Raw genomic sequence first — 144,179 nt, forward strand, 5'->3', positions numbered from 1 at the left:
CCTTGGGAATTTAACCCAAGTATAGTGCTTCAAGGGAATCTAACCCAAGTAAGCACCTCATGGGAATTGAACCCATGGTGAAGCACTTCTTGGGAATCTAATCCAAGTAAGTACTAGTACCTCAAGGGAATCTAACCCAAGTAGGCACCTCATGGGAATCTAACCCATGGTTTAGGACCTCAAGGGAATCTAACCCAAGTAAGTACCTCATGGGTACATCAAGGGATCTAACCCAATAAAGCACCTCATGGGAAGCTAACCCAATAAAGCATCTCGTGGGTACCTCATGGGAATCTAACCCAAGAAAGCACCTCATGGGAATCTAACCCATGTATAGTTTCCAATGGGCTATGAACCTCACTTCGATGCACGTTTGGCTTTCATATGCTTATGCCTCATGCCTTAAAACAATATACATATACTTTCTAATTTCATGAACATGCCTTTAACTCATGCTTTCAATGTAAATCCATAAACAGTTTAATACATCAACTCATCAATCAGCATTTGCATAATTTAAATCCCAACAACAGCAAGTAATCAAACTCTTCAAATCCATTCAAATCACATTTTCCAGTCAAACATCATTTCTCATAAACATCATTGATATTCTTCAACATAATTGAAATTACTCAACACATCCAAACATATTATCAATATATTGTCGGTTTGGTAATAAAATCATATATCATTTGCAAATCTATTAAATACATAAAAGTACATTTTCTCAGTGAGTAGAATACTCACATTGGCTACGCGGATATTAAGCATTAGGTCTCCTAGACACCACCTTGCAATGTATCACTGTGAAATAACACATTGCACTACTTAGCACTTTAAATAATTAACACCCTAATTAGCACTTGAATCGCTCAAGGCTAAACCATTGGAAAACCAATAATATTTTTAAGGGTTCCAAACGTCTACCTGTAATTTATATACATTAACTAAAACTCAAACAATACTAACCTGAAGTATTTACTAAGGTTTAAATATTAAAATCACTATTTAACTATTTAGTAACCCGCAATTAATTTTACTAACTCATAAATTATTTTCACTAACACTTATAATAATTTTAGCCCTAAAATTATATTCACTAATCTCTAGATTATTTCTCACGAACATTTTCTCAATATCATTAACTCTAAAATTATGTTCATTAATCTTTTTACAACAATTACTAACTTATTAACATAATTTAACGATCTAGATTTTAATCACTTAAAAACCCCAAATTAATTTAACCCATCAAATTAGGGTTTCTAAACTTTAAACCATAATTTATAAAACACTACCCCCAAACATAATACTATTAACCCAATAGCATTTACTAAGGGTTAATCACATAAAAACTCAATTAAAATTAAATACCCAAAACTTAGGGTTTGAGGAAACTCACCAAAAATTCACCAAACCAAAACTCATGGTTTGAGTAGTCTCAAGCAAGTTCTAAGTAACCCATTACCTAAAGAAAACAGTAGATTAAACTCACATTTCAATATTTTAACCCAAAATTACAAAATCATAAGTTTAGTGTTTTATCTCAAAACAATCGGTGAAAACGTAGATCCGACTGCAAGGATCACGTTTTCGAAGACGGATTGAAAATCGGACAGTTATATCTTCGTAGATCGTGATTTTTCGAAGAGAGTAAATGAAAAACCCTCTCTCTCTTTTTTTTTTTTTTTTTTTTTTGTTTCTCTCTTAAATAAAAAGGCTCTCGGGAGCCTTTTTGTACATAAAGACGTTGGGCGCCTCTTGTCTTCTTTTATCTTTTATTTTTTATTTTTTATTTTTTTTCTTTGGGAATGGCCATCTGGCTCTTCCTTTCTTTTCCTCGTGAAGGGCCGCCTAGCCTTTCACTTTAAGCATGTGGAGCGCAGGTCGCCCCACATGTATCATATATATATATATATATATATATATATATATATATATATATATATATATATATATATATATATATACACTTCTTTCTTCCTTTGACTTTTCTTTTCTTTTCTTTTTTTTCTATTTCTTTTTCTTTTTCTATTTTCCATTTTCTTTCCTTTCTACTTTTTTTTATTACTTTCCATTTCTTTTCTTTTGTTGTTTTTCACGTTTATCATTTTCCTTTTTAATTTAATTTAATTTCTATTTTTTTTATTCCTTTCATTTCTACCTTTTCTATTTTCAAATCTCTTTTCTATTATTATTATTTAACATTTTTCTTATCTTTTTCTATTTCTATTTTATTTTTCTAGACTTTAAAATATTCTCTTACATTTTAAATTCATGTAATTAACTTTAAATAATCATTTACTCAAATTTTATAGTTTAATTATTAAATGATATCTCGGACATTACAAAAGTACTGATATCCACACTTTTAGCGTGCTGCTGATTGAGCAGCATCTCATGGTTCAACAGTTCATCTTGAAAGTCTTCAAAACTGAGTTGTTTATCTCGGGTCATAATGGAGATGGTGGTAATAAAGTTGTTGAAGAGAGGATTCAGGCCATTGATTAGGTAAGTGACCAAGTCTTCATCAAGAATGGGCTTGCCAACGGTAACTAGTTGATCTAAACATTCCATGGCTGACTAGAAATAGTTAGAGCAGCTCTTAGAGCCCTGATTGACGCTCTAAAGTTGCTTATTGAGATTAGCAATCCGAGATTTGGATTGATTGGTGAATTGACTGGCCAAAGCTGACCAGACCTCTCTTGAGGTCTCAAGTCCATAGATAGTGGACAACACCTTTTTGGAAAAAGGTGATATTGATCCAGTTGAGGATAGTTTGATAATTTCTCTGCCAGATTGCAAATTCTGGATTAAGAACTTGCTGGCCACTGTCATCAGCTAAAAATTGTGGAGGGCATGGATCGGTTCCATCAACAATGCCCATAGATTCTTAGCTGCATAGGATGGGAAAGAATTGGGTGAGCCAAACTAAGATTGTTGGGTCCTTCTAATTTCTCATGGAGGAAAAGTAGAAGCTGCAACAGAAATTGGCATGACAACATGGGTAGTGTTTGAGGATGATGATGCAACCATTGAAAGGAAAAAAAAAAATGCTAGGATCGTTTCAGGCGTGTGCCTATCAAAGCTCTGATACCATAAATGACTTGAGATGCAAAGGAAACTGTTTGCTTGATTTATTTCAATAGTGACTACAGGAATATATACTGATTTACATGAGTAAGTAATGGTACGTTTGGGTGTCTGATTTTTGAAATCTGAATTCAATTATTATTTTGTGCGCAAATTTCGAGGGAAAAAAAAGATGTTTTGATGATTAGTAGAATTTAAATTGTATTTGAAATCATGTTTGGGCAAGAGTTGTATGAGATTATTTTTTTCATGGAAAACCATGGTAGGAAATGATTGGAGGTATGAAAAGTTGTGTAGAATGATTGGAGTTATGAAAATTAGTGTGGAATAATGATTGAAACAATTATTTTTTAATGTAAATAAATATGAATGTATTATAAATAAATAATTATTAATATAAATAAATATGTTTTTTAATCTAAGAAAATACGGATTTTTTTAAATCCAAGAAAAATCGAACACCAACACCAACTTCCAGCATGTTCTCCAAACTTCACCACCAACACCAATGATGAGTGTCAAAAATTGCATATGTGGACCCCTTAATTTGCATTTGCTAAATCTTTAGTTTTGTTATTTTCTGATATTTTTGGTTAGTTTTGGTGTCTTGGTATTTTACAGGTGATCAAGAGAAAATGATGGTTTTTTTGTCAAATTACAAAAAAGTGAGAAAATAAGTAAAATTGAGATTTCATTAAGGCATAATTTTGGAGAAAATTCATATGATTTCTTTCAAAGGCAGTGTAACACCCCGCCTTTACAAAAAGGCGTAAGTGAAAATTTCAAATTTTCACGTGACATTACGACATCATCAGAGTTAAGATTTGGCAGCGGAATATAAATATATCCAACAGACTTGGAATTAAATAACACATCGGAGCTTCTAACTGAAATACCTCAAAATGGATTGAAGAGTATAATTAAATAATTACATAGAAAATAGTACTTGTGCCACATACAGCGCAGATAATTTACAACTAACATATTTCTAGTACCATTATTACAACCCAATAGAAATATAAATATTATTTCCGAATATTAACATAAAGAACCCTAACATAGTAGTCCACAAATTGGGAGGCAACCTAACCTTAAATATCGTCATCAGGATCCACCTAAGAGTCTAGTTAATCCTGATACTCCTCCTTCTTATACCTGTATTAATAAATAATACAGAGAAAAACAGTAACACAAAAATACCTAAGTGAGTCTGCTGTTTTCAATAATATAATGAATGCTAATTTATTTATGAAATGCATCACAATGAATATGACTTTATAATCACATATATATGCAATATATAATCTATGTCATGAATCATAGATATAAATTGAATATATACATAATTATAAAGCAGTAATATGACAGTTTTATATGCAAAGTCTTAATTTAATTTAATTTACTCTCCACTCATAAAGGAACCAACAGTTCGGATTAACGTGTTGCTACCACCCATCTCTCCCCCTGCTGCTCACCGATTTCTCACGTAATAGTTATTTGTTTGTTGCTAGAAGCCAAAGGTGCCAGCAGACTAATAGCCAAAGGTCTTACTCTGTTTATTTATTAAGTGTCACGGAAGCCAAAGATTCCACTGGCAGCCATCACCCCTCTCCCCCACCCCGCGCTGCATACCAGCTTTGTTATTGACCAGATTAGTTAAAATGGGAAAATATGCAAACTCACATGTGCAAACAATAAATAAATAAGTATCCACAATATTATGAAAAATTCATCGGCATCACCCTTAGTAAGTATAAAGATACTAACAGTTTACGCTTCAAAGATTATCCACAGAAACTGCATAATTATATTCATGCATTAATAGACTAATAAATAATACTAGGTGAATCTACTTATTTCTTTATTTCATAAAGAAACCATTATTTATCCGGACATCACAACGGCTATACATAAAATATAATAGTTATATAAATATAACCTTATCGTTATATTTTATACCAACAAATAAAATAATCATTTTTTATTAATAAAAATGGATGGCACAACGGTATAGAATTTTGATATTTTTTTTTTTTGTCTCTTTTGATCTCTAAATAATATAATGTCATTTGGACATTATAACGGTATATAAATTAATTAATTATAATGCCACATATTTCATACGGGCATTATAATAACATTTATAAATAATAACAAAAATATCCCTTTTTAATAAAAATTGCCCTTTTCACTTTTAAGTCATATTAGCATAATATTTCTTTTTAGACATAACAATTAATATAACTAACTGTCATAGTTATAAAATAATCCTAATTTTATCCTTTTATAAAATTTGGCAGAATAATGACATTAATATATTGAATGCATAAAAATACTTAAAAGTATTTGGGTAGCGTAACGGCGCTTTTGTAAAATAGTGACTTTATTCGGGCATTATAACGACGTATTTTTATATTTTAGTCACTCCACTTTGAAAATCTTGTTTAAAAACCAACATTAAAACGTTAGATAAAAACTCATAAAATCAACAACACTTTTAAAAACTAATATCCTTTTCTTTCTTTTCTTTTTCTTTTCTTTCTTTTCTTCTTTTTCCTTCTTCTTCTTTCTTTTTCCTTCTTCTTCTTTCTTTCCTTTCTCTGCAGGTGAACTAAGAGAGAGAATACAGTGGAGAGAGGAGGAGAGAAAGAAAGAAAGAAAGCGGACTGGAAAGAGAGGGATTACCTTCTGATCTTCTTCTACTTTTATTCTTGCTGCAGGACCCAAACCAAGAGAGAGAGAGAGAGAACTGAATTTGAGAGAAATGAGATGTATGACCAAAGGAGGGGTTGGGTTCCTTATATAGTGAAATGGACAGCCCAGATCACTCTAAAATGATCGTATCCAATGGCTGGGACGAAGATTCGGTTAGATTTGGTATTAAAAATCGGATTCAGGTGATTCGGTGCATGAATCTGTTTTCTGTAGAAAGTCGATCGATCAATTTTTAAGTCGATTGATCTACTTGAATAGTATGTCGATCGATCGATTTTTATGTCGATCGATCTACTTGAGCAGTAGGTCGATCGATCTATTTTTTACACTATAAAATAATCGATCGATCTATTATACTTAGCCAAATTCTCACTCGTTTCAGCACCTATATAACTAAATCGCTTGATCGATTTCGGCTTCTAATAAGTGTTCGATTCCTTAATCATACAATCAATTCTATAATCAATCAATCGATTTATACTTATTCTAATTTCTAATCATTTTTAACTCCTATACACTTATAGATATATTTCTAATAAATATTTAATCTCTTAAATATATATACATATCTAGATGAATATTTATTCCACAAATATTCATATGTATGTTATTCTTATTATATGGTCTTAAATCTTATTTTAAGATATTTTATTTAATATCTTAAAATACAGGAAGCCCGCACATGTTTTTACAGCACCAAACAAGAGCCGTGCATGTGGCAGATATTCACGTGTCCTTCCACAACAGTGACCAAGATATGCACATTATTTTCCTCACTTGGCAGCAAGACACGAGTTCTTTCATATTTTTAACCAAGACACGTCATTGACCTGGGAAGACCGAAAATTATGCAAGCTTTCTTAAAGAAGGAGAACCGAACTCATGAACCAAGATACTGGTAGCAACCAAGAGATACGTGGGTTATGTTTTGCACACTTTCCCTTCCACACGTCTCTTCTTTAGGAAGGAGCAGCTAGCATCAAGACACGACCGTGCGACTTCTTTCCATACCTGGGCACCCACCGAACTACATCAATTCTTTCCTTAAGAAGGAGCAGCCCACACACACGTAATCTCTCCTAACTGACCTGCAGCCCCGAACACAAGCAAGGCAGCTGTCGTGATTTTAGAATTTCTATCCTATTCCAAACCTGCAGCACCGAACACAAAAGGCAGCAAATAATTACTTCCCAAAGCAGCACACGTACGTTTTCCTCCATGCACAGAGAGACCCAGCGACGATTTCCATATATACATGATTTAATTCCAAAAGGCAGCACCGACTTGTGGACGTGTAGGAAATGTTGGAGCAATTCTTCTTAGCCAACCTGCAGCACCGACGTGTAGTAATTTCTTTCCAAGCACACGGGTCTCCAAAGAATCAAGGCAAGCACCGAGATGATTAATTTCCATTACAGGTAGCACATCACGTTTTTTTTCTCCAAGGAAAGTCAGCACTGACCTGCTGTATATATTCTCTTGAAAACGTGGAGTGCTGCGGCGCCTTTGATTGACTATATTTCTTTTGGGGTAATTACCGTTTCTCCCATGAACTATCAACTTGACTAAAATAGAGCATCTAACTATCATGTTTATAGGTTTTCCCCCATTCCGTCAGTCAAAGGGGTTAAATCCGACGATCAACCTATCACGTGACCATCACATGCGTTTTTATGTTTTTTTCTTCCTCTTTTACCCTCGTCATTGCCAACTATCTCTATCCCTCTCTTTCATTTATCTTCTTCATCTCTGCAACTAATCCATACGTCTTCTTCCTAAAGCAATGATTAGAAACAAGAAGAATAATAAGTAGACAAAAGTCCATGGGTTCTTTGCAACAGGGGATATGCTGCGAGCAACTCCCTGATAGAGGCCATATGGGTCGGAGGCGAGGAATTAGACCCATTAACCCATGACTTGTAGGGTTAATAAAAAAAAAAAAAAAAAACCTGCATGTCCAAAATGACATTTGTTCAAAATATAGATTGCCTTTTATTTGGAATCAAATTTGTTGTTGTTTTAGTTTTCATTCGAATTCATATGTTAATTTAGGATTTAGTTATGTAAAAAATGTTGAAAATTCCTAAAGGTACTTTTATTTATTTATCAACATTTTAGTGTAAAAGCAGATTCTGTTTTTTATTTTTTATGATATTGTTTTTTCCTTGAAAACTTATTTTCTTGAAATAAGTGGGGGATTGTTGAAAATTATTTCATGAAAATCTAAGTTTATCTGTTATTTGAATATATATGAAAATTTAAGTTTATCTTAAATTTGAATATTTAAATTTCCCTCTATTTCTTTTTATTATTCTTTGTCCCACATTGAAAAGCTATGAGTATTTTTTGTGCTTTATAAGCATTTATCAAGCTCTTATATTAAATAAGATTTTGAGTATACATGTGCTAGTTATGCTAATTGCGTCACCCAGTACGAAGCACTGGTCGTTGCACGCACGCATGTCGCTTTGACGCTTTAGACGCATTTAGCACTTTTCTAACACGAGATTATTAATTAATTACGTGCGTATTTTTCCTGATGTGTACAACTGTTTTTCTAACAGTAATATTTTCAAATACGTAACTGTCAAAAACTATATTTTCTAACTGTTTTTTCAATAGTCAAACTGTGTTTTCAACAGTTAGAACTGCATCAAAACTGCTGTAAACTGATCATGAGTTTTTTAGATAAAAAACTATATTTTCCAGTAGATTAGAGTGTTCTTCTTCTTCTCTTCTTTTTGTTTTTCTCTGCTGTTACAGAATTTCGATATTCAGAGTAGTGTTCAGAATTTGCAATCTGCACACTACATTCGGGCAGTACTGTATCCTAAGGACAAAATTGTTGTATTCCCTTTTGCAAAACTTATTGTTTAAGTGGGAGACAATATTTGTCTAAGAGATAGATTTACATTCGCCTTATTGTCCAGTGTTCTTTCTATACAGTTTTTTATTTTTCATCTTTCTTCAATTTTTTGTAGTTCCACATCTTTAGTTTTTCAAACAAAAAACACTCCAAATTTCATGGAATGCGGTAATTACTGTGTGCCTGTAGGGTTTTCGATGAAATGTTTGTTAGGACTGTTGTTTCTTGGAATGCGGTAATTATTGCTTGTGTTGAGAATTCATTTTGTGAAGATGAGGGATTGTGGGTTTGAGCCCGATGAGACCACCATGGTGGTTATGCTTTCTGCTTGTACTGAGCTTGGAAACTTGAGCTTAGGGAGATGAGTTCATTCCCTAATGATCGTGAAAGGGATAGTTTTGAATTATCAGCTGAGTACTTCCCTTGTTGACATGTATGTGAGGTCTGGAAATGTAGATTATGCGAAGTTTGTGTTTGTTGCAGAGTGTGAAACGGAATCACACCACCTATGATTTTCCATGAAATTGGCTTCGGTTAGTTAATTTTGTGCCCTAAATTTTTTTTCTTTAATTGTTCCTAGACAGCTTGGTTTATTTTCAATAACCCATATCATACAAACAGAGGCAAACAGATGACTCTGTTTGTGGTGCTCAAAACAGAGGCAAACAGAGTTTTGTTTTCTGTAAAAAAACAGTTTTTTTTACTATTTATTGCAAAATCCCTCTCGGTATACCAAACAATTTCGCATAAGGGCACAAACTTATTCATTTCTCGTTTTTGTTTTGAAATTCTGTTTGGTCAGAGAGAAAATGAGAGAGTAAAGAGCCTGTGCACCTGAGCGAGAAAAATATATGAAAGAGAAAAAAAATTAAAAATAAAAAAGAAAGATAAGAGAGAGTGAGAGACTGAGGAAGATTAGGGTAAAAGAGGAAGAAAAAAATATAAAAACGCATGTGACGGTCACGTGATAGGTTGACCGTCGGATTTAACCCCTCTGACTGACGGAAGGGGGGAAAACCTGTAACTTTGGTAGTTGGATGCTCTATTTTGGTCGAGTTGGCAATTCATAGAGGATTTGTGCAAAAGTTGGTAGTTTATGGGGGAAAAGGTAATTGCCCATTTCTTTTGACAAAACTGAACACACACTATAGGCGCGAAATCTATTTCCATACCCAGCATCACCTTCCATAACTGGCAAACCAAAGAAGACAAGAAGAAGAGGGTTTAGTCCAAAACACCCCACCCCTCTCTCTCTTTCTCTGGTTCTTCCAATAGCGTAATGGGTCGCCGGGGGAGGGGGGCTCCAAGCCTCCCTCCTCCCGGTTTTGCTTCCTCTTTTAGCTCTTTATGGGCTAGAGAGGTTTTTGTTTCCTCTCTGGGTTCTTCCCAACAGAGGCTAGAGCCTCCCAGCTACTAGGGCTGTGGAGTTTTTGAGTCCCCCGGGCTTGTTCCGGTGGCGGTTTTAGTCCTCCTAGTCCTTGTGACTAGGGAGTGTGGTTTGGTTGTAGTTTTGGTAGGTTTTTCTTTGTTCTTGGCAGGTTAGCACCCTAGAGAGGCTCCGGAGGAGGAGAGACTGCCGTCTGTGTCACCGGCGGAATGATCTTGGAGTGTTCCAGTTTTTCTCAATCTTTTAGTCCAGATCTACTCTGTTCTGCCGCCCCTTGGTCGACACGCCCCCCCCCCCCAGTCGTGCTCGCCATTGTCCTCCGGTTCTGTCGCTGCATGTTACGGTCAGAACGCTCTTCGGTGACCGGCGCGTGGTCATCACACGCCAGAGGGTTTCCACTGCGTGGGCCGCGCGTGTTGGCTACGTTCCAACTCTTTTGCCGCGTTTGGTGGAGATCGGGAATTAATGGTGTCCGGATGCTGCAAGGGATCTTCTGGCGCCGGCGCGTGTTCTACACGCGCCGTCTCTGGCGGTGCTCCTTCCGATGTCAGCTTCTGGTTTTGGGTGTTTTTACCTGTTCTTGATCTCAGTTTGTATTTGGCTATTGCTCTGTGCTTAATTTAATCTAGTCATAACTTTTCTGCATAGATTGTTTGTGACCGATTCCATAGTGCAAGTAATGTTGTGGTCCTCCGTCAACGCATAGGCACCTTTCTGTTGGCTAGTTTTATCTGTAGCAATTAGTCATAGTTTTATGGGGTATTTGGTTTGGGATCTCTGTATTGTTCTGAGTCTCGTATTGTTCTGAGTATACCTCAGTGTGATTGTAATTTCGTTTACCCCCTGAATGGATTAATGACATTCTCTTCAAAAAAAAAAAAAAAAAAAAGACAAGAAGGATGAACATGCGGCGCCAATTTTGATTGAAAAACTCGTGAGTACGTGGACGTAAGAAGGTGCTGTGGGTAACCTATGTTATTCCTTATCCTGGCTTGGAGAGTTTGTGTGCCCCGCAAGATGTACGTAGAGAAATCACGTGTGGGGTAGATGCGTCATTTTTAGAGAAATTAATTTTAACCTAGAGCCATGCATCAGTTATATATATATATATATATATATATATATATATATATATATATATATATACACACGTTATTCTCCAAACAAGCAGGGGTGCGGGTGGGGGAGAGGCGTGAGTTTCTTTTGTACAAAGGCGACAGACGACAACTTCCATTTTCTTGCAACATTTTCTTTTGTAAGTCTCTTTTTTTTTCTTTTTTTTTTTTTATGTTTTCAATAAAAATTAACATTTTGTTTTTAATTATGAAAGACTAAATCTTCAACTAAGGTTGAAGGATGAAGCCTCGCCATTGATTAGATTTCGTATTTTCATGCTCTATTCATATTATCCGAATGTATGTTTATTTCAATTCAATTAAAGGATTAAAATTCTTTTGATTGATTGTTTCAATTAATATATGTGTAATCGTTGGATATTCAATGTGTTTCATCCAACGAACACATTGAATCTTTTGATTGAATTTGGATATCCACTGTGATTTGTTAATCAAACGGATACATTTGATGGTTTTGAATTAAATTGGATATTCATTGTGATTTGTAAAAATGATGGATTCATTAAATCTTTTAACAGGTAATTTTATAAAAATTAGAACATGCATAGGATGTATGAACAAACATGAGAATATGTGCTTTGATTTGGCAAGGTGGATTCTAAAACCTTAGTGCTTTTTATTTATTTATTTAATTTTTTTCAGTTTTATTTTAGTTTATTATCCTGCATAAAAAAATCCCAAAAATCGGAACTTGGTTAAAATAGAATTAGTTTAAATAGAAATTAATTTTCGCAACGCAATTTCGATGGATACGATCTCGCACTTGCACACACTATATTGCAAACGATTTGTGCTCTTGTGAGTATTAAAATATGCGCATCAACCAATACCGATGAGCGAACACAGCGAGCCATGGAAGTGTTTGTGTTTGTCGATCTTTGGGACTCGTACCCCCCTACATTATGCTCTCGTGCTCGTAATTGCCCAACCTAGATCCTAACACGTCAGTTCTGGAGCTTTAGCACTGAGCCATACCCGTTTTGCGGATTTTACCGGACGGGCAAATGTTGCCGGTGAGAAGGACATTCAGTGCCAGGTGAATTCATGGAGCTTTGGGTCTGGGAATGGCTCTGACTCGAATATATGAGTGGGGGTGGATCCGGAGTCGAATTTGTAATGACCTGGTTTGAAATTAAGGCCGGTTGCTTCAGATTGGGCATTGTCACTAGTCGTGGGACTGCTCTCATTCGACCCGGAGAGATCGTCAGAATGGTTATTGGGGCCGGAGTCTGGTCTTTTCACGACTGCGTTGTGGTCGTTTCGGCCAGAGACCAATCCAAACGAGCTGGAGCTACTACTGGTGGTGGTGGTGGTGGTGGTGAGCCCACTGCTAGCGGGTCTGCTATGCCGGATCTGTACAGGTTTATAGAGGAAGAATGAAAGAGAGAGAAAACTATTTTACAAAGGAAGAAGGAAGGAGAGAAAGAAAGGGGTTCCACGCCATTCTTTTTTTCTTCTTTTTTTCTTTTGAAAGATGCGTCTAACGCCTTGGTTGATTAAAAAGCTAAAAATGACGTGCGTTGGAAGAGCAAAAGTGCATTGGAATTCGGAATGAAGCTTGAAAGTTGAAACGAATTCGGGTTGAATGTAGGTAGTATTAAATATCCAGATTTCACACCCAAACCCAAACACTGTAGCAAATTGAAAATAATTTCTGCTTGCATCCAAACATACCATAAGGAAAGACAGTTTTCAAATTACAATCAAATATTTCTATATGAAAGTCGGCTCCTCTAGTCTTCCCTTATGTGTTCTGTGATCCCTTGATACACGGGCTACGGCTGATTATCATCTGTGTGCTTGATGACCATGACAAGTATTGACTTGCTGATTTAGGTAATGCTTGCCTTGCATAAGTAATTGAATTGCCTTTGATATTATGTAGCCTTGATGAATAATATGCGTGAGATGGGGCTACATTGATCATGATTGAATGATCAATGCAAGGCAAATATTGGCTTCTTCGTTTAGACAATATTTGCCTTGCATGGAATATTTGTCTAGGTAAGTTTCCTTTGATAGCTTGCAGCCTTGCTAGTTGATATGCTGCATTAACTCTGATTGAGTGATTTGCCATATCCTCAATATTTTGCCTTGTAGGTGTGCAATCCTTGACAACAGCTGGCATAGCAGCTGTGTCACACATAGCAGCAGTCGTGGCATGTTGTGCAAATATCCACCTAAATAAATAAATAAATATTTGTATGTTTTACTCGCAAGTGCATAAGATCAAAACAATAGTATAACAGACAAATACAAGATCATTTCCACGAGGATTGATATAAATTGTATTTACAGAGAGATTCCTAGAAGAGATATGTTGAATGAAGTGAGATGAAATATTGAATTAAAATAATAAAAAGAAAAGGTAGGGCTTCAATATCTACCGCTAATCATACTCAAATAAGCATAATATGATGCTTAATGTTTACCAATCACAAGGAAATTGTATCTTCTCCTAAAGCTATTGATTTCCCTAAGCAACGAGTTAAGCATGGTATCTACTCTAACTCTCTTTTTCATTGAATGATTTAGCATGGTATCTACTAAGTTGTTCTTCAAGAAAGCATAAAATTATGGAAATCTGTAAACACACTCAGATTGGAATATGGTATCTATTTCAGTTGTCTTTACAGTGATTAATCCAAGAACCTGTGATGGGGTTCTTTCGTTACTTTATTATGCCCAGGACTCGGTCGCCCAAATTAACATAAATAACAAATCCATACCACAAGCCTATGCTAGCCAAACACAAACATGTGATTGAGGAATTCAAGAAACTAGAATTAATCAAGTTAAGCATCAATATATGAATTATACCAAGACAAATTGAAAAACGTAGAGAGACATGATTAAGGCTTCAATCGAGCCCTAACTAAAGTATTAGTTACATATAATTTGGATCGAAATCATCTTCATAAGAAAATAATAAATGAAAATAAAAATAAGAGAAAACCTCATTCTTGATTAGCCTTTGATTCTTCCCTAAAGCTTGTCCATTTTCTCTTCAAATGTTAGAGGCCTATTTATAGGGATTAAAGAAGCTCTAGAAGCCTTAGGAATCCTAGAAAAATCGTAAATAGGTCCCCTATTTCGAGTAGAATAAGTAAAATCCCTTTCCTTTTCTAAAATTCCACTCCATAATGGAAAAATGATTCTTGTCAGTTACTGTAAGCTGAGTGTGCCCATAGAGACGTGCCCTTGAACTTAGGTGCTAATGCGGTCGAGCTCAATCCCAAATGTTGAGGCGAGTGTAGGTGCGCTCGAGACCATCTTTTGGTTCGCTCGATCCCAGAGTTTCAACATAATTCAAAAATGTCTTTTAAGTCCAAATTCCACTCGAATTCTTCCATTTATATTATATAGCCCTGGCACATGAAAACAAAACAAAATTAAACAAATAACAACACTAAGAAATTTAAGATATGTTAGTTAAGGGGCTAAAATGTGCAATATTCGACGCTTATGTGTGAGAAAGAGAGATAGTCTGACTCAAAGAAGTCTTATAAAACATAGACAAATTGATGAAGATCGAATACCCACCACATAGCATTAACAAAGTATAAATAAAGATTCCGTGGTTCCCAATTAATGACTAATTTTTCTCATAACTGTCTTGGCTTGATAGACATGAGAAATGATTGTTGTAAAACTTTAACAACTTTTTTTTTCAAACTAATAATTGAATCTGCTTTTTTACATATAAGTCTTAAAATATTTAATAGTTGATCTTAAAAAAAGTTATTAGAATTGTACAAAAGTTATACGAAAATTGTAAACATATCATAGCTATTGTATTGTTGAGGAGCTCTCGTAATTTCAGGAAAGCCAACTGTAGCCCATGCCCATGGTATATTTATGAATTGTTTTTGTTTTTTTGAGTAATGTTTCTTACACAACTCTTATAAAACTCTAAAGCCTCGTTTGGTTTGCGGAATGACTATTCCATTAAGAAAATGAATAGCTATTCCTAGGAATAGAAGGTGGCGGAATGGAATGAATATTCCTAATATTTAGTTTGGTAAGAACTCATATATTTTAATTGGAATTCAATCGAAATTACTAAAAAACCCCACATTTTTTTTTTTAAAAAAAAATTAAAAAGAAAATCAAATTATTAAAAAAATAAAAAGAAAAAAGAAAAAAAAAGAAGAAAACCCATTGGTGGCCAACCACCCATTGGGGTGGTTAGCCGCCCACCAAGAGCCGGGGGTGGCCGCAACCACCCCCGAAGCAAACCGTGGATGGCCTGACCACCCCCAAAATACTCGTTGGGGGTGGCCGGCCACCCCCGAGGGACTATGGAGGTGGCTGCGGCCACCCCCGAAGCCAGTTCGTCCGGGGTGGCACAAGCCACCCCCAAAATCCCCGCCCAAAATCCCCGGGGGTGGTGCGACCACCCCCAGCTTCATATATGGGCTGGCCGACCACCTAGTGAAGGGTTTGATTTTTTGTTTTTTTTTTTGTTTTTATTATTATTTTTATAAATAAAATATAAAATAAATAATTTTTTCTAAAAAATATTGTCTTTGCCCTAAGGAATAACTATTCCTCTCATTTCATCTTCGTAAAGGAATAGGTATTCCAATGGGAATAACTATTCCAATGGGAATAACTATTCCAATGGGAATAACTATTCCAAGGAATAGACTCCTACCAAACAAAAGAAACTATTCTATAGGAATAACCATTCCATTTCAGGGGTCTATTTCGCGAATCAAACGGGGCTTAATAACTTTTTTTTTTTTTTTTAAGATCAATTATTGAATATTTAGGGTCCACATATTAAAAAAAAATCCAATAATTGATAGTAAAAGAAAAGTAATTAAAGTTGTACAAAAATTATGTAGAAGTTGTTTGGCAAGCAATCCTAAAATTTTCAACACATTTTTCACTTCTCCCAAAAAGTTCAAATAAAAAACATTATAACTTTTTACATTTTTTAACATCAATAATTTTTTGTTACTATTCAAATAAAAAAACTCACTGCAAAACAAACTTTTTCATTTTTTTATAAAATATTATCAAATTTTATATCACATCAATCACTTCTTACTACTATTCAAATAAATCTTCCGGTAGACGATTAGTTACCATAAATCTCCGTAAGTCTCTTATATTTTCAATAATAATTTTTCTGCACCACCTCAGCCGAGTCTATTCTGAACCGTCCCAATCCTGAAAACCGGAGAGGAGAATCACGATCCACCCAAACACTTGAAGCTCAGGCGCAGGCAATGCTGTCAAAAACAAAATAAACAAAGCAAGAAAGAAAGTCAACGCTGATTGTCTTTATGTGTAAAAAAGCATCTTGTTCTTTTGCAATTCTGAGGCATTGATTCCAAAAAAAAGAAAAGAAAAAAGAGCATCTTCTTGTGAAATTAGGCCAAATCTCTCTCTCACTCAGTTGTTGTTGAGAGAGGAATTGAATGGCGGGCGTGAGAGAAGTGTTGTTTCCGTACAGAATGTTGGAAGAGGAAACTTCTTCTAATTCGAACCCAACGGACGCTGTGTTGTTCTTTGGGCTTAGTTTGGTGCTGGGAATAGCTTGCAGGCACCTCCTCCGTGGTACCAGAGTCCCTTACACCGTCGCCTTGCTCGTACTCGGCATTGCACTCGGATCCATTGGTATTTCCTGTTTTTTCATTTCGTATATGTAAACGATGAATTGTTGTATTAATTTGCTTGATAATCGTTTTTGGCTCTGCATAACTCATGGATTAATTTACCTGGTTTCGCAATTGATTCTCTGAGTTCTTAGCCAACCAAGAATTCACACACGTGTGTTATTTCTTTTTGAACAGGAAAGTATAAGACTTTTGGATTTACCTGTTTGAACAAACAAACACAGAGAGCATAAAAGAAACTTAGGATTAGTAACAAAGCAATATCAATTTTTATTCTATTGTATGTATTCATGAAATTTTGTTTTAACTTTAAAAACCTAAATAATTGAGCTTATATATCAATCACAACTAAGATGGGGAGGATTCCTTGTTGGGTTCTTGGAAAATGAGAAATAATTTTGTATTTACCATAAAAGTGAAAAACAAATGCAAGGGAGATTCAATAATTGTAATTAATTGCGGCACAGAAGAGATTGGGTTTTAAGAAAGAGAAAGTATGCGTGGAACATTAAACTAAAGACAAGCTAGGAAAACTACAAAAGGGCAGCATGTCGTTTTTCTTGACCTATTTATATCAAGAGATTTATTCTAGGCAGCATCCATGCTTCATGTGATGAAATGATTGGGTCAATTTGTAGTCTATTTTGGCCACTGTGACGATGAATGTGATCTAGCAATTCTTCTATGAATTGTTTGCAATCAGGGGTCTGTTGATGAGATATGACTCAAGTTGTTTGTGGCATTTAGTTACGAGTAATTTTTATTTTCAATTGTAACTGTTGATACGGAATGTGCTAAGTATCACTTAAGAGTCCAGAATTGCTTGATGCTTCTTACTGTGGAAAGTTTTATTTTTGTTTTCACTTTATCCTATTTTATTTTGAAATTTATATTTGAGGGTTCCCTTCTGACTTTGCTAAAATATAAGTAGGTCTCTTGCAGATGGTTAACAAAATGACAAAAGAATAGTTTGAAGTAAACTTATGATTGAATTAAAGTAAAAAATCACATTTTATTACTCTTTTTATTTTTCTTTTTATTTTATTTTTATAACTAATAATAAGTTTTATTCGAATGAGGAGAAACCTAATGCACTCTGGAGGTGAACAAAAGACTCACCTAAAACATACTAATGAAATTCAGTTGGGATATAATGTCTAAAAAAGAAGAAAAAAAGATGCAGCCAACAGCTAGCATCCACTCATACAATGATCTTAGAAATCAACTGCTATTAGCCTAACTATTAAACCTCTCCAGATGTAATCTCAACAGGCTAGCTTTCTTATGCTTGGGATGGATGTCTTTGATGGCTTACAATCCTATTTCCGTTTTACTTTTGTGATATGGTTATAGATAGTTTGATGTTCTGTAATTCAATATTCTTGATGGGTTGAGAGTGAAATACCATTTTAGCACCATAGCCTTTCAAAAATCTGGAAAAGGGCCATATTTATGTTCATTTTGATTTTATTTTTGCCCCTAAGATTTTCATCTGTAAAAACAGAGCATAATGTCATTGATTCCTTAAATGTGTTTGTTGTTATTGTTTGTTTGTAATCAATGCTAACTTAAGTTGATTGATGATGGACTAATATGCAGAATATGCTACCCACCATCGATTGGGAAAGATTGGGGATGGCATTCGACTTTGTAAGTCGGTATATATTTGATATAGCACTGCAAATCTGCAACACCTAATATACGCTTCACCTCCTTAAACCAGTTTTTGATTCGAGGAGTTTTTTTCTTTTTGTTCAAATGTTAGCTATTAAAATATTGTTAATATGCAGGGGCAAATATTGATCCTGACCTTCTATTGGCTGTTTTTCTTCCTGCACTTCTTTTTGAAAGTTCATTTTCAATGGAAGTGCACCAAATAAAGGTTTCGTTTCTCTGCATTTTAGTCCTAGTCGTTTTGAGTTTTGGTTATTGGAATTTTTCTTTAGTACTTCCAATTATTTGACTTGCACTCTCTCTCTCTCTCTCTCTCTCTCTCTCTCCATTCAGCCCATCCAACCCTCCTTCCACACATGCACACACATTTCTTCCCTAGATATATTGATCTATCACATGGCTCTAAGAAGTACTTTATCTTTGTGGTCAAGGAAGATATGGGGTCACAGTTGAAATTGTGAATAAATTATCAAGTCCTGAGACTGGAAAATATCGAAACTCATCAAATGAATTTATAAGGTGAATGATAATATCATCTAAGATCAAGGTTAAAAATAAGGTTGTGTCCAATCTAATCCTAGTCAATCTAGGTGAGGGGGACTTTTAGCAATGAGACCAGGGAATGTGATGCCAAGAATCTGGAGCCTTAACACGCCACCCTTGTCGGAGCCTTAACATGCCAGATACTCTTCCACGGAAATGATGGGCCATCTTTCCAATTTAACACTCCATAATAGGACTTAACTTCAAATAAACCCCTTTTAGAATACTTATCAAAAAAAAAAAAAAACCCCTTTTGGAACTTATTTATGAGACAAGTGAGATTATGAACCTTTGGGGAAAAAGGAGGAGAGATATTAAACGAGTTTCATAGGTGTTGTTTTCATTGAGTGAACCATTATATTGGAATTGTATTTGATTGAGATTTAAATCTTAGATGGTTAATTGAGAGTTTTAGATTTGGAGTATGAGTGAAATGTGTAGGAGAAGGTATGAACTTGTGGTGCTTTTGGTTTTGTGAATTCAGGTGTGGTTTAGGTTTGATGAAATTGTTGATTCGTTCAATCTTTGTATTTCTGGGTAGTCTATGGAATGATGGATTTTCTAAACATCACCCCATGCATGATTAAGGAGATAAGGTAGGTAAATGACTTATGGATTGCATGTTGAAAATCTTTTGATTTTTGGCATGTATACCTTTGGCCTAGGCTAAAAATTATAGTTGTAATTGTTGTTTAGTGTTAGTTAAGAGTGACTGTAAGTTTACTTGTGAAATTAGAAATGAATTTTTGAAAGGAAATGAGGCCATTATCCACCTTGAATTTTTATGGAGAGGTTGCTCAATTTGGATCATTGATTTTGGCTTTTATTGAATGGTTCTAATTGCTCTCTACATCTAAGTCATGAGTTGGGGTTTGTGTGTTGACATTAGGTAATTAATGCTCTTGGAAGTAAGTGGGTTGTTTTCTGGACTATAACAGACCATTTTGTCATAAAGGTAATTTCAAGTTGTTTTGGAACGTGTAATGGTTAATAATTTTGAATAGTCTATGGCTTGTTGGATTTTAAGGGATAACCAACGTGCAATGGAAGAATCTTGAGAAGGACAATCAGTTGGTTGATATGCATGTTGAAAAGATGTAGATGCAAGTTGCTATAAAACTAAAATTCGTTGAGTTGATAACAAAGAATCAAGGCAATAGGTTCATGTCTATTTATGTATGATGTTTGATTTTGAGAATGGTTATGAGCATGTATACATTCTTTTATAGTAGTTCTGTTTCATGATATATGTTTCCATAGCACTCTTGATCTTAGGTAGATGATGAACATAAATGGGTGAACGTGCCAAAGGAATACCAGGAAGGTAGTGAAATGGCAAATTCCGAGGACGGAATTTTTTTTAAGGGGGGATAATTGTAATACCCCGAAATCTACCCCCAAGGGTAAAGGTGATTTTAGTGTCGAGGATAAGGAGTATTTGCAATTTTGCTAAGATTTATATTGGATTTATATTAATGGGCTAAAATGGGTAGATGGACTTAACTTAGAAGATTACAAGAATGGTTAGTTAAAGGTATAGCCGGTCAAAGAAAGAGGAGCCGTACGATTTTGGACGCTGAGAATTCAGTAGGTGATAATAAACAAAACTGTTTTAAGGTATAATAGAATGACGAGAAAGGAAGATTTTCAAAGTGGAGGGATATAGTGCTATGGTGCTTTTATGCTTTGTGGTAATGATATATTAAATAAATAAAGTCCGCTGCAAGCCCAATTGCCTACCCCCCGAAGTGGGCGCTAGACCTGGGGCGTTATAGATATCAACCAAATGACGTCGTTGAAACTTGTTCAAACCATCAAACTCATAGCTATTTTTTTGCACCTTAACATAATAGATCTCTTTGAAGAATTCTAAAAGCCGCATTTAGCTCCTTGATATGTATAATTATTTATGTGCATATAGTTACTCTTTTGGATTACTGAGCTTCATGCAGTCATCTAAGGATGGTTTTGAACTTTTCCTGAATTTAAATGAACCAGTTGCTCTTTCCATTTTTTTTGTGCAGAGGTGTGTAGTACAAATGATTGTACTCGCTGGTCCTGGTGTACTGATATCAACCTTCTGTCTTGGATCTGCTTTGAAGGTATCATTCACATTGCTGTTTAGACTAAAATGCTTGTTTCACATAATCACTTCTGTGATATCCTGCAGTTCACCTTCCCATATAACTGGAGTTGGAAGACATCATTGTTGCTTGGGGGACTTCTGAGTGCTACAGATCCTGTGGCTATTGTTGCTCTGTTAAAAGAACTTGGTGCGAGTAAAAAACTAAGTACAATAATTGAAGGAGAATCCTTGATGAATGATGGGTATTTATATTTCATGATCTACCGCTTTTTTCTTGTTTCTAATATCTCCTTATACATTTGTATTTCAGTCTTTCTTCCCTCTTTTTTCCTGTTTTGGTGTCCTTTTTGTATATTTCTTGTATGCTTAGGGGCGCCTTTACGCTTTTTATAAACTTTTTTGCTTACTATATATATATATATATACTTCCTCTATCCCATATTAAGTGTCTTACTTTTCTTTTAGTTGTTTCCCAAAATGAATGTCCCCTCTCAAAAAGTCAAACCATTTTTTATCTGTGTTTTCACAAGATGATAGCACGCCATGACAAAATATTATGTGAATGGCTTGTCTATCTTTTGCCTTGAGTTCTGTCTATTATATATACATTTCATGAATGCTATACATGGAATAATAAACAATTATGGAGAACAATTATGGTCAGCACCCAGCACATGAACATGCTGTCCATTGTCAATAATGAACAATGGACAACACACAGCACATGAAAGCACACAGCACATGCTGTCCATTGTCAATAATGAACAATGGACAACACACAGCACATGAAGGACAGCACACAGCACATGCTGTCCAGCACATGAACAATCAGCACATGAACAATAATGGACAGCTGTGCTGTCCATTGACAGCCCCCCTCAAATTGATGCAGGGTAATCAACAAGCATCAATTTGCCACTTAGAAAGCAATGTCGATGACGTGTGAGCGCCTTGGTGAAAATATCCGCAATTTGGAGATCAGTGGAAATATGTGGAAGAGTGATGATCCTAGTTTCAAAGGCGTCCCGGATAGAGTGACAGTCCACTTCAATATGCTTGGTGCGCTCATGATAGACAGGATTGGCCGTGATCTGAATAGCACTGGTATTATCAGCATATAGAGGTGTAGGGTCGGTCTCAATAAAATCTAATTCAGCAAGCAAACCACGAAGCCAAATAATTTCTGAGCAAGCAAGAGACATAGCGCGGTACTCAGATTCCGTAGATGACTTAGAGACTCTGTCTTGTTTCTTACTTTTCCAGGAGATCAAGGCATCACCTAAGAACACACACCAACCAGTGATAGAGCGACGAGTATCCGCACAACCAGCCCAATCAGCATCACTATAAGCAGCAAGACGAGTAGAATTGCTGGCAGGAAAGAATAAGCCACGGTCAGAAGTACCGCGAACATAGCGTATAATTCTTCGGACAGCAGTCAAATGTAGATGACGAGGAGCCTGAAGAAACTGGCTGACTTGCTGAACAGCAAAGGAAATGTCCGGTCTAGTAATGGTGAGATAAATGTGGCTTCCCACCAACTGCCGGTATAGGCTGGGATCAGCAAGTAAGTCACCCTCCTCTTTGCGAAGCTTGACATTTAATTCCATGGGAGTATCAACAAAAGAAGCCTCTTGAAGACCAGCTGTAGTCACCAAGTCACTAGCATACTTATGTTGATTGAGGGAAATGCCGGAGGAACCACGATGCACCTCAAGACCAAGAAAATATGTGAGAGACCCAAGATCTTTCATATGAAAGGACCCCGAGAGATGAGTTTTGAGCTGGTCAAGTAAAATAGAATCGGAACCAGTGATCACAATATCATCAACATAGACCAAGAGAAGAACAATACCCATGTCCGATTTCCGAAGAAACAAAGAGGTGTCATACTTGCTCTGCTTGAATGAAAATTGCAATAAAGTGGTGCGAAATTTATCAAACCAGGCCCTCGGAGCCTGTTTGAGACCATAAAGGGAGCGACGAAGCTTACACACATGTGAAGTCGGAGATGAAAACAAGCCTGGAGGTGGCTTCATGTAAATACATTCTTTTAGATCCCTATGGAGAAAAGCATTCTTAACATCCATTTGATGTAGGGGCCAATCATTGGAAGCAGCAAGGGCAAGAATCGTACGAACAGTTGTCATTTTAGCCACTGGAGCAAAAGTCTCTTCATAATTGACACCATACTCCTGATTATTTCCAAGAGCAACAAGCCGAGCCTTGTAACGGTCCAAACTTCCATCAGATCGAACTTTGACTGAGTAAACCCATTTGCATCCCAAGGGCACAACAGTAGGAGGACAGGGCTCAATGTCCCAGGTGTGATTGGCCTCTAAAGTAGCAATCTCTTCCTGCATAGCCTTTCGCCAACAATCATGCTTGGCAGCATGTGAGTAACATTTGGGAATATCAAAAGTGGCCAATGTAGCAGTAAGAGCTGAAATAGAACTGTCAGCACTAGAAGAAGAAAAACCATACCTATCCGGAGGTACAGACACTCGAGAAGAGCGACGAACTAATGGCTCAGGAGATGTTGCCACGGACTGAATCTGAAGCGCGGTAGGATCAGATGCTGGGTGAGCGACCGGAAGAGGCTGTGGGCGGGAGCGTCTTGTATACACAATACCTGGTTTAAATCGGGAACTGATAGGAGGAAGATCTGAGAGCCACTCTTCAAAAGAGGGAAGAACCACAGTAGAAGACGATGACAGAGAGGACACAGGAAAGAAATGTTGGTTTTCAAAGAAAATAACATTCCTAGAAATACGAGTACGATGTAAGATAGGATCATAGCAAACAAATCCCTTTTGACGCACATTATATCCCAAGAAAGCACAACGGACAGATTGAGCAGATAATTTATGTCGCTCATGAGGAGGTAAATGAACAAAGCAGACACAACCAAACGTACGAAGGTTATCATAACTAGGTTGCTTAGCAAATAAGCGGAAATAGGGAGACTCCATATGTAGAATTTGAGAAGGTAAACGGTTAATCAAGTGAGTAGCAGTTTTCATACCCTCGACCCAAAACATGGACGGAACAGAAGATTCCAACAAGAGAGTACGTACCACATCAAGAAGATGACGATTCTTACGTTCGGCTACTCCATTTTGTTGAGGAGTAGAGGGACATGAACGTTGATGAAGAATACCCTTAGACGCCAAGAAAGCCTGAAACTTAGTAGACAAATATTCGCCGCCAGAATCGGTGCGTAATATTTTAATAGAAGAAGAAAATTGATTAGCAACATATGCAAAGAATTCAGTAAAAATACGAAAGACCTCAGATTTAGAGCGAAGAAAATAGACCCAAGTAAATCTGCTATGATCATCAATGAACGTCACATAGTATTTAAAATTTTCATGTGAACTCACTGGAGAAGGACCCCAAACATCACTATGGATAAGTTCAAAGCAGTGAGATGCCCGACTAGCATGCAAAGGAAAGGGAAGAATTTTGCTTTTACCAAGTTTGCAAGAAGCACACTCAAGAGAGAAAGAGGAATTGTTTTTATTACCAAGCAAACCGGAATTCAATACATGAGATAAAATCTGAGTATTGGGATGACCCAAACGACGATGCCACACCATACTAAGATTGGAAACATTATTACAAGCAAAAGACTTAATAGAAGAAACTGGAGATGAAACTGAAACAGGTAAAAGTAGTGGAAACAAGCGCCCAAGATTGGAAACATTATTACAAGCAAAAGACTTAATAGAAGAAACTGGAGATGAAACTGAAACAGGTAAAAGTAGTGGAAACAAGCGCCCCACTTTAGGTCCCTTCGCGATCTGCTCCCCCGTTACCTGGTCCTGCACAACACAACCATCACTAGAAAATTTAACATCACAATTGTTTTCAACTAATTGGCCAACCGAAATAAGATTTGTGGAAAGTTGAGGAGCAAGAAACACATCCGTGAGCGTAGAAGAGGCATCTCCGACAGCAGCTATTGACAGAGAACTGCCATTGGCAGTCTGAATAACAGAGTTACCAGCATAGGGCCGAACATGGCGCAAAGCGGTATGAGTAGGAGTCATGTGATTAGAAGCGGCCGAGTCCACATACCAGAGTTTAGGGGAATGTTTACCTTGAAACCCCATTGCAGATAAGGCTGAGATCAGAATCTGTTGTACCATTGCTGGAGTGCAAAAATCTGGTGCAGGAGAGGCAGCAGGAGCAGCAGTAGGCATGGCAAGAACTGAAGTCTGAAATGCTTGGGCTGGACGATTTGAGGGACGAATACGACATTCCTTGATAATGTGACCCTTCTTCTTGCAATAAGAGCAGAATTTCCTAGGACAATTAACAGCAATATGCCCAGACTCCTTGCAGCAAAAACACTGCAACGGTCGAGAATGCCTAGGCGGTCCATGGCTTTGAGCAGAGAAGGCCACAGTGGCAGCCCCAGAACTGCCATGAGATTGCTCCAAAATAACTTGAGTACTAAGACGTTGTTCTTCACGAAGTAACTCACCAAAACAAACATCAAGAGAGGGAACCGGAGAGCGATTCAGTAAGGAGGAGCGAACAGGTTCATATTCTGGGCGAAGTTTCATAAGAAACTGATCACGCTGAGTAATGGCGTGAAGAGTTTGAATAGCAGAAAGAGCTGCAGCAGGAACGTCCGCAGTAACCAAGGCCGCATATTCGTGCCAAAGAGTCAAAAACCCCGAGTAATAATCTTGGATGGAGAGGCTATTATGCTGAAACATGGCAATTTCATGTTCCAACTGAAAACGACGAGCATCATTAGCTTGATGATGAACCTTCTTCAAATAAGCCCACATGGCTTGAGCAGAGCGATGAGGCCGCAAGTGAGTGACAATATGAGGCTCCACTGAACCAAGAAGCCAGGACATGATACGGGCATCAAGCACAGCCCAGGACGGAGAAGACCCGTCAGCCTTAGATTTGTCAGAAGTTGACAATGAGTCAACATCCGTGCCATCAATATGACCCCAAAGTGCCTTGCCCTTGAGAAAGAACTCAAACTGAAATGCCCAGGTTGCATAATTGGTGCCGGTAAACTTAACACACACAGGAGCTGAATCCATAGGGAAGAAAAAGAGATTCTGCCGAGAAAAGAGATTATGCCGAGAGAAGGGCCGAGAAAATTTGAGAGACAAAGAAGAGGATTGCTAAGAGATTCTGCCGAGAAGAGAGATTATGCCGAGAGAAGGGCCGAGAAAATTTGAGAGACAAAGAAGAGGATTGCTAAGAAATTCACGGGTACACTACAGACTTGACCGAAACCCACCAGCGTCACGTCCGAAACCGAGAAGAAGAAAAAATTACAGGGAAAGGAAAACTTAGTAATTAGGCTCTGATACCATGACAAAATATTATGTGAATGGCTTGTCTATCTTTTGCCTTGAGTTCTGTCTATTATATATACATTTCATGAATGCTATACATGGAATAATAAACAATTATGGAGAACAATTATGGTCAGCACCCAGCACATGAACATGCTGTCCATTGTCAATAATGAACAATGGACAACACACAGCACATGAAAGCACACAGCACATGCTGTCCATTGTCAATAATGAACAATGGACAACACACAGCACATGAAGGACAGCACACAGCACATGCTGTCCAGCACATGAACAATCAGCACATGAACAATAATGGACAGCTGTGCTGTCCATTGACACGCCAGAAGTCCAAAGGCAAGAGAGAGCTCCTGAATTTGCAAAGCTCCATCAATTATGGCGACGTTGAAGCTTCTTCTAGGTGTAGGAAAGGCAAGGCTCACATGGTGTAGAGTTGTGAGCCTTGGTGGGTTTTGTGGGTTGTACTGTGGGCCCTTGGTTTTTTTTCTCGCGTTTTTGTTTGGGTTCCTTTGCGGGTTCCTTTTGGGTGTACCTTTCGGGTTCTAGGGTTTAGGTTTTGTGGGTTTTATTGGGTTGTTGTGGCCCTTGTGGGTTAGCTGTGTTTGCTCCTGTGTATACTTCCTGTGTACGTAGAGGTGCCTTACGCTTTTTTTTTTAATAAAATTTTGCTTACTCATAAAAAAAAATAAAAATAAAAACCCAAACACTAATTAAAAGTGGGCCCTACCTTTGGACATTTTGGTTACTTGTGTAGGGTTTGCATTGGAAGAAAATAGAGGAAGAGGAGGCTATGTGTTGAACGTAGCCTCTCTTACCTCATATTGCATATCTCTCTCTCTCTCTCTCTCTCTCTCTCTCTCTCCCTATATATATATATATATATATATATATATATATATATTGGAGCTTTTGGAGCCTTTTTAGCTATAGTGATCCATTCTCCTTGTTTAGGAGGATTCATAGATTCCTGCAAAATATTAATTTCTATTAGCTGCTTGTTTAGCAATTCTTCGTGATGGTTTATGCTAAGATAATCTGCAATAAAGTTGTTAGTACCCTTTATAAATTCAACTTCAAAGGAGTAATTTGCAGTAACATTGTACCATTTTAATCTTCTACCTTCAATAATATTTCTTTTGTTAGTAAAAAAAATCTTTAACATCTCTATTATCTGTTCTGATATTTAAGTTTTCAGGGGCAACATAAATATGAAAACTATTTATTCCTAATTTAATAGCTAAAAGTTCTTTTTCGAATATGATATAATTCTGTTCATTTGGTTTAAATTTTCTAGAAGTTTTTTGACAAGTAATGTAAAATTTTAAAATTATAACCACAAATTAATTCTTGTTTTTGGAGCTTTTTAGGAATACGGTCTTTTTTAGCTCTTATTCCTAAATGATTCTTCTGAGTAGGATGTTCATACTCTAACCAAATTTTTTCTGGTATTGCTTTTAAAACACATCCCCAACAGTTATCAGAAGCATCCGTTTCAGGGATAAGTTTATCTCCCTTTTTAGGAAAAAAAACTTTTGGTAAAACTTCTAAATCTTTTTTGATATGTTTTCTCAATCTTTTTTGTTCTAGACAAACTCTTCATCTTTTTTAAGTTTTTCAAAATGGGGGGTTCTTTTTGACAGATTTTTTATAAAATTTCTTCCATAATTAGAAATTCCTAAAAGACTTTTTAATTGTTTGTTGTCTTCAATTTTTTTAGTAAATTCTCTTACTTTAGAGATTATATGTTTTTGTAGTTTTAAACTTGATTGATTTAAAACTAATCCTAGAAGTTCTATAGATTCACTTTCTACCTCAATTTTTTTGGAGAAAGGATTATTCCATTCCTTTGAATGTTTTCACAGATAATTTGGAAGGTGTTCTTATGTTCTTCCATTGTATTAGAAAACACAAGAATCTCATCTATTTATGGGGAGGGTGATGCTCTCTAGATCATGCAAGAGTCTTTGGGGTGGGATTGTGGAAGAGTACCAGGAAAGGGTGGGGTAAACTTTCTAGCTTTACAAGTTTTGAGGTGGGGGATGGATCGATGATTAGCTTATAGCATGACCAGTGGTGTGAGGAAACGACCCTAAAGGTAGCTTTTCCGGTTTTATATGGTCTTGCTCGTGAGAAGTATGCCTCTATTGTGGATTATTTAGAGTTTTTGGGAGGCTCGAACTAGTGGAATGTGAGCTTCACTAGAGTGGCATAGGATTGGAAGGTTGATGGCTTTGCCTCTTTTTTCCAGGTATTGCATTCCAGTAAAAAGTGAGAAGATGATGTGTAGATAAGTTGTGGTGGAATCCTTCTAAAAGAGGTTTATTTAGGGTTAAATCCTTATATAGCTCTTTGGCTTGTTTGGAAGGTAGCAGCTTCCCCTGGAAGGGTGTTTGGTGGACTCAAGCTCTTTCAAGGACAACCTTTTTTGCTTGTGGGCGGCTCTAAGGAAGATTTTCACTTTGATAATCTTATGAGGCAGCACGTCATTGTGATGGACAGATCTTGGATGTGCAAGAGGAATGAGGAATCTGTGGACCACCTTTTGCTTCATTGTAATGTGGCTTCTGCTATTTGGAGTGTTCTGTTCAATCGCTTTGGGCTATGCCTAGACGTGTCATTGATTTGTATGATTGTTGGTGGTCCTCTGGTAGGCCAAAGAGCGTTGCAGTGTGGAAAATGGTGCCTATGTGCATCTTTTGGTGTTGATGGAAGGAAAGGAATGCTAGAAATTTTGAGGATAGGGAGAGGTCTATGGGGTTATTATTTCTTTGTTCTTTGAAACTTTGTATTTTTGGACGGCGGCGTAAGTGTCTTTTTTGTCAATTAGTTTTAGTGATTTTATTTTTCGCTTTACTCTTTCTAGTTAGGTTGTTCCTTTTGTATACTTCCTGTGATGAGATTGATATTATTACTTTTTAAAAAAAACACTAGGTCGGTAAGCATATTCCCACACTTAACCTTGGTTCGTTGTAAAACATCTTTATTTCTCATAAAACTTATTCTTGAAAAACTAGTATTTCCATTTTCTTTTCAATAGATGAACTTTCCTTGAAAACTTTTCTTTAAATTCTTTTTCTTGTCAATGTAAATCACAGTGTAACATTTATGAGTGTACGTAAAGTATTTGAAATGTAAGGCTCATAATCACTGGAAAACTATGCATGTTTCTTTATTTAATCGCATTTATATATATATTGAAGAACATTTGATGATGAACAATAATTATTATGCTAGTGGGAAGTTCTACTTACCCAAATAGGCTGAACACTTTTTTTTAGTAAGTAATAAATTTTTTATTGAAAAAGCGTAAGGCGCCCTTAAGTATACAGAAAGTATATAAAGGAGTAGCCGAAGCAGCTCGCAAAAAGAAAGAAACCCAGCAAACCCTCAAAAACCAAAAGCCCTCAAACCTAAACCCTCAAGAAGCACACCCTACTACAACACGTGAGCCTTGCCTTTTCTATGCTGAGAGGACGCGCTTGCATCACCATAATTAATGGAGCTTACCAAATTCAAAATCTCCCTCCTACCTTTGGTCTTCGGCCGCACAACCTTAATTTCCCGAAGAAAGTCCTCTTCAAAGGCATCCATAGTCGCCAAGGACGGATCCTCGTCCTCAACACGATCCTTCTCCCAATCCAAAGCCAAGTTGGGAGGAAGAATACCCAAAGGTAAGGGAAATCTCTATCCTCCCCATCCCACACAACCACCTTTCCAGACGGACCAAAACCTATTGGCCACTTTTGAGATTGGGACAAACCATTCACCTTGAAATCATTATCCTTTCTGACAATTGGAGTGGCGCAACCACCCAAGGGGGAGGAATCCCTATCACCCCAACTTCCTTTACTTCTGGAGTCTATGATGACACGACCAACTCTAAAAGCGAGCTAAGAGGAGTTAAAGCTTTCATAGCCGGGCTTGGGTTGAGAAACCCCCGCTGAAGAAAGCCTTTCATTGAAGTAGATGGCTTAACAAAACCCTTCACGGAATCTGCCACTCTCGTAGGGTCCATCACTGGAAGCACTACAACTGCTTCCTTGGCTGAAAAACTGACAGGCAACCTCATTCCTGCCATAGACTCTGCAACTAAATTCTTATCCAAATGCTCTGATTTGCCTTCCGGTAGTACTTTTGGAAAGACTTAGATACCAACGACACCGAAGCAGAAGAACAGAGCCTCTCTCCTAACTCAGCCACCCCTGAAACTTGTGAAGGGGTGAAGATGGGCTGAGAAGACCCCTCAAGTCTAAGCTGAGGGGCCAAGCAAGCACCACCGAAATTGCTTTGATATGAAGGAGAGGTACTGAAAGAACCAAACCCAACAACAATGCTTACCGTTGCCAGAGAAGGCCCCTCAGACCTGTAAGAAGTATCTAGAGACATTGAAGATAGAACCACTGGCGTCGGTAGGGGGGAATTGTGAGACTACTGGATTCTCAAGCTCCCATGAAAACTGAACCGTGACTTCCAACATAGCCAACTTGGCGGAAAGAGAATCGACCACTAGATCGGAAACCCACCCACCGGCGAAAGGTTGTTGATCTGCAAAACTCTCGGAAGACGATAGACCCAGATTCGCCCCAGAAACAGCCACCGAAAACGATTCAGGTTGCACAAGATCCGAATCGGGATTCAAATCGGGTCCAACTCTCAAAGAACCAAGACCCAATCTCATCCTCGTGGGCTTAGGCCTAGCCCAACTCCTGTGATTGGGCTTCATATCCAGCCCAACATGCTTGAACCCGAAAGCTGAAGCCCGCTCCAAAGCGATTCGAAGACACTCTAGAATCTTCTTCCACGAACGGAAAAGCCCTAACTTCTTCCTAGCCTCGCTGTCAACAAGCAAGCAGACCTGCTTTTTCTTCTTCTCCAACGACCCAGACAACCACTCCTCCAAAACAAAGTAGTTCATCACCATTCACCTGTCTACCACATCCCTACACCCCGCCACCGGAAGTAGATCCAAACCAAAAAGCTCTACCTTCGGAACCAGCGACCTTGGAGGCTTGACAACTACTACACGAACCACCTCCGCGAAGGACGGAGAAACCCCACTGAAACAACCAGACGAAGCACCCCTCTTCTCTTCGCCCTTCAGGGAAGGCGCCTTAGAAACCAGCGACCCACCCTTTGCTTCAACAAACTTCAGCAACGGCCGCAACTCACCCACCACCCGAGGCCATCCCCAACCTTTACGGCCTTAGGGATCCAAATAACCCCTTTAGGACCACCCTCCGCATTGTTAGCCACCTGAAGATAACGGCTGGCCTTATTACCACTCCCATGAACCATCAAAGCTTTCGCATCTTCGCGGTAGGATGAGACGAAATCCTTCTTCACTGGAACCTTCAACGCCTCCTCAACTGTAGCCAACAACCACTTAGAGCACTGAAAACCCATTAAAAGATACCCACAGTACCCCTTCCTTCTTTCCTCCAAACGAAGCTCAGACTCATCCGCCTTCGTTGAGAAGGAGAAATTTTTGGCTTCCATAGAGAAACGACACTCCATCTTAGCCTTGTCTATTGAGCCTCAGAGAAGAAGAAACTCCATGGAGGCATAACCGCTGAGGAGCACCTCAGAAGGGACGAAACAACCAGAGAACTCCCCCAAAGCAGCTTCGATGGAAACTCTGAAAATCCTAACAGTATGCGTTAACAAACACTTCTGCTCCACTCCGCTGCAAAATCTCTAGCACCGCTTGACGACGAACTCCGAAAAAGAGAAAGCAAAACAAGTTCCTAACGTGACGCGCCTTCACACGCCACCGCAAGGGTGAAAAGAGAGACAGAGCAGTGAGAGAAGAAAAAATGTGAATTTTTATTTTTTATAGCGCATGAATATATTTTGAACACTTTGAATGTAAAAACATAGTTTGGTACTGTTGGTAAGAAGTCTTACTTACTACTTTGTTCTGTCGTTTGCTTACATGTTCGATCCATACCATGTGTTCGTTTTACATTACGTTCTTTAGTTAGGTTTTATCCCTCTTGGGAATCCTACAACTTCCCTTAGACCCTAAACAACCTTTTCCCTCGACAAGCCCTCACTTTTAAAATTTTCGGCTATCTCGGTTGAAAGTGAGTCATTCTGTAAGACCCCCGGTTGATCGAGCTTTGACCAAGGTTCGACTGAGTGCTCTCGAGTTGCTCCCTAGGGTGCTCTCGATTGATTGAGACTCAATCTTGGTCGACCGAAGTACCTAGACAGTATTTTCTCCTTTCTCGAAAATACCCAAAAACCCTAGTTTCTCAACAACCTTTCATTCCAACTTCATCAACCTAATATGAGCTGTGTGTGTAAGCTGTGTATTGTCCAGAACATTGTACAAGGCTTCTATATATAGAAAGGAATGACTAAGAGAGGGCAAGAGTGATAAAGCCCATTTTTCAAATAATCTACTTAACAACTTATATAGCCCTATAGCTCAGATCCACATGGCAAACACTACTGTGGAACTTAACATGTCCATGCAATGACTTAATTTATGAATCTAATGTGAGACTTACAAATATCCATACAACGACTTCACAAATAAGGGTTGTTTTTGTGCTACAGTACCCTAGCGCCAAATAGGATTACAAGATTGGCTTTAGCATAATTTGTTACTATCTAGAGTAGCATTGCATTTGCGCTATACCTTTTTTTTTGATAAGTAAAGTTTATTTTAAAAAGCGCAGAGGGGCGCAACCCATAGTAAAATTTTGGTGCTATACCTTAAAGGACTAGTCACCATTGGAGCTCCCTAGAATTATTTATATAGTTCAATTTCACCTAATAAACATCCAATTTGGGACTTAGCACACGTCTATTCAGCACCATTATGATTCACTTAGTGTAAAACTTAACACATGTATATAAATCCTTCACAATCCTAGGTATCACGTTGATGATGATGACATTGATGATTATTTATTGTTGTAATGATTATCATTATCAGTAGTATTTGTGGTAATCCATGCCAAGGATTTGGAATGTAAGGCATCGTTGAGCTTGGATGTAAGGGTGGATGTATGTGAGATCTACTTTGGGTGTGTATTAGGTCAATCTGGGTTATATAAACGATTGCGAGCAGCCTTAATAGTGACTAATCATTTTGGGATATTGTGTAAATGTGATTAGCGCATCCCTCGATTATGACACTTATAATTATGATTATCATTGATCTCAATATGATTATTATTCTTGGATTTTGGCTAGTAAGAATCAATTTGATTTATTATGTCTTTTACATATTTGGCCTCCTTTGAGTTTTCTTACTTTCCTATTCCAGGACAGCGATTGTGGTTTACCAGTTATTCTATCAAATGGTTCTTGGAAAGAGCTTTAACTGGGCTGCGATAATCAAATTTCTGGCGCAAGTCTCACTTGGGGCGTATGTGTCAATTTTGTTGCAATGCTGACAAGATTATTCTGGTTATAACCCTTTTCCTGGTTCAGTGTAGGCATTGGTCTTGCTTTTGGAATAATATCTGTTTTGTGGCTTGGGTTTATTTTTAATGACACAGTGATAGAGATCTCACTGACACTTGCTGTGAGCTACGTTGCTTACTTCACTGTATGTTCCTTTCCAAGCCTGGACACCTTTTCCATGTTCAGATACATATGTCATATTCGAATCTCTGATTGATGTATTTTGCATGTTAATTAATATATTTGAGAAATCTGCCAAAATGTGCATTATTCCAATCTGTCTGTTAGTGTGTGCTTGATATAAATGGTGGTCCACTTCTTAATAACTTAAGCTTTGGAGTTCATGGTTTGCAACACATGTTATACAATGATAAATGCTTCAGATGGTTAAACGCCAGTTTTGGCCCGGATGAAAACCTATGCTCATGTGGAGAGTGCAAAAGGGCATTGGGGCATCCTCTTCGTGCTCGGGTGTGGGTGCGAGCTCGAGTGTCCTTTCGGCTCAACTGCTGTCGCGCCGGTAGCTCTGCCTGAATTCTCCTTCAAAAGGGCATTGGAAGGGGAGTCTAAATGTCTTGAGGGGCATTTTAACATAATGTCTTGCTGGCAGTTCTGTGTCAATGCCATCTCTTGATTCCCAGCCGCCGCTACCACTCTTGGCATCCTTCTCCAATTAAAGTCTCCACGCTAGAGACTCGGTTTCTAAGGGGGACTCGTTTATAATCTCGTTTGTCAACAAGATTGAGCCGTTGCAGCCTCTCCCTCAACACTCAGGCTCAGAGGTCACCGGCGATGAGGCTGGCTATTTCCAGTTTTGGGCTACTCGATATTGTTTCCATTGTTGATGTTTCCAGGTTTAGCAGGCTGCCTAGCGTCATCGGGCTTGTGGGTTTTAGCCTTGACACTAAGCTAGCGGGAATCGCGTTTGGGCTTTTGAAGCAAGTGTTATAGGGTAGGATCTGTCTATTGCTCCCAGTCCAGTCACTTAGGCGCCGAGGTAGTTTCAATAACCTCTGATTGGGTTCTCTTTGTAAAAGCGGGGAAACAGGTCCCTTGTTTGGGCTTTGATCCTTCCTTCTTTCCTTATGGGTTGTGTAGAAGAGAATAATCAGTACACGAACAGGGCATTGTCACACTCGGATTTGAAATTTTACTCAAGGGAGGTGCCTGTTTTCTGTGAGCCTTTGAATTCTTGCCTCCCTAGTGCAACCGAAGATACTGGATGCTCAGGAACAGTGACACCAGATTGGGTTTTTGTAGAAAGTGGTTGGGTTTTGTCATCATGTGTGGCTATCCTGTGAGGGGTTTGGAGAGGAGCTCATGGCCTTGTTTACAGGCATCAAAGCAAGCCTTTAACAAAGGCAGTTGGCTTCTAATTCCAAATCAGTCAATAGAGGTAAAAGACAATTAAAAATTTTGGATTATTCTATTAACTATGATTTTAAGTGTTGAAGTTCTAGCCGAGGCAGGGTTAAGGGAAAGGGTGTTTCGGTTTCATGAAGCCTATCTTTTTATCTTGGAATATGAGGGTTGAATGAGGGGGACAAGCACCTTAGCGTTCGCAATTTACTCAGGGAATGGAAGGCAAATGTCATTTTGTCTTTAGGTAACTAAATTGGAGCATTTGTCTTGTAGTCTTGTGTGTAGTCTGTGGGGTTGTCAATATGTAGATTGGTTTTCTTTAGATTATACAGAGGCTTCTATGGGATTCCACTTGTGTGGAATAGGAGGGTAGTTGAGAAAATCGAAGAGTGTGTGGAGGTGTTTATTGAGCTTGTTCGTCTTGAAATCTCGATGATCATTTTAAATAGGCATTTGCGGGTGTTTATGGTCCAAATTCTGATTTGGATAGAAGGCTTTTATGGGATAAATTGGCTTGTTTGCTTAGTTAGTGGGACTTGTCATGGTGCATTGGGGAAGATTTCAACATTACTCATTTTCCTACTGAGTAATCGGGTGGAGCCCGTTTTTATTTAGTTGTAGTGGAATTCTTGGATTTCCTTTTTGACCGGGGTCTCATGGATATTCCACTTGTAGGTGGTAATTTCACATGGTTGAACAATCGAGATCCTCCCTCGGTCTAGAATTGATAGATTTATTCTCTCAGATTGGGAAGCCCAGTTTCCTAAAGTACTCCAGAAGAGGCTTCCTAGATTTTGCTTGGGTTATTTTCCTATTCTCCTTAATTGTGGAGCCTTTCTTGGTCGTAGAAGGTAATTTATGTTTGAGAATATGTGGTTAAAATCAAAGGGTTTTATGAAAATGGTGAAATAGTGGTGGACCTTTTGCTGTTTTCAAGATACTTAAAGTTTTGTTCTGTCTCGCAAATTAAAAGTTTTGAAACTAATTTTAAGAATCTAGAACGAGAAGGTATTTGGGATTGTAGAGAGAGAAAAAGCTTATTTTAGTTGAGTTACGACTTCTCAATGTTATCGAAGAAGAGAGAGCTTTATGTGATGAGGAGAAACTAAGGGAGGCTAAAACTATTAGTGCTTTAGAGAGGATCACTCTTACGAAGGAGGAGGTGAGTTGGATGCACCAATCGAGGCGTTGTTCACTTCTGTATACTTCTTGTGTACTAGGGTTGCGCCCCTTTGTGTTTTTTAATGATATGACATTATTTATCAAAATATAAAAAAGAAAAAATCGAGGCTTTGTGGTTGAGAGAGTGTGATAAGTACACGAAGTTTTTCTATTGAGTGGCCAACTCGAATAGTAGAAATAATTTTATTGAATCCTTGGTTATTAATTATTCAGTTTATTACAATCATTCGGAGATCAGAGGTCACATTTTGCAGTTTTATAATAAATTGATGCTCCACGATGACGGCCACCATGCCAAGTGCTGTTTGTTTGTTTTTTTTTTTTTAAAAAAATTATTTATTTTAATGTGTAATAAGGAACATCCACACGTGAGAAATGAGCATGTGTTTAATTATATTTTGAGAAATGTCTTGTGTTTTATTTATTGAATTGTGACTTTTAAGATGTGTTTTGTTTTTTTAAAGAAGGGTTTTGTTGTTTGTTTTGAAAATGTGTTAATGGCTTGGAAGGGTTCCTTGTACTTGTTTAAAGCCGATAGGATTGCCTTGATTAAGAGTACCTTGTCCAATTTGCCTCATATTTAATGTCTCTTTTCCCCTTTCTTGTTGGGATTGCTAATTGTATAGAGAAGTTATAGTGGGACTTTTTATGGGGCGGTATTGTTGAAGAGTTCAAATTTTGTTTGGTTAGTTGGTCCGAAATTTACTATTGTTCAACCGAACTCCTCCGGGGAAGTAGTTATGGCGTTATGCTTTTAAGAAACAGACTTTTTGGAGATTGGTAATGGTATTCGAAGGATACCTCGTATAAAATATCCATTGATAAGCAAGGGATTGAGTTTTAGAAAGCTGTTACTTGTTGGGGTAGTATGGAATGTCTTCAGGGACTTTGGATGCTCAAGTAGAATTTGGAGCATTCCAAAAACTTGGGGATCCGATGGGAAAATCTTCCCATATTAGCCTTTTTGTAAATATCTTTGCTTTGGTCATTCAACTAAACTCGTCTGGTTGGGCAAGTAATCGAGAACTCAAGAAGATCGGGTTCCTTATTAAGTGAAAGTCTCTGTCTGAGTTCCTACTTTTCGAAAGCAAAGCACCCGTCATGGGATCTGCACCAACATATCATAAGATTCCATTTCTTAAAAACCTTCTTGTTAACGGGATGGGGTTGTTCTTTGGAAAAATATTTATTGTGATAGAGAAGCAAAAAAATATCATTAAAAAAGCGTAAGGCGTTCCTGAGCATACAACAAGTATACACAAAGGCCACCAATACAAAATATGCAAAAAGAACAAAGAAAACACCCACAGAAACCCACAATGGAAGCCCTACACTTGCAGAAACGCCCTAGATTATATCACAAGAGCCCTCTTGCCTTTACCCCAGCTAAAACAATCTCCCCTAGCATAAATTTTTTAGCGTCCTTCTACCTTTCGGTTTAGAAGCAGAAATTGAAACCTCTTGAAGCTGTCCCTCTTCAAGTAAAGTCAAGAACTCCAATAACTTTACCTCATCACCCCCGCATGAGATCCTGATAGTGTGATAATAGTGTGGAAGATGTTTCCGTCTTGCTTAATGCGGTGTATTTGGAGACAACGCAATAAGCAGAGTTTTAAAGATTGTCACAGGATGATTCCGTCCCGTCCTTTACCACTGGACGATTGCCTATAGTATGTTTTCATATTTCTGGTGTTCTTGATTTTCTTGATCTTTTATCTTTTTCTTGATTGGTGTTTTTGTTGTATACTTCCTGTGTATTTAGGTTGCGCCTCGTTGTGTTTTAATAAAATTCGATTACTTATCACAAAAATCATAATAAATTTTGGAAAATCTAACAAAATTTTCAATTTAGATAAATCTCTTAGTCTATTCTGTTTTCATGAGTTCATATCTTGATCTAGAAAATTTTTTAAGATTCTAACTGCAAATTCTTATATTACTAATTTAGAATTATTTCAAGGGATTCACTTCCATCTGTTGTGTGTGAAAAACCTGATAGGCTCAAGAGGGGTTTGATGTTTCTGGTGTTTTGACGGTGATGACTCTAGGAATGTAAGTTGAATTGATTCAGAAAGTTTCACTGCCACTTGCTGGATATATATCTGTTGATATTACAATTCGTTCACAGGTTTTACGCTGCAGTTGCAAGGACTGCTTTCAAGGGTGATGGTCAACAAAGCTTGCACCATTTTTGGTATGTCTTATGGTCGTTATATGTTTTATTAAAGTTATGTCTGATTTATGTCTTCAATGGCCAAAGTGTTGAGTGTTAATATAAATATAGATGTATATATAACTATAGATAATTATTAGAAAAAACAGAAAGAGAAACGAAAGGGAATAATTGAATTGTAGTCAGGGACCAGAAACTATACAATAAACTATGTTCAGTCTTTTAGAATAGTTGGTGAGTTTGGTTTTATTGCGGTACAGATTTCTTGGGGGGCAACAAAATATTGACAAATTATGTTTATATGTCTGAGGTTATAGAAACCTGACATATATGCTGTTTGAGGAGACGTGAAGTGGAGAACGAGAAAATTATGTTTATACTTCTAAACTATAGAAATCTGACATATGCTGTTGATGAGACATGTGAAGTGGAGAAAGAGAACAGGAAATAAAAGGAATTATCTAGAAAGGATTAAGGTATGTGGTAGCTTAAAACTGACTATCATGAAAATTTTATGCTCGAGTAACAAAGTAATACGAAGAAAGCTCTGAAAGAAAAGGTTATACTTGGAAACCTCCTCTGTGATCTAGAAATATTGGTTATTTTTTTCCTTCTCTTTTTTTTGGTTTCAATCAGAAATAAATGGTTCACTATATGAGGATAAAACAAGAAAGGTACACATGGAGGTAGAGAACACTGTTCAGTGGCCATAAGGTTCAGATAACATATGGAGGTAGAGAACACTGTTCAGTGGCCATAAGGTTCAGATAACATATTGTTGTAACTGTAACTGTCCCCTCGTACCTTTATATAGTTTGTACTAACGTATTAAGTACTAATTAGGACAAAGTTTCTCACACATAATCAGATTAAAGTGGTATTGACATCATAACCAAAAGAGAGTCTAATGATAGAACAGGGAGCTTGATAATTATGGTAGAATTCTCTGGTATCTACTTCTTAAAATTGGTCCAGCTGCTCAAGGACAGAGATTTTCTCCACAGTTATCATACTACTAAATCTTGATTAATGTATCGCACCTGTTGAAAAACATCACATCTGTTGCTGTGCTTAGTTTTGTCTAGCCTTGGATATGGACCATCCAACTTGATATCATGGCTAGAGATATTCAACTTCATAAAGCATATTTTGCACCTACCACTCTCCACCAATTTCTCCCATCCCAACACATTTTTTGATGGATATTTTCCTATTGAAGAGTCATTGAGCAACCTTAACCTGCTTTTTGCCGAACAGCCCTCCTGTAAGGGACAACGGCTATCTTTCCACCTTACAAGTGGATACCTATACTTGATCTCCCATTCTGTGTAGAGAAAATCTCTTTGAAGTTTCACTAGCCTTTAAGGAACAGAGGATGATTAGTGAAAAGAGATATTATTGTATAGACTTGCATTGTGCTTCTTAATAATTGCAAGCCGCTCGCCTCTACAAAGATACTGCCAGTGTTAATTCACCAATTTTCTCGAAAGCCTAGGAATAAGTGAATTTAATAATTTATATTCCATCACTTTCTTTCACGTATGGGCTCAAACTCACCCTCAACAAGTGAGGCCTAACACGTCGAATATTTTAATTGAAATGTGAGCTAAATTGTGAAGCGAAGGTTCGGATTCAGAATCTCTGCTCTGATACCAAGTTGAAAAAAATGAATAAAGAAAAAATTGTATTCTTCCTTAATGACAAGCCATACAGCAGCTAAAAAGAGAAGAAAGAAAGGAAGAAAGGAGAAATTGTATTATTCTTCCTTGATGATGAGCCATACAACATCTACATGTTTAAATATGTTAAATTATTACTTATCTCAAAAGCTAGTTTGTATGAAAGGGTAAATTTTATCATTTAATCAATACGTTAACATTCCTCTTTGCGTGTGGGCTCAAATTCCTCATAGAAACTTACGTGTGGGCTCAAACTCTTCATAGAAACTCATGTGTGGGCTCAAACTCTCTTTTAATAGGTGATGCCCAACATGTGGAATATTTAATTGAGATGGGGGGTGAATTGACGGAAACAGGGTTCAAATTCAAAACCTCTGCTCAGTCACCATGTTAAATTACCACTTATCCCAAAAGCTTAAGCTTGTGTAAAAAGGGGAATTTGATCATTTAATCAATAATTAACAAAATAGAACATGAATACAACTTAATATGGAAATAGATTAAATTGTAGATTACAATCATAATGGAAATATAATCAGAGAATAAAATCAAGAATAATTTATTTTATTTATTTATTTTTGAATATGAATAGAGAAGGGAGGATAGGCTCATTATATTGGAAAAAAAAATGGGAATTTCTCATAAAGAATTGAAGTAATTGGGCGCGAGAGCCAAATGAATCGAAAGATTCATGTTTGGTTCGAGACCTTGAAAAATGGACAAATTCCTTTTCTTTTCTTATAGGAACACATACAAGATTTGTCACTACAAAAAGGATAATGGTAATCCCACCATTGACTACTTTATTATGAATTTCATGGATTTCTCAATAATGGCCATGAACAGTTGCTCAATTTTATGATTTGCATGTATAAGAGAGATTGTAGTTTATTTCCTTGGACTTACTGCTCTCACTTTTTTGAACTATATTAAGATTTTACTCCTACAATTATTTATTAAGATTTGAACCCGTGACCTCAAGGTTATGAGCCTTGCGAGCTAACAAGCTACTCTACCCCGCGACGAATGATAGAAGAACTGGGAACTAATGGACAAAGAAGGATTGAGTACACCCCTCTACCATACCGGTACAAATAGAATAGCCTATGTATCCAGAATGGTAAAGGGGCCCCTCTATGATCGTTGATCATAGAAATGAATATAAAAAACGAAGAGATATTTTAATCCTTACCAACTTGATCTTGTTGCCTTGGGCAACAAACATGCACGAACCATTTCACGAAGTATGCGTCCGGATAGCCCAAAGTCTCGATAGTTAGCTCTCGGCCTTTCGATAGTTGGTGACCTGATGACAGGGGAGCCATCGACCGAAGCCCCGGTGAACAGCGGCCAAATAAAAATTGTTTATTCTTGCGTATCTCTACTGTTTTTCCAAATTAATTCAGCGGATACATATAATTCAGAAGAATATGTGAGCGATTCATATACAACATCTTTTTTTTTTTTTTTTGATAAGTAAGAAGATTTTATTAACAAAAGCGTAAAGCGCCCTAAGTACACAAGAAGTATACAGAGGAACAACCCAGGTAGCCCACAAAAACAAAGGAAAGCCAAAAGACAAAGAAAAGCCCCCAAAACCCAAAAAACAAAGGTAAGTCCCCAACAAACACCCAAGAAGCAAAAGAAGCACCCCAAAACCACAAGAAACCCAAAAGAACTCACAAAAAAGGTAAGCCCCCAACAGACACCCAAGAAACAAAGGAAGCTCCCCAAATACAATAACAACCCCTACCAAGCACCCAAACCTGCCCCGAAAGCCCCCAAACTAAAACCCCCTACAACATAAGAGCTTTTCCTTTCCAACGCTTGGAGGAAGTGCTAGCATCGCCATAATTGATGGAGCTCTTCATATTCAATAGCTCCCTCTTGCCTTTTGTCTTCTGGCGAGCAATCATCTTGTCCCGATGGATATCTTCTTCCAAGGCATCCAAGATAGCCAAAGACTCCTCATCTTGAAAACCATCCATCTCCCAGTCCAAGGGCAACCCCTCCCAAAAATCATTGTCCTTCTCCCAAACAACAATCTCCCCATTTTGATCAAACCCAACAGGCCAATCCCGAGATTGGGAAGAGCCATTGCCCTCTACGGATGGAGGACAACTTGGGGGGGAGGGAAGACTTTCCACTCCAACATCCTTAATCTCCCGAGGCGGAGGGTTGAGGAACCCCTTCCGAAGGAAGCTTTTCTTCGTCGAACCCACAGACTTCACTGGAGGCGCTGTACTGAACCCTTACAGACAGGCGTCTTCGAAGCTATCAATGAATCAGCTAACAACACCTCGTTCCATTTCACAGAATGGCCTACCCTGAGTTCTCTAGCCTTTCTGTAGTATCTCTGGAAGGGCTTAGAAGGCTGCAACACAGGAAGAGAACAACGGATCTTCTCTCCCAACACAGTCGCCCCTGATGGAGAAGGAAAAGTGGCTAACCCAGCACCAGCCCCGACTGAAGAGTTTGGTAGAGGGGCGTGAACAGAATCCACTTTAGACCTAACTGGAGCCGGAGCGACGTCCATGGACGCTGGAGGCAGCAAATCCAGAGCCGGCAAAGGGGGGAAAATGAAAGGGGAGGGAGGCATGACAGGTACGACTGCCGGAAATGACCCACCCCCAGAGCTTGACACCTCCTGACCCACCCCATAATCTGCCGCCGACGATATCTCTGGCCGAAGAAGACTCCCACGAACGGCCGTCAGAATCGCCCACAAGAACTTTCGGCTGCTGCAAAACTTTAGGTATAGGTCTATGAAGAAACCGACCCAATCGAATGCCTTTGCGAAAAAGGCCCTTCCTAGACCCAGAAGACCGCCCCAACCTTTTCCCAAAAACCCGGCCCAAAGCCACATAAAGGCTAACGAGCAAATTTCTCCATGTGTGCAAGTTCAAATTCAAAAAAGACCCCCTATCTGGAAATGCCCCACCTCGTGCAGAGAACCTAGGGGAACGAAGCTGCTTACCCATCGGACAAAGAGGTTTGTCCAAATCCAACGGAACAACCAGAGGGATCACCTTCACAGGGATGGGCGTCTCCTTTGCTGTCGGCACTGGAGCCGAAGACACCACTGTCACATATGAAGGCCCCGACCTATCGAAAGATAAACCCAGCGTTTCCCCTTCCTTCTTCCCACCCAGATTGGCTGTCGCAATCGAGGACCAACTCCCATAGCCCACCGCAGCAGAAAGAAAGGCGGAAATCTTACTCAACTCACCAGAAAACTTGCGCCAGCCCCAACCTCCGCGATCCTCCGGGATTAGAACGAACCCTCTCCGACCGCCCAACCCAAACACCGCCGCCTCTAAGAACCGGCCATCTTTGTTGCCACCTCTCCTGGCAATCAACAACTTTGATCCTTTCCTGTAAGACTTGATAAACTCTTTTTCTCCAGGAAAGCCCTAAAGAGTTTCCATCGTCGAAACAAGCCATGCAGAACACTGGGAGCTCAGGACGATCGCTCCATGGAAGCCCTGTCTCTTCTCCTCCACCCGCAACACCGACGCCCCCTCCAAGACCGAAAGGACAAAGGATTTTGACTCCACAAGGAATCTCCTTTCCATTTCGAGGCACACCCAAGCTCAAATAACCAACCCAGAACGGAAACGCATTCTCGCTGGAGAAAACAAAAGCCCACCAGCTAAGCACCCTACCGAACTAAGAGGAGCGACCCATGAAAGCACTAGAAGCACGAAACCAGACCCGAGTGATTGGAACGAGGAACGAAGGAGGGACCTAGCTTTACACGCTCACACGCGCCGACGCTAGGCACAGGAGAGAAGCGGACCCGAAATATCCCTATGCAGAAATGTCGGATTTCTAGGATCTAGAGGAAGTCTTCTCAACACACTGAGTGCAGCATATTGCAAACACGAAACAACATCTCTTTCTTTTATCAATGATTCTACCAGTGCGGAGCGGATAACTGCTGAAAGCATCTAAAATATCTTTTTTTCTTTCTTTTTTCCCAATAACTAAAAAGTGTATCATGCCTGAATCTAACTGGGGTTCGCGGTGGTGGAGGAACTGGATCGGAAAAAAGAGGGATTCTAGTTGTAAGATATGTAATGAAACTGTCGCTGGAATTGAGATCTCATTCAAAGAGGAAGATATCAAATATCTGGAGTTTCTTTTTGTATACTATATTTGATGATTCGATCCGCAAGGAGAATGATAAAGTAATGGGATTTTTTTATTTTTCTATAAAAGGGAAATTAAAATGCTTGGGGGTGGAAATGAGGGAATGTCTACAATACCTGGATTTATTCAAATACAATTTGAATGGTATTTTATTAACCTAACTCTTGTTGGGTATTTTATTTTTATAAAAATCAATTTACTATCAATTAAACTAATGTTGGTTGGGTATTTTATTTTATATTTATTTTTTTAATGATAAATAATGTCGTTTCATTAAAAAACGCAGAGGTGCGCAACCCTAATACACATGAAGTATATAAAAATACCCCTAAAAGTAGGAAACAGAAGAGCATGAAATTAAAAACTCCGCAAAAGTAACACTACTTGGGCTATGATGAGCTTAGACCCATAAAAATAAAGTCTTAAGCTCAGTTCAACGCAACTCCAACACCGGGGTTTGTACATCTTCAAAGTGCCGAGCATTTCTCTCACGCCAAAGACCCCACATCACACATAAATGAATCTGCTTAACTTGACTGCAACCCAACGAATTGCGCCAGCTACTCAACAAATCCAGCACTTGTCTCGACAAAACCCACTCCACCCCAAACAAAATAAGAAAATAGCTCCATATATCCCGTGCCACATCATAGTGAAGTGTGATGTGGCACGGGTTGTTTGGAGTTCTTTTTATAACTTGTTCGGGGTGGAGTGGGTTATGCCTAGTAGTGTCTTGGATTTATTGAGTGGTTGGAGCACTTTGCTGGGTTGTGGTCCTGTTCTCCGTATTTGGAAGCAGGTTCCTTCATGTGTTTTGTGGGGCTTGTGGCGTGAGAGAAATTCAAGGATTTTTGAGGATATGAAGGTATCGGTTGGAGCTCTTTGTAGAAATGTGCTTAAAATGTTATATCTTTGGGTGTCGGCGCATAGCTCGGGTAGTATGCTGTTCGCTGATTTTTTAGTTTCTTGTTCGTTTCTTTCCTCTGCTTAGGGGCTCTTTTGTATATTTCCTGTGTATTAGGGTTGCGCCCCTTTGCGTTTTTTAATGAATTCTTACTTATAAAAAAAAAATCATAGTGAAGTAATAAGTGGTCAATGGATTCCCCCTACTCTTCTTGCACATATAACACCACTCTATCACCACTATATTTTGCCTACGTAGATCATCATGCGTCAAGATCTTTCCTTGAGCTGCTGTCCACACAAAAAAGACACCCGGGATGGAGCCTTAACACGCCAAATACTCTTTTTTTTTGATAAGTAAGAATACTTTATTAAAAAAAGCGTAAGGCGTCCCTAAGTACACAGGAAGTATACGCAGGAACAACCAAAGCTAACCCACTAAAACCCAATAGAACCAACAAAACCCGAACCCCTCGAAAACGAAGAAAAACCCCTAAACAAACTACAGAAGAAACCAACTAAGAACAAAACAACCCACCACCCACCCACCAAAGCACACAAACCTGCATCATGTGTGCCTTGCCTTTCCTGCTCCTAGAAGGAACTTTAGCATCACCATAATTGATGGAGCTATGCAAATTTATAGCTCCCTTTTTCCTTTAGACTTTTGGCGCGCAATCATCTTCTCCCACTGAAAATCTTCTTCCATGGCATCCCTAATTGCCAAGGCCTCCTCCCCAAAAGCCCCTTCCAATGCCCAATCCAAGGGCGATCCATCCCAATAGTCATATTCCTCCTTCTCCCAAACTACAATCTCCCCGTTGTGATCAAAACCGAAGAATCCAGTTCTCTCAACAGAGCAAGGAGAGATGCAGCCACTTGAAGGAGAGGAAGGTCGTACCACCCCGACCTCCTTGACCTCCCGCGGCAAAACGGGAGGGACTGGAACACTCGGGGGAAGATTAAGAAATCCTTTCCTAAACAGTCCCTTTTTTGCTGGAAATTCTGTCTTCTTTTTTGCACGAGCCTCTCCACCCGTAACCTTAAGAAGAACAGGTTCTGCGGACAGTTTTGAGGCTTCCAAAGAGTCAGCAAGAAGCCCATCATTCCAGACCACTGACCGCCCTGCCCTGAGCTCCCTAGCCCTCCTGAAGTATTGCTGAAATGGTCAACTAGGCAGCAAGGGGGAAGGGGAAGAATGAATCTTCTTCCCCAACTCAGAAGCCCCTGAAAGTGAAGGAACAGAAGAGTCGGAGAGTTCTGCACCACATAGAAGCCCAGTCGACGCCGGAGGAGCAACCAAAGTCGCCGGCGACGGCGTCTTCACAGTCGACAGAGGTGGGAAGAAGAACAGAGGAACCGACTTAACCAGAGACGACCCACCCCCAGATCGATCTTCGCACAAGGGAACTCCAACGGGAGACTCCAACGGATTGAGATCGCACGGCCCAGAGGAAGTCACCAGCGTCGTCTCCGGCGAGAAGCTCGGCGTCCGTAAGGAATTAGGTTTACTCAAGAAGCGACCCAAACGCAATCCCTTTCGAATCCGTCCGATTCTTGCAAGCCGACCCAGAATCATCTTTGCAGCCCGGCCCAAATCCAAGTTGAAACCTATGACCCGCTTACTCCACGTGCGCAACTTTGAAATTTCAAATTTCAAACTCGCATGTGGAAACAAGGTCTTACCCATCGAACGGTGAGGCTGGTCCTTACCCAATAGATCAAACGAAGGAGACTCCAACGTAGAACAGTCCAACGCCGACCTCCGATCTGCATCTATCACCCTCACCGTCGGAAGAAGGTCAAGCTCACACACTGGTGTAACCATTGTCCCGGACAAACGACCCCCACGAAATGCACCTTCTTCACGCCAGCGGCCGAGCCTACCTTCAACACCTCCACAAAGGAGGGCCCCTTCGTGGAAGTAACCAAACCCGGCCAAGCCTCTACTTTCTTCCCCTTAATCTCCACCGACTCATGCAAGAACCCATCCCCCCCGCCCATTGATGCAGAAAAGGAAATAACGATCTTCCTCAACTCTTCGGAGAATTTGATCCAACCTCACCCTCCCCATCCCTCAGGGATCAGAATAAACCCTTTCCGGCCACCCATCCCGAATGAAGCTGCCTCTAAGAAACGGCCGGCTTGGTTACACCCTCTTCGAGCAATCAAGACGCTCGAACCTTCCCTGAATGATTTGATGAATTCTTGACCTTCCGGAAAATCCACAAGAAGCTCCAATGTCGAAGCCAACCACTCAGAGCAATGAGAACTAATGAAAATTTTGCCGGAGAAGCCTTTTCTCTTCTCCCCCACCCTCAGCGTCGATGCCCCTTCCAGAACAGAGAAGACAAAAGTCTTCGACTCCACGGTAAAGCTTAACTCCATCTCATAAAACACCCAGAATCCAAGCGGCCGACCCAGAGAATGATTACATTTTCGACGAAATGTAGCCACACAGTAACGAACCCCACCGCCAGACACCCCTACGCGAGCAACTAGTGCGACCCACAAACACCTGATGCTCAACACTCTATCCTCGTACAGCAACTGGGCCTCTGATAAGCGAATCAATGCAGCCACGAACGTAACGCGCTCTCACGCGCCGCCACTATGGCAGAGAGAGAGAGAGAGAAACGTGACTTGGCAGCCTGCTAATTCATTACGATATGTCAACACCAGCCCACGCCAAATACTCTTCCAAGGAAATAAAGAACCCTCTTGACTATCTAAAGCTTTATAGTATGACTTTCACTTCAAAATGCCTCCTTTTAGAGAGGCTCCAAACTACCCTATCATCCGCAACACGTCGAATCCGATGAGAATACAACCGCTCATAAAAAGAAAGAACCATCTCCACCTCTCAATCTTGTGCAAGGCACATAAAAACAACATTCCACTGTGCAACTCCATCTAACACAACAAATTATCTACCACCATGGCGTCTTTATATTGAGCAATACTAAACAAAACGGGATAACAAAGGTTCAGTGGACTATCTCCACAGCAACAATCATGCGAAAACCGTACCTTATACCCATCCCCAACCTCACCCCTCCACTAACCTTAGACCGAAACTCAAAAGACTTGGATTCCACATAACAAAAGCCTAAATAGCCCATCCCCCAGACCAGAATTCCGATAGTATCAATCAAGACAAACTTCTACAGAAGATGATCACACCAACATCTCTCTCTGTGCAAGAGATATTAGTGCATGGTCTCTATAGTCAAATATATCTCAAATCAGAACCTTAAAATTTCTGTAGATGAACTCATTGCCAGGAGTTGCTAAAGCATTTACTGACAACAGGGAAAGGATATGCAGCTACCCATCTCCAAAGGATGCTGGGAACTATGGACATAAAATCAAGAATAATATCAGCCAATTAATTGTTTCCCAACTGTCTGTTCTACGTGGTTACCCTTGTTGCACATATTTGCACGATAACATCCCTGAAAGTTGCATCTTTGAAGGATGAGACTAGAGGAAGACTAATTAACACATGCCAATGCAACATCCTGATATTGTGTTCAATTCGGCAGCATCATCACCTTCTATAATAGGAACTAGCCACTGTTCCCAATTTCAATTCTCAACCCTAAGGTTGTTCCAAAACTTAACAGCATACCCCTTGAATAATATAGTTGCTTTATGTCGGCTGCACAAAAGTAATTGTGTCCTTGGTGAATAACAGATGAGAGATTAATAAATGATTTTCTTCGTGAACTCCCGAAAGCATTCCGTCATCTACCATCTAAGGGATCATCCAGTTAAATGTCTTCGTTACTAGGATGAATAAAAGTGGAGATGAAGGATTTCCTTGTCTAAGTAGAATCAGAAGAAGTGCATACTTGTCTCTCAACTCATCTTGTCCTTAAACCATTGCCTTACATGCCCCTCTTTAAGAAACTTATAAGGTTTCTTCTTCTTAGTCTTTTTTCTTTCAATAAATAGTGAAAGTTATTTTTTTCATTGCTATAAATTGTAAAAGTGTTTTTTTTTTTTAAAAAAATAAAAAAATAAAAAAATTTCAAGACCTCAAATAAAGGATATGCCCAAACTGAATTTGAAAATGATAGCCATGGCCACAAAGCATGTATGTGATGCTTTAAAACAGATGCATCTTTTGTTTCTTGATATGTATACATAATGTATGAATTTGATTGAACTTCCATAATCTTCACCTTGACTATGTTATTGATTGCTCTTTCAGGGAAATGGTTGCTTATATTGCTAATACGTTAATTTTCATACTGAGGTAAGACCTTCATCAACGACTATTTAATATTTGTTATTATTATTATTATTATTATTATTATTTTTTATTATGATGTTTTATGGTTCTTAAGTGGTAATAAAATATATGAGGCATTCTGGTTGAGCGAATGTTGACAATGTCTCTGTTTGTGGCACGCATGCATGTATACATATGCACCCCAGCTGATATTAGCAATTTAGTTACAAGTGCTTAAATCTCATTCTGCAATTTGTAGAGTCTTCAAAACACTACTAAATGACTTCCAACTAGATAGAATTCTTGATTTCTCTCTTTTTTGTTTTTTGGGAAGTTAAATTGATTCTTCTTGGTAACAAGATTTCTCATAAGCTTGGAAGAAGTAAAAGGCTTCCATTTACCAACTCAACTAGAGTTTCGATTTCTCATCCGTCCTCTCACATTCTCTATCTCTTTCAGCCTTCTGCTTGGTCCTTTGGCTTTGTATTTCGGTCTTCAGTTTCGTCTGGGTGGTTCTTTGTTCGGCGACGTAGTTTTTTTTGGTTTGGTCATCATAGTCCCGGGGGTGTCGTTGATGGATAAGGTTTTCTTAGTGGAGTCGAAGGCTTTCACCTTCTCGGTTTTGGGTGGGGCGTTGACGTTGAGGGTGGAGGAGAAGAGGAAAAATTTTCTGGGTGTGGTCTTGTTGAATGCTCAGAGCTCTGAATGGCTTGCGTCGACGTTGGAAGTGTTGTTGGGTCTCCCGACAGAGCAAGTCTTTGTGAAGTCATTTAGAGAAGGTTCGAAGGTTCTAATTGCTCGGAGAGGCGGGAATAAAGCTGGGCGCTATCTAGAGGCGTCAATGTTTGGGTTGGGCGGTCGGAAAGGATCCATTGTTATCCCCGAGGGCCGTGGAGGGTGGGGGTGGCTTAAATTCTCAGACGAGCTGAGAAAGGTTGTCGATTTTTTCTCAGTTTCGGTGAGTGGCAAGCTCGGTTCCTCATCTACATCGGAGAAGAAGGTTGTGGAGGAAGATCAGCTGACTCTGGGCCTGGCTCCAAAGTGGACGGGGCCTTCTTTTGCGGAGGTTGTGAGGGCGGATTCGACCACTGTTGCGAAGAAGATGCCCATAGTGGGTGATGGTCGGTCCGGGTTAAGGGCTTCGCGGGCAACACCTTGCGAGTTGGATCTTCTTCCGGCGGTGCGGCATGCAGAGGATATTCCGAGATCGGCGGTGGATTGCTTTTCATTGGAGGCTCACCGGCTTGATATGTATGTCCGCAGGGTAAGGACTCTCGTTTGAAATTTGAAACTCCGAGATTGCGGACGTGGCGTAAGTTGGGTTCTGATTTTTATTTGGCTTTGGGCCGGGCCGTGGGGAGAGTTCTGATCTAATTTGCCGGGTCGGGGCTGTTTCGAAAACCTTTAGGTTTTCGCGTGACCCGAATCAAGCGGAAACCTAAAGTTTCCTGTCCGCCGCCAACCTCGCCGGAGACGACAACGGAGATGTCCTCTGGGTTGGTTCTGAATCGGATTCTTCCTGGGGGTTTGGAGGCGTCAGCGTTGGGAGATAAAGAGGGCATGAGTCCAGCTTCTTCGGCTGTTGTCGGGATCTATCCTAGGCCGGAGTCCTCGTCGGCGGCAGTTACAGGGACAGTTTCAGGAACGGAGTCTTTTTCCGGGGGTGAGTCGAGCAGGTCCCAGGTGCCTCTGGCGGTTTCTAGTTTGAATCCAGCCTCTAATATGTTCGGTTTCCCCCCTTCTTCGGCACCGGATCTGGGTTCTCTGGCGGGTTCTGTTTCTACTTCTTTTAAGTTCACTCCTTTAGGGAATCCTAATCCCCTTTCTGCCACTCCGTCTCTCGTTGGTGCATCTATTTTAGGAGAGAAGCTGCGTTCTCCCCTCCCTGTGGTGGCTTCTAAGCCTTTCCAGTGTTACTACAGGAGGGCGAAAAAATTGAGGGAAAGGCATTCTGTGAAGTGGAATGATGGACTACTTTCTGACTCTTTGCAAGCTGTGAAGATGTCAGTTGGCTTCGTTGATAAGAGGGTTTCAGGTGCAGTGCCGCTAGCTGAGAAGGCGGCAAAACCTCCTGCAATAAAGAAGGCAATGACGCCAGTGAATCAGGGCCTTTTTAGGAAGGGGTTTCTCAATCTTCCCCCGATTTCAGTCCCTACCGTGGCTCTTCAGGAGGTCAACAATGGCGGGGTGGTAGGTCCTTCTTCCCCTTCGAGTGGTTGCTTGAATGGTTTATCCCAAACTCGGAATTGGCCAGTTGGCTTTGATCATAACGGGGAGATTGTGGTGTGGGAGGAGGATGAAGATGATTATTGGGATGGTTTGCCATTAGATTGGGCGATGGATGGGGATTTTGGGGAGGAGGCTTTGGCTATTCGGGATGCCATGGAGGAGGAGTTCCAGTTTTTTGCGCGCCAAAAATCTAAAGGGAAAAGGGAGCTTCTAAATTTGCATAGTTCCATTAACTATGGTGACGCGAATTACCCCTCTAGGCGTAGGAAAGGCAAGGCACATATGTTGTAGGTCTGTTGTCCTTGACGGGTAGTGGGTTTTATTGTTCTTAGTTGGGTTCTTTTGTATCTTGTTTGGTTCTTTTGTGTTCTGGGCCCTTGGTGTTGTGGGTTTTTTTGGGTTAGCTTTGGTTGTTTCTGTGTATACATCCTGTGTACCTAGGGGTGCCTTACGCTTTTTTATAAAAGTTCTTCTTACTTATAAAAAAAAAAAAAAAAGATTTCTCATATCTAAAAATAAGGGTGTGTGCATGCATATGTGCATAGCGTCTGTGTGTATGTGTGAGTGCACATGCACTGCCTGCAGATATAAGCAATTTTGTTACATATGCTACTATTTCATGTTACAACTTACAAGTGCTAGCTTAGTCACATACTTCTGAATTAACAGAAAGTTTGCCATCAGCTACATATTATTCTGCGTGTTGATTCATAGGAAGCTTTGGGTTACTACAGAAATTTTAATTTTTTCTGTAGGTGTTTTAAATTACTAAACTTCTTACTTTGATAGCTTGTCTATCGAGGGAACAGTATTTGATGCAGTTTTGTTCTTTATAACATAACATTGGCCATCAAGATAGAATTTTTTGAGTGATGATTTTCCTTCAAATTTATTTTAAATATGGAAGCTTGGTGACCATGCCTATTAAAATAGAGCAGTGGATGTAATTTTCGACAGTTAGAGCCAAGAAAATAGAACTTATTGGTTCTGTTGATATGTTAGTCTAAGGATGAAGTACAGCAAAGTCGGAGTAAAAATAGCAATAAAAATGAAATCACCATTAGAGCCAAGAAACCGTATTGACATGAGTGTATTGTTCTGCATAACCAGAGTGAACATAGCCCATTGAGAGTCCCCACAACTCAGTTTAAGTGTTTTGCACAGGTTGGATTTGAAAAAATAAAAAATTATAAGCATGATATTTATAAAGCATTGTTTTCAATTTCACATCACATTTAATTAATTAGCTTGTTTTAAGTCTATTGCATTAATGCATCTGAATACCCGCTGGTGTTTACATTATCCAGAATGATGTGGGTTGCCACGTGCAGTAAATTCACACCTACAAGAGGGATGTCCATGATGCCCTAATTAAAAATGAATTCTGAAAAGTCCGACATAACAGGAGATTGTTCGGAATCGCCTGATCTTTCAGATGGATATTGAACAACATTAAAATCACCTCCAATACACCACGACAACTCCCACCAACTCATCCCAAAGACATTTCCTGTCAACATCATCATTTGGACCATACACCTTTGCAAACACCCTTTCAAAATTACCAACAACACTTCTAAAAGAACACTATCGAAAAATTTCCCACACAATCCTCAATCTTCTCTACGACCTGCCAATCCCACATTAACAAAATACCCTTTGATGCCTCTCATGAGCTCAAGAATGTCCAATCCACCTGTTGACAACCCAATAAACGACGAATCACCTCCGTAGAATATATTCCAATTTTGTCTCTTGTAGAGAAACGATATCTGCCTTCCAATCTTCGAGAAGACCTCGAATCCTCAACCTTCTCCCTCCCATTTTGCCCTCTCACATTGCATTATACAATCTTAGGTATCATAAGGAACAATTAGAACCCCTCCCTTTTCCTTTCCCTTTATTAGAGTGACCTCCCTTTATGTCATAATTAATTAAACAAGCCAATGTATTTAATTCAAGGTTGCCTTTGTCAGCTGGCTTAAAATATAAAATCTGGCGCGCTAGCCTAACCGTTGTGATGTCGACTTGCTTCAGTCGCAGAAACAGAGCCAACATTTAATCCTCAAAACCCTCAGACAATAGCCCTACTACATGACATAAAATTTTCACCCTCTCAACCACCCAGTCTGAAGACATTGTATGAGGCACTCCCTATTCTATAACCACAAGTGGATGGACTACTAACGGCTCACTTCCCTTGGCTGATAAGTCACCACTGCCGAAGGACCATTCACATCCCCACACGAGAAAAACAAACTGTTATCCATCTCATCTCGATTCAAATCATTTGCCTGCAATAAATAACCGTTCAAAAAAAAAAAAATGAAAATAAATTTACATACATTCTCGTAATTCTCCTGAGCAATAAATCCAGGAGGTTGGTCCATGTATACTTGTTTAGAAAGATCAGTTGAAGAAAAACAAATTTATTCTCTGCATCTAGTTGGTACAACGGTCTATGAAATTCTCCAGGTAGACAAAAATGAGTACTTGTATGGAAGAAATTTTGGCAACTAACGAAAATGTCTCCGCCTAGTCTACACCATAAATTTGTGCAATATAGGATTATAATACCTTATCAAAAAAAGTTTTCTAAGTAGGCCTGAACTCATAAGTTTTAGACGTTATGATTTTTAAATTGGGAAATCATCAGATTCCTCTCTCTCTCTCTCTCTCTCTCTCGCTCTCTCTCTCTCTCTCTCTCTCTCTCTCTCTCTCTCTCTCATGAGTAGCACGTGAGGATAGGGGTTGAAAAATTGAATTGACTTCTAAAAACAAAGTGTGTGCATAAGTGTCAACAAAAATTAAAGCACAGCGGAAAGTAAGTGACACAGATTTTTGTTGACGAAGTGGAAACTCAGTTAAGAGAAAAACCACTCCGGGGTAGCCAAACCCATAAATTCCACTATTCAGAAGACATAGCTAGATACAAGACAGTAACACTCACATGTACCGATGGAGTGGTCGTACCTTCATCTCTGATGTGTAACCCAACACGAACGCTTCCCAACCAGGTTCATCTACCTGAAGGGGTCTTCAATGGAACTCCTTACCTTAAAGCCGACCTCTAAGATAGACTTCGGTTTACAGCACAACATACATGTACAACGGCTTCAGAGGAAATATCACGTCTCTGAGCAAGTGAGGAATTCACACCGAATTCTTGCAGTTCATAGTGCCCAGGGGCCTCTATTTATAGGCTGGGGGCTCAAATGAGCTTCAGGCAAAATATACCTAGGCACCGTCCGGACGGACAACTGTGCGAACAGATTTTCCGAAATTCCTGCGGAGAAATCTTTCCTGTTTAAGGACATCGTCCGGACGGTCGCACGTCCGCTGCAAGTAATTTCCTTATAAGGCTCTCAAGCGTCCGGACCATGGGGGATGGGCGTCTGGACGGTTATTCTTCAACACGCAATTTTCATATCGGTAATGCGCGCGTTCGGACCATGATAGGCAGTTGTCCGGAAGGTTGAAGTCGAATCGGCAATTTCCTTCTTTGATGCACGCGCATCCGGACCACAGCTGTCAGACGTCTGGACGGTTAATTTGAATTGCGATTCTTGCCTTATGGAGACACGCGTCCGGACGGGATACCACATCGTCCGGACTGTTGATTGATCTTCCCTTTCTTGAAACTTGGAAAGAAATCAGAAACTGATCGAGTGCTGAGAGGCGTCCGGACATGCTGCTGAAACGTCCGGACGGATGCAAGCTGGCACAGAAACTTCTCGATACAGTATGGGGTCCGGACGGAATGAACACTTTGTCCGGACGGTTGATGCTGGTTTGTCTTAGCGTCCGGACGGGAGGACACGTCGTTCGGACGGATGGAACAGTGGACAGATGGGTGTCCGGACCGGATGGCTCGATCGTACGGACGGCTGACAGGGAACTTGAATTTCTTCTGACTTGCAGACTCTGAATAGTGGAATCCCTGTTTACAGCATCTTTACACTTAAGTGATTTTGTCCAAACACAGAATGAGACCAAAATACTAACAGGGGTGGTGCGTGAGGAGTGTGGTGTAGGTATATTATCAGAATTCTGATGGGTTATGGGGAATTTTTCTACGTAGAGCTAATTTTTTTGAGCTTCGATTAGAGTTTTGTGTAGGGTATGGCATAAGATTAGTAGAGAGGGGTATAGGTCTCTTCAAGTGTTCTTGAGTAAGTTGAGTGTAGGATTTAGGAGATCGATGGAGGAATTGAGGCAAGGTGGGGGGAGATGTGAGAGTTTTGCAGGACCTTTTGGGTGTGTTCTATGGTGCATATGTTGCAACGGCGAGGTAATTCTCATGTTATATTTTTGGAGTTGTCAGAGTATGGCAATGGTGATTGGCGGACATTTTTTATTCTACTTAAGGGAAGAGAAGGTATCAGATGGACCAATTGTCTTGCACAATTGAGGAAGTTAGAGAAATTCTTTGAGAAGAAAGATGTTGGGGGGAAAACAGGTGGGAAGCTACAAATTGCCCCGACGATGGTGATGAAGCCGACGAACCATGGAGGTTGAACATTTGCGGTAGTGTTAGTAGGGCAGGGTCATGATTTGGAAAAAGGAGAGCCGAGCAGGGGCAATTGGGGAACATCTGGAAAGCAAACATTGTCGATTTTGGTAAGAGCTAAAAAGGAGACGGGATTGGCGGAAGGAGATTGGCTGGTAAATGTTGGCGCGGAAATCATGCCAAACGGTTTTGTGGAAGGAAAACTGTAGAATTGTAGAGGAAGAAGAAAAATATTCTTATTACTTAATAACCTCATGCGATTACGTTGTTTAAATAAGAGAAACCCTACGACCTAATATGGAAAGAAAGTAGACAATACAATTAGAATAAAATCAGAGAATAAAATATGGAAAGATCCGTTATTTTCAACACTCCCCCTCAAGCTGAGTCATAGATGTCTTGCATGCCCAGCTTGGATAAGGATGAATGAAGAGTACCACTAGAAACACCCTTTGTCAACATATCCGCCAATTGTTCTCCAGTCTTCAGATAAGGTTTGCAGATGATACCTTCTCTGAGTTTTTCTTTAATGAAGTGTCGATCAATCTCAACATGTTTGGTTCGATCATGTTGGACTGGATTATGAGCAATACTGATGGCTACCTTGTTGTCACAATACAGTTGCATTGAGTCCTTGGGGTCAAACCCAAGCTCTACCAAGAGTATTTTTAACCATAATGTTTCACACACTCCTTGAGCCATAGCTCTAAATTCCGCCTCTGCACTAGATCTGGCAACCACGGACTGTTTCTTGCTTCACCATGTAACCAAATTACCTCCCACAAATACGCAATAACTTGATGTAGACCTTCGATCTGTAATCGAGCCAGCCCAATTTGCATTTGTATAGGCTTCTATTTTCAAATGATCATGTGGAGAGAACAACAGTCCCTTACCTGGTGAGGATTTCAAGTAGTGAAGAATGTGATAAACAACTTCCATGTGAGGCTCTCGCGGAGAATGCATGAATTGACTCACCACACTAACAACATATGCAATGTCTGGACGGGTATGGGATAGATAAATCAATCACCCAACGAATCACTGATATATGCCCTTATCTACCAAGGCCAAGGGGCTTTCGCCACATTCGCCTAGTTTAACATTTACCTCTACTGGATTGTCAGTAGCTACACCCGAGCATTCCTGTTTCCTTAAGAAGATCGAGTATATATTTTCGTTGGGAGATAAATATACCATGCTTTGACCTTGCTACCTCAATGCCCAGAAAGTACTTTAGAGTCCCCAAGTCTTTTATTTCAAACTCATTGCCAAGGCGATGTTTTAAATTCTGCATCTCCCCGTCATCATTGCCTATCAAAACAATATCATCAACATACATGATTAAAGCTGTTACCTTTCCTTGAGAGGAATGCTTGATGAAAAGTGTATGATCAGCCTGACTTAGCTTGTATCCAAATCTCCGCATAGCCTGGAAAAACTGCTCAAACCATGCTCTAGGAAATTGTTTCAGGCCATACAAAGCCTTCTTTAGTTTGCACACTTTTCCTGCTGAGGACGAATCTTCCAATCCAGGTGGAATTTCCATGTTAACTTATTCTTCTAGGTCTCCATTGCATTTTTTAGATCAAATTGATGTAAAGGCCAATCCAAGTTTGCAACTATAGATAATAGAACCCTAATTGAGTTCATCTTTGCTATAGATGCAAATGTTTCCTCATAATCAATCCCATAGGTCTGGGTAAAGTCTTTTGCAACAAGTCTGGCTTTGTATCGTTTCAAAGAACCATCGGCCTTATGCTTGATAGTGAACACCCACTTGCAGCCAACAACCTTCTTTCCATTAGGTAATTTGACCAAATCCCAGGTCTTGTTCTTGTGAAGAGCTTCCATATCTTCATGCATCGTTGTCCTCCACTTTGGATCACTAAGTGCCTCCTGTAGATTTCTAGGAACAGACACATAAGACAATTTGGATACAAAGGAACGATATGGTGAAGAGAGATGTTGATAAGAAACAAAATCAGAAACTGGATGGTGTGTACATGACCTAACTCCTTTGCGTTGTGCAATGGGCTGACTTGTATCATTAACAACAGGTATTATAGAATTCATATCAAAAGTAGACGGAGTAGTACCTGAACCCGAATTAGATGTTTGGCATGGAGCATCAGGAATGGTCTTAGCTTTCTGGCGTCTGGAGTAAACTCTCAACTCTTCCACAGGTGGTGCAGATGGCTGATCAGTAGGTTTAGTTGGAGACTCATTAGTAACCTGTTGTTGCTCTGGCTCTAGCATAGGAGTAGGGACAGGTAACGGAGTCAAAAAATCCTCTTCAATCTGACTCTCCCCTTGAAGAGGAGTAGGGGTGGACGAGAATTAGGATTGTTGCTCAAAGAAAGTGACATCCATAGAGACAAAGTATTTTCTAGATGGAGGGTGATAACATTTGTACCCCTTTTGAGTGGGAGAGTAGCCAACAAAGACACATTTGAGGGATTGGGGGTCTAACTTATTCCTAGTAAGACCATGAATATGCACAAAGCAAACACAACCAAAAACTTTTGGAGAAACACCTTTTGCACTATAGAGAGGTGGGGACAACAGATCGAGGGGTGTTTTGAAATCTAGTACCTGAGAAGGCATCCTATTAATGAGATATGTAGCAGTGAGTAAGGCGTCCCCCCAATAAGATTTGGGAACATGCGTGTCAAGCATAAGGGAACGAGTTACCTTTAACAGGTGCCGATTTTTCCGTTCAGCGATACCATCTTGCTGTGGAGTATCAACACACGTGGTTTGGTGGATAATGCCTTGTTCGCTAAAATAGGCCTCGAGATTGCTAGACATATATTTGCCCCCATTGTCAGAGCGAACAATTTAATCGTGGCATTGAATTGAGTCTGAACGATCTTATAAAACATCTGAAACACAGAAAACGCATCACTTTTGTCCTTTAACAAGTAGACCCATGTGGTCTGAAAAAAACCATCAATAAAAGACAGACCACTGATAACCAAATAAAGAAACCACTCGTGAAGGATCCCACACATCAGTATGAACAAGAACAGATGGTGCATCACTTTTATTGATACTAGGAGAAAAAGACAGGCGATGGTGTTTTGAAAGTTCACAAGTTGCACATTGAAACTTAGAAATATTATTATGCAAAAATAATGCAGGAAACATGCGTTGCAAAATTAAAAACGAAGGATGCCCTAAACGTTGATGCCAAAGCCAGATTCTAGCTGTAGAGTCTTCCGCCCGAACTGTATGATAAGCCTGTATTAGCCAACCATGTGTGTCAGGCTGAGTGTCCAGATAGTACAGGGCATCCTTCAAGCTACCACTACCAATCATCTTTCCCGTGGCTAGGTCCTGGAAGAAGCAATAGTAAGAGTAAGAGATTACACGACAATTCAGCTCAATGGTAATACGTGTAATGGATAAAAGATTAGCAGCAAGGTTAGGGACATGAAGGACAGAGGCCAAGGTCATAGAAGGGGTCACAGAAATAGATCCTTTACCCGATTTTGGCGACAAAGAATTGTTAGCTATTCTAACTTTGTCTCTGTCTGAACAAGGATTATATGACGAAAATAAAGGAGACATACCAGTCATATGATCAGAGGCACTGAAGTCAATGACCCACAGATCATCTGGTGGAGTAGCAGATGCATTCACAGTAGTGACCAAAGTACTTGTAAGAGCGGAGGATGATGCTGCAGTAGCAGATGGGTCCAATCGAGACATAAGTCGACGGAGTGCTTCTACCTCGTCTTTACTTAGTCCCCCTATATCTATAGTAAAGGAAGAAGTATCAAGTGTGGGAGTGGCCATCTCAACTGTGGAAGTATGATGGGCTCGAGGTCTAAATCCTCCACTTGTGCGACCTCCACGACCTTGGGTAGAACGGCCCTGAAGCTTCCAACAAGTCTCCCGAGTATGTTGTGACCTATTACAGTGGTCACAGAATAATTTGTCTCTGTCATCTGAGGTCGCATCTGCTATTCTGTCCCTATCTCGAAATCTGGAACTGTTGCTCGGAGTGCATTGAGTTGCACCCACAAGAGCGGATTGGGACTGTGAACTGGAATGAAGCATAGTGCTACGACAACTCTCCTCATTTTGAATGTAAGAAAACACCTCTTGTAGTGATGGAAGGGGCTCCGTCCCAAAAATCTGAACCCACACAGGATCATACTCTGAATTCAATCCACCCAAGAACTCATAAATGCGTTCTTCTTCAATCATCTTCTTAATTTGAGCGGCATCAATAGCGCACATATGCTGCAAATTCTAATAATGATCTAACTCCTGCCACAAACTACGGAGCTTATGAAAATAAGGGGCTACTCGAGAATCACCTTGCATGAGGCCATGGATTCGACGCTTCAAGTCATACTTCAGTGCAACATTCCCCACTTTGGAATATGTCTGAGCAGCAGCATCCCAAACTTCTTTGGCCGTATGGAGGAATAAGTACCCTTAATTGATTTTGGTTGCATTGAATGCAGTAACCATGACATAACTATGCAATTTTCTACTTCCCACTTATCATAAGCGGGATCATTGGGCTGTGGTTCTTGAATTTTGCCATTCAAGTATCCCATCTTCCCTCTGCTCTTAATAGGTAAAAGAGTTGATTGTGACCAAGCAAGATAATTGAGCCCATCCAATTTGACAGTTGTGATTTGAAGAGTTGGATTTTCACCAAGGGAGGTCAGCACTTGACTCTCTACCCCTTTCGTTTGATTTTCACCAAGGCCTGCTGAACGACATGTCATTTTCAACAGTCACAGAACGACTTGTCGTTCAGTCAGGTATTACAAATGGGTTTGCCGTCTTCGGAGGTTCCCGCGCCACCGATCGCATACTCTGGTAGGCCTCAAAAAGACTCCAGATCAACCCAGAAACCGTTGAGTCAGCCAGGAGGAAACCACCTTGCTCACAATCGATCCATCAAACACTGTGATGGATCGAGTGAACTCACACCGTCATTGTTCGACGTAGTACCGGCTCATAGAGCACTGGTGGGAATGCTGGTACCTTCTTTGAATCGGGCGACCTAGATTTTGGAGCGCCGCATCAATTTGCACACACAAGGAGGGGGTCGCATAGATGTGGGCAGTGGAACAAAAACAAACGTAGAACCAAAAAAAAAAAAAAACGGAACAAAGAACCCTAACGTGGCTCTGATACCATGTAAAATTGCAGAGGAAGAAAAATATTCTTATTACTTAGTAACTTCATGCAATTACATTGTTTAAATAAGAGAAACCCTACGAACTAATTTGGAAAGTAAATAGACAATACAATCAGAGAATAAAATATGGAAAGATTTGTTTATTTTCAACAAAAACTACAATTGGAAAATTTGAAGCAGATGCTGATATCAATTAGAGAGGAAGCTGCAAGGTGGTTGGGTCTAATTGATTTGGGCCTACTGAGGGATGAGGCTATGCTTATTGCAGGCCCAAGACAGGGTCCAACAAACAATGAAGTGGTTTTGTCGGGAGAGGTAGAGAATAGGGGATTGGGTCATCTGAAGGAGTAAGCCTTAGGCTTGAGGAAGGCTAAAGGAAAAGAAGTCATTGAAGCCCACCAGGAAACAATTGGGAGTCCGGCGATAACAATCTATAGTCGCTGGATTCAGTCAAAGTAGCCGGTCCAGTCTGAAGTGATGTGCATGGACAATTGATTGTTTTGAAATATACTTTACTTATAAAAAAAAAAAGGTTTTCTAAGTAAGGAAATATCCAAAACATACACATTTATAACCAGGTGGATCGAGCTTATCAATGCCAGAACCAGGATGATGGACATTAAAAGACACGTGGTAGAAGAGAGTAAAGACACTTGTCTGGAAACAATACTTGGTAGGGTGATTTCCCATCAAGAAGAGGAGTAAGCATGCAATTGATTAAATAATAAGAAGTTAGAACCACATTACTCCAAAAATATTTTGAGCTCCTTCATTTATAACAAAAGGGCATGATTCATTTTTAAAGATGATGCTTTTTACGTCTTGCAACCCTTTTTTGTTTAAATGTATACGATGATTGATGTACAATATCCCAAGATTTAAAAGAATTTTTTGAATTCGTTAGAAAACTATTCTTTTGCATGTTTAGAATGTAAAATACATAGAGGCATACCTAATTGAGTTTGAATCTCTATATAGAAATTTTTAGGGGAAACTACACTTACCTCCCTCGAACTACCACCCTATTTGCAATGTCTCCCAAAACTTCAAAAAGTTGTAATGTGGGATCTATTCTACTAGCCCCTTTCAATTTCCCCCTAGGGTTGAAATCTTTCGTTAACTTAGACGGCTGGTGCATCACATGATGTAAAATGTCTGTTATACCCCCATAAAATTTATTAAAGTACAACCATGCCCGTAATTTTTTTATAAAAAAAACTTCGTGAACCACTTGATCGTGGGTCCTATGTTTTTGTTTTTTGCTTTGAATTTTTTTATTTTACGAAGAGGTATTGTTGTCATGTTTGCTTCTTTCGTTAAGATTTAATAGATAATTCTAATGGATGGGGCTAACTGAAAGGCCTTGGTATAAGAGTTTCCCCACATTGCAACTCTTTGAAGTTTAGGGGAACATTGCAAATAGGGTGGTAGTTTTTTTTTGATAAGTAAAAAGACTTTATTAATGAAAGCGTAAGGCGCCTCTAAGTACACAGGAAGTATAGACAGGAACAACCAAAGCTAACCCGCAAAAACCAAATAGAACCAACAAAACCCAAACCCCCGAAATCGAAGAAGGACCCCAAAACAAACTACAATAGCACCCAAATAAGAACAAAACAACCCACCACCCACCCACTAAAGCACACAAACCTACAACATGTGTGCCTTGCCTTTCCTACTCCTAGAGGGAGCTTTAACATCACCATAATTTATGGAGCTATGCAGATTTAGTAGCTCCTTTTTCCTTCAGATTTTTGGCGCTCAATCATCTTCTCCCGTTGAAAGTCTTCTTCCATGGCATCCCTAATTGTCAAGGCCTCCTCCCCAAAAGCCCCTTCCAATGCCCAGTCCAAGGGCAATCCCTCCCAATAATCATCTTCCTCCTCCTCCTCACAAACTACAATCTCCCCGTTGTGATCAAAACCGACAGGCCAATTTCGAGATTGGGAGAATCCATTTCCCTCAACGGAACAAGGAGAGATGGAGCCACTCGGAGGAGAGGAAGGTCTTACCACCCCGACGTCCTTGACCTCCCGCGACAAAACGGGAGGGACAAAAACAATCGGGGGAAGATTAAGAAAACCCTTCCTAAAAAGACCATTTTTCGCTGGAGTTTCTGTCTTCTTTTTCGCATGAAACTCTCCACCCGTATCCTTAAAAAGAACAGGTTCTGCGGATAGCTTCGAGGCTTCCAAAGAGTCAGAAAGAAACCCATCATTCCATAACATAGAATGCCCTGCCCTGAGCTCCCTAGCCCTTCTGAAATATTGCTGAAACGGGCGACTTTGCTGCAAGAGGGAGGGGGAAGAACGACTCTTCTTCCCTAACTCAGAGGCCCCTGAGAGATAAGGAACAGAAGAGACGGAGAGTTCTGCACCACACAGAAGCCCAGTCAACGCTGGAGAGGCAGCCAAAGACGCCGGCGACAGCATCTCTGCAGTCGGCAGAGGTGGGAAGACGAACGGAGGAGCCGACTTAACCAGAGACGACCAACCCCAGATCGGTCTTCGCACAAAGGATCCCCAATGGTAAGCTCCGACAGAATAAGATCGCACGGCCCAGAAGAAGCCACCAGCGTCTTCTCCAGCGAGAAACTCGAGGACCGGAAGGAATTAGGTTTTCGCAAGAAGCGACCCAAATGCAATCCCTTTCGACTTAGTCCGTTCCTTGCAAGTTGGCCCAGAAGCTTCTTAGCACCCTGGCCCAAAACCAAGTTGAAACCTAAGACTTGCTTACTTCGCGTGCGTAATTTTGAAATTTCAAATTTCAAACTCGCATGTGGAAAATAAGTCGTACCCATCGGACAGTGAAGCTGGTCCTTACCCAACAGGTCAAACGAAGAAGACTCCAATGTAGAACAGTCCAACGCCGACCTCAAATCTGCATCTATCACCCTCACCGCCAGAAGAAGGTCAAGCTCACACTGATCCACTAGCGTAACCATTCTCCCGGAAAAACGACCCCCCACTATAGGCGCCTTCTTCACGATAGCAGCCGAGCCTGCCTTCAACACCTCCACAAAGGAGGGCCCCTTCCAGAAAGGAGCCAAACCCGGCCAAGCCTATACTTTCTTCCCCTTATTCTCCACTGACTCATGAAAGGACCCAGACCCCCAGCCCACTGAAGCAGAGAAGGAAACAGCGGCCTTTCTTAGCTCGTCGGAGAATTTGATCCAACCCCACTCTCCACGACCCTCAAGGATCAGAATAAACCCTTTCCGGCCACCCATCCCGAATGAGGCTGCCTCTAAGAAACGGCCGGCTTGGTTACACCCTCTTCGAGCAATCAAGACTCTCGATCCTTCCCTGAAAGATTTGTTGAAAACTTGATCTTTCAGATAATCCACAAGAAACTCCAACGTCGAAGCCAACCTCTCAGAGCACGAAGAACTAACGAAATTTTCGCTGGAGAAGCTTTTTCTCTTCTCCCCCACCCTCATCGTCGACGCCCCATCTAGAACCGAGAAGACAAAAGTCTTCGACTCCACGATAAAACTTCACTCCATCCCAAAAAACACCAAGAACCCAAGCGGTCGACCTAGAGAATGATCACATTTTCGACGGAAAGGAGCCACACAGTTACGAGCCCCACCAGCTGACACCCCTACGCGAGTTACCAGTGCGACCCACAACACCTGATGCTCAACACACTATCCCCGTACAGCAACCGGGCGTCTGGTAGGCGAATCAAGGAAAAATTGAGCAAATAGGGTGGTAGTTCAAGGGGTGTAAGTATAGTTTCCCCAAAATTTTAAATTTGAGAACAGTTCATAATGTTCTTTCTTTTATTTATTTATAAGTAACAATTCATAATGTTCTTTTTATTTATTTATTTATTTTTTATAAGTAACAATTCATAATGTTCGTTTATAAAGAACGGCCATGTTATTTGAGAATAACCACCTTTAAAAGTAACAAAGTACCGATAACTAAGACACGATGTAACTTTCAATGGACCACAAATATCCAAATGAACTAAGCTAAATGGCCTAGACTCATGACTACTAACTCTAGGTGAAAACGATGCATGATGATGCTAACCCAAATGTGTCCATAACCTACATGTCCGAGAATCGGAATTGGGTCAATTTTATGTAAGGAATATATGTAAAAGGAATAAACTAGTGGGTCTCAGTTCATCTTGCTCTCATACTTACCTTTACTATTTATCGAAGAAAATCCAATACAAGATTAACATTAGATAACCATATCTATCAACAAGATAAAGCTAATTACAACTCCTAGATAAGATAAACATATTACAAAAACCAGATAAGATAAAACCTAACCCTGGTGCTCTGCCCACCCCTCTAGCACTAATAACAGCTGATGACAAAAGCCCATAGCCCTAGACAAGAGACTTTTGATCATGGCGGCTTGAGTTCATATAGTAAATACTTTTATTAAAGTATTGGTTAAATGATTAAATTTACATTTTTCTATAAGCTTAAGCTTTTGAGATAAGTGGTGATTTAACATGGTATCAAAGCCAGAAGTTATGAGTTCGAATCCTGACTCTACAATTCACTCCCTAGTTTAATTAAATATTCTACGTGTTGGGGTTCACCTATTAAAAAGGAGTTTAAGCTCACACATGAGGGGGATTATTAAAGTATTGATTAAATGATTAAATTTACCTCTGTATAAGCTTAAGCTTTTGGGATAAGTGGTGATTTAACAAGTTAGTCTTCTTACTTTGAAGATAATTTAATCAATCTAAGTTAGTCTACTTACACTCAAGGTAATCTAATAGACCATGTAATGAGCAGGTTGAAGAGAGCTCTAGCAAGCCTTGGACCCACATACGTGGCACTAAGTCTAGTGGAAAGTTCAAGTTTCATGTTATGTAGGGAGTCAGTTTTTCCTTATTAATAAATAGTAGTAATGTTAATGATGTTATTCATAAACAATTAAATGTCAAAGTATTTGTGAAGGAGATCGGAGCACTAGATGAAGCTACCAAAACAGCGATGACATTTACATCTAAATCTTTTAAGAGAAAGGGAACGGAAATCCTTCAAATGTAGGCTGAAATTAATCAAATAACTCTTGAAACATAGCTATTTAGAATATTAATAAACCCTTAAATGAGATGAGAGTGTTGAACTATCAAACATGCAATCCCTTGCTTTAGATTTAATCTAATGGGTCTCAATCTGTACTAAAGTTGCCATGACTTAACTAAAGTAATTTGCGATGTATTTGGCAAACAAGGATTTGGTTTAGTCTGATCCTGGAATAATATTGACACATAAATTAACTCAACTTTGATTGGTTGGGGCACAGTTAAAGTTCCTCTACACGAGAAAAACTGGTTTCAGCATTTCACAAATAAATATTTGTGTAGTTTGGCCCTAATTTTTAGTTTTAAAAAAAAAATGAAATTAAGATCCAATTCCTTTCTTTGAAAAGTTGACCAAACACTAAAATGCTGAAACTACTCATGTTACACTATTTATGGCTGCCCTGCTTTTGTGGTTTGCCAAACACTCCCTTAACCAGTGAAATAGCTCCTACTGAACTGACACAAGTAAAAATTAGTAAAATAACAAATAATTTAAATTTAAAGACTCAAAGGGTGACTTAAAGACCATGATCTATCCTCAGAAGGTGACTTATGACCAAGATTCCTCTTTAGTTCTCTACCATGGATTTCCAATTCCTCATTAAAAAAAAGAAAAAAAAAAGAAAAAAAAAGAAAAAAAGAAGAAGAAATAAAAGAAGAAAAAAAAAAAAAAAACTTCTCTTTAAGGTACTTTCTTAAATTATTCAGTCTAATGAACATATTAGAGTCAGCCTATGAAGATTATCAGTGTAATTAGGAAGTTGATTCTTTAATTACTGACTCGTTTTTTCTCATGTTATATCAATGACAATGAACACAGCAGAAAGTCTTCTGCTTCCTAATTTTTAATTTTAATTTTAATTTTTTTTACCTTAACAAATTTTCTGTTTGTAGTGATATTTTCTTCCTTTGTTGTTGATCTTCCCTCAACCCCTCCCTTCCTCTGGCCAGGGTTTGCCTTTGCCACTTCAACCATTTTTAGCTCAGATCAGGGCAATTTTTAACTTTTAGCTCTGAATTACCATGCAACTTGTTAATGATGTGTTGCATGCATTTAACTGTGCTTTTCTACTGCTTGTGCAGCGGTGTTGTTATAGCTGAAGGCATTCTCAGTGGTGATGATGCTTTCCAAAATGGTAGCCCTCATCTATCCTTACTTGTTTCTACAATATGTACTTCTCGATATACTGTTATGATTATGGTGAAAAGCATGCAGTGAGAGTGTTGGGTGCAAAGAAATGGAAACATTGGTAAACTAGGGTGAAATGAGGCTATAAGTTGAAAGTTGGTCCCAGGCCCTCCGCTGGGGGGGGGGGGGGGGGGGGAACAATTAGAAAATGAATGAGCTGGTGAAATATGGAGGATTTGTTTAAAGAATCAAACATGTTTTGTTTTCATTTTTTCTTAAGCACATGACCTGCATTTGCTTTTTTAAACAGTAAGGTTGATTGTGATTGACATAGTTAATTTCAAGTGAGCAAAGTGTAACTTTTTAAACTATAGGTTGGTAACTCAGACTTAACCCAATTTACCGGTTGGTAACGTGTAATTAACCCTTGAAAAAATTTAAGGAATTTCTTCCCAGGAAAGTAGATATTTGTTTTGTTTAGGTGATCTTATGATTATATCTAGGTTCTTGATTTTCGATACTGATATTGTTTTATGATCCAGTGCTACTCATTGTCGTGTAAAGAATTTTGTGTGCCTTGAAGAGAGGGTTTCAGCACGTGGAATCTAGTTAACCATTTGTATACCCTGTTTTTTGTTTATTTGGTATTGTGTAGAAGACAATTTTGCTGTATACATTAAGATCGCTTACTTGCATTAAGTCTTGACGAAAATACATAACTCTTAGTAGTAAGTTTTTTTTTTGCCAGGACATTCATGGGCCTATCTCATTCTCCTCTATGTTTATATACAAGTTTCCCGTTTCATAGTTGTTGGAGTCCTGTATCCCTTTTTACGGTATTTTGGCTATGGCTTGGATTGGAAAGAAGCTATTATTCTCATATGGTCAGGCTTGCGAGGGGCAGTTGCATTGTCACTTTCGCTTTCAGTTAAGGCGAGTTTCTGACTTAATGATTTAATTTTTACAACTTATAACATATGATAAGTTATGTTCTTATTATTCTGTCCTTTAACTTTTGGAAAATTCCAGATTTATTTTCTTTTAGATCATATTTTGGTATCATCATGCTTCTTTTCTTAAATTTTAGCTGTCCCAAAAGCTTAAGTTGGTGGGAAATTGTGAATTTAATCATTTAATTAATATTCTAACACTCCTGGGCGCAAACTCACCCTCAATAAGTAAAGCCTAACACATAGAATATTAAATTGAAATGGGATGTGAATTACAGAAATAAGGTTCGAACTCATGAGGTTGCCCCAATAGCTTTAGATAGTAGGAAATGGTGAATTTAATTTAATCATTCAATTAATTTTCTAACATCTTTGTCTAAGGGTCTTGGTTATGTAAATCTTTCGAAAATTCTAATGATATTGATTTTGGAACATCAATTAATTATTCTACTTGATATTTTTGTTGAATTGAAGATATAGAAGTAGGTTTTGCTTTGCTTATCTAAGAAATTATTGGAAATTAAAATCGTGGCACATCTAAAACTGTAAATGGGCATGGTTTATGCTAAAAGTATCCATTATTAGAAACTTGTATAAATTTTTTATTTTTACTATAATCTCCCCAATGGAATCTAATATCAGAAATACAAAATAGCTATTTAATCCAAAATGTTAGAAAATTTCTTAAAGATGGGTAACCCTTGTAACATAACAAAATAGTTAAAATAAATCTCCAAATTTGACTTAAAAACAATGGATAAGACATAAGCAACCAAAGATGCAAGGAGTAACAGCTGATTTAGTTATGTTCTGTTTGGCGTAACATACTTTCTGTCAGAAAGTATTTTCAGTAGAAAACAATTCATTTGGGAAAATCAGTAATTTTTAAACGTTTGGTTAAAACCTGAACAATGATATTGAAAATGTTTTCAGCTGTTTGGCTCAAACTAAAAATCATTATCTACCACTGCCCAAAACAACGCAAAAACTGAAAATCTACCCAAAGCTGCCGCATCCTGAAGTCTGAACTTTTAGAGAGCACCACAATTTCTTCCACATCGTATTTGAAATTGTCCAGAACCTGAACCACCACAAATAAAGAACCCATCCTAATCATTCTGTGCACTGAAATTACCCCAATCAAAATCAACATAAATTTTGATTGGATTCGTTTTCAGCCGTCGTTTCAACACCCTCAACCCAGTGGAGGGCTTCCCCTTCCCGCAATGCTTCAACGTCTCAGACTCCTTTGAATGCTGTTGTTGATCCGCATTATGAAAGGAGACCTTGACTGCCCACATCTTCAAGGCCAATATGCCCAGGCTCAAGAAGAAGGCGAAGATGGTTGGATCCTCTATATTAACACACAACACACTCCTAACTCATCTCTACCACCTAAGAGTTCTAGTGAGTGTAGTGATAAGACTTCTGGTAGTTCACAACTCCTAGTGATAGCCGGTTCCTAGGAATAAGAGTTCTACTTGTATTTAGGTTCCTAGGGATAAGAGTTCTACTTGTATTTAAACTAGTCTTAGATTACTGATTACAGTTTGTATTAGATAAGACTCGTCTCCAAGAGATAGTATTGGATCAGGAAGCTAGAAGCTAAAAGTTAGAAGTTACCTTGTATTCTATGTAATCTCTATATATATTGAATAGACGCTCACTAGATGAGCAAGCATTCAAAGCCAAATAATCTATTCTTCTACATGGTATCAGAGCCCCTATAGACTCACGTCTCCATTTTTTTCTTACCGTTCACCATCATGTCTGCTTCCCTGACTTCTTCCTCCAAGTCTGATTCATCCAACGTCCTGTTTACCGTCCCAAACATGAATCATACTCTGCAAATCAAACTCTCCAATGCCAATTTTCCTAGCTGGAGAACTCAGATCATGGCTTTTGTTAAAGCCCAAGATTCTTATGGCTTCCTGGATGGTACTTCCACACCTCCAGCCCAGACAATTCCAAATCCGAGCACTACTCCAAATGCTCCTGCCACCATAGCAAATCCAGAATTTTTAGCTTGGTGCCAACGTGATCAGATGCTACTCAGCGTGCTCATCTCCACGCTTACTGAACCACTCGTTGTTCATGCTGTTGGTTGTGCTACCGCGCACCAACTTTGGACTACCTTAGTGTCCATGTTTGCCTCTCAAGCCCGGTCCTTTTGAGAAACTTTTCTCTCAAACTCCGGATTATAAGTTTCTTAAGGTATTTGGGTGTCAGTGTTTTCCTAATCTTCGGGCATATAATTCTCACAAATTCTCACTTAGATCCAAACCCTGCGTCTTCTTAGGATATAGTACAAGTCATAAGGGCTATAAATGCTACCACCCTGAAACTGGCCGCATATTTATCTCTCGGGATGTCATCTTCCATGAGGATGTCTTTCCCTTCTCAAACACTACTCCAGCTCTAGTTCCTTCCTCGTCCAATTCTGTTTCTGTTTCATTAACCCCATCTTTTCCCAACACCCTAGCACTTTCAACTCCACCCACCAATCCTGCTCTCAATACCCCTTCTTCCCCTACTAGTGTCAGTATTTCTAGCCCTTCTATTTCTTCTGTTTCATCTCTTGCAGAACCGGATGTGTCCTCTATACAGCAACCTCTCCGTGTACATCCTATGCGGACCCGATCTCAAAATAATGTTCGGACCATCAGACAGCTCACTGACGGGACAGTGCGCTACCCTCTCCCTCGGGCTTTACTTTCTGAAGCTGCTCTTATAGAACCTACATGTTTCACCAATGCTATCAAGATTAGTGAATGGCGCACTGCCATGCAAACCGAATTTAATGCTTTGCTCAAAAACAACACTTGGACACTTGTTCCTCCTTCGGCTGCGACGAATGTGGTTGGCTGCAAATGGATTTTTAAACTTAAAAGGAAGGCAGATGGGTCTATCGAACGTCATAAGGCCCGATTGGTGGCTAAGGGCTTTCACCAACATGCAAGCATTGATTTTGGTGAGACATTCAGCCCTGTTGTCAAACCAACTACCATCCGAACTGTGTTATCACATGCCTATTCTGCTGGGTGGTCTATGAGACAAATTGACATCAAAATGCCTTTCTGCATGGTTTCTTATCTGAGGATGTTTATATGGAGCAACCTCCGGGGTTTATACATCCTTCGTATCCGCATCACCTCTGCAAACTGAAAAAGGCTCTCTACGGCTTGAAGCAGGCACCACGAGCATGGTTTGCTCGACTTAGTGGGAAATTGGTTGACCTTGGTTTTATTGGCTCAAAAGCAGATTCTTCTCTGTTTATATATCATACTGCAGCCGTCTCTATGTATTTACTTATTTACGTTGATGATATTATTATTGTTTCATCTGTTCCCACTGCCATTGATGAACTCTTACAGCTATTAAGCACTGATTTTGCTGTTAAAGACCTTGGAAAGTTACACTACTTCCTTGGAATTGAAGTTATACCCATGAAAGATGGTCTCTTACTTTCCCAGCAGCGCTTCATTCGGGATTTACTCTCCAAAACAAACATGACGGAAGCAAAACCAGTATCATCTCCCATGTCGTCTTCTGCAGCCTTATCCGCCTTTACAGGTGATCCTATGGAAGACCCCTCCTTATATAGAAGCACGGTGGGTTCACTTCAGTACTTGTCTCTTACACGCCCGGATTTGGCATTTGCGGTTAATCGTGTGTGCCAATTTATGCATCGACCAACCAAACTTCATTGGCAAGCTGTCAAGCGAATCCTTAGATACCTCAAATGCACCATCACTCATGGTTTGTTGTTACAAAAGACCTCAACAACTTCTCTTCAAGCATACTCGGATGCTGATTGGGCAGGATGCTCGGATGATCGCCGTTCAACTGGTGCTTATTGTGTTTTTCTTGGCACCAACTTGATTTCTTGGAGTTCTCGTAAACAGCCTACTGTTTCTAGGTCTTCTACAGAATCTGAATACAAATCTGTTGCTAACACGGCTGCTGAAGTGATCTGGATCTGATCTCTACTCAAAGAACTTGGTCTTACACTTTCTACTCCACCAAAGATATGGTGTGACAATATTGGTGCAACTTATTTGTCCGTTAATCCTATTTTCTATGCTCGCACCAAACATGTAGCCATTGACTTTCATTTTGTTTGTGAACTGGTTGCCTCCAAAGACCTAGTGATTCTATTTGTTCCAAGTGAAGATCAACTTGCAGATGTCCTCACTAAGCCCCTGGTCTCAAAGAGATTTCATCGTCTATCATACAAGCTCAACGTCCGTGAACTCCCGTTGAACTTGAGGGAGGATATTAACACACAACACACTCCTAACTCGTCTCTACCACCTAAGAGTTCTAGTGAGTGTATTGATAAGACTTCCGGTAGTTCACAACTCCTAGTGACAGCCGGTTCCTAGGAATAAGAGTTCTACTTGTATTTAGGTTCCTAGGGATAAGAGTTCTACTTGTATTTAAATTAGTCTTAGATTACTGATTACAGTTTGTATTAGATAAGACTCGTCTCCAAGAGATAGTATTGGATCAGGAAGCTAGAAGCTAGAAGTTAGAAGTTATCTTGTATTCTATGTAATCTCTATATATATTGAATAGACGCTCACTAGATGAGCAAGCATTCAAAGCCAAATAATCTATTCTTCTACACTCTAGATGAGGGGGCAGCTGAGTGGATCCAGTGATGGTGTTGAGAATGAACGGAATGAGAGAAGAGATCAGTTTGGTTGGTCCAAGTAGCTTCGCCATTTCCCGGCAATGTTGGGCAAAATGCGTGCTGGGCTTAATTGAAAGTAATTTGGGTGGCCTTAAGTTGCTCTTCTTGCAAGGAATGCTGTTAGGTGCTGAAATGGGAGAAGTCATGATTAGGATCTGGCAACCCTTAACATAAAAGTTGGCTGGCGGTGGTGTAATTAGTTTTGGTGTTGGTGTGAGGACTTGGTGCATAACATCGTGGTGATTGTGTTCGTGTCTACAAGGATTGAAAATTTGGCCAGAGAAAAATATCTAGGAAAAGGGAAACAGAGTGGCTGGGAGAGGGAATGGGGAAATTGGGGGAGATGGGGGTGACATGGGAGTTATGATCACAATTACAACACTTTGGGATAATTTTACTGAAACGTCCCCATATATACTAAATTCCTTACACATCTCAAGGACTAATTTTTCTCTAAAATTAAAATACGTATGAAACAACTCAATAACATTAGATACTGTAACCTCAATTAAAATGATATACTAACTCAAATCCCAATTTAAATATTATAATATCTTGGGTGTTTTTAGAAAACAAACATGGGAACTAAGCTTTTTCTTTTTTGCCCTCCCCCTCCCTCTCTTTCTGGTTAAAATGTGTCAACCCTTCTTAATAAGAAACACCACAGTTTCTGCTCTCTTAAGATCTGTTTAGGTAACCATATCAGCAGATGGAAGTTGATCCTTCATGTTAGATGCTCTCTGTCCAAAGAACTGCCATATATCTTTTCTCAAAGATTCTTTCATGGCAGAGACTATTCAGCTAAACTATAATAACTATTTAAATTAGCAGTCTACTGGAAAAATTGCTTTATGGAGCATTTAAGGACTCCAAATTCAGTACAGAGGAAATCAACTATCTAAAAAAACAAACACATATCTTGGCGTCTTGATGTTCAAGGTGTCTAAAGTGTGTCGAGAAGTATCAGAAGTTTCTTAATTTTTTTTTTTCTAAAAAAAAAAAACAAACAAACAAATAGCTTCCATTTTTTGAGATGTTTATAGTATAAAGTTTGCTTATAATATCAGCACCTGATACGGATATGTCTCCATTGTAGACATATATCTGTTACTTAGGAACTTAATCTTTCAAAGTTTACCTATGATATAACTTGTCTTTTTTGTAGAACTTTAATAAAATTTGTGAACTTTGTATTGCAAAGTACATTGATCTGTGTTTTATCCCCAAATATGTTCTTTACTGTCTTTACGGTATCATTCATGAATTCTAGGGAAACGCTCATATTGAAGCCGAAAGGATGTTTTTTCACTGTGAAAGTTCTATATTTTTTTTTTATTAAATTCTATTTTTAGAAATAAGTCAGCAGAGAATCAAAAAAACGATGCTCAAAACTGTGCTTGGCACCCTTACCCTTGTGATACCATAAACTCCAATTTGAAAAGTCCAATGGCCCCAGTTCAGTTCTGACAAGCATCCATGTCAGGCATAACAGGTTTATTTTTTTCTAGACAAAGCTAATTAGATCATAGTATGTCCCTTGGTGTCCATTATGGACATTTCAATATCCATCATATTTATGCATTTTTGGTGCCTAATATGTTGCTTCTGATTGATATACTCGTGGTTGTTTCAGCGTTCTAGTGACAGCTCAACGGAACTCAGTTCCAAAACAGGAACTCTGGTATGTTTTTGAAGCAAGCATCTTGATTATATTTTTGGGTGGGTGTTGGAGGCGCGGGGCCGGGGGGTGGGGTGGGGTTGGGTTGGTAAAACTAGCAATTAATTACTTAAATTTAGTGATATATTTACATAAAAAATTTCACCACAGTTCGTTTTCTTCACCGGTGGAATCGTATTCTTGACGCTAATTGTGAATGGTTCAACAACACAGTTCATTTTACACCTTTTAGATATGGATAAGCTATCAGCTGCAAAGGTATGGACTTGAATAATAAATTTTGTTTTTATCTTATTTTGGTACATTGAATGTGTAATCTTGTATTGCATTAAGTTGTTCGCCTATTAGTATGAGATATTTCCTCTTAGTTTATGCTGGCCTGTGAATCAGGTAAATGTCATGAAGTATATCTAAAAGATTTCAGATCCATAGACATATGCTTTATAATTTCTCCTATGATGGTTCTGTGACTGTATAACCATGGCTAGGGTTACTGACTTATAACTGAAAAGTTAATAAATTAGGATTAATGACTTATTACTGAAAAGTTAATAAACTCTTCATTACATTTAACAAAAATTTAGGTCATATCTATGTCATGTGTTACAGCAAAGTTATCTAAAACTCTGACAAATTTCTGTGCTAGTCATTTGTTGAAGTCTAGATAATTTATTGACTTTAATCTTTTGATTCTACTTCAAGTTATATATTTACCGATAACCATCTTTTGGCTAACCTAGCCTCCTCCGTCCCTCGGGACCAACAAGGGGTAGTACAAGAATATTCACCTGTTCTGCATTGATCTTTAGATCTCGATTTTTCATATATAAATGTAACTAACGTATCTCCTTCATAAAGGATTTGTCCATAATGACCATGAACAGTTGCTCCCAGAGTAGCCAAACCATGGCTCCAATTAAAGGGAAACAAAAAAAGCCACGAGATTCTATTCTTAATTTGAATGATTATCTGATCTAATTGAACATTAATTTTTTTTTTTTTTTAATATAAGTAATGTCATTTCATTAATAAGGCATAGAGGGGCACAACCCTAATACACATGAAGTATACAAGAGTGCCCCTAATAGGAACGAACATAAAATAAATTTAAAAAATCTGCATAAGTAAAAACATTTAAGCTATGATGAGACGCTATCCAAATATATAGCGTGTTAAGCAAACGCTTCTTTAGTTCCACCATCGATATCTCTACATCTTCAAAGTGCGGTACATTTTGTTCCCGCCAAATACACCACATTAAACACAAAGGAACTAACCGCCAAACTTCCTTAACTGGACCATACATAAACGACGCGCCCCAACTAGTCAACAAATCCAGCACCATTTGTGACATAACCCACTTTAGCCCAAATAAAGTAAGAATGTAACTCCATAAATCACGGGCAACTTCGCAATGAAGTAACAAATGTTCTATTGATTCCTCACTCTTTTTACACATACAGTACCACTCAATCACCACGACATACCGCTTTTGCAAATTGTCATGTGCAAAATTTTACCTAAAGTTGTTGTCCATACAAAGAAAGCCACCCTTGCCAGAGCCTTAACACACCAGATACTCTTACACAGAAATGAAGGGCCATCTTTCCTAGTTAACACTTCTTTTGGAGAGGTTCCAAATTAACATGTCATCCTCTCCATGTCGAACTGAAATAGAATAAAGCCGAGTGACGAAAGAAAGTATCATCTCCATCTCCCATTCCTGAATTGGACGCGTTAAAATAACATTCTACTGAATAACTCCATTTTGAACAACCAAGTTTTTTGCCACCATCGCATCTTTATTCCTCACAATACTAAACAAATCTGAATAACATTGCTTCAAAAATCTCTCCCCATACCAGCAATCATGCCAGAAACATACATGAGACCCATCCCCAACCTCCAAACGAACAAAGTTTGCTAAACTTATCCCACCCCCTCCAAATATGTTTCCACTCACCCAAAGTACCCAACATCTTTTTTGAACACCACCCACCCTTTAGACTATCAAATTTGACGTCAATCACCAATCACCAATCGCCATAATGCCTCTCTCTTCCTACCATATAGCCTCAACCACTTGAATGCAATGGAGTACAGATCTTGTTCCAATTCACTAAATAAAATTTGTCCTCATCTCCAATGCCACTCCAAAGAAAATCCCTTTGAAGTTTACCAAGACGATTAGCCATGCCTACTAGAATAGGGAACACCGACAAGTAATACTTAGGAAGGTTGGAAATAGTACTTTTAGGAAGAGTCACCCGACCACCCTTCAACAAATACATTCGCTTCCATCCAGCCAACCTCCGTTCTATTTTCTCAATGACACCATTCCAAATAGACACAGCCTTATAAGAAGCACCCAACGACAAACTCAAGTATGTCATAGGCAAAGATGCGACCTGACATCCAAGGAGTTGAGCCAACCCTTTGACATCCTCTATCTCTCCAGTGGGAACAATTTTTGATTTTCCTAAGTTAATCCTCAACCGCAGATGTTGAATTTGTTCTTCTTGCGCACTACAAAAAATCAACGTGTCATTGGTAAACAGTAAATGGTTCATAATTAAAGCATCAGAATCCCTAGGTCCCACTAAAAACCCTATAAAATGACCCTGATCCATTGCAGTAATCAGCATCCGACTCAAATCCTCCATAACCACCACAAACAATAAAGGTGAAAGTGGATCCCTTTGTTGCAACCCACGAGTGCTATTAAAAACACTTAATGGGGTTCCATTCACAGGAATAGAAAATCTCACCGTAGAAATACAAAATCATATCCAAGCCCTCCATTTCTCCCCAAAACAACACCCCTGCAGCAAATAGAGCAAGAAATCACAATTCACACGATCATAAGCCTGTTCCAAATCCAACTTATACAGCAGCCCAGGTTCTCCCGATTGAATTTGACTATCAAAGCATTCATTAGCAATAAGCACAAAATCCAAAATTTGTCGACTGCCAATAAACACATTCTGTGTTTGAGATAATCTTGCCCAATACGGACTTAAACCTATTGGCTAGAACTTTAGAAATAATCATATACATCCCCCCTCCCCTCCCCCACCAAACTAGTAGGACGAAAATCTTTCACATCCATAGCACAAGTCTTCTTTGGAATCAGAGAAACAAAAGTAGCATTTAGACTCTTTTCATACCGGCTTCGATTATGAAATTCTGCAAAAACAGCCATAAGAGCATTTTTTACAATTTCCCAACACTTCTGAAAGAAAGCCATTGTGAAGCTGTTTGGTCCTGGAGCCTTATCTCCATTCAAATCCCTGACTACATCCCACACCCCCTTCTCCTCAAACTCTCTTTCTAACCAAATACTTTTATCCGCATCAATGGATAGGAAAGATAGACCATCCACCCTTGGTCTCCAAGAACATTTCTCAAAATACAGTTTGTTGTAGTACTAAACTATATGCTCCTGGATCTCCACAAGATTCTTGGACATTGCGCCATTTATATTCAACGAGTCAAAATGATTGAATTTACGATGTGAGTTGGCTACCCTGTGAAAAATTTTTGTGTTCTTGTCCCCCTCCTTCAGCCACGAAGCTTGTGATTTCTGTCTCCAATTCATTTCCTCTAATAGAAGAGTTTTCTCCAGCTCTCTCGACATATCTATCTTTCAAACCCTTTCTTCCTCCTCTAGCAACGACACTCTTCAACTAAGTCCAGCTCTCGAATGCCCTCCAATAATTCATTCTTTTTCTTCCCTACATCACCAAACACTTCCTCACTCCATTTTTTCAAATCCATCTTCAAAGCCTTCAACTTATTAGCCAAAATATAAGTTGATAATCCAAAAAACTCATAGGACAACCACCAAGTTTTAACCTGGTCTACAAAACCATCTGATTTCAGCCACATGTTTTCAAATTTAAAATACTTGCTCCCTCCTCTTGGCGCCCCACAATCCAACAGCAAAGAAAAGTGACAGATAGAAGTCTTGGCATGCTCTTCTGTGTCACTTCAGGAAAACGTTCTTCCAACTCCATAGAAATTAAGAATCTATCAATTCTAGACCATGTTCTTGATTATTTAACCAAGTAAATTGGCCACCTTCAAGAGGTAGATCCATCAAATTTTGCATGAATATGAAGTTCAAAAACTCTTCCATTGCTGCAGAAAAGCCAGCAAAACCTGACCTCTCACTTGGAAATCGAAACACATTAAAACCTCTCCCAATAAACCATGGCAACTCCCATCAACTCATCAACTTAGCTAACTCATCCCACAGTTCCCTCCTATCCCTATCATCATTCGGACCATACACCCCCCCAAATGCCCATACAACATTATCACCAGTATTGGGCAGAGAACAAGCAACTGTATATCTTCCCACACACTACTCCACTTTCTCCACCACCCGTCTATCCCACATTAACAAAAGCCCGCCCGACACTCCTCTTGCTCCCATATAGCACCAATCTACATAACGGTAGCCCCATAAACTCCACACCACCTCCCTTGATATAACTGCCATCTTTGTCTCCACCAAGCATACAACATCCGCCTTCCAATCCCTTAGTAGCCCCCTAATCTCCAACCTTTTCTTAATCTCATTAAGCCCTCTGATGTTCCACATTAAGATTTTAGGCTTCATAAAAAGCGAGATGAGCCCCTTTCCCTGTGTCGGCCTCTAATAGATTGTACTCCCTTCTTCTCATAATTAATAGACCAAGCCAGCCAATTTATTCCCGCTGCCCTTTTGCCCCTGATAGGTCTCGGGCAACCTCAATCTCCTCAAACAATGCCAACAATTTGTCCTCATAACCTTCACAAGATAATCCTACAACTTGATAAAAACTCTTAACTCTATCCCTGACCAACCTATCCTAGGGTGATGCCCATCTCCTCCATCCACTGCTAGTGGTGTAAGTTGTAATGCTCTGCCTTTTATAAAAATGCGTAAGTGGAAATTTCAATTTCCATGTGACATTACGACATAATCAGAGTTAAAAATTGATAGGGGAATATATATTTTTTTCTTAACAACTTGGAACATAACACTTCAGAGCTGAGTGAATTACTTCATTATATAAAAATACGAACCATGTGTTCTAATTTAATAAATACAATCAAAGTAATAATATATGTGCCACATGCGGCACTTAATAATGAATAATCATTATTTTAACCATGTTAAATATTACACATTAACATAAAAAGTCTCAAATAAAATTAACATAATAATTGCAGTTGTTCCATCTTCTGTCCGGATCTGCATAAACTTGCATGTGATTGTGGTTAACACCACAATTCCATACTGTATTTGTGTGAGTCAACAGCTCTCAATAACATAAGAACTACTGCTCTATTTAAAAGTACATTATACAATCAAATGATGACAGTTATATATACCTACATACAATCTTATAAACAGTTCTATAAGCATAGTCTCATTTATTAGTGTAGATGGATAGATAGATGCCATGAGACTTTGATACATGATACGGTCTTATCAGTGCCGTGAGTCTTTTACCATCTCCGGTCTTACCATAAATAGATGGATTGATAGATGCCGTGAGACTTTAACACATGATACGATCTTATCAGTGCCGTGGGTCTTCTACCATCTCCGGTCTTACCATAGATAGAGCTATTTAGGTGTCGTGGGTCTCTAACCAAACCAGTCTTATCCTACTATTAGCAATTGGTGCCTTGGGACTTAACCCTCAGTCTTTGCCTCAGGACGTTAACCCTCGGTCTAGTTGATTGATTGGTACCTTGGGACATTAACCCTTGGTCTTTCTTATTATTAAGTTCATAATTCTCAATAACACAATATGCTATGACATTCTATCAGCATGATCACAATATAATACATAATATTCCAAACAAAACATATTTCACACAACTCATGTCAAATGCCAAACAACTCGTATACAATTAAATAAAACAGAAATCACTACGCTAAAGAAAGCAACCACGTATCATCCTCAGTGAGTAAGAATACTCACAGTTACTTCCCGCCTCGGAAAATGTTCACAGATAAATATTTACTACAATAAATTAAGACAAACAATAGTGAATTAATGTAATTCACTAAAAATACATCTTAACACTATTCTAATTTCTGACCTTTAAGTCCGCATAAAAGATTAGCAATAAAATGTAATTGGACAAATTCCTCAGTGAGTAAGAATACTCACAGTTACTTCCCGCCTCGGAAAATGTTCACAGATAAATATTTACTGCAATAAATTAAGACAAACAATAGTGAATTAATGTAATTCGCTAAAAATACATCTTAACACTATTCTAATTTCTGACCTTTAAACCTTAATATAATTTCCTATTTAAATATAATCACAACATATACAATTTGTCCAATTACATTTTATTGCTAATCTTTTATGCGGACTTATCACGGCATATATTAAAGCCTTAAATATCTATTTATCAAAATAGATCTCGTAGTACCCTTTTTATAAAAATATGTATAATAGTTAAAACTCACTGATTTTACAATAGAGTTTTGCAACCCAAAATAACTGAAATTTTATAATATTAAAGTAGGCACTGTTTCAGTTATTCTAAGTGAAATAGTTAGATAGCCTAAATCTATAACTGAAACAGTTAGTAGATTTAGGCTGACAAAGATCATAAAAGAATGTTGAAGCTACTGTGAGCAAAAAACTAATTTTGAACGAGATCAAATGCAGTCCAACAACCAAAAATAGGCTTTTAGCATATCAATCTACCTCAAAGCCCAAAACTAATATACTGAGAAACTCAGCAAAAGAAGACAAGTTGGTTCGTGTCAACTGGACCCATACAGTCCATACGATCATACAGACAGACAAGAGAGTCCCTAGGACAGCTTTCGTGCTCCTTTTTTAGGACGTGCTTCAAGTTCTCTTGGGCTCCAAAGATTTTTAGAGTTTGGTATAGGAAAAAAATTGGGGTAGAAAAGGAGAAAAGAGGTAGAAAAAAAAATAAATTAGGGTTGACACTCTGCTACCATATTATGGAATAATACACTGAGAAAGGAGAATGAGAGATGACTAAATCAGTGCTCCAAGCTGGGCAATCTTTTGACTTAATACATCCTGCTTTTCATCTCTCTTGCCTACTTTTGGCCTGAGTTTTTAAGTTCATATCCTTGTTTCTATCTAGGATGGAGTTAGGCTTCCATGCAATTAGATCTCTGCCTTACAGTTGAGCTTAATTGCAGAGGGTCTATGGTTTGGCACCTGTGCAAACTGTTTATAGTATCATAAATAATATCCAGGACATTAACAGATAACTGGATTAACTTATCCTTGAATTTAACAGGGTAGCGAAGATTGGGGATATTATGTGTAGACAAGTCATCTCCTTAATTGGTTTCTAAAACATCAATCAGTCTTGGTGAAGAGACTTGGAGAAAACCCCTAGTATCAGTGGGTTGGCATTGAATTTCATGTTGACTCTTGTGAAAAGATTGGTCAGGACTAAAACATTTTTCAGATGCTTTTGCTGATTTTGAGTTTTGTATTACACATAGAAGAATCAGCTGCACGGCACAACGACAAAAAGAAAAAGGAGCCATACTGTTTTTGAGTCATTATTGTAAGAGCAATGTCCATAAAGATTTTGTGTATTACAGAGAGTGGACAATAATCAATATTATCATTCCATGGGTCCTTACATGCTTAATATATCACCTAGAGGTTTCAAACTGAAAACATCAATCATGTTCTTAGAAGGGCTGATTCTTATATGGTGGATTATCAGATATATGTTATTTGTCTTAGAACTCGGATACTTTTCTGTAAGTTCTGAAAAAAGCACAATGTTCCAGTGAAGAGCATTGTTGGTTGTGGAATTGGTTCCCTTTTATTTCTTTTCCTTTTTTAATCCTTCTTTTTCCCTTTTCTGTGTTTGGTTTTTCTGTTTGTGTCTAATGACAGAGGCGCATACTGGACTACACAAAATATGAAATGTTGAACAAAGCATTAGAGGCTTTTGGTGATATAGGAGATGACGAGGAACTTGGACCTGCTGACTGGCCTACTGTGAAAAGATATATTGCAAGCCTAAATAATTTGGAAGGGGAACGTGTGCCCCCTTATGGTGCACCTGAAGATGACGATAATCTGGATCATATGAATTTGAAAGACATACGCATACGCCTGTTAAATGGTAAATTTATTATTATTGTTAATGCACCTGAAAGTGATAATAATCTAGACCCTATGAATTTCAGAGAAATAAACATGGGCGTCCTAAATGGTAGATTTATTACTATGTTTCACTTCAGTCCTATTGGTGTTCATTGTTGATGCAATGATCTCCAATCATCTGGCGGGGTTCTTGGACAAGAACTATAAACTTGCCATGTCCTCTGTTTTTTTTGTTTCTTTGTTTTTTCCTTTTATCCATATATATATATTTTGGTTAGCATTGGACCTACAAACAAATGGGCCTTGCTGTTTATCATTCAGATTTCATTTTTCAAGGGGTGACTTTATGTTTTGTGGTTGTACTATATTGCAGCAGGATGGTCTTATAGACCTTTATAGATTCTTTATTCTTTAAATGTTAAAAACAAAAATTGTAGTTTGTGCGCTCCTTTCTCTACCCACAAACAGCAACGGATGTGGATTTGGTGTTGTGGCTTTCCAAACTGTACCAGTAACTAGAGAACACAAAAATAGTTTGATTTATGACGGCCCTTTAATTTAAAGATTAGGGTTTTCTTCTCTGTAAATGGGCTTTTTATTAAGATAATTGATGTTATGCTATGAACAACTATACTTATGGGGTTCTCTCTCTCTCTCTCTCTCTCTCTCTCGCTCTCTGCCCTAGGTGTGGCGCGTGAGGGCGCGTTACGCTAGGGGTTTGCCCTGTTTCGCCTATCAGATTTCTGGTTGCTGTGCGGGGAGAGTCTCTTGAGCGTCAGGTGTTTGTGGGTAAAAGTCTCTTGCAAGTTTTGGCAAAGCAACCTCAAAGCTTGGTCATAAAGAGAGGTTCTGCTTCCATAAGAGATCATTTTTCTAGGAAGTTTGCGTTTCTCTGGATTTCAGCCATGTGAGGCGTGGCGGTGGGTTGTTGTGAACCCTTTTGGGGGTTGTCGTGTGAGGTAGGGCATGGAGAACCGATTCTTTGTGGAGGCTAAGTCCTTTATCTTCTCGGTGTTGGAAGGGTCATTTGAGTTGAGGGTGGCGGAGAAGAGGAAAGGATTCTCAGGATGGATTCGGCTGGGCTTGGGATGCGTTGCTTGGTTACTGTCAATGGTGGAAGAGGTGTTGCAAAATCCGGGCTTCGAAAATTTTGTTAAATCTTTCAGAGAGGGCTCGAAGGTGACCATCGTTCGGAGAGGTGGGAATAGCTCCGGCCAGTTCATAGAGGTGGCGGTGTACGCTGTGGGTGGTTGGAAAGGGATGATTGTATTTCCTGAAGGCCGTGACGGGCGGGGTTGGGGGCGAGTTTCTGGGGAGTTGAGAAAAGTGTTGGTTTTCTTTGGTACCTCGGTGGTGTCGTCTTCTTTTAGTGGCGTCCCGGTGGGGAAGAGTGTGGGCAAGGCCGCGGGTGTTTTGTCGTTCGCAGAGGTGGTAGGCTCGCCGGTTATTGGCGAGCCTCTGGTTCAGAAGGCGGCGGCGGTCTGGTGCGAGGCGGAGAAGATCTTTTCGCTGGATCGGGAGCCGGAGCCCTTCCGGCAGGCGGTGGATTGTTACGATTTGGAAAGGTCCTCCTTCGGTCCTCTAGGTAAAGGCCTTGCGGTCGACTGCTACGCTCTGGAGAGCTCTCCCAGTCCTCTGGGTAAGGACCTTCTTCCGTGTTCCGAGAAGAGGGATGCAGTCGATGCTGCTGAGGCTGCAGGTGACGTTGTAGTGCAGGAGTTGGGGATATTCAGGAAGCTTCTTGATAGTTTTGAAAAGTGGCTTCTTTGGGCTTGTGCGCATAGGTCTCATTTGGTCTGGATTTCCTCTGATGGGCTGAAGCGTTGCATGGGCAGGACTAAGTGTTGCCTTGGGTTGGGCAGTATGCGTTTTAGGGCTAGGTCAAGAAGGGTGGGCTGTAGGTCTTTTTCTGAAAAGACCAGGAAGTCAGGTCTTAGAAGAGTGGATTACTTTAAGAAGGCTAAGAAATGTGGGTTAGCTCCGGTTCATGGATCTGACTCGGGTATGAGTTCTGTTCCTTCGGGCTTGGGTGCCCGGCGTCGGAAGTTGTGGTTTTTCTTCAGCTTCTCTTCTGGAGTCAAAAGAGCGTTCCTCTCCCTTTCATCCGGTTTCTTCTGCCACAGAGATTCTCGGGGAAAAGTCCTCTACTCCGTACAGTTTTGGAGCTCCTAACATGTCGTCGTCGGCCGTTACTTCTGGTTCCGAGGGCGTTGGTTTCTCTGCTTTGGTGAGGTCAGCTCTGGGTGGGATCCTCCTTTGTCGCCTTCGTCTGAGATGGCTCCTACTCCGGCTCTCTTTGTTCCAGCTCTCAGCGTTTGCTCTTCAGGCGCGGATGCTCTAGGTGAAAGGCTGTGTTACTCCCTCCCTGTGATGTCGGAGTCTTGCGCTCCTATTTACCCGTCGGAATCCAAGTCGGTGCTTTCATACTCTCGGAAGAACAAGGTTGGCAAATTGGATAAGCATCTGCTTGCAGAGGCTCTTGAGACTTTCAGTGCTCCCAAGGAGCTTTCCAGGCGAGTTTGTGGGGTAGTCTCCAAACCCTTGTCAACTCGTGCAATGTCTACGGCTGCTCAAGACGAGGGCTATCAGCCTATCCTTCGGCGTGGCTTCCTTCTCCCAAGCGGCGTGGCTCTTCCTCCGTCAGAAGTGGGAGTGGTTCCACTCTCTTCGGTCCAATCTGTGCTTGGGTGCCCGCCTTTAATGTCTTTCTCAGAGGTGGGTAAATCTTCGCGGGGACATGGTTTTGAAGAGATTGGTGATCCTCCCGGGGTAGCGATTGATCTTAGCTTTTGTGTTAATACTTTAGGGGTCTCCCACGAGGGGAATGTGAAGGGCTTTGTAGATTTCATGACTCTAATTGATGCGGAGCATCATCTAGAGGCTTCAGTTTCCTCTTCTAAGTTTAAAGGGAGTCGTGAAGTGAAGAATTTAGAGTGCTCGATTAATTATGATGCTAGAGGTTTTGGTTCTAGTAGGGGCAAGGCTAAGCGGCCTAATGTGATGTAATAGTCTCGGGGTTTTGTGGGCTGGTTTTGTAGGGGTTTTATGGGTTTCCTTATGTTTGGGTTTTTCGGGTGTTTTTCCCATTCCCCTCTCTTTCCTATTTTGGTCTCCTTTTGTATACTTCCTGTATGCTTAGGGGCGCCTTTACGCTTTTTATAAAATTCTCTACTTATAAAGACAAATAAATGCTAATAAAAAAATAATAATAATAAAAGAAAAGATTTGGAAAACCTGAGTGTCACCAAGGCCTTCTAGGAGATCCTGGAAGAATATAATGGATTCTTGTCGTTGAAGAAAGCATAATAGCCTGAATTTTCATTAATAAATGTCCAATTTTTACAAGTCCACAAGCTCAATAACATAATATACAAAAGCTAAAAACTCCTAGGAAAAGAAAAGAAACTTTTAATAACCAAACAAGACTAAAAACAAAACCTAAATGATAACTAAAATAAGGTAGGCTCATAACCAAAAACTACTATTTAAATACCAAATATCCGAAATCTGGAAATTTACGAAAATACCCCTAGAATTTGAATTTTCTGACATTTAGGATCTATTTTGGAATCTATTAGTGAACATCATGTTGGCTTTTCAAATCTTCAAGATTGCCTCCCGTGTCATAATTGCTTATCGATTGTAGTTACTCTCTTTGCCACTTCTCATCTGCAAGTTACTTTTGCGTGATAAATATACATGAAAGTCTATCGTGATTTCTTTTGTGTTGGACCCTAATCACAAGCAAGGTTCTTAGGGCTTAGGAAATTCTATTAGAACAAGGTTCCGTATTGATTATAAATCATAAGTACGAGTGTTGGCCATACTCGGTGTCAGTTGGATGGCCTATTAGTTTAAGTTCTCAAAATGAGATAGTGGATGCTATTTAGCATGTCAATGAGATAACATAGATTGGAATAGTGACTTGATACAGTATTTGTGGAGAACTTCCATTCTCTACATAACAGGCAGTAGTCAAGGTTTTGGTTGACATCTCTTTGATTTGGGCTTGATATCATGTAGAAATCAAAAATTAGATTCATTGGAGATGCCCAGGTTGAAAATAACAGATCTTTCCATATTTTATTCTCTGATTTTATTCTGATTGTATTGTCTATTGTTTTTTCCATATTAGTTTGTAGGGTTTCTCTTATTTAAACTATGTAATGGCATGAGGTTATCAAGCAATAAGAATATTTCTGTTCTTCCTCTACAATTCTACATGGTATAAGAGCCACGTTAGGGTTCTTTGTTCCGTTTGTTTTTCTGGTTCTTCGTTTGTTCCTTTTTTTTTCATTGCCCGCATCCATGTGAACCCCTCCCTGTGTGTGCAAATTGATGCGGCACCCCATAATCTAGGTCGCCCGATTCAAAGAAGGTACCAGCGTTCCCACCGGCGTTCTCCGGGCCGGTACTCCGTGGAACAGTGGCAGTGTGAGTTCACTCGATCCATCACAGTGTTTGATGGATCGATTGTGAACAAGGTGGTTCCTCCTAGCTGATTCGGCGGTTTCTGGGTTGATTTGGTGTCTTGCTGAGGCCTACCGGAGTACGTGATCGGCGGCGCGTTGACCTCCGGCGCGGCAAACGCATCTGTAATACCTGATTGAACAACAAATCGTTCTGTGACTGTTGAGAACAACATGTCGTTCAGCAGGCCTTCATTGTTCTGTACTACCTGCAGCTCGACACTACAGCAACCTACAAGTATGCCTAAACGACATGCCGTTTAGCAAAAAAAAAAAAATCTGATTACAAAATGAAAAAAATTCTAGTTCTCTTTTTTCTTGGAATTTTTTTGAGTCCACCAGTTGTGTTGGAACACTATAGTTGGTAGGATGTCTGATTCAAAAGTGTCAGAGACAAATCAGACGAAAGGGGTAGAGAGTCAAGTGGTGACCTCCCTTGGTGAACATCCAAGTCTTCAAATCACAACTATCAAATTGGATGGGCTCAATTATCTTGCTTGGTCACAATGAGCTCTTTTTCCTATTAAGAGCAAAGGGAAGATAGGATACTTGAATGGTAGAATTCAAGAATCACAGCCCAATGATCCTGCTTATGATAAGTGGGAAGCAGAAAATTTCACAGTTATGTCATGGTTACTGCATTCAATGCAACCAAAATCAATTAAGGGTACTTATTCCTCCATATGGCCAAAGAAGTTTGGGATGCTGCTGCTCAGACATATTCCAAAGTGGGGAATGTTGCACTGAAGTATGACTTGAAGCGTCGAATCCATGGCCTCACGCAAGGTGATTCTCTAGTAGCCTCTTATTTTCATAAGCTCCGTAGTTTGTGGCAGGAGTTAGATCATTATCAGAATTTGCAGCCTATGTGTGCTGTTGATGCCACTCAAATTAAGAAGATGATTGAAGAAAGAACGCATTTATGAGTTCTTGGGTGGATTGAATTCAGAGTATGATCCTGTGCAAGTTCAGATTTTTGGGACGGAGCCCTTTCCATCACTACAAGAGGTGTTTTCTTAAATTTAAAATGAGAAGAATCGTCGTAGCACTATGCTTCATTCCAGTTGACAGTGCCAATCCGCTTTTGTGGGTGCAACTCAACGCACTCCGAGCAACAGTTGCAGATTCCGAGATAGGGACAAAACAACAGATGCAACCTCAGATGACAGACATTATTCTGTGACCACTGTAATAGTTCACGACATACTCGAGAGACTTGTTGGAAGCTTCATGGTTGTCCTACCCGAGGTCATGGGGGTCGCACAAGTGGAGGATTTAGACCTCGAGCCCATCATACTTCTACAGTTGATGCGACTGCTTCCACACTTGATACTTCTTCCTCTACTACAGATATAAGGGGGATTGAGTAAAGATGAGGTAGAAGCACTCTGTCGACTTATGTCTCGATTGGACACACCTACTACTGCAGCATCATCCTCGGCTCTTACAAGTAATTTGGCCACTGCTTTGAATGCATCTGCTACTCCACCAGATGATCCGTGAGTCATCGACTCCGGTGTTTCTGATCATATGACTGATATGTCTCCTTTATTTTCACCATATAATCCTTGTTCAGGCGAAGACAAAGTTAGAATAGCTGACGGTTCTCTGTCACCAGTATCGGGTAAAGGATCTGTTTTTGTGACCCCTTCATAAACCTTGGCCTTTGTCCTTCATGTCCCTTACCTTGCTACAAATCTTTTATCCATTGCACGTATTACCATTGAGCTGAATTGTCGTGTAATCTTTTACTCTTACTGTTGCTTCTTCTAGGCCCTAGCCATATGGAAGATGATTGGTAGTGGTAGCTTGAAGGATGGCCTGTACTATCTAGGCTCTCAGCCTGACACACATGGTCGGCTCATACAAGCTTATCATAAAATTTGGGCAGATGACTCGGCAGCTAGAATCTGGCTCTGGCATCAACGTTTAGGGCATCCTTCGTATATTCAAAACACCATCGTCTATCTTTTTCTCCTAGTATCAGTAAAAGTGATGCACCTTTTGTTCTTGTTCTTACTGATGTGTGGGGTCCTTCACGAGTGGTTTCTTTATCTGGTTATCGGTGGTTTGTGTCTTTTATTGATGATTTTTCCCGAACAACATGGGTATACTTGTTAAAGGACAAAAGTGATGTGTTTTTTGTGTTTCAGATGTTTTATAAGATGGTTTAGACTCAGTTCAATGCCTCGATTAAAATTGTTTGCTCTGACAATGGGGGCGAATATATGCCTAGTAATCTCGAGGCCTATTTTTGCGAACAAGGCATTATCCACCAAACCACGTGTGTAGATACTCCGCAGCAAAATGGTGTGGCTGGACGGAAAAATCGGCACCTGTTAGAGGTAACTCGTTCCCTTATGCTTGACACACATGTTCCCAAATCTTATTGGGGACACGCCTTACTGCTACATATCTCATCAATTGGATGCCTTATCGGGTACTAGATTTCAAAACACCCTCCGAGGTGTTGTCCCCACCTCTCTATACTATAAAAGGTGTTTCCCCAAATGTTTTTTGTTGCGTTTGCTTTGTCCATATTCTTGGTCCTACTAGGAGTAAGTTAGACCCCCGATCCCTTAAATGTGTCTTTGTTGGCTACTCTCCCACTCAAAGGGGTACAAATGTTATCACCCTCCATCCAGAAAATACTTTGTCTCTATGGATGTCACTTTCTCAGGGGGAGAGTCAGATTGAAGAGGATTTTTTGACTCCATTACCTGTCCGTACGCCTATGCCAGAGCCAGAGCAACAACATGTTACTCATGAGTCTCCAACTGAACCTACTGATCAACAATCTGCACCACCTGTGGAAGAGTTGAGAGTTTACTCCAGACGCCAGAAAGCTAAGACTATTTTTGATGCCCCATGCCAAACATCTGATTCGGGCTCAAGTACTACTCCGTCTACTTTTGATATGAATTTTGTAATACCTATTGTCAATGATTCAAATCTGCCCATTGCACAACGCAAAGGAGTTAGGTCATGCACACACCATCCAGTTTCTGACTTTGTTTCTTATCAACATCTATCTTCACCATATCGTTCCTTTGTATCCAAATTGTTTTATGTGATTGTTCCTAGAAATCTACAGGAGGCACTTAGTTATCCAAAATGGTGGATAGCGATGCATGAAGAGATGGAAGCTCTTCACAAGAACAAGACTTGGGATTTGGTCAAATTACCTAATGGAAAGAAGGTTGTTGGCTGCAAGTGGGTGTTCACTATCAAGCATAAGGCTGATGGTTCTGTGGAACGATACAAAGCCAAACTTGTTGCAAAAGGCTTTACCCAGACCTATGGGATTGATTATGAGGAAACATTTGCACCTGTAGTAAAGAAGAACTCAATTAGGGTTCTATTATCTATAGCTGCAAACTTGGCCAAGATTGGCCTCTACGTCAATTAGATGTGAAAAATGCATTTGTTCATGGAGACCTAGATGAAGAAGTTTACATGGAAATTCTCCTGGGATTGGAAGATTCATCCTCAGCGGGAAAAGTGTGCAAACTAAACAAGGCTTTGTATGGCTTGAAACAATCTCCAAGAGCATGGTTTAAGCGGTTTTCCCAGGCTATGCAGAGATTTGGTTACAAGCAGAGTCAGGCTGATCATACACTTTTCATCAAGCATTCCTCTCAAGGAAAGGTAATAGCTTTAATTGTGTATGTTGATGATATTGTCTTGACAGGCAATGATGATGGGGAGATGCAGAATTTAAAACATCACCTTGCAAATGAGTTTGAAATAAAAGACTTGGGGACTTTAAAGTACTTTCTGGGCATTGAGGTAGCAAGGTCAATGCATGGTATATTTATCTCCCAACGAAAATGCATACTCGATCTTCTTAAGGAAACAGGAATGCTCAGATGTAAAGCTACTGATAATCCAGTAGAGGTAAATGTTAAACTGAGCGAATGTGGCGAAAGCCCCTTGGTGGATAAGGGCATATATCAGCGATTGATTTATCTATCTCATACCCGTCTAGACATTGCATATGCTGTTAGTGTGGTGAGTCAATTCATGCATTCTCCGCGAGAGCCTCACATGGAAGCTGTTATCGCATTCTTCGCTACTTGAAATCCTCACCGGGTAAGGGATTGTTGTTTTCTCCACATGATCATTTAAAAATAGAAGCCTATATAGATGCAGATTGGGCTGGCTCGATTACAGATTGAAGGTCTACATCAGGTTATTGCACATTTGTGGGAGGTAATTTGGTTACATGGCGGAGCAAGAAACAGTACATGGTTGCTAGATCTAGTGCATAGATGGAATTTAGAGCCATCAAGGAGTGTGTGAAACATTATGGTTGAAAATACTCTTGGCAGAGCTTGAGTTTGACTCCAAGGACTCAATGCAACTGTATTGTGACAACAAGGCAACCATCAGTATTGCTCATAATTCAGTCCAACATGATCGAACCAAATATATTAAGATTGATCGAAACTTCGTTAAAGCAAAACTCAGAGAAAGTTTCATCTACACAGCATATGTGAAGACTGGAGAACAATTGGCGGATATGTTGACAAAAGGTGTTTCTAGTGGTACTCTTCATTTAGCCTTATCCAAGCTGGGCATGTGAGACATCTATGCCTCAGCTTGAGGGGAAGTGTTGAAAATAACGGATCTTTCCATATTTTATTCTCTGATTTTATTCTAATTGTATTGTCTATTTTCTTTCCATATTAGTTCGTAGGGTTTCTCTTATTTAAACAATGTAATCGCATGAGGTTATGAAGCAATAAGAATATTTCTCTTCTTCCTGTACAATTCCACACAGGTTAAGTAATTTATTTCTTTGGACATTAGAAGATTTAATTCCTTTCACAGTTAGTTTCTTCAAATGTTGTTTATTTCTTTCTTTTTTGTTTTCCAATAAGTAGGTTTCTCAAAATGTCAATAGCATTGCTTATTGATATTTTCACATTCTTCTCTGAAAATGTTTGTTCTGGTTACATGCTGAGTTATTGTGTTAAATTGCTGAACACACAACCAGCTAAAGATTCGTCTGTCATGGTAGAAACTTCTTTCAATAAATTTGATGCTTATCATCCCTCTCTGCCTTCATTGTTGTATTCGATGCTTGCTCCACCCTAGGTAACTTCCTTTGGTAATTTAAGGAACATTTCGCATATTAGGTGTCCAAGCTGCATACTGGGGGATGCTTGATGAAGGAAGGATTACACAAACTACTGCAAATCTTTTGATGCAGTCGGTTGATGAAGCGCTTGACTTGGTTTCACATGAGTCTTTATGTGATTGGAAAGGTTTAAAAGCTAATGTTCACTTTCCAAGTTATTACAGGTTACTTCAAACGAGCATTTGCCCACAAAAGTTGGTTACGTATTTCATCGTTGAAAGGTTGGAATCTGCATGTTACATTTGTGCTGCATTTCTTCGTGCCCATAGAATTGCACAACGGCAACTGCATGACTTTATAGGTAACACAAAACTTCCTTGGTCATTATCAACATGCTTTTCTGGTTAAGGCATTGTTATTGATCTTGCACACTTTTCCTTTCGATTTAAATAATTTTCTTTTCTTTCTTTCTTTTCTCTTTTATTTCTCAAACACCCCCTGCCCCCTTTTTTCTATGTAGTTATGAACAAATTTGATTGTCTTGATGGTAAGGTCCACGAGAGGGTAGAAATCCTTAATGGTTTTTATTGTCCTCCGTGTTAATCAAGAAAACATGTAGCTTCTTAGCAACATTAGAAACTATGTTAAGACAGTTATTCCTACTTTAGCATATATAAGTACTAATTCAGTCCTCAAACTTACATAGCAAGCCTTGATTTTAGTTATTTATGATAGTCAAGTTCTCAGCAATCTAAGAGCACGTTGAAAGTATTGATTAATTGATTAAATTTACATTTTCCTATCAGCTTAAGCTTTTGCATAAGTGGTGATTTAACATGGTATAAAAGCTAAAGGTCTTGATTTTGAACCTTGACTTCGTCATTTATCCTCCGTGTGAATTAAATATTCCATGTGTTGGATCTCACCTATTAAAATAGTAGTTTGAGCCTGTGCGTGAAGGGGTGTGTTAAAGTATTGATTAAGTGATTAAATTTATTTTTTCTTATCAGTTTAAGCTTTTGGGATAAATGATGATTTAACATAATGCTTAGAGGTTGATATAGATTGTTGGCCTGCACCTGAACAACTTAAGCTTTTAGGACTTGTAGGTGAAATAAGTGACTGTATCTTTATGAATAATCCCACTCACACTGTTATTATTTTATAAAGGAAAGTTACGTACTTCAACTCAATACATCTTGTGAGAATTTTAATTAAATGATTAAATCAATCATTTTCTACCAGTTTAAGCTTTTGGGATAACTAGTGATTTTAACACTTCTACTTACACGATAAACTTACTCACATCTTTTGAATTCATCCTAATCTAACACTCCCCCAAAAGTTGGAGACTATGTCATATAAATCCCCGACGTGGAACAAATAAATGCAACTTGTCTAGGACCCAGAGTTTTGTTGAACAAATCTGTCAATTGATCTTCTGTTTTTACATATGGAGTAACTATTTCTTTATTAGTTAAGGAAAACATTGAAGAACAAAATCCCGCACATCATTCAAGCATTGTTAAGGAAAGCATTGAAGAGCAAAATCCCGCAAGTCAATAGCCAAAACCAGATGAGAAAAAATATCAAACTACTGTTCGTGGTTCGCAAGACCAAATCCATCCATTATTGTGATTACCAAACCATCCACTGAACATGGGTATAAATACCCACAATATATATGTAAAGTAAAATCATCAAATAGAGTTTCATTTTATATACCTCTTTCATTCTCTATCTCTAGTTTTTACATGGTATCAAAGCATAAAAATGATCTCGAAGGATCAAGTCTATAGATCTTTATCTTTCTTTTGTTCGTTGGTAAGGTCTATGATGATCAAACTCTTTCGGTCATCTCTAGGGGCTTGTATCAAGTTCTTTTGACAGTCAGAAAACATTGTGTTACCTTTGTCCACCTATAGTCACCGACATCGTCGTGTGTTTGTCATTATCTCAACTCTTGTTGGTCAATTAGCATGGGTTTTGGTGTGCAATCCTCATTGTGAGAAACTGTCACACCACCATGTGAGGTCGCCCCTAGTCTGACAACATAGTTGCGCCGCCGTGAACCAACACTTCGTGACTAAGCAGTCTAGCAGCATTCTTGTTGGTGTTCTGCAACATATACCCATTTTTTCCACAAGCGGGCCATAGCGTCGATTAGTTGGAAGGGTAATTTACTTAACATTCACTAGACCAGACTTGGATTATGTAGTTTGAGTTAGTTCATGGACAAGCCCCGCATAACCCACCTGGACATAGCACACAAGGTGTTATGGTACATCAAATAGACACCAAGTCAAGGGATTTCTCTGTCAGCTGCCAGTACAATACAATTACAATGAGTCCTCGACATAACCCACCTGGAGATAGCACATATGGATTTCTCTGGGCTCGTTGTAAAGGCACTCGACAATGAGTCATTGGCTACTGTATCCTTCTTGGGCGGTTGCCCATATCTTGGAAGACTAAGAAACAAACAACAGTTTCTCGCTCCTCAACAGAAGGAAAGTATAGATCGATGGCCAGTACTTGTTCTAAGATCACTTCATACTTGATTAAAGAACTTGTTAATATAACTTAATATCGAGTATTTGTAGCCGGTCAAATTGTATTGTGACAACAATGTAGCCATCATATAGCGTCCAACCGTGTCTTTCACGAGAGAATAAAGCTCATCAAAATTGACTGTCATCTGATTTGAGAAAAACTCCAGGAAGGTATCATTCAAACTACACACGTGTCTACAAATTAGTAATCTGCAAACCTGTTTACAAAGGCGCTTTTCCAACACAATTCAACTATCTTCTCAGCAATTTGGGTGTTATCAATACTTACTCCAACTTGAGGGGAAGTGTTAAAGAAAGCATTGAAGAACAAAATCTCACACATCATGCAAACAATGTAAGCAAAGCATTGAAGGGCAAAATCTGCAAGTCAACAACCAAAACCAAATAAGGCAAAATATCAAACACCTACTGTGTTTGATTCACAAGACCAGATCCAGCCGTTATTGTGATTACCAAAACCATCCATCCAATGTGTGTATAATATCCATTGCATATGTGAAGCAATATCATCAAATAGAGTTTCATTTACGTATCTTTTTGTTCTCTATATCTGGTTTTTACACCATTTATCACGAACAAAGCGATAGTCTACTTCTATATGCTTTTTATTTTCATGGGATGCTAGGTTTGTGACTATATGGATGGTAGCTTGATTATATAGAATAGTTTCATGGGTGATTCTACTTTAAACCTAATTTCTTGAAGAAAACTTCTTAACCATATCAGTTCACAAGACATATGGGACATCGTAGCTCGATATTCTGCTTCAACACTAGATCTGGCAAGAACAACTTTTGTTTTACTTTTCCATATCACAAAATTTCTTGTAAGAAATGTAAAATAACTAGTTTCTTTTGTTTAATGCGAAACCAGCCCAATCTACATCTGTATAATCTTCAATACACAAGTGACCATGATCTTAATATAAAAATCTCTGCCATGGTGATCATTTCAAATGCTCGAGAATTCGTTGTACCGCAACCTAATGTGGCACTTTTGACTTCTAAAGAAATTGACTAACTATGACTACTGCAAAGGAGATGTCAGGCCAGGTTATAGTAAGATAAGTCAACTTCCCTACTAATCTCCTATACTTGCCTGGGTCATCCAAAAATTCGCCTTGATCATTTATTAATTTTTTGATTTGGATCCATTGGAGTACTAATTGGTTTGAATCCCAATAACCCTACATCCTTTAGAAGATTTAAGCTATACTTTCTTTGAGAAAGATTAATACAATCAGCTGATCGAGCCATCTCTATACCTAGAAAATATCTAAGCTTGCCCAAATATTCAATTTGGAACTTCGTGCTCAAAAATATTTTAAAAATTTCAATTCCTTAAGTTGTCATGGGTCAAAATAATGTCATCAATATATACCTCTAGCAAAACATACATACTACAAGAATGAACGTAGAAAACTGAATGATTTGTTTGACACCTCATCTACCAAACTCAACTAACGCCTTACTGACTTTTCCAAACCATGCTATAGGCACCTATTTATATCCATAAGTGGCTTTTTATTTATCTTTTATTTATTTTTTATTTTTTATAACTTACACACCTTACCATACATCTAATGAGCAACAAACCCAGGGCGTTGCTCCATGTTCGCCTCTTTAGAAATTCTCCATATAAAAACCATTGACATGTAATAGCTAGAGAAATGAGTGCATGTATTAAAGAAATTTTAGCAACAGGAGAGTGTTCCTACAGATATCGGGATTAACTAGCCGATATAAAGGCAATATCAGACTGAACCAATGTGTTGGTTTTACAACTCCATGGATTGTCGTGATCGTTCTTCGTTAATCTAGATACTTGTATTTCCATTCACGTTTTGATTTGTGGTGTTACTCTTTCGATAGTTAGCAATAATCATGGGATATTTGGGATTTTGTTACGTGGAATCGAAGTCTTTTGAGTTTTGTTCTGAGGTTAGCGAGGGTGTTTGGGCAGTGATTCCTGGATGCCCAAGCGTGTTCTAGTTGATGCATGCGCTGGAGGTGTTCATCAAGGGTGAAGATATGAAAAATAGTTGGAGGACATACCGTCAAGGGAACACATCATATGTGGTGTAGAGATAGGGAAACATATATGGACGCTTCATTGAGCTGTCAGAATACAGAAGGGGATGGAGGCGAAGTTTCGTTCCCATCCCAAAGGATAGAGACAAACAGGGATGGGGGAATTGCTAGGAACAAATGTAGCGGTTGAAAGGGTATTATGAAAAGCAATGTTACAGAGGAAAAAAAAGGGGAAAGCTACCATCGGCAGTGACAGGGATGTGCCAAGAAGGGTGGCCGTATGCGGCGGCGGTGTTGGAAGGGATGACGACTAGCGTTGACATCAAAGATACGAGCAAGAGCAGTTTGGGCAACTGCGGGTCTTGAACAGAAGCAATAATGGCAAGCCCACAAACGATGGCCGGAGATCACGCTGTAGGAGTTGGTGAATTTGTTAAGGTACCCGAACCTCCTACTCAAACCCTAGCTTCCGCACCTCCATCACAAACCCTAGCCGCCACTCAAACCCTAGCTGCCGCACCTCATTCACAAACCCTAGAGCCGTCACCCATGATTCAAGGGAGTTTTCCTGAACTAGACAATCGAATATCCTTACCATATCCCACCTACAACGGCTAGCACTCTCTCATTAATTCCATACAAGCCAACGGCTATATTGCATATAAGGACATGATTCTCCTTTCCTTATTTTTGTCTTTGTAAATATAGAATAAATCTTTTGTAATAGAACATGCCATATACACGGCAGCTTGTAACATCTATATATATCACATCAATACAAGACCTAAGTATCAAGTGCTTAAGGCATTTTACCCTAACTGTTCTTATAAACTTACCAATAGCCAATAGCCAATAGCCAACGCTCTCCCATGGCCAACACAAACACTACTGAAACCAATTTTCTACCCAATGTCACTTAACTCGGCAGCATCAAACTGGAAGATCCTAACTACCTAGGATGGGTTGCTCAGTTTCAACCAATCCTGTGTGGTTATGATCTCCAGGGCCTACTTGATGGAACAGAACCCTGTCCGCCCACAAATCTGACATGAAGGCCGAGTGGAAGAAGCTGCATCTGGAGAGAAGTAAGAACTACGGCCGCGGTTGCTGGAGTAAGACCCACGGCCTCGGTTGTAAGGACGACCACCACGTCCGCGAAATCCACGTCCCCGAGAAGGTGAACCGCGGGTGGTGAAGTTTGCAGCCGGGGAAAGAGCATCAACAGCTGGAAGTTGCTGGTCCAGGCGCATCTCATGGGCAAGAAGGTGACCATAGAGTTCATCAATGGACAAGGGATCGACTCGGGTTGTGACAGACGTCACAAAGGGATCATATTCTGACCCGAGACCTTTGAGAAGAAAAGACACGCTCTCAAAATCATTGAGAGGCTGACCGGCGGCGGCAAGGGTGTCACTTAACGTCTTGATAGTCTGGAAGTACTCAGTGATTGAGTTGGAGCCCTTCTTGACAGTGGCGAGTTGAAAGTAAATCTGCATGACACGGGCACGAGCTTGAGAAGCAAACATGGTGAGAAACGTGTTCCAAAGAGCAGCAGCTGAGACACATCCAACAGCATGGACGACGTAGGGCTCGGACAGGGTGGAAATAAGGATGCTCAGGATCATCTGATCACGCTGAGTCCAGGCAAGGAAGTCAGGGTTGACTATGGTGGCAGGAGCACCGGCAGTTGAGTTGGGATTGGGAATAGTCTGTGCAGGAGGTAGTGAGGAGCCATCAAGAAAGCCATAGGCGTCTTGGCCCTTGATATATGCGAGAATCTGAGTTTTCCAGGCATTGAAATTGCCTTTGGAGAGTTTAATACTAAGGTTGTGATTCATATTTGGGACAGTGAAGACAACTGTGGGTTGGGTAGGTGGCGGGGGAGGTTGTGAAGCGTTGGAGGCTGCCGAGGCAGATGACTCGGAGTCTGAATAGGCCATGGATCACGACGTTAGTCGGTGAGAGGGCTCTGATACCATGATAGAACAAGGATAATTTGGCTATTAAACCGTGCTCATCTATGTGAGTTCTCATTGATATATATAGAAGAATACAAGAGAGTTTGAATAACAATACATAACTGCATCTACTTCCTATTCAATAGGACTAGAACTCTTATCTAACTTATCTCTTATCTATCTATCATAGAGTTTGAGTTCTAATATAACTAAACCTTATCTAGCTTAACACTAGAGTTTGAGTAGAAGTTGATTTCCTAGGTAGAATCCTTAATAAGTGTTGTGGCTTTGAGGAGAAATGGAGGGCTCGGATAGAGTTTTGTATTTTTACAGTAAGATTTTTCATCCTGGTGAATGGAACTCCGGCTTTTTTTTTACGAGTTCTCGTGGACTAAGGCTTGGTCATCCGCTTTTTCCCCATTGTTGTTTGTGGTTTTTATGGAGTTGAGCCAAATGTTGAATGCGACGATGAATCAGGGTTTATTGACAGGATTTTTCGTAGGGTCCAAGGATAATGAAGATTATCATTTGTTGTTTGCTGATGACACATTAATTTTTTGTGGTGCAAAGTCAGAACACCTTTGAAATCTACGATGTATCTTCTTATGTTTTTTGGTAGCTTCAGGGTTGAGGTCAATTTTGGAAAATCAGACATTGTTCCCATAGGCGAGGTAGAAGATGTCGACAACTTGGCCCAAATCCTTAGGTGTCGCGTAGTGTCATTGCCTTTGAAATATTTGGGTTTGTCGTTGGGAGCTTCTTATGAAGCTACTTCTATTTGGAATGGAGATATTGAGAAAATGGAACATCGGTTAGCTGGGTGGAAGAAATTATATTTGTCCAAGGGTGGTCAGTTGACTCTGATTAAAGTACTATTTCCAACTTTCCTATGTAATACATGTCGTTGTTCCCTATTCCTGTGAGTGTGGTTGCTAGACTTGAGAGACTTCAACGGGACTTTTAATGGGGTGGCATTGGGGATGAGGTAAAATTTCATCTAGTAAATTGGCGCAAGATTTTTACTCCAATAAAGTTAGGTGGGTTGGGAGTTCGAAATTTGATTTAGTTTAATCGAGCTCTGTTGGAAAAATGGTTGTGGAGGTATGCTTTAGAGCAGGAGGTCTTATGGAGATCGATGATTGAAGTTAAGTATGTGAGTATGAGGAGTGAATGGTGTTCAACAAAGGTTGTGGGGACTTATGGTGTGAGTATTTGGAAACATATTAGAAGGGGGTGGGATAATTTCCAAATTAGTGTGCTTCCAGGTGGGGGTTGGGTCTAAAGTACGGTTTTGGCATGATTTATGGTGCAGGGATAGTCCATTGAAGCTACGTTATGCACTTTCATGTCGGGGTTTGGTCTAATGTATGGTTTTGGCATGACTTATGATGCAGAGATAGTCCGTTGAAGCTATGTTATCCAGCTTTGTTCAGCTCGATATAAAGAAGCATGGGTGGTAGATAACTTTTTTGTTCAAGATGGAGTTGCACAGTGGAATCTTGTCGTTATGTGCCTAGTACAAGATTGGGAGGTGGAGATGGTACTTTTTTTGTATGAGTGGCTTTATTCTCATCCAATTAGAAATGGGGCGGAGGACAGGTTAGTTTGGAGCCCTTCCAAGAGGAGCCAATTTGAAGTGAAATCATTCTATAAGGTATTAACCACCCATAGGGGATTCTTTATTTCCTTGGAATAGTATTTGGCGTGTAAAGGCATCGTTGACAGTGTCGTTTTTATGTGGACAGCAGCCTTACAAAAAATTTTGATGCATGACAATTTTGTATAGGCGAAAAATCTTGGTGGTTGAGTGGTGTTGTATATGCAAGAAGAGTGGGGAATCCAATAATTACATGCTCTGGGTGGTCATTTGGGAAGAGACAAGACTATTGCTCTTGTAGAGGAGCAATATTACTGCCGCAACTAAAGAAAGAAGTAGGTCCTACGATGCCAGACTTGTCAGGCCTCCAAGGGGCAAACCCAAAATACGGGATTATACATGCTTCGTCCAATGCTAGAAGCATCGTGGGAAGATGTATCCATGGATTTTGTATTGGGTCTCCCAAGAACCCAATGTGGAGCAGATTCTATAATGGTAATTGTGGATAGATTTTTCAAAATGGCTAATTTTGTTGCTTGCAAAAAAACATTTGATGTTGTTCAAGTGGCCAATCTATTCTTTCGAGAGGTGGTTCGATTGCATGGAGTCCCAAAGTCTATCATTTCCAACTGAGACACCAAGTTCTTGTCTCACTTTTGGCAAACATTGTAGAGGCGGTTCGACACAACATTGAACTTCAATAACACGAGTCATTCGCAGACGGACGGGCAGACAGAAGTTGTTAATCGAACTCTAGGTAATTTACTTTGGTGTATTGCAAGTGACAAACTGAAGTAGTGGGACCTAGCTTTTTAGCTCATGCTGAGTTTGCCTACAACAACATGGTGAATCAATATACTGGGAAGGCTTCGTTCGAAGTCGTCTATGGGAGAACTCCGAGACTTGCAGTAGATCTTGCAGCTTTACCTAAGTTACCAGGAGCAAGTGTGGCAGTGGAGCATTTAGCAGAACGGGTGAAAGCTATCCAAGAGGGAGTTCGTCAGCATCTAGAAGAATTCTTTGCCAAGTACAAGATGGCAGCAGACAAGAGTCGGCAATCGAAGATTTTTCGAGAGGCAGATCTTGTGATGGTGTATTTATGCGACTGTCGACTGCCGACTGGTCCTTTTGAAAAGCTGAGGAATAAGTACGGTCCATGCAAAATCCTTTAAAAGATTAATGATAATGCATATGTCGTTGATCTTCTTGAGAACTTGGCAATATCTTCAACATTCAACGTGGCAAAATTTTTTGAATATTTTCCATGAAAGGATTCGGCACGTAACCCAAGGACGAGTTATTTTCAAGAAAGGGAGATTGATGCCGGACATGCGGTCCCCACTAAAAGAAATAATAATTAAATAAATAATTTTTATATATTTATTTTATAATCTTTTCCTTGTTTTGGATTAGGTTTGCTATTACTACTAAGATTAGTTTTACATTCTCTTCTATAAATAGGTTGCTTATTATATAAAACTCAATCCATTGAATTTTTATCAAAACAGAGAATTCTCTCTTAAATATTCTATGGAGTATTATGTTCTTTTAGCCTGTGGACTTGTTTTTTTTATCTTTTTGAGTAGAAGACGAAGACGCTTCTCATTGAAAAATCAAAGACGTTGCTCTTTAATTAGTTACCTTAGTCTTTCGCTACGTCATATAGCTCCATTTGTCCTTAAACTCCAGCTCTATATACACAAGCTCGTAACCCGTGCTATGCTCGAGATTCTTCCTTATTATTTAGTTTCATAATAAAAATAAAAAAATAAAAAATGGAAGAAGAGAAGCATAGAAAATATAGATAAAAAATGAAAACTGAAAAATACTAATATAATATAATAGTGTTATCTTTTCTGTATTACACAAAGTAATAAAAAACTACTCAATAAACATAATATACTAAGAAATCATCATACCCCGTACAAAAAGCAACTATAGGAAACTCTCTCTCACCATTATTTTCTTGAATTTAGTGTAAAATTTACAAAAGAGAAAATAAGCAATTTGAATAAAAATAATATATTAATTACGTAAAAAATAAGGGGAAAAAGAAAAAAGAAAAAGGATGAAACGAAATAAGAGAACCAGAGAAAATATAGACAAAAAATGAAAAATAAAAAATACTAATAGAATAGAATAGAGTTTTCATTTCCATATGCTTTTGCGGTTCATATGAAACCTTGAAAATCAATATTGTCTATCAATTAAGCACGTTAACAATGTGCATTATACCGGAAAAAAAAAATCAATAAACAATGTAAATTAAAAAATCGTCATACCTTGTACCAAAACAACAATTAATGTAAACTCTCTCTCTCTATGGTTTCCTTGAATTCAATGTAAAATTTAGAAAAAAAAGAAAAAAGATAAAAGAAAAAGCAATTTGAACAAAAAAAAATAATATAAATTAGGAAATAGGGACAAAAAAAATGCAAAGAAAGAACAAAATCATAGAAAATAAAGTAAAAAAAAAAAAAAATGTAAAATGATAACCACTAATATAATAGAAAATAACTATTTTCTTATATACTTTTTCCAGTTCTAAAGAAATTTATAGGTATAAAAGAAACTACAGTTAAATAGATATTTTTTTAATTTGACCATCATTCTTATATATAGCGTAAAAGAAACTACTTTTTCAACATTAATAAAAAAATAATATAAATTATCAATGTAAAAATAAGGATAGAAAATCAAATCAGAAAGACAGAAGCACATAAAATAAATACAAATATATTATTTTCAATACTAACGAACACAGCCCCAACAAACTAAAAGGGCAAACTAAAAAAACAAAGGCTATAGCAGTATTACAAACAAAAAGGTTCTAACAATAGCAAAAACTTTGCTCTCTTTGCTTTGAGCACCACTCTCCGGTAAAGTAAACAACATTGCAGTTTTGCATAGCCACAAACCATTACTTCTCCATATATTTATTTGAGAAAGCGAGAGATATAGGAGTGACTTTTGACATTTTCCAAAGAAAAAAAAAAACTGATGTTTAACTTTTTGAAGTTTAGTTTGTAACGGAAATTTAGTGGGAGGGGAAGCGGTGTTTGAGTAAAAGATTTTACTTGAAAGAAGAGAGAGAGGTAGAATTTAGTGAGAATTTAATGACAACAAAATTAGATGTTTCTATTCATTTTCTATTCAATGGAAGAGATTTGATTAGGAATATTTTTTCCAGTTTTACTTAAAGGAAGAGAAAGAGGTAGAAATTAGTGAGAGTTTAATGACAAAAAAAATTTGACGTTTCTATTCATTTTTTATTCAATATAAGAGAGTTAATTAGTCATATTAAATGTACCGTTTATTTTACTTGAAATACACAGACTGGTTTAGTTTTACTTAAATTATCAATTTTTTACTCAAATGACCGGTTCAATGTTTCAAAAGTATGATTCCTAATTCTAGGCCAACTTTAAGTTGGAACCTGGCTTATATATATATGATATATGATATGTTTAATAAAAATAAAATCCATATAATTTTGAACATTAAAAAAAAAAAAAAAAGGCATTTCAAATTTAATGCTTAATTAACTCTTTAGTGTTTTAAAAACATTTACATTCCTTTTGTGCACAATAATCAAATAGAAAGAGGTAGAAAATAGTGAGAATTTAATGACAAAAAAAATTTGACATTTCTATTCATTTTTTATTCAATATAAGAGAGTTAATTAGTCATATTAAATGCACAGTTTATTTTACTTGAAATACACAGACTGGATTAGTTTTACTTAAATTATTAGTTTTTTACTCAAATGACCGGTTCAATGTTTAAAAATTATGGATTCATGCACGTGTCCTAATTCTAGACCAACTGTAAGTTGGAACTTGGCTTATATATATATATATATATATATATATATATATATATATATGATATCTTTCAATAAAAATAAAATCCATATAATTTTGAACATTAAAAAATAAAAAATAAAAAATAAAAAATAAAAAATTCAAATTTAATGCTTAATTAACTCTTTAGTGTTTTTAAAACATTTATATTCCTTTTGTGCACAATAATCAAATAAAATTTTTCCCTTTTTTGGCTTTCAAAAGCAGAATAATACTTACAAAAAATAAGTGAAAATTGTAAAAATCACATAAAAGAAAAACAAATATCTCATAAAACATTTAAATGAATTAAAACAGAAGACCCTTATTTTTAGTTTAATTCATATAAATTAAAACATGTTAAAATATTTGTTCTCATAGGTATAGTTTAGAATGAAAATAAGTATGAAGAAGAAAAAAAGCAAGAAGAAAACCACGATTTTGATTATTAAAATATAAAATAGAAAATTAGCAGGAATTTTTTTTAATGTCGATGTGATACCTATTATATTTCAATCCTATATAATTCTGAACATTCGAAAAAGCAAATGAACAAAAAAAAAAATGTCATAAACATTCAAATAAAGAATTGCTCAACCACAAATTTCACAAACAAAATGGAAACATATTTATATTTCAACCAAAAATATAAAAATACCAAAAAGTTCTACTTAAATCATTAATTGAGAGAGAGAGAGGCTACTTGTACCATTAATAGAGAGAGAGAGAGAGAGAGAGAGAGAGAAGTAGATTAAATAGACCGGTTCAATATTATTTAAAAGACCGGTTCAGTACTTAAATGACCGGTTTAGTCACTAAAAAATATGGGTTCATGCCACGTGTCACTATTCTATGCCATTCTAAGGAAGAACTCGGCTTTTATATATATATATGATTTCATGAGCTTGACATACATTGTTGTCCTACTTCCTAACAGCTTTAGTTTTTGGGACTAATGATTTCTGACACTACTAATGCCAGATGTAAATCTTCTTTCGTAAATGTGTGCTATTATATAATCTTCTCTGTAGAATCAAGCTCAACAACCGAGTTACCCCAGGCAATATGGTGTTGGCACAAAGAACCTTTGTTCTGCCATTCCTCTGACTGAATTCTAGCCTTGTCATATTAGAAATGAAATACTATTTTATGAAAGAACTTTATTTATTTTCAGGTCATAGTTTTAAGCCGCTAATGGCCCGAATTTGGACATGTTTTCTTGATATTTATTACTGGGCAACCCCATTTATGGTGAAAATTTTCTCTTCCTTACACATTTGAGTCTTATTTAGGTGACAGCGATGTTACTTCTATTGTCATCAATGAAAGTAAGGCAGAAGGAGAAGAAGCAAGAAAGTTCCTGGAAGATGTTCGTGTAACTTTTCCTGAGGTTTGTAAGTTAAACTGTAACACGCCCAACCTGATAATGTTAGGTTTGTCAACCTAGAAGTCTCAAAGGTGCAAAGTTCATAAATAAGAACAACATAGCACTTATGAACATATTAAATGCATGAGTTTAAAAGCCTTTATTAAACATAACTGTGAAACGTAAAGGTCTAAACATGGCATAAAAGTCTTCTAAATTTTTCTTTCTTATACCCTTAGGCATGTATTGAAAAGAGGTTGATCTTAAATCATGAAATGAAATGAAATCCCCCATCTAAGTTGCATCCAGCCTCCTATTGTGTCTCACCCTAACCCGAAAATAAGAAAACATAAATAATGAGCGAAAAAGCTCAATAAGTAATACTCCCAACCAATTCAAAACCGGTTGGTTAAAAAATCTTTTCTTTCAAATCTTTTCCTTGAAAACACTCAATACAACATAAGAAAGAATATTTTAAACTATTCTTCAAAAAACCATAGCTTGAAAACATTGACTTCTAGGTAAAAATTGAAATTGAAATTAATTTCGTCATAAAACGAAACTTAAGAAAAATCTTTCTTCATAATATAGTAAGAGTAAAACAGCTTCCTTCATTAACACATCATAAATCTTTTCTTTCCTTTAAACTATCGAGTGGCCGATACACGGTTATGTTCAGTGTGTAAGGGTTGGCGATCACTAGAATCTTGGCTCCATTCCCGTGGCCACAGGTGGAGCCACGTCTAGGATATGGACATCACCCCATAAACTATGGTGCACTTGAGTGAGCCATTCGTAGCAGACCATACAAGATAGCTGCCCCCACCCATTGGCTCTAGTACCATTGCACATAATTTCATATGGCCAAGAAAACATTTTAAAATGCTTCATACATTTGTTCAATCACTTCTTTTCTTTCTTTCTTTTCATTTACAGTTCATCAAGCATCATAACATATCATAACTTGATAAAATCCTGACCTTTATCAAAATATAATATAAAACATACATGTAGAAGGGATAAAAAAATATCACTTACCTCTAAGCTGCAAGTAGGCTGACTGACTTCTAAAAACCTGAGTCACAAGACCCGACGCCTTAACTGTGTAAGTCTAAACAATTCAAACCCTAGTAAGAAGTTGGCCGTAAACTAATACCTTTCTTCCAACTAAATTCTAAATTTTAAAGCCAAAAAACACTTAATCGGTCTTAACTACACTGTTAACTAGTTTTGGCCCAATTTGCTACAAACCTCTTGGAGCCCATAACATAAAATAAATGGATCAAACATGTGTTTTGTTTGAAGTTCATGCACTTTAATTAAATCAGTAACTATGTGTGTGATGTTTCTTGAAAAACCAGTGCAATATGAACCCAAAAGTGCATAGAACATGTAGAAACCAGTTACTTTGACTTAAAACTTAATTTGAGGACTTTGGGAATGATTTCATAGTCTCTGGAGGTTCTGTCCAGACGACTAAATCACGCTCTAAAACAGTTTTTGAAAATTCTTTTTGGTGATTCAAATATTTATAAAATATGTAGTCAATCCTAGACTTGAAAAACATCAATTTTGGGCACCATATGGATTGGCCGGCCCATTGGCCATGAAGTTTTTAACTCAAATACATAAAATCAACTTGAAAACAATACATGAAATAATGTTTTCATAAGTTGATACAAAACAACTTCTAGTTTGTACATAGTTAAACATATAACACTGTAAAAAATTGGTTTATATGTTCTACATCATTGAGAAATCTTGAAAACTTTGATGTCATTTATTATTTTGTATATGCTTCTTTTGTAGAAATGATGAGTTCGTGAATCCTAATTGAGAAACAAACACAACTACCTTCTTTACTATGATTTATCAAAACAAGTTTCTTGCTTTAATGAAAATTGAAATGAGACAATTTTGAAAACTATGTTGTATGGTTCTAATCTTCGATAAATCATCATGTATCTGATGTATCATGATGTTTAAATAAAATTTACGTTCAAAAGACATGGTTTATGAAATCAAAAAGAAACCTTGAGATCAATTTTAGATTTTTTGAAGTGAACACCAAAAGCTATAATCATAATCATGCAGAGAACATTGAATTGAAACCAAAAGATGTTGAAAACTCACTTTGGAATTGAAGTTGCTGCTCAACCTCCTCCTTGGTTGTGTGATGAGAGAAAATTTATGAGAAGCTGAGTTTTCTCAAATCTAGGGGGTAGCCGAATGGTATAGGGGGCTAAAGGGTGGGGGTGCTCTTGTGAAAGTTGTGAAAAGTTTGAGAGAATGAGGGGGTTATGGAGGCACAAAGCTATAAGGGGTCTTTTGTAAGTTTAGGGTACGTTTGGAATTGCGATTTCGTACACAAAAAAGTGAGATTTTAAGCCAAATCCCATAAAATGAATAATTTGGGAATTGCGTTTTTAAAAAATTGCGATTTGAAAACGCAAAAAACGGTTTTTTCTCGCAGGGAAGGAGTGTTTTTTTGAAATCGCAGAATTTTAAAGGTTAACCTGTGATTTTAAAGGCAAAACTGGGATTTTGCTAAATGTTTAACTGTGTTTTTAAAAATCACTTTTTCAAATCGTACATTTTAAAATTACACTTTTTGAAATCGCAAACCCAAACGGACCCTTAGGGTTCTTTCCTTGTCTCCAAATGACTAGGTTTAAGAGACTAAAAAGAATTAAAAACGAATTTTCTGAATTTTTGGGAAACCTGAACAAAAATACCCTTAAGGCATTTAAAATATTTACCTATCAATAGAACCATACTAAAAATTAATTTTGAGGCTAGTAAAGTGTTTAAAATATGATTTTCATGAGATATGATACACATACAATTTAAACCGAATTCATGAAGTTTTAATTCTAATATTAACAAAAACTTGGTAAAATTAATTATCATGGTTAATGATATTTGATCCATTGAGCTAAAAATATTTTTCAACTTTTTTTCTTTTTTTGAAAAAAACCATGCTAGAAAGTTGCCTAATTGACTAAAAAATGTATTTTGTGAAAACTATGCAATATGTGACCAAATATGCACTTAAAAATGCTTGAAAATTTATTTTTAATGCTAGCATTTTAAATGACAAATTAAATTATTTTAATCATTTTAATTACATGTGACCCATTAATTAGGTTAGTCTAACTAAGGTTGGGATGTTACATTAACTCTCCAGCATTTGATACAATGATCAATTAAGCTGAATCCTAGTTAGTGTTCATTAGACATAGTCTCTTTGAACTATATCTCATCTGTATATTTTGTGTTACGGACCTCCATAACGGGTATGGATGATGGTAATTGGGATGGGGGGGTGTGTGTGAATGGTATGATAGTAGGGTATTCAAAGTACCCTAAGCCTCCTAATGTTAGGATTATTCGAGAAACCCTAAAAAACTCCAAAGCAACTACAAGAGTTGAATATAATTTTTCTTCTTGATTTCTCCTTATTTCTCAAGAGCCCTACTTATATATAGGGTTACAAAACCGAATTACGGAAACAATAAATAAATACATATTACAAACCTAAATAAATATTACTAATTCTAATTACGACTAATACTATATTAATAAACCCTATTATTGTCTTAAAGAGGAAATACGACTCTTACCTTATTTAAACTTAATCTAATTATTCTGTTAAAGAGGGTATAAATATAATTTCAATAATACCCTTGTCACATACCCTAGGTATGTAACATTTTGTATGTCGGGGAATAATATTATATTAATATATTTTGGGTAATTTTCAGGTTTTGCAGGTTTTGAAGACAAGACAAGTAACGTATTCAGTGCTGAACCATTTAGTTGATTATGTCCAAAATCTCGAGAAGGTTGGGTTGTTGGAAGAAAAAGAGATGCTGCATCTTCATGATGCTGTCCAGGTATCTTTCAGTGATGTTTTGTGGTTTACCCGTTCTATTGTCTTCAGATTGTGGGTCACCTTATAAAAAAAAAAATATTTACAAGAAATGTTGCTTCCGTACCTGTGCAGACCGACTTAAAAAAGCTTCTGAGGAATCCTCCTTTAGTTAAGATTCCAAAATTTATAGATTTGATTAGTCGCCATCCTTTATTTGGGACCGTTCTTTCTTCAGTCTTTGCACCCCATGAAGGTTCTACTAAAGAAACAATGAAGCTGCATGGTATGACACTTTACAAGGAAGGCTCTAAGCCAAATGGTGTTTGGCTTATTTCCAGTGGGGTGGTCAAGGTAAGTCCAGAGTTATCCTTGGATGTTGGGTGATGTATCACTTTCTTATTTTCCCTGTAGAACGTGACACGAATAAGAACTTTTGTTTTGCAGTGGATGAGTAAGAGCATAAAAAACAAGCACTCGCTTCATCCAACTTTTACACATGGGAGTACGTTGGGCCTATACGAAGTGCTAAGTGGAAAGCCCAACATTTGTGACATGATCACAGATTCTATGGTTATCTGTTTTTTTGTTGAACGTGAGAAGATACTTTCAGTTCTCAGGTCAGATCCATCAATAGAAGTCTTTCTGTGGCAGGTATGGCTATACTAGCTTTGGAAAAAGAGATATCTGTATGACCAGTTTGCAAATTTCATTATCATTGAAGCTGCCATAGCATGAATAGCCTTCATCCATGGGTAATCAACTTCTAGGAAATTGCAAATATAAGGTCAATGTAACTATGAATCACTTTGGTGCTCAAGTGTGGAATATATTTATCCATTTGTTATCAAATATGCTTTATTAAGATCTTGCTGTTTGTGAGGACGTAGATGTGTGCCAGTATATTTATAATGTCTGGGAAGCATAAAAGAGTTGGGTGATAATGTAAATGATATAACTGGCTCCATTAACGTATGAGTATTGGTCTCTGATTCAATTAATCTTGCTTTGCAGGAAAGTGCTATTGTACTTGCTAAACTCTTGCTTCCTCAGATATTCGAGAAAATGGCAATGCACGATTTGAGGGCTCTTGTTGCTGAAAGATCAGTAATGAACTTATACGTAAGTAGAGAAACTATAGAAATTCCTCACCATTCCATTGGCTTTTTATTGGAAGGATTTATGAAAACTCAAGGTGCTGAAGAACTGATTATATCACCTGCCACTCTGTTGCCTTCACATGGGAGTCTAAGCTTCCAAAATCTGGAATCATCAGGTATGAGACGGGATTATTTCCAACCTAGTTGTAAGTTTTTGTCTTCTTATTTGTTGCCAAAGTATAGGCTGGGTAAAGACAAAACTTATAACGCATGTGTTGGAACACTCAAACATGTTTAACAAGCATGAGTTGACCTCTGAGAACAACAGTTTGCTTTCCAAACCTGAGATTCTCTTCACTTTCTCCAGTAGATAAAGGCAATGTGTCTCTCTTTATTCTCTCTTTTCCTTTGACACTCCTTTATCGGTAATCAATTTGAACTCTTGCTTTACTACACTCATTTTTACCTCTTATTTTCTTAGCCCATAAAAATAAAGGATTAAATCCAAAAAAGGTTCCTGTGGTTTTGATGTTTATCAAAACACTACTTGAGTTTTAGAAAGTGATAAAATTGGTCATGGAGCTTTATGAGTTTATAAGATCAGTCCTTATGTCCACCTGTCGTTAGGCCATTTTCAACTTGTACAAAAAAAGCCACCGAAGAGCTATAAAACATTGGTACATGTATATCTTTGCCTTATCGGCATATCCCCTGAAAAAAGGGGGCAGTGGCGAAAATCTCCTCCGCAGGTGGTGGTAGAATTCTCTAGCAAGCCACCCTAGCATGGGAGAAAGTGGATTGCAAGGACCCCTTACCCTATCGACTACCTCCACGTGTTAGGGGTTTCCCTATGAGCCACATCAGCAAGGTGGGGGTGGGTCACTAGAGAACCCCACCACCACCAGCGGATGGGATTTTTCCCACCGCCACCCTTTTCCTTCTTCTTTTTTCGTTTTCTTTTTTTTCTTTTTTCTTTATTTATTTTTTATTATTTCTTTTTGTTTTAGAGGATATACTGATATGGAAAAGTTGTACACATGGAAACGCTTTATAGGTCTTATGTGGCTTTTTTTGCTATAGTTGGCAAATGGGTCTGGCGGCAGGTGAACGGAATGACTAATCTTATAAACTCAAAAAGGCTAAGGACCAATTTCATCACTCGCTAAAACTCAAGGAGTATTTGATAAACATGAAAACCACAAGGACCATTTTTGGATTTAACCCAAAAATTTTAAAAAACAAATTCTGGTTCTTAGTTTGTCCTTGGGCTTTGGTCATGTCAACTAGTCATGAGTTTCTTAATCTCCATAGCTCCATCAATTATGGTGATGCGAAAGATCCCTCTAGGAGTAGGAAAGGCAAGGCACGCATGATGTATGTTTGTGTGCTTTCGTGGTTGGTGGGTTATTTTGTATCTTAGTTGGGTTCTATTGTAGTTTGTTTTGGGGTTTTTCTTCGACTTTGGGGGTTTAGGTTTTGTTGGTTCTGTTGGGTTTTTGCATGTTAGCTTTGATTGTTCCTGTGTATACTTCCTGTGTACCTAGGAGCGTCTTATGCTTTCATTAATAAAGTCATCTTACTTATCAAAAAAAAAAAAAATTATGGCCATAATGAATCCTTGTACTGAGGTAAATGTGTGGGCTTAAACTGACATAGGCTTGATCCTGTGTTGCTAGTTGCTCAGCTTGAGATGGTGCTCAAAACATTTGATGATGTATATGTTCTTTCCTTGAATTAACTTTCTTTAAGCACGGCTCTCATTGTACGAAAATCAAATAAAACTTATAGAAATGCCAGGCATGCTATACTGGGGAATTCCAAAACTGCTAGTCTTCTATGATCCTCTTACCACCAAAAAGTTGATTAACTTTATGTTGCTTATTGATGGTAGCAGGCACCACAGGAGCCAGTTTTTCTCATCAAGGATCCTTGTATCTAGTTGAAACAAGAGCACGAGTAATCATTTTTGACATTGCAGCATTTGAAGCAGATCTTGCTCTCCAACAAAGGTCGTCGTTCTTGGTACCTCCTTCTGCTGATCAGCTCCATAGACCCCTTAGTAGGGAACATAGTCTGATGAGTTGGCCAGAAAACTTCTACAAGCCAAGGCAAACGCAGAACCCTGAAGAGACAGACCGGAAAGCTAACAGCTTGTCTGCTAGGGCAATGCAGCTGAGCATCTATGGCAGCGTGGTACAGTCAGTTCTATATGTTCTTTAGTGTTTGGAAGTTCCTTCATGGAAGAAAAGCTTGGTCATGAAATTAACTTATTTGGCTTAGACTAAATTGTATACAGCCCTTCAGGATTCTCTTCTTTTTTTCTGAATCTTTTTTTTTTTTTAATCTTTTGGTCATTAAATATTTTAATCAGTTGGCTCTTTTGAAAAAGTTTGAAAACATCATTGAGTTGATTTCCAGTGCACATCATTTTTTTCTTTTGTCCCCACTTATGGGAAAGGGCATTTGAAAGTCATTCAAATTAAATTTTTCATATTGTCTTTTGGGAATGCCATCTTAATTACTTGGGTCTATCCTGTATCTTGAACTTATCCCGTTGTTTAATTTTTGCAAGGTGGATATCCAACAGCACACTCGAAGTTTTCCAAGAAGTAGTCTCATTAAACTCTCATATCCAACAGGTCCTTCACATCCCGGCCCCCGTCTTGTTTCTGTTAAATCCGAAGGAGCTGCTACTGTGAGGAGGAACCTTGGAGTGAGGAAGTTCACAGGAAATTTCACTCCTACCCAGGAACAAAGTAAAGACCCAAGAGAGAGTCATGTAGTTGATTGTTCCAGTGACGAATCTGGAGCTGAGGATGAGCACATAGTGAGAATTGATTCACCAAGTAGGCTTTCTTTTCGCTAGGCTTCTTGAAAGTCTTACAGACTCGTGACCTTACAGGTGTCTATGTAATTTTACTATGATCCACTCACTCGGAGTGAGATGAGGTCAAATCCCTGCTCTAATGAGAATCAGATCGGAAAACTGTAAAAGTGGAATAGTTGGGTTATAGACAATAAGTTTTACAGCAAAACTCTTAAAGGATGCAGTAACTCATGCCAAACATGTGTTATCACCCCAACTGATTATATGCGGCAAATAGTGTCGAGCTAAACTTCTGATCAACAATATTTCCTTCCAACGCGTGATCTACCCACGGATCAGAAAGCTTTTGTTTCGGAGGATATGTATGCATTGTTCCGGCAACTAAAACGGAGTTTGCTTGTATAGAAGATCTATATGTATTTCACCATACTTTTATTTTAGGTTAAAATGTTGCAGCAAGAATTGATGTCTATAAATAAGATTGATGGTGCTTTCCTTAAGAAAATGTTTGTCTCCATCAATTCGTATCAGTTGGTATATACAAAGTTATAGGTTGTTTAACTACATTATGCAAAAACAAGGCCAAACTATAATACCCTTAGATTTCACCATTATGTCAAGATGTTAGAATTCTTTTTTTTGTAGAAAAACATAATCTAAAGTGGTTTTTATGAAAACCTGTATTTCGGATTGGATTTTCACAAAGCAACTAAGTTCTCTACCCGCATGAGGAAGCAGATCCAGAAGGGTCCACAGTCACTAAAGCTGCTAGAAGAAGAGCATGAACATCTTCTGGACTAACGAAATTAAGGTTGATAAGAATACCATTGACACGCTTGCTGCCCTAGACATGTTTGACATTCCTGGGCTTGTTCAAGCTGAGCTACAACCTGTGGTTCCTACCCAGGTATTTAGTTTTGCTTATAAATGGGTACTTAGATGTTTGACTTTCGAAGATGGTACCTGATAGGAGTCCACAACAGATGGAAAAGAAATAGACAGATTGATAGATGGTGAACCGCAATTGGGGTTTGGAGACAAACCACTAGACAAATGTCATATTACAATATTCAATAGAAAAATGATTCAATGCCACCCAAATATACAACTTTTCACCACCTTGCCTATGTGGCAAGGTGGTCCCTCACTACTTTTTTGAGTTTTTTTTTATTTTTTAAAAATAAATTAAGGTGAGGGACCACCTTGCCACATAAACAAAGTAGTGAAAAGTTGTATAATTAGGTGGTAGTGAATCATTACTCTATTCAATACCCCCTCTGGCTTCTGAACCCTTGTCTTTTATACTCAACTAACACAAACCTTCGTAACTACCCGCTACATGACATTGAATATAAACTACCCGCGTGGGAAACAAGTCGAAAACTACCCACTACTGTAGGATAATGCACCACGTGCTAGCAGAATTGCTCCATGATGGCCACTCTAAGATACTGAGCCACGTGCCATCAGAGGTGACCCGTGATGGGCACGTATGTTGTGACAAACTACTTTTATATATATATATATATATACATAAAAGTTTATCCTAGTAGCATGACAATCAATCATGAGCCAACATCGACACAACTCATAAAATATGTATAACATATCAAAGAAAAAACCTATAGCAGGGAAACTTCAAACATTAAAATAAATAGAATAATTATAACATCAGAGTCATTTAACTGTCTATCTATTTAATGCTTAATCAAATATTGTTTACATAACAAAAAAATGGCTATACAAAACAGATGTCATATGCGACACATGCCATATACAAAAGTCTACTAAAAAACATATACGACCATCGCGATAAGCTTTGGTCATAGTATCCCAAATACAGAACCATAGGATCCTTGTCTACATCAGCAACACCTACATCCAAAACATCTACATCTATATGATCGTGGTGATTGTCACGTCCGCATAGTTGGATTAATGATTCTACGATCTCAGTAATATATAACTCACTAAGTTTGCGTATTGAGCCAACATTTTTCCTTTCTTTACTATACGTTTACAATAACAACTACCTTTAGAAAAATACTTCTGCTTAAAATGTTTTTCAGCTAATAAGATAAACATGAGCATTCCATAAATACAAGAATTCATATCACATAGGTGTGACTACATATACATAATCCAATATCTCGATTGGAAGCACATACATATAATCACATCTACAACTTACTATATATATATAAAATGTGACTCACCTATACTCGTATACAAGCTTTCAAAACCTTCAAAAAATACAAGCATACGAATACATTTAAGCAATAAACAAATGACATTATAACTCAGTTATACTCATTTACAAGTTTTCCAAACCTTCGGAAAATACAAGCATACGTGTATATCTAAGCATAACATCACATAAATCATTATATGCAATATAATCGTAACATGTTCTGTTCTATTCAAACTCATAGGCATATTAATACATCTAGCATGAAATACCACATAAATCATTATATGCAATCTCGCTATGACGGCACACATATGTTTTGTTTCATTCAAAATCATATACATACAGTTACATCTAGCCATGAAAACATATAAAGCATAAATCATGTCACACATTATCATCATGCCATGCTTGTCTTTCCTTTGTCATAATGTAGCGCCCCAGATTTTATGACATAAAATATAGCGTCTTAAAATAGAAATTTAAGACCTATTAATAATACAAAAGAATATATGAATATTTATAAGACTAAATATTCATCGACATTTGAGATACATTTATAGATTTATTCCACTAAATGGGTATAACAAACCATAGGCAATAAAAGATAGCGGAAATAGAAGTTACTCACGTGGGTGATTGATCCCCGCAAATGGGTGATCGATCGACCTATCGATCAATACCCACGAGCCGACGCTCGATCGACACGGTGCTCAATCGCCAGTTTCTACCGATCGATCGCCATAGAGTTTAGAGTGCAGATTCATCACACCAGCTGTCCGATTTTTAACCCAAAAAATATCTCATCTCCAATCTCTCCCTTCAGTCACACGCCAATTCTCTTCTTCTTCTTCTTCTTCCTTCTTTCTCTGTTATCTTCTTCTCCCTTGCAGAAACTCTCTGCAACCTCTCCTTCCTATTTGGTTTTCTTTTGGTCCAGTAGCTTAGAGTAGCAAGAAGAAAGCTCTCAACCCTCTCAAACTCACCCTCTATGTCTCTCGGTTTCTCAATTGCAGCTACAAAGCTGCAGTAGCTCTTCTCCTTCTCCCTTCCCTCTCTATTTCGGCCAACAGCAAACACTCTCTTCCTTTTTTTTGTGTATTTCGGTGATATAGCAGAAAAAACATGAGAAAACTGAACCAGAAACTCTCTCTTTCTCTGCAAGTTATTCTCTTGTTCTTTGTTTCTCCCCCTCATAGCAGCCCATGCCCCTTCTTAAAACAGAAAAGAAAAACCAGAGAAGAAACTCTCCTCTTCTCCTTCTCTGTTTACAGTAAAGGAAAGGAGAAAATCCTCTCTATTTATCTCTCTCTTGGTTCCTCTGTATTGTGAAAAGAAAAAGAAAAGAAACACTCTCGATCCCACTCACTCTCGGTTCAAACAGAGACGGAAAAGAAAGAAAGAAAAAAGAAATAACTTCGCATAAGGTTATCGAATTATCGACCATTTTGAGAAAATGGTATTAAACTATCAAACGTCTCAAACTGGGGTAGCCAAGTTTTCAAATGTCTTACTTAAGAGTAGTATGTTAGGATTTACTGTTAAATCCTACCAAAATTTTCAAAATATCCATTTTTTTTTTTAAGAAAAAAGAAAAAAAAAATGCTAGGATTTAGGTATTGGTCAGAATTTAACGGAATTTGTAAAAATACCCATGCCTGAATATTTGAAAAAATTTATAATTTTTTTTAAAAAAATAAACACGAGTATTTTGAGAATTTTGGCAGGATTTAACAGTCAATCCTAACGGAGAACTTAAATGAGACATTTGAAAACTTGAATACTCCAGTTTAAGACGTTTGATAGTTCAGTATCCTTTTCTCAAAACGGCCAATAGCTAAATACCATTTTGCAAAGTTATTAAAAAAAAAAAAAAAAAAGGAAGAAGAAGAAATAAACTATGCATCTCTCATGTCGCTCATATCTCTCGGGTCTTTGTAACAGAAGATCTCTCTCACTCTCTCGGTTCCGTGTAAACAAAATAGGAAAGGAGAGTTTTCACTCTCTGGCCCCTTTTCTTAAAGCTTTTTGTAAGTCTCCTAAAGCTTTAAATTAGCTTTTATAATTTTATAAGTTATTAGTTTATTTAAAGTTAATAAGTTGTCCAATGTTTTTAATGTGGTGTTTAAACAAGATTTTTAAAGTAGCATATTCGATCTATAAAACACGTTGTTATAATGCATGTTAGTACGTTTGAGTTGGCTGCATTCTGTTTGACAAAATTACTATTATGTAATGTTGCCATTTTATCAAGGATGTCGTTTATTTTAGAGTCTTCATTTCAGAAAAATGTTTCAAGATATTCAAAAAAGATTATGTACAGATTTCAACTCAAAGAACTCGGATCCCAAGTTTCTGTTTGGACGGCCTAGTCATGCATCCAGACGCCCACTTATTCGAATAGTTTAAGGTTACATCTGTCCGAACGTCATGACAACACATCCGGACGCACATCAGAGTTCGAGAAGTTTTCGGATTTCCTTTGCAGACACGTATATGGGAAGACAGCCGCATCTGTCTAGACGTTAGGGCAACACCGTTCGGACGAGATCCTTAATAAGGCTAGGAGTGGAGAAGAATTGCAATCATCCGAACGTCAGGACAACACCGCCCAAACGCGATCCTTATTATGAAAATTACATGCAGCAAAATTACAACCGTCCAGACGTTAGAGTAACATCGTCAGGACGTGGCCTTAATATGGAGAGCATGAAGCATGATGAGTGCCAAATATTGCATATGTAAACCCCTTAAATTGCATTCGTTAACTTTTAGTTTTGTTATTTTGTAATGTTTTTTTGTTTAGTTGTGTTTTAGTATTTTTGTAGGTCATCGAGAGAAAATAATAATTTTTATGTGAAATTGCAAATTGGGAAAGAATAATATTTTATCTAAGAGCCCGTGTCTATATAGTAAATACACCAAGTGGTGCAAGGGAAATAATTTGTCTTTTTGAAGACTTGTCCGTACGTGGGGTGCAATAGAAGGATTCTTTTCATATTAAGGCAGCACATGTCTTCACTCATGCATAACCTGGCAGTAAAGAGAGCACGGACACAATAAGGAAAATGGGCAGCAACCAAGTGAAGACACGTGAACCCAAAGAACCCATGCATGCGTTATTCTTGTTGTTTTCCCTTGAAGGTGCAGTGTTTTCTTTTTAAGGAAGGTGCAGGACCGAATATCGGTGGACCCACGTCTTGCTAGAGGATAAATAGAGCACCGACACACAACTTGTTTCTTTGAGGACCGAATGGAGACAACCATGTACAAGACGTGAAAGTCTTTCCAAGGAAGGAACCGAAACAAGAGCATCAGAGACACACTTATTTCCTTCCATAACCAGAGCACCAACACATTCTAAGAGAGACCGAATTCCATGCAGCTGGAGCACCGAGAGCCACGTTCTGACGTTCACCTCGCCAAGACACGTGATACTGAGCAGATTCTTTCCATACTCACCATGCAGCATCAAATTAGAGAGATTGCCAGCAGCTATGCGTGGCAGTGTGAGATTGCTTGATGTAATTCTATCCATGAACAAAGCAACCCTTACACGTTTATTTCCAAGCTTGGCAGCAGCTTTAGACATGACCTGACAGCACCGATTCATTCCATATAAAGGCAGCAACTCTACACGTTATTGGCAGCAACAAAAAGATTCTTTCCATGTTGGGCACCAAACCGGGAGATCTAGATAGAAGACTCCAGACCTAGCAGTGCAAGGAGTAGCACAGAATATACACGGGTCTTCTTTAATTAGGAAGTTTCAGCCCACGCCTCTTTCCATAACTGGATCAGCACTGATTTGTAGCTTTGTATGAGAAGTTGAGGGACTTAATTGAAACAGGAAAGCAACACATGCATCTCGTGGGGGAGAATTTTCCATAATAGGTCAAGACCTACCCCAAGCAGGACACTAACATTATTTTACAAGGCAAGAAAACATGATTCTTTCCAATTAATCCAAGCAGCCGAGACCCTACTTAGCACTATATATATATATATATATATGAGTCTTTTCTCTTGTAAAAAGTGTGTGAGGCTAGAGCATAATTTTGGTGTCTTCTTGCAACAATTTTTCTTGTAAGTTCTTTTAATTTTTAATGTTTTCAATTCAAGTTATGATGTTATTTTTAGCCATGAGAGGCTAAACCCTCAACAAAGGTTGAGGATGAAGCCTCACTTATGATTAGCAACAATATTTTCATGTGATGTGATATTTTCTAATTTTAATGAGTTTGATTTTCAATTGTTTTACTTCAATTCAATTTTGTGGAATGATTCTTGAATATCTTTTGTGATTCAATAATACATTTGATGGTTTAGGATAGTTCCATAGAATTGATTGTGCTTGGTTTTCTTTGTTTAAAAAAATTGGATATCCCTTGTGATTTATTCTACGAATACAATTGATGTTTTAATTTAAATTGAATATTTTGCTGTGATTTACGGATACACTTGATGATTTAATTTAAATTTGATTTCTTTCGTGATTTGTATAAAGAGCGGATACATGTGATGATTTTGATTAATTATTTGAAGCAAAGTACAACACACTTAAGATTTTATTGTGAGAACTTTGAAAAATATTATTGATCATGGGAATATATGTTGCTATGAATTTGTTAGTTTGGATCTCAATACCTTATTTACTTGATTGAATTCACTTTGATTTTGTTTATGCTTTTGATTTTTATTCACAAAAACAATCTCTTAATTTTTGAAACTAGGTTAAGATTAGATTAATTTAGTCAAAATTTGTTTTCAAAACACAATTCCCTGTGAGATCGACCTCGCACTTGCAATCTATTAACTGCAAACAATTCGTGCACTTGCGAGTACATTTAAAATTCACATCAAAGCGCGTTATGGAAAGGCAGTTGCACAGTTTGTTTGTCCAAACGGCCTTAGCTTGCGTCCGGACGTGGCCTAGAGAAAACCGAATCAGTGTCGATTTAAGTCTTCTATAGCATATAAATAAAGACCTCTAAGCATGTATTCTTTACAGAATTCGGCATTGAATTCTCTATAGCTTAGAGAGAGTATTTAGGGAGAAATTGTGAAGATCCGCTAGTTCTCAAGCTTTGCTATTGTGTTGTTGTTGTGCTCATAATTGAAGTCTATCTTAGGAAGGAGTCCTAAGGTAAAGGAATCTATAAAAGACCCCATTCGCATAGGAGACTTGGTTAAGAGGTGTTCACGTTCGGTTACATGTCAGAGTGGAAGATACGATCGCTGCATCAGAGGTATGTGAGTGTTACTGTCTTTGTACTAACTTTGCCTTCTGATAGTGGATTTCCTGTGTTTGGCTACCCCATAGTGATTTTTCTTTTAATTGAATTTCCACTTCATTAACAAATATTTGTGTTTATTAAATTTCGCATTTACAATATTTTGTTATACATTATGCACACACACACGATAAATTAGAAGTCATTTATTTTTCAATGTCCAAGTAAAAAGGGATATTTTACAAAAGCGTTATTATGCCGCCCAAATGAAAATAAAGTATTTTAAAAAGCGCTGTTATTCTGTCCGATTTTATAAAAATAAAATAAGAATTATTTTACAACAATGCCATTGTGCCGCCCATGAATTTTTTAAATATAAAACCCATTTTTATATTAATGGAGTTATTATATTTTTTTTTATATAAAATTATATAAGCTTTTTAATACTAACGCTGTTATGATGCAATTTTAGCTTAAAGGGTATTTTGGCCATTAATGATATATGTCGTAATAATGCCCACATAGAAATATGTGAATATGCAATCGGCATATTTTATATGTTGTTATAATATTCAAATGATATTAGGAAATTATGTTAAGTGACTTAGAAGTCAAAAGTAGTAAAAGTAATAGAATAACCTTTTTAGCATTTGTGCTAATTTATTTTCGCATGTATATAATTGTGCAGTCAACAATTGTGTGGAAACCCTTTTGGAAGCAAAGAATTGTAAGTATTTCTAAAATACTTACTGAGAGTGATATTGGATTCCATAATATAGTGATTTATGTTTTAGTTAATTACATGCATATTTATTTAAAGGCATGCTAGCAAGTATTTTAGAAATACTTACTAAAAGTGATACTGGTTTCTATAATGTTGTGATCTCTACTTTAATTAATTATATGCATATTTATTTAAAGGTATGGATGTATGTATTTTTAAGAGTGATGTTGGTTTCTTTAATATCATGCTTACAGGTTTTTTGAGTTGTATATGTGTAAATGTTCCTTAAATGTGTGGGTGTGAATGATGTTTGACTATATTGAGTATGAATGTTTTATCACGTGTATAGATGATGCCAACTTTCAGAATTAATTCATTAATTATGAATTTGATGAATTGCTTATATGTGAATGGATATTGCATATTATGCATACTATTGTGAATAATGGACTATTAAATGATAAGACCAGAGATGGTTAGAGGCCCACGGCATCAAAAAATAAGTAAGACCATATTTTGAGTTAGAGTTTCGTGGCACCAATAATAGAGCAAGATCGTATTATGAGTTAGAGTCTCACGGTACTAAGAAAGAGCATCATCGTATTATGAGTTAGAATCTCACGGTACCAATAAATAAGACCGCATGTAACAAAACCACCCAATGACCCAACCCTTTGGATCCATTCGAATGCCCAGATGAATTTCCTCCTGACTTATGAATTGACCCCTTCTCCTTTGCTTGAGACGACTCGCCCTTCTCGAGAGACGTGGCGAATAATTCTCTAAGCTCACGAAAATTGGACTGTGACTCCATACTCATCTTTTTCAATTCCTTCTTTCAGCTCATGCACTTCTAATTCCAATTTCTCGATGCGGTCCTTGTTGGTAGCCACGCTCTGATACCAAATTGATAGGAGCCCACAATAAATGGAAAAGAAATAGACAGATATTGATAGATAGTGAACTCCAATCAGCTGGGTTTAGATGTCATGTCAGATTACAATATTCAATACCCTCTCTGGCTTCTGAACCCTTGTCTTAATAAACTCGACTAACACACACCCTCGTAACTACCCACTACGGCACCACATGACATTTAATATAAGCTACCCATGTAGGAATTAAACAAGTTAACAGCTATCCACTACGGACATGACATTTAATCCCTCGTAACTGGATTCTGAGGCCTTTCTTGTTATATGTGAATGTGATTGGCCTTCTCCATTAATGAGTTTCATTATGCGGTTGTGTTTATAATATTATTGCAAAGCAAAATTGGTGTTCTAGCATGAATTGAGGAATGTATTCGTTTTTCGGTTTAGTAGATGGTAAACCTCTTTCTAATTACCATTATTGGCATTCACACACGTACGGTAATTGGGTTGGTATATTTTGATGGCCGATTCCAAGAGTTGGTCAAACTCGTCGTAATTGGCATGGGTGTGACTTTTTTGGATTGGCTATAGCTTAGATAACCAAATATTTTGAGGTATTTTTTGAGGTCATGGATGCCTTTGATCTTATCAACCCTTGTGACATCCCTAAAGGTGCTTCAGAAACTCGAAGGGTGAAGATTAATATTTCTTGTCATGCATCTTTGGTGAATTAGCTGCTTGATGAGAAAGGAGAGGAAGGAGGAAGAAGAGGAGGGGAGTCGTGTGAGGTTGTGAAGCAGATTGATTTTCTTCTACATCCGTAACCAAGTTTGCTTCTTCTTCAAGGTGGTAGGAAGACATTAGACGGTCTTTAATAAAAGTTTCGCAATTGAATCTTCACCCTCTATTTTTTAACAGTAGATATGCTGTTCTTTTAGCTTACAACACTAAAGCCGGATCCAGCCCAGTACTCTTTAAGGCACCTGTGAAGCTTCATTTTTACTCTGATCACCTCATAACATGTTCCATATTGAATCTCGCAAGTCAAAATAATGAGTAAAAAAGGGTTTTTTTAGATAATCTTTTTTCAAACTTTCATTTAAACCTGGTAATTTCAAGCATCTCATTTCATTCTCATAGGCAAACATTACATCAAAAGCTTTTAAATTTGTCTCAGGCCACCTGCTATCTATCTATTATTTGCCGACCCACATGTAGGCTAACAACATTGCGTTTCGGCCAAACAAGCAAATACCTACAATTTTGAAAACACATAAAAATTAAAAAATTAAAAAAAAAAAAATGGAGAGAGAACAAGGATCTCAGCAAAAATGCATTATCAATTCACAAAATCCTTAATAGGCTGTAGTTGTCGGCTAAAACTTCTATCTTCTTTTGTATACCTGTATATTTCTTAAATCACTCGGAAAGGAGATGACATGCAAAATAAAATCATCCTTTCAAGCCTCATAAAGCATTCCGACCTCAATACGCTGCGGTAGTGGTACCCCCAGAGCAGGCAGGGCAGACCGACAATTGTTGTGCAGGAGTTCATAAAATGGAAGCATGATTCTATCAAGCCAGCTACAGCTCTTGCCAATATAAAATCTCGTCTTCCCTCTGACATGAACCACACCAGCCTGCTTTGCTTGTTCCAAATCAGAAATCTCTTCTTGGATATCCACGAGACTAGATGGTAGACCGTCTGAGCAATCCTGTATATGCACTTGCAAGCTATCCGCAACTTGTCCTACAAAAACATCTCCATCAAGATTTAAGGAATCTGCATAGCCGTACTGAACCACACACCCATAAACCCCTTTTAGGCCCAGTTTCTTGATGACAATCCTCTCATGTGGAGCAACCTTAGGAACCAATGAGTATCGAAGAGTTGTGAATATAGTAACCTCATGAAGCGATTTCATGTTTTTTATGTAGTGTCCAACAACAGGAGTGAGCCCATCTTGGATGTTGGTGTAAAAGAAGCACATTCCAGGAACCCTTTGAACACTAGGGTCAGATAGAAGCATTCCAAGTCTGTCCAAAGTTGTCTTGTGAGTCAACTCATATTCTATCTTTCTCTGTCTCCCGTAAAACCAGCCAAACATAATGAGGGCAAGGATAAAGGATATGGCAAAAGGAATCCATCCACCTTCATGGATTTTAGTGCAGACTGCACTTACGTAAACACCTTCCATCACAAAAAACACAAAGAAATAAAGAGCAACAAGCCCCCAAGGAGTTCTCCATATTATGATCATCACAAGGGTCAGTAATATAGTGGTGATGAGCATGACCAGACTGACGACGACACCTGCAGGCCACGTCATAACAGCATTTTGTTAAAACAAGAGAAATGTAGTACTTTTTGAGATAAAGATTTATAAACTGATAACCAATTTTATAATTACTAAATGAAGTCTAAAGCAATTCGCAGGGTTTACTTATTTACCATACCAAAAGCATTTCCAATATCTTTTCCATCTCCGAAGATGAGAATGACAGCAACACAAAGAATCATGAGAATGTAGTTCACTTCTGGCGAGTAAACCTCGCCTTCTTTACTACGAGATGTGTGTACCACCTTCACTCGAGGAAAATAGTCCAGAACTACAGATTGCTTGATTACAGAAAATGTGGCTGATATCAGCGACTGGCTCGCAACAATTGCAGCTGATGTGGCTATGATAAAGATAGGCCAGTAGACTGCAGTTGGTATGAACTTGTAGAATCCATCATCATGATCGTTTGGGTACTTGATCAAGTACGCAGTCTGCCCCGCATATGTCAGAACCAAAGATGGATAGATTGTAAACAAGAAAGCTATCTGTTGGAAGAGAAGGGGGTCAGAGAGCGACTGAAGCAAAAGACATGAAAACTGTAAGGATAAACAAACAAGACTGCAGTAAACCTGAATGGAACTCCGGTTGAAATGACCAAGATCTGCAAACAGTGCTTCAGAACCTGAATAGGATAGATGATATCAAAGATCAAATGCTGCACATAGCAGTACATTGTGTGCATGCATATATCTACAAGAACTAGATTTTATTATGAGGCAAATCAGATCTTTTAAGCTTCCTCAGCCATGCAACTCAGATTTGCAAACAGGTCTAGACCATCCAACAAAAACGCCTAACTACTAGTTCTTCCAACAAAATCAACTGAAAAAAAATAAAAAAATCCAAATATACTAATGGACGTCTTGCTGTACATATTAAATGCTATAAAAAGATGATTCCTATAAGTTCTTTGGAGTGACAGTAAATACAAAAGAAATTTACCATGTGATTCTAGGATCCTTCTACCTAGTGAGAACATAAACGCAATGAAAGAGATTACTTATATGTTGTATATAAATTGGATATTTCAACAATCTTGACAAAACAGATTATCATTCTCAGCATATTTTGAGAACTGCCTAAAATCTTTCTCGGTAATAACTTCTAGACATTCTTCTCAGACTACACCACACATAAACAAATTTAACATTTTCAGGATAATCATTATAATAAGATCCGGCCACTATAATTTTAAAGAACTGAATCCAATTATTATGCTACTCTTCTACCAAAATGATGGAATTCCATATCTTAATTTAAACATGATGCTACCTGTGATGCAGAGGACTGTGCCACCAAGCAACAGCCAGCCTTCCTTTCCATTTCTCAAAAAGAAATGGATGATGTAATGCGGCGATAAAGCCTTGAATATTGTTGGATAATGATGTATAATGCTATATATTCCAACAAGTGGGATAGTCAAGGTCCACATACCCATGATCGGGGAAAATAAGAAACTCACTCGACTGGTGCCGAACTTTTGCAACAGGAATAGAACAACTAATACTGTTGCAGAAAGTGCCTCCACCAGAGCTGCAACATAACAATCCAGCAAATAAATAAACTTCAGAGAAATATTTTAAATAAAAAGTTGAAAGTTTGTACCAATAAAACCACGCCACCCTAGTTTCTGGTACAAAATGCTGAGTCCTTCGTTTCCTTGCTAAATCCAGAAGGCCTACCCCAAGATGACTTTGTATTTCCCACTTGACTTCCAAATACTTTCTCTTCCATTTGTTTTTTTGACTTGTATTTCTCTCTGTTCTCTTTATATTAATGTATCCCATTTAAATTGAATCAGTAGCTTGTGTCACTGCACCCAAATGCTGCTCATTGTGTTTATGATGGAATTCGAATGAATCTGATTCTCTTAAACCTTGTTTAATAATGAAGCATCTTGCAACTCCAATATATGTCCTGATTTCTGTCTTAAGAGTAATTTCCATTACACACTACCAACTTGCCTGTTTTAAACGCTTCTTATACACAATTTACTAACTTCCATGAAAATTACACACCTCCTTAACCCATTACAAGGATAATAATGAATGAGGACGTATTCAAATAAACATCAAGTTCTGTAGTATCAACTGATGTTCTCCCATAAAAATTTTCCATGGTGATTTCTTTTCTGTACAAATGTCAAATGGAATGAATTTGGAGGAGACTGTAACTGATTCTTTTTTATCATGAAATTCATCTTTATGTTTATACATGATTGGAGGAAGCCATATATGATTAACTTTTCGTGATTTTTAGGCTTTCAGAAATTATTAAGGCAAGATTATTGACAAAATAACAGTAGAGTGATGATGTAAAATGTATCTTCAAAATATTACCAATTCCAAGCAGTTTCAATTAAGATTCTGAAGAATTAGTTGCATCTGGACAATATCTTACTAAAAAGACCCACAGGATCTCAAGCTCATGTCAAAGTCATGACAATCTGGATGAGTACTTACATTTGCTCACAGAAGGAAAAGGTGCTCTTAGTCCATCCATTGCTGATAACACTGAACAAATTTTCAAAGTTAAAGACACTAAATCCAATAAAATCTGACCAAATTATCATTGAACAATAGATAGACAAAAATGTGGAGACAAACCTGAGATTGCAGGCGTAAGTATACCATCACCAATAAGCATGCACATGCCTAATATAGCAACAAAAAGCAATACCCTTCTAGCAACTCCACTGCTTTCGAAAAAAAATCGGAGCTTGCTTTGCTTTTTGGTAACCTCATCCATTGAGTGCGAAAGGCTTGAGGAGTTTGTACTTGCACGTTTTGAAGAAAGGATTCCAATATTCATATGCCTACAAAGTAATGAATATAAGGCAAATGTTCCACCTGTAATTAATTTGTGTCTATATAAGTTGAGAATTCAGGCATTGGAGAGTATAAAAAGGTATATATACTTCGGGTGTCTGGCAACTGATTCAAGTACTCATCATTGGAAGTTAGAGTTATATCCTTTACATATTTTTTTTTTTTGGTTCCAAGGTGGTTTAAGATATCAGAAACATGATTTGAAGAAAGCTAATATGTTTACTTCGATTAAATTTTTTTTTTTTTTTAAAATAAAAAAAACTGTTCAATACTATTCTAGTCCTCTTTCTTTGTCTTGAAAAGGAAATTTATTTGAAAATTATAAACATCTCTACAAGCATGCTCTATTGCCACTGCCATGGAGACTGATATATTGTCCATCTTAATTTTAGAATGAAGAACACTACTGGACACTCTCATCTTTAAAATATCCACAAGTTGCTTCTCTGTCTTCACATAATGTGTACAAATCAACCCTTCACACAATTTTTCCTTGATAAAATGTCTACCAAATTTTATCTATTTAGTTCGATCGTGCTAAACTGGATTATGAGCCATGTTGTCGCAGCATAATCTCATAGGATCCTCATAATTACATTCAAGTTCTTTTAGCAAAATCTTCAACCATATTAATTCACATATCATGTGGTCATGGCTTAGAATTCAGCTTTTGCACCAAATCTAGCAACCACTGACTGTTTCTTACTACACTAGGTAACTAGATTTCCTTCCACAATAGTGCAATATCCCAAAGTAGATCTTCAATCTGTGACTGATCCAACCCAATATGCGTTCGTATAAGCTTCTATGTTCAGGTGATCATGTCGGGCAAACAACAACCCTTTCCCTGGTGAATATTTCAAATATCGAAAATATTCTTTTAACTGCATCCATATGAGACTCCCCGGGTGAATGCATAAATTGGTTCAATACACTGACTGCATAGGCAATATTAGGGCGAGAGTGCAACAGATATATTAACCTACCAACCAATCTTTGGAACTTGCTTTTATCCACTAGACTCTCATCATTTTCTTCTAACTTTTTATTCTGCTTTGCTGGATTGTTAACAACCTTAGAACCAAGTATTCCTATTTCCTTCAGTAGATCAAGGACAATACCTAGAGAACATTTAAAATTGCCTGGGTCTTTATTTCAAATTCACTGGCCATATATTTTTCCAACATCTGTATTTCTTCATCATCATTTCCGGTCAACATGATATCATCTACTTAAAAAATTAGAGAAGTTACCTTTCCTTGTGACAAATGTTTGATGAATAGTGTATGATCCGCTTGACTTTGTTTACAGTCGAATCTCTAAATTGCTCAGGAGAATCTCTCAAACCAAGTCCTAGGAGACTGTTTCAGCCCATATAGGGCCTTCTTCAATTTACACTCTTTACCCTTAGTTGAAGAGAATTGAGGACTAGGAGGAAGTTCCATGTACACCTCTTCCACTAGATCTCCATGAAGAAATGCATTCTTCACATCAAGCTCCTGAAGCAGCTAATCTAAATTCCCTGCCAAAGAAACTAGGATTCAAATAGAATTCATCTTTGCTACCGAGGCAAATGTATCCTCGTCCTCTATCCTATAAGTTTGAGTAAAGCCTTTTGCAACCGATATGACCTTATATCTTTCCACTGAGCCATAGGCCTTATTCGTCACTATAACCACCCATTTGAATCCAACTGGTTTTTTTTTTTTTTTTTTCCCACTAGGCAACTCAACTAGCTCCCGTGTTATTTTTGTGCAAGGCTACATTGCATCATTTTTGTGAAAGATGCTGCTAGGACATAAAATTAAATATCGGGTACTGAGTACAAGCTCTTAACTTAGTGTTGAGCAATAGGACGATCAATGTCATTAATAGCAAGTGAAGAGTTTAAGATAGGGTACCTGAGTTAGGGTTCAATGCTTGGCATAGTTGTGAGGAAGTAGTCTTACTCTTTTGGCATATGGAGTAAACTCTCCTCCAAGTAGTCTAACACCAAGGCCTCTTTATTACGGACTATTGAATAAAGTTCTGGAATGGGTACTTCAAGGCCACTTCTCTGCACCATACGTCATGCTAAAAGGTTGGAGAAAAACCCCTAAGCCATTCTAATATTCCTCCAAAGACACACCCCGTAAGGCCCTCGAACTTCCTCTGAACAACAACCCCCTCTCTGGGCCCCATACTTCTCAATAATCACCTATCTCCATAAAGAACTTTCCTCTTGCACGAATATTCAGTCATTTACCAAGAAGAGCTTTATTAAACAACATGAGATTTTTTACTCCCAATCCTCTAGGGACTGGGGAACAAATAGTTTTTCAATTCACCAAGTGAAACTTGGACTCCCCTCCTAGTCCATCCCATAGAAAGTCTCTCTAAAGACGCTCTAATCTCTTAGCAATGACTAATGGTAATGGGAGGAGGGATAAGAAGTACGTGAGTAGACTAGATAATGTACTCTTGATAAGAGTGAGGCGCCCTCCCCTAGACAAGTAGATCTTCCAACTAACCAACTTTATTTCCATTTTCTCAACTACCCCATCTGGCATAGTTTTTGATTTAAAAGAAGCACCCAGCAGGAGACCCAAATATATCAGGGAAATAGATGACTAAGAATATCAGCCATCTCTTCCTTATGTGGAATCCCCCAACTGTGACTAACTCAGATTTCTAGAGGTTGACCTTCAAGCCCGAAATGACCTCAAACCACAGGAGAATGTGACCAAATTTATGGATTTAATCACGATCTACATCACACATAATAAGTGTATCATCTGCTTGGATATGTCTAGGGTGCAGCGTTATGGATATCTACCCGGAATCCTGAATTATTGGAAAATTGAAAGAAAAATGAGAAGAAAGAGGAGATAACTTAAGCATTATACCTAACTTTCGTAAATATCACACTTACGGTTTCCTTGGTACATCAGAGAAGGATTGTGTCACACAAATCTGAAAGAAAGCTTCATGGCTCTAAAATTTAGCAAAACATATTCTTATATGAGTCTAATGCCTAACCCTAATAGATTTGAATTCCTTGGGCCTTAACTATTACTGCACAAACCAAATAACAAGTAAAATCCAGAATAAGACCTAATAGACTAATATTACAACCCAAATATATAAATTACAAAAATGCCCTGAACTCCTAAAATTGAATAATACTATATTAAGACAAAGCCATCTCGTTCTTGTCTACATCATTTTTCCTTGGATGGAGAAAACTCGCCCTCAAGTTTTAAAGTGGTAAAATAGTAAATTATTCAATTTTTTGAACTATATCCTCATCTTGGATAAAAAAATTGGACTCGAACATTCTTACTCTTCTTCTTTGGAAGTAGCAATGCTGATAGTGATTTATCCATCACTCCATTTGGACCATTAAAATTTTCCACCATGACAAAATCAATATTTTGGAAATTTGATCTAGGCAATATGACTTCTCTTGATGTGCAACATAAACTAGGGAATGGACCTGACCTTGTCCTACTCATATTCTTTATTTCTCCCTTGCATCTTTCAACTCAAATGTTCAATTTTAGCTTCAACAATAATTCCCATTTAAAGTCATGTTTCATCAAAAGTTCTTCTTTTGTTTCAACTTTACCTTCATTGAGAATCGTAGTCAAAGCTGGCTTCTGCACTTCTAATAGTTTAATTGATGACACCTCATTAACACATTGATTGGTTGTCATACCGTCATTTAATTGTGGCACCGAGCTCCCCTTCATGAATTCTTTTAATAAGGGCACATCTTCTTGCATTTTCAACTTGGCTTGCTCAGTGTTACCCACAGGACAGCTTGCATCAACTAAATCAATCAAGTTTTCAGCATAGGTGGCAAGGGCTTCTGCAAATCTTTCAAAGAAAAATCAGTAGTCCTTGGTCAACTTAGTTGGTATTCTAGGCACTTTTGTAGGCTGATTAATGGCTGATTCCATAGCTTCTATTATTACAATAGAATTTTTTTTTTTTTTGATGAATTATTACAGTAGAATTTTTAACCACCTCTGTGTTGCCTTCATCTTGAAACTTCCCCTTGTCAAGAAGCAATTTGGGATCCTTCTTCTTTTCTTTTTTTTTAAGAAAAAAAAAAAAGAAAAAAAAGAAAGAAAGAAAAAGCTTCTTAGAAATCAGAAAAATTGCATAGTAGATGTCTTCTTATGAATTTCAGATCTTAGCCTGCCCTTCAATCGAGCAATTGTCATCCATTCAGATTCAACTACCCAACACTTCTTAGTTCACCAAACTTTCTAGCATGATCAATTATAGAGAAATTACCTGTTGAAGAACTTCTTCTCTAAGACGCATCTTCAACTCTTCCTAGTGCATCATTGTACGCATGTAGGATCTCCCACAATGTGGAAACATTGTGGTGTAACCGCTTTGATACCAAACTGATGTAGAGCAGTTGATACCAAGTTTGATGTAGGACAGCAACAATAAAAAACCAGATGTTTCTAGGGTAATGGTTCAAATGAGGTTAAGAAAGTTCAAATTTTGAAGGTTTTAAAGGGCGGAAAATAGGAAATGAAATTGCAAGAGTTTCTGGACAGCAACTTCTTCTGGGATTTTAAAATAGCTAGGTCTAAGATTTCTGGAAAATATCAGGGAATGTGGAATGTCTGATTATGTAAGGGAAGGGTAGGATTTGGAGATGAAATAAAGAGGAAAACTTAGGGTTTGAGTGGCTGTTCCTGGGATGTGAAGAGTAATCTAAGCATAATATTCTGGCATTCTAGTGTTGTTTGGAGCTATTGGATGTATGGATGGATGGTTTAGGGTTCTTTAGGATTGGATGTTAGAGAAATAATAGGTGAATAATCGGATCTAATCTAAGTTGGAATTTGATACAAATTGCTAGAAAAATGAAAGGGAAGTAGGAAGAAGAAAGAGGAGATAAACCTAGTGATCACACCTAGTTTTTCTAAATATCACACTTAAGATTCCACTTATATCACACTTTGAGAAGGATTGCATCCCAAAAACTTCAAAGAAAGCTTCATAGCTCTGAAGTTTTAGCAAAACATGTTCTCCATCTAATGCTTGATAGACTTAGACATCTAAGAGTACTAGTATCAGTTACCCTATATTTAAGAAAAATTTCATGAAAAACATCAAAAAACCTCCCACAACAAATACCTTATATTTAGATGAGGGGGTTGGGAATGAATAGTAATTCTCTATGTATACATGTCTACTATTCCTTCCCTATGTATTATTTTAATATAAAAGAAGTATAATTAATTGATAGAGGGAAGAGAGAAAAAGAATAAATTAAGAGTAAAAAAATAATATTTAATTGATATAGGGAAATGTAAGGGAATTTATTGTGGGGTATTTTTTTCTAGGGAAGCAAAAAGTAGTTTTGTTCCCTAAATATAGGGAAAATGGTTGGGAATCTGCTGCTAGTGCTCTAATGCTTAACTTTGATAGACTTGGACTCCTTAAGACTTTAACTACTAAGACCTGAATTAAATACTAGTGAAATCCACACATAAAACCCGAAATAAGACCTAGACCAAAAGTAGAACCCACATCCAACAATATGTTAATTACAAAAATACCCTTACCTCCTAAAATTGAATAATAATAGATTAAGATAAAACGATCTCCTCACTTTTTAAATGCTGAAAACACTTTTCAAACATAGTTATCCAAACAAGGTTTCAGATCTAACCCCCAAAGAAAACAGTTTTCAGTTTTCATTTTTGAAAACACTTTTCAAAACACAACACTTTTAGAGAACTTTCCCCACCTCTATATAAGAATGTTTGAAAACACATGCTCAATTTTTAAAAAACAGGTGAAAAACACCTTTAAAAACAAGGTTCAAACTTTCATGCATAGTAGCAAGTGGAGGCTAGCCTCCACTTTAAAAAGCAAAGAAAGTGGAGGTCACCCATTCACCGAATGTGGGGAGGTGGATCCCCCCTACTGACAGAGCACGGCAACCCCCAATGACAGAGGGGTGGCTCATGTCTGCTCTCTCATCCCTGATTATTGTCTTCTTCTTTTTTGGGGTTTTTTTTTTTTTATGGAAAACGAATTGACATAATCTATACCGAATTGAAAGGAATGATAAATTTGCTAAATAAGGACAAACTCAAGGAATTAAAAATAAAAATAAAAACTTGGAGTAATTGAGTAATTTTTCCTTTTTGTTTTGTTTGTTGATGTTTTGAAAAATTGTTTTCAATATCACATCCAAACACTTTCAATTTTTTTTCTTTCATAAACACTTCTCAAATATAGTTATCCAAACAAGTTTATAGATGTGGACTCCACATAATACTTTCCAGTTTTCAAACACTACAAAACAATTTTCAAAAACTCATCCAAACGTACTCTAGTTATTATTTTTTAAACTTCAAAAGGAAATATGATAACCAACTTAAGTTACATTACAGCTCTTCATATCCAATAGACAAAAAGCAAGTTTGGGTTAAGATTTCTGTACATGCATCTGTACTATGATATATCAGCCAACCCTTCTGGTGTAAACAGCATCTTCCAGCAATCCATAGCATTTCCCACCACTTAAAAGGAAAACCGGTAATTTAAGCAATTCAAATATGGTGGCAAGTCATCCACTTGTCCAACCAACCGCCAAATTCTCTAGAAAGGAGATAACAAAAATTTGGTAATCAAATTATTGGACTAGAAGATATTATCTTAGAATTCGTAAATTAAATATAGCCAAATCGATTGGTACAGAAAACGGAGGGCAAGCAAAGTACAATTCAAAATAAATAAACGAGAAAAGCCAAAAGTATAAGCATATATGCAAGTTCATAGATACCTTCTCCCTGATCGTCCGCTTTGAGAGCTATGCTAGCATACTTAACAACACCTATGAGAGTAAGAGTCCAGAAAATTATGCTGTAGATACCCAAGTAGTCTTCCTCTGTTGGAGACTTCAAATGCATTGAAGGGTACACATACAATGGAGATGTTACAAGTCCTCCAAATACTACTCCTAGAGTCTTGTATGCAAGTACCAAAGTACCCCATCGATCCATCTGCTGATTAAATTAATTTTTTCTATCATAAAACTTATAATTTCACATCATAAATACTTATTTGAAAGTGAATAAATTGAAAGAAAAGAACATAAGGCACAAAACCAACCATCATATTCGAGTCCATAACTCTAAACGGCTCTCAAGTAATCAAAGCACAGAGTTGTATCTACTATGATCTACTAGTAAGTTATTTAAAAACCACAGTACTTTCTAAACGAATGATAGAAGAGAACAATAGTAAGAGAAAGCAGACCCAGAAGAGGAAAATCTATATTTGCTGGCCAGCCCCTATGTCTTGGTCATTAATAAGCGACTTGTAGTTGTCACCGGAAGCAGGTGAAAGCAGTGAGTTGATCAGTAATGTTTAATAACGAACTCCAAACATGTAATACATAAAAGAATCTACCACCACGATTACATAACAAACAAAGATTAACGGAAAAATGAAACAAAGTCACCAACCACACCACAGACAGACAACAAATATGCGGGTACATCAAACATGCATGTGTGCGCGTGCCACGCCTGACACAGAGAGAGAGAGCTGAGAAAACCTTTTTCCCGTGAAGAGTACGAAGGTGGACAGTGGATGCAGGGGAATCAACAACAACCTCAGAGAGAGTCTCCAGTGAGTCCGCTTGCCCGAGTTGACGATCCATTCACCAAGCCCCCCAACCGTCTTGACAAATAAGGAGAGAGAGAGAGAGAGAGAGAGAGAGAAGAGAAAGAGTCTGATTGGGCTTTTGGGTGGCTTCTGTTGCATAATTGAAGGAGAAAGAGTTTGCAACAGGTGGGCCGACCCTGGGCCCACTTTGCTTTAACTGGTGTTTCCCAATTCTCGTACGAAGTACGTATGTACCTAAGAACTCGGTCCTCGGCCTCTACGCCCTCTAACAAGTGGCGTGCCCCTTCAAAATGTCTAAAAAAATTTAAAATCATGTAATTTTTTTAACTTAAAGTCTATTTTGCCTCTACAATAATGCATCTACAAGACTACAAGCCACTTACAAATTAAATCAAAACATTCATTTTCTTGTATTTGCTCAAAAAAAAAAAAAAAATTCAAGACAGCTTAGCCCAACCCCAGGTTAGTGGCAGCAACACCCTTAAAAAATGGAAGTTACTCTCAAATTTGGGCTGAAATTAAACTAAAAAAACCTAACTCAAAACTAAGAAAACTCAACCTAAAACCAAAATTAGACACCATGAATAATCGATACGTCTCAAATCTTCCTCTACACGCTACTACGGTACTAGCAAATCTTATTCTACACCCAAATCTTCCTCAAATCTCTTATTCAGTTCTTCGGTCCTCTGTTGCCGAGGCCGAGCTGCTACACTTCTCCTATGACATTGTAAGCCTGTAACTTGTAATTATTTCTATATTTGAGTCTCTCTGTCTTTGATTTTTATTTTAAACTATGAACTTTTGAGTATCATCACATAAAGAGTCAAGGAGACGATTAGACGAAAGAGAGAGAGAGAGAGAGAGAGAGAGAGAGAGAGAGAGAGAGAGAGAGAGAAAGGAAGACAGAGATGAGAAAGAGAGGAAGAAGAGTACGTTGTGAGTGAAAACTAAAAAGTAAATATGAAAAGTGATAAGAAAAGGCTGAAGACAGCTGTGAGTGAGAGAGTGAGCCGTAAGGACATGTGTCTTTTTTTCGTGATTCTTTGTTGATATTTTGAATTTTTGATAGTTTAAAAAAAGTTTTTTAAAAAAAAAATGAAAGTAAAACATCCATGATATATTGATATCTCTAATGGGCCAGCTTAATGAATGATGCGTTGGTGAATGGTTGATGCTTGGATGGTTGAATGTCAATAGTGAGTCATGAATTACAATTTATAATTACTTATGGTACTTCGTAAATTAACATGTGTACAATATACATTAGCAAAATAGATTTTATACATACCAACTTGCCAAGTGGGGTGGGGACCGTGTGGTGTGGGAAGAGGGTCATGGTCAAATTGTCAAAGGTGAGGGTAATATTTAATAAATTTGGCAAAGTGCCAAGTTGGGTTTGCACTTTGCAAGAATCAAAGATCTTTCATCTTAATTACTTAATAAATTGTAACTTTTATTTTTGTTCAAACTTCCATACTCGAATTCAATTTATTTATTTATTCTTTTGACATCAATGTGATTATAAATAATTTTATTGACTCTTCTTTTTATTATAGTTTATTATTATTATTATTATTCTGATAAGAACAACAATGTCATTTTTTTTTATAAGGTTTTCTTTATACTTTGGGATTGGACCAAGTGACAACAAGTTTCAGTAGAATTTTTGACACTCTCAGATACGTTATTTGTTATTGTTTGTTCTTTTTATTAAGACATTGTTTGTTGATTTGTTAGATTAATAGCTATCGAAATATGCTAATAATTTTATTAGAATATCATTAGAGTACGTGCCATTAGGCCATTAGTTGTTTGGTGTGAAAAGTCTTAACATTAATAGATAAATAAATTTTCAGGTTTCCGAAAACTCTTAGATTACAACATGAGCAAGTCAAAAATAATTGATGCATTTTTTAAGAAAAAAGATGCTGATTCAAATTCTAAAATGTCTTCATCAACATCTAATCATCAAACTTCAACTCCTGAGCAAGTTGCTTCTAAGATGCCAAGAATTAAATCTTAAGAAGTTGAGTTAGTTGACATTTCTATTCTACAACATGATCCAAGGTTATGTCCTCAAATGTGGGAATATCCTGTTAATCAACAGCATGAAATTAGACATGCTTATCTTAAAGACGGTCCATATAGATTCATTCTTCCTAATAGTTCTAGATATTTGTTTTCAGGAAAAGAAAAAAATCGTAGGAGATTTCAATCATCTTGGTATAAAATATTTCCTTGGTATTTAATATCTTAAGGATGTGCTCTTAGAGGTCATGATGAAGGTCCCGATTCATTAAATCGTGGCAATTTTCTTGAGTTGATAAAACTTATCTCCATTTACATTGAGGATGTTGCTAAGATTGTTTTAGAAACTTCATAAAATGCTAAATATACTTCACATTATGTCCAAAAAGAGATTTTACATGTCTTGGCAAAGAGGGCATGAGACTTAATTCGTGAAGAAATTGATGATTCAAAATTTTGCATTATTGTTGATGAGGCACGAGATGAATCTAAGAGATAACAAATGGCTATTGTCTTGAGATTTGTAGAAAAAGATGGATTTACACAAGAACGCTTCTTTGATATTGTCCATGTTAAAGATACATCGGCGTTGACTTTGAAAAATAAAATATCTGATGTTGTTTCTCAATATTGTCTTGATATTCAAAGTATTCGTGGACAATGATATGATGGTGCTAGCAATATGCATGGTGAATGGAAAGGATTGTAGGCATTATTTCTTAGTAATTGTCCTTGTGCATACTATGTTCATTGTTTTGCTCATTGATTTCAATTAACATTAGTTGCTGCATCTCGAGAGGTAGTTTATGTTCATGGGTTCTTCTCAAATTTGAATTTTATTATCAATGTGGTTGGCGCTTCATGTAAACGTCATGATGAACTACAAGCAGCTTAAGCAGTAGAAATCGCACATTTGATAGCTATTGATGAACTTGAAACTGGAAAATGAGCTAACCAAATTGGCACTTTGAAACGAGCTGGTGAGTCTCGATGGGGTTCTCATTTTCACTCTATTTGTAGCCTAATAAGAATGTTTGGTCCTACTTGTTCGGTGCTTGAAAATATTATCAAATGATGATCTACTTACTCTCAATATGGGAATGCTGATGCTGCTTATAAAATGATTACATCCTTCAAATTTATATTCATTTTACATTTGATGATGGAAATCATGGGTACTACCGATCGTCTTTGTCAACATTTGCAACAAAAATCTTAGGACATCTTGAATGCTATGCAGTTAGTTTCTAGTACAAAAACACTCCTCCAAAAATTGAGAAATGAAGATTGTGATAATTTGCTTGATAAAGTAGTCTCTTTCTTCAAGAAATTTGAAATTAACATTACAGATTTGAGTGCTTGTTATGTTGAAGGTCGAGGTCGTCATCAACGGGATCGCATCACGTTGGAGCATCATTATCATTTTGATATATTCAATGCTACTATAGACTTTCAATTGCAAGAGCTCAACAGTAGATTTGGTGAAAGAGCAATAGAACTCTTGACACTTAGTTTGTTGGGGATAAATTCCACTCAACCCGATCCAAGGAGGAGATAGACATTTAGCAACTACTTTAGGGAAATCAGGTATCAGTTATCTTAGTAAATTGGGATAGGACTCTAATTAGCCAAAGTATAGTTTGATCAGTAGTCCTATCCCTGGTAGAATTGGGATAGGACTTATGGTCCAATCAGATAAGAAGAATGATCAGATCAGAAGTCTAAAAAGATATCAGATTAGAAGTCTAATAAAGGATCATAGTCCAATTAGAACTCTGACATCAATTCTAGATCTCGATTAGAACTCTGACAGCAGTTCTAGATCGACAAGGAGCAGGAATTCTAATCCAGCTTTGACTCCACCTCTTTGCCTATAAATAGGCCCATACCCCAGGTATAAACTAAGACTCAATTTCATGCATAGAACATTATTTTCTCACAGAAGCTAACTTAGGCATTGGAGCGGGATCCCCGGAAGGGTCCCTAGTTTTTGTTGTTTTGCAGAATTATTGAGAAGCGCGAAGAACATTAGAAGAGCGTGTAGATTCACACCATACCGGAAACTGTACCAACAGTTTGGCGCCGTCTGTGGAAAAACGATTATTCGTTCCTCATAAAAGAAAAAGAAGATCCAGCATGGTGATGAACACACGTTCCGAAAGCCAGACCAACCAAGAGCCCATAGTCCGAATGGAGCAAGTTATTTAGAATAATTTGCAGCCTCCACCGAACCCTCCCCCGAGGGGTGGAGATCAAGATCGCATAGCAGGGTTGGAAGATGCCGAGTTGCTGCGAAGAAGGCCGGAACAACCCAATCCTGAGATGAACAGGGATGCGTGTGAGGAAGAAGATCACAACAGCGACATTAATCCTCGGAGGGAGGATGACCGCCAAGGAGATCTGACCAGAGTTATTGCCAAGCTAGAGAGAAGGTGCACGTACATTGAGATGGAAAGAAAGGACAAAAGTAGATCCGTAGTGGTGGACAAGCTCCTAATGGGTACAGACTCACCCTTCACCAGACGGGTAGCAGACTATCGGCTTCCCGAGAAGTTTAAGGTACCCCAAATTCAAAGTTATGCAGGAGACGAAGATCCCCTAGATCACCTAGAGAATTTCCGAGCTCATCTAGACCTTCACGAGACACCCGATGAAGTAGCGTGTCAGGCCTTCCCCCTTGCTCTTTCGGGGAATGCCCCAGACTAGTTTAGGAAGCTGCCCCCGAATTCTGTTGATCAGTTCAAGGAGTTGTCCAAAATATTCCTAACCGAATTTCTAGCTTTCCGAACAAGGAAGAAGCCTTCGGGATATTTTTTATCATTGCACCAGCAAAGCAACGAAAGTCTTAAGGAGTTCATGGCTCGGTTTAACCGAGAGAAGGTAACGGTCTAAGATCCAACCGAGGATATGGTCTTTGCTGCAATTTATCAAGGAATTTCACCCGATGAGCCTTTGATGAAGAAGTTGGTCCGGAAGCAACCAAGTACCTTGCAAGGCCTCATGGATAAGATAGAAGAATTCATCAATCAGGAAGAGACGCTGAAGTCTATGGCCAGTTCTAGGCCACCCCGAGAGACAACCCCAGAAAAGAAAAGGAAAGAATTCAGGAAAGCTGATGGGGAAGAGCAGAGGCAAGTAAAGAAGTTCAAAGATTACAATTTTACACCTCTCAATGCCGAGATATCAGAAGTCCTTATGGAGATAAAAAGAGATCCGGCGTTTCGGGAACCACAAAAGATACCAGGTAATCCTCCTTACAGGAATGCAGGCAAATATTGTGATTTTCATAAACAAGCAGGTCATTACACCGAGGGGTGCGTAACCCTAAGGTTGTTAATAGAAGAATTCATAAAGAATGGCAAGCTGGTTCGGTTTTTGGGAGAAAAACGGAACCAGCAAGGAAATAACAGGCCTCGGAATCATATGGACTATCAGCCCCGAGATCAGCAGCCACAGGATTACTATCCCCGAGACCGTCCTTAGCTAGGCAAGGGGCATCAAGAGAATGATCCCCGAGATGACATAGAAAGAAGAGAAGACCGAGGAAGCAGAAGCCCACGGCATAGAGAGCCAAGGCAACATCAGTATCTGCCCGTGATCCCATAAAAAGGACTCTCTGGAATTTCAGGCTAGACTTTTATTTTTAGCATTTATGTTTGCAAAGAACTAGACTTTTATTTTTAACTCAGACTAGTTATAATAAAAGACAGAAAATTCCCTAGATTTTGGGAATAAGTATATTCAGAATAAAGGAATAAAGCTGACTTAAGCATCGGAGTGTTCCCGGTCTAGAGACCGGGAACCCGTTGATGTCGCTTCTTTTGCAAGCAAAAACTCTCGGATCAGTCCTAGCCGAGAGTCTCGGATCAGTCCTAGCCGAGAGTCTCGGATCAGTCATAGCCGAGTACAAGAAGAAACTCTCGGATCAGTCCTAGCCGAGAGCAAGAAAACTCTCGGATCAGTCCTAGCCGAGTACAAGAAGAAACTCTCGGATCAGTACTAGCCGAGAGCAAGAAAACTCTCGGATCAGTCCTAGCCGAGTACAAGAAGAAAACTCTCGAATCAGTCCTAGCCGAGTGCAAGAAGAAACTCTCAGATCAGTCCTAGCCGAGAGCAAGAAGAAAACTCTCGGATCAGTCCTAGCCGAGAGCAAGAAGAAAGCTTCTCGGATCAATCCTTGCCAAAAAAGAGAAATAAAGAGAGCCAGGGGGGTCGGATTTAACCCGCGGGTTTTGCAGGTTTTTCAAGAGACAGGGAGAAAACCCTAAGGAAAAACAAGAAGGTAATGGGGGGTAAGATTTAACCCTCAGGTTTTGCAGGTTAGCAGGTTTTCATAAGGAGACAAATCTCGGGTTTCCTTAGACATGGAATTCCCATTATTCAAGCAAGCTTCGGATAAGGGAATTGGGGGGTAACTGTTGGGGATAAATTCCACTCAACCCCATCCAATGAGGAGATAGACATTTAGCAACTACTTCAGGGAAATCAGGTATCAGTTATCTCAGTAAATTAGGATAGGACTCTAATTAACCAAAGTATAGTTTGATCAGTAGTCCTATCCCTGGTAGAATTGGGATAGGACTTATGGTCCAATCAAATAAGAAGAATGATCAGATCAGAAGTCTAAGAAGATATCATATTAGAAGTCTAATAAAGGATCATAGTCCAATTAGAACTCTGACATCAATTTTAGATCTCGATTAACCAAGTGTGTGTTTGTGTGCAAACAAATATCTTAAATGCGGAATTTAAATGAGACAAGATATTTGTTACGAAGTGAAAACTCTATGAAGAGAAAAAACCACTCCGGGACAGCCGAACCCAGGAAATCCACTATCCAAAAATAAAGCTAGTTACAAGACACTCGTACTCACATAACCCTATGCAGTAGTCATACCTTTAACTCTGACATGTAGCCCAACACGAACGCTTCCCAACCAGATCTTCCACCTGAAGGGGTTTTTGATGGATTCATTTATCTTAGAGCCGACCCCTAAGATAGATTTCACACGATCAAATCACACACTGGAAAAAGCTAGAGAGCTAGCAGATCTTCAATATGTCCCTAAACACCCTCTCTAAACTATAAGGAATTCTCTATCGAATTATGTACAAAACACAAGCCTAGGGCCCTCTTTATATAGGCTTTACAAATCCTACTCCAACACTGATTCGGACTCTGGGGCGCACATCCGGACATTTTCCTTGGCCGTCCAGATAGTCAAGCTGTATAACTTTTCATTAGCTTTCCAATGGCACCGATTTCATCCCAATCCAATATTTGAGCAGAAAGTTATGATCAAAATACTGGAGGTCGTCCGGACGGCTTGACCGAGCGTCCGAACGGTCAACTGCAACCGCCTTTCCAAAATAGCATTGAAAGCTTCCATAACAAGGCCTCGTCCGGACGGTGTTGCCTTAGCGTCCGGATGGTTGCACTTCTGCTGTACGACTTGCCTTACCAAGGATAGCATCCGGATGGGAACACCACATCGTCCGGACGGTTTGCAGCTGTCTTCCCATATCTGTGTCTGAGACAGAACCCCTATTAATTACTTGTCGAACTCTGAATGGCGTCCGGACGGTATTGCCACGTCATCCGGACGGATGCACTTGAACATTGGATTCTTCTCGAACTCTTAATAGCGTCCGGACGATTTGCCATTACGTCCGAACGGATGCAATCTTGAGCAGTTCGAAGTTTCTCGACACTGATGAGCGTCCGGACGGAAGGTTCTCGTTGTCCGGACAGATGTTGCTAACTAAAGAGCGTCCTAATGGGAACACCACATCGTCCAAACGGTTGCTTGGGATCTGACTTCTTTGAGTTGGAATCTGCATAGAATCTTCTTTGAACACTGAAATAGCCTTTATAAAGCTTGAAACACTTGCAACTTGTCATAATATGGCTCTTTCCACGTCAGAAATATACGGCATCTCTGTGAAAGCAGCAACATTACATAATAGAGATTTTATCAACATCATGTAGCCAATTAAAATACTAACAAACCGGTTCCGATGCAACCGTACGGACGGGCCTTTAAAGGCGTCCAGACGCCCCACAGTGTCTAGCAGATTATATTGAAGACGTCTGGACGACAGAGCAACACCTTCCAGACGCTAGGTCAATCAATATTAAGACGGAGTTGGATTTCAGAAGTCGACACTATTAGGGAAGTCTCTGCAAGTCATCCGAACGATGTGGCAACACGTCCAAACGCTGTCCAACATTTTAGAATATTCTAGTGTTCTGTTCGAACGCAAAAATGAGTTATAGTGAAGACCGTCCGGACACTCAGCCAAGCCGTCCAGACGTGGACCTGATAAGGATAGAATTGCGCTGTTTCTGAAAGGATATCGCAGAAGACCGTCTGGACGTGGCTAACTTCTATCCCGACACTCGATAGCCAGAGCCCGAATTTCAACAAATTTAGGTTTCCTGTAAGACTATAAA

General features: G+C 38.4%; 2 protein-coding genes across 7 annotated transcripts; one reads left to right on the top strand and one right to left on the bottom strand.

Annotated features, from left to right (window-relative positions):
* The first annotated feature begins 16,384 nt into the window (after positions 1-16,384).
* LOC133878010 (sodium/hydrogen exchanger 8) lies at positions 16,385-114,358 on the top strand. Its single transcript, XM_062316490.1, has 23 exons — positions 16,385-16,825; positions 18,424-18,474; positions 18,615-18,706; positions 21,066-21,143; positions 21,212-21,369; positions 33,758-33,859; positions 33,925-34,042; positions 38,441-38,493; positions 38,570-38,635; positions 49,565-49,609; positions 67,639-67,691; positions 68,433-68,617; positions 74,964-75,011; positions 75,159-75,266; positions 82,925-83,156; positions 92,748-93,050; positions 105,982-106,079; positions 109,820-109,951; positions 110,062-110,280; positions 110,374-110,580; positions 110,941-111,202; positions 112,921-113,219; positions 113,599-114,358. Exons 1-23 carry the CDS (start codon positions 16,627-16,629, stop codon positions 113,890-113,892), a joined length of 3,402 nt encoding a protein of 1,133 aa, XP_062172474.1. The 5' UTR covers positions 16,385-16,626; the 3' UTR covers positions 113,893-114,358.
* Positions 114,359-123,967: 9,609 nt separating this feature from the next.
* Positions 123,968-135,819, bottom strand: LOC133878019 (probable potassium transporter 17). 6 transcript variants are annotated; one of them, XM_062316505.1, is made up of 9 exons: positions 135,624-135,819; positions 134,847-135,066; positions 131,652-131,894; positions 127,823-128,065; positions 127,679-127,729; positions 126,489-126,749; positions 125,786-125,838; positions 125,332-125,701; positions 123,968-125,188 (listed from the first exon to the last, which is right to left on the bottom strand). In XM_062316505.1, exons 1-9 carry the CDS (start codon positions 135,726-135,728, stop codon positions 124,335-124,337), a joined length of 2,400 nt encoding a protein of 799 aa, XP_062172489.1. In that variant the 5' UTR covers positions 135,729-135,819; the 3' UTR covers positions 123,968-124,334. The 6 variants fall into 6 exon arrangements, with proteins under 6 accessions (XP_062172489.1, XP_062172485.1, XP_062172497.1 ...); XM_062316501.1 differs by having other exon boundaries at positions 134,847-135,069; XM_062316513.1 differs by lacking the exon at positions 131,652-131,894 and having other exon boundaries at positions 134,847-135,069.
* Between the last annotated feature and the right edge of the window lie 8,360 nt (positions 135,820-144,179).

Source organism: Alnus glutinosa, chromosome 1, assembly GCF_958979055.1.
Source record: "Alnus glutinosa chromosome 1, dhAlnGlut1.1, whole genome shotgun sequence".
In the NCBI taxonomy this organism is placed as follows: Eukaryota; Viridiplantae; Streptophyta; class Magnoliopsida; order Fagales; family Betulaceae; genus Alnus; species Alnus glutinosa.

Coding starts and splice junctions, on each gene's coding strand:
- LOC133878019 (XM_062316501.1), bottom strand. CDS start 135,728: ATGGATCGTCAACTCGGGCAAGCGGACTCACTGGAGACTCTCTCTGAG. Junction 127,730..127,822: donor ACTTACGCCTGCAATCTCAG/GTTTGTCTCCAC, acceptor AAATTTGTTCAG/TGTTATCAGCAATGGATGGA. Junction 125,839..126,488: donor CACAGTCCTCTGCATCACAG/GTAGCATCATGT, acceptor TATCCTATTCAG/GTTCTGAAGCACTGTTTGCA.
- LOC133878010 (XM_062316490.1), top strand. CDS start 16,627: ATGGCGGGCGTGAGAGAAGTGTTGTTTCCGTACAGAATGTTGGAAGAG. Junction 18,707..21,065: donor TGGAAGTGCACCAAATAAAG/GTTTCGTTTCTC, acceptor TTTTTTGTGCAG/AGGTGTGTAGTACAAATGAT. Junction 34,043..38,440: donor GCTACGTTGCTTACTTCACT/GTATGTTCCTTT, acceptor AAAACCTGATAG/GCTCAAGAGGGGTTTGATGT.